The 132,546-nt window shown below is 42.5% G+C and overlaps 9 protein-coding genes across 11 annotated transcripts; 4 read left to right on the top strand and 5 right to left on the bottom strand.

The window, feature by feature from the left end:
• Positions 1-8,229: 8,229 nt before the first annotated feature.
• On the bottom strand, positions 8,230-15,989 carry mettl4 (methyltransferase 4, N6-adenosine). Its single transcript, XM_083669178.1, has 8 exons — positions 15,615-15,989; positions 15,435-15,500; positions 14,990-15,344; positions 14,720-14,789; positions 12,774-12,948; positions 12,478-12,578; positions 12,289-12,380; positions 8,230-8,991 (listed from the first exon to the last, which is right to left on the bottom strand). The coding sequence occupies exons 1-8, from the start codon at positions 15,879-15,881 to the stop codon at positions 8,858-8,860; spliced, it is 1,260 nt and encodes a 419-aa protein (XP_083525304.1). The 5' UTR covers positions 15,882-15,989; the 3' UTR covers positions 8,230-8,857.
• A 218-nt stretch (positions 15,990-16,207) lies between these two features.
• smchd1 (structural maintenance of chromosomes flexible hinge domain containing 1) lies at positions 16,208-35,644 on the top strand. Of its 3 annotated transcripts, none has more exons than XR_014554491.1 (47): positions 16,208-16,631; positions 16,750-16,825; positions 16,945-17,103; positions 17,304-17,386; positions 17,532-17,665; positions 17,843-17,957; positions 18,119-18,238; positions 18,437-18,603; positions 18,723-18,816; positions 19,033-19,246; positions 21,795-21,912; positions 22,013-22,196; positions 22,377-22,574; positions 22,743-22,856; positions 23,034-23,140; positions 23,236-23,318; positions 23,478-23,591; positions 23,706-23,783; positions 23,937-24,056; positions 24,175-24,319; positions 24,539-24,638; positions 24,853-24,925; positions 25,632-25,771; positions 27,456-27,593; positions 27,769-28,011; positions 28,120-28,268; positions 28,573-28,658; positions 28,774-28,892; positions 29,027-29,188; positions 29,277-29,405; positions 29,518-29,597; positions 29,704-29,861; positions 29,954-30,072; positions 30,226-30,287; positions 30,691-30,778; positions 30,979-31,110; positions 31,405-31,560; positions 31,682-31,814; positions 31,996-32,115; positions 32,206-32,291; positions 32,426-32,548; positions 32,701-32,882; positions 33,068-33,177; positions 33,982-34,072; positions 34,417-34,591; positions 34,693-34,851; positions 35,177-35,317. XR_014554491.1 is itself a non-coding variant. In XM_083680298.1 (47 exons), exons 1-47 carry the CDS (start codon positions 16,428-16,430, stop codon positions 35,302-35,304), a joined length of 6,048 nt encoding a protein of 2,015 aa, XP_083536424.1. In that variant the 5' UTR covers positions 16,208-16,427; the 3' UTR covers positions 35,305-35,644. The 3 variants fall into 3 exon arrangements, 1 of the variants encoding a protein (XP_083536424.1); XR_014554492.1 differs by having other exon boundaries at positions 33,982-34,043; positions 34,415-34,591; XM_083680298.1 differs by having other exon boundaries at positions 33,982-34,052; positions 35,177-35,644.
• A 1,074-nt stretch (positions 35,645-36,718) lies between these two features.
• Positions 36,719-46,743, top strand: emilin2b (elastin microfibril interfacer 2b; the record flags this gene model as incomplete). Its single annotated transcript, XM_083678033.1, has 9 exons — positions 36,719-36,864; positions 37,207-37,332; positions 38,642-38,835; positions 38,955-40,835; positions 45,254-45,484; positions 45,634-45,687; positions 45,790-45,843; positions 45,983-46,099; positions 46,369-46,743. The coding sequence occupies 9 exons, from the start codon at positions 36,719-36,721 to the stop codon at positions 46,704-46,706; spliced, it is 3,141 nt and encodes a 1,046-aa protein (XP_083534159.1). The 3' UTR covers positions 46,707-46,743.
• Positions 46,744-48,778: 2,035 nt separating this feature from the next.
• On the bottom strand, positions 48,779-64,107 carry LOC310802474 (phosphatidate phosphatase LPIN2-like; the record flags this gene model as incomplete). Its single annotated transcript, XM_083666851.1, has 20 exons — positions 48,779-50,131; positions 50,215-50,318; positions 50,649-50,763; positions 50,893-51,045; positions 51,227-51,313; positions 51,647-51,795; positions 51,920-52,076; positions 52,465-52,538; positions 53,033-53,116; positions 53,207-53,276; positions 53,419-53,512; positions 53,723-53,910; positions 54,210-54,309; positions 54,794-55,298; positions 55,430-55,556; positions 55,792-55,902; positions 56,120-56,418; positions 56,663-56,758; positions 59,576-59,776; positions 64,027-64,107. The coding sequence occupies 20 exons, from the start codon at positions 64,105-64,107 to the stop codon at positions 49,987-49,989; spliced, it is 2,940 nt and encodes a 979-aa protein (XP_083522977.1). The 3' UTR covers positions 48,779-49,986.
• Positions 64,108-69,550: 5,443 nt separating this feature from the next.
• On the bottom strand, positions 69,551-95,134 carry myom1b (myomesin 1b). The gene is made up of 37 exons (XM_083681500.1): positions 94,939-95,134; positions 91,990-92,124; positions 91,685-91,850; positions 90,362-90,519; positions 89,843-89,935; positions 88,727-88,815; positions 88,265-88,306; positions 86,966-87,127; positions 86,391-86,552; positions 84,657-84,798; positions 84,256-84,455; positions 83,880-83,933; positions 83,612-83,736; positions 82,944-83,127; positions 82,500-82,674; positions 82,247-82,368; positions 78,251-78,447; positions 77,707-77,833; positions 77,273-77,457; positions 76,901-77,015; positions 76,606-76,762; positions 76,373-76,479; positions 76,087-76,131; positions 75,707-75,843; positions 75,227-75,371; positions 74,844-74,903; positions 74,619-74,686; positions 74,378-74,491; positions 73,535-73,600; positions 73,211-73,298; positions 73,075-73,113; positions 72,858-72,963; positions 72,464-72,627; positions 72,343-72,379; positions 71,601-71,623; positions 71,029-71,084; positions 69,551-70,771 (listed from the first exon to the last, which is right to left on the bottom strand). The coding sequence occupies exons 1-37, from the start codon at positions 95,079-95,081 to the stop codon at positions 70,511-70,513; spliced, it is 4,449 nt and encodes a 1,482-aa protein (XP_083537626.1). The 5' UTR covers positions 95,082-95,134; the 3' UTR covers positions 69,551-70,510.
• A 4,648-nt stretch (positions 95,135-99,782) lies between these two features.
• Positions 99,783-103,585, top strand: myl12.1 (myosin, light chain 12-1). The gene is made up of 4 exons (XM_083677730.1): positions 99,783-99,864; positions 101,284-101,489; positions 102,355-102,516; positions 103,042-103,585. Exons 2-4 carry the CDS (start codon positions 101,306-101,308, stop codon positions 103,212-103,214), a joined length of 519 nt encoding a protein of 172 aa, XP_083533856.1. The 5' UTR covers positions 99,783-99,864; positions 101,284-101,305; the 3' UTR covers positions 103,215-103,585.
• Positions 103,586-104,432: 847 nt separating this feature from the next.
• fastkd3 (FAST kinase domains 3) lies at positions 104,433-108,192 on the top strand. The gene is made up of 7 exons (XM_083696199.1): positions 104,433-104,482; positions 104,990-106,485; positions 106,692-106,777; positions 106,950-107,124; positions 107,331-107,400; positions 107,514-107,628; positions 107,824-108,192. The coding sequence occupies exons 2-7, from the start codon at positions 105,024-105,026 to the stop codon at positions 107,920-107,922; spliced, it is 2,007 nt and encodes a 668-aa protein (XP_083552325.1). The 5' UTR covers positions 104,433-104,482; positions 104,990-105,023; the 3' UTR covers positions 107,923-108,192.
• Positions 108,193-108,300: 108 nt separating this feature from the next.
• On the bottom strand, positions 108,301-111,488 carry chmp5b (charged multivesicular body protein 5b). The gene is made up of 8 exons (XM_083684584.1): positions 111,339-111,488; positions 110,413-110,517; positions 110,115-110,161; positions 109,837-109,930; positions 109,649-109,720; positions 109,282-109,390; positions 108,937-109,052; positions 108,301-108,696 (listed from the first exon to the last, which is right to left on the bottom strand). Exons 1-8 carry the CDS (start codon positions 111,405-111,407, stop codon positions 108,646-108,648), a joined length of 663 nt encoding a protein of 220 aa, XP_083540710.1. The 5' UTR covers positions 111,408-111,488; the 3' UTR covers positions 108,301-108,645.
• A 4,286-nt stretch (positions 111,489-115,774) lies between these two features.
• On the bottom strand, positions 115,775-119,367 carry LOC310803123 (delta-type opioid receptor-like; the record flags this gene model as incomplete). Its single annotated transcript, XM_083667783.1, has 3 exons — positions 115,775-116,307; positions 116,756-117,108; positions 119,126-119,367. The coding sequence occupies 3 exons, from the start codon at positions 119,365-119,367 to the stop codon at positions 115,775-115,777; spliced, it is 1,128 nt and encodes a 375-aa protein (XP_083523909.1).
• Between the last annotated feature and the right edge of the window lie 13,179 nt (positions 119,368-132,546).

Consider the following 132,546-nt stretch of genomic DNA (forward strand, 5'->3'; position numbering starts at 1 on the left):
CATCATACTAGCATATTTTAAACAGTAGCAGGGCAGACCTGGCTCCTACTGCAGAGAGACTGACCTGACAGAAAGGAGAAATGGCCATGGACGGTTGGGTGCACATTGGAGACATGGCTTACTATTTGGTTAACACTTTGAAATTAGTGTGAGGTCACACTTTACATAAACTTACGGTTGTGTAGTAATATTGTAATAACTCTTGTAATAAAACTGTATTAACATATTTTCACAAAGTTATTCAGTAATTCCTCCATTAATTACAGTACCGCAGGTTTGGAGTAGCTTAATACTGTATGATGATGTTCGCTTTTCTAGGGGCGGTTTATCAAAACTTACAAGAATGTTTCATTCTTTTTTACTTTAGTACTTTCCTCTAGCCCTGTGTGGTGAACATCACAGTGACAGCACGCTCCTGTAGATTCTTCCTCTACAACATCAGAAGGATACGTCCATTCCTCACCAGAGAAGCAGTACAACTTTTGGTCCAAACACTTGTGATCTCTCGCCTTGACTACTGCAACGCACTCTTGGCCAGTCTCCCCGCCTCTACCATCAGGCCTCTGCAGCTCATCCAGAACGCTGCTGCCCATCTGGTGTTCAATCTCCCCAAATTCTCCCATGTCACTCCCCTCCTCTGCGCCCTTCACTGGCTCACGTTAGCAGCTCGCATCAGATTCAAGACCCTGGTGCTCGCCTACCGGGCGGCAAAGGGAACAGCTCCTCACTACTTGCAAGCAATGGTCAGCCCCCAAACCCCTGCCCGATCACTCCGCTCTTCCACCTCGGCTGGCTGCCTGGCACCGCCGCCTCTACCTGGATGCAGCAGTCGCACTACTCGGTCACAGCTTTTCACTGTCCTGGCGCCCCGCTGGTGGAATGAGCTTCCAACTGCTGTCATGACTGTAGAGTTACTACCAATCTTCCGCCATAGATTGAAGACCCATCTCTTCAGGCTACATCTTAATGGTCCCTCCTAAAGACCTCTTCACCCCCACTACCCCCCTGTACAAGTTTCTCTCCTGTTAATGAAAAATAAAAAATGTTCCTTCTTCTAGCATTGTGACTGCCTATGGCCCCTGGTCTGAGCATTGATTACTTTATCTTATGATGACTGATGGATAGATGATTCACTTACTTAAACACATGTATTTGTTGTAAGTCACTTTGGATAAAGGCATCTGCTAAATGCCATAAATGTAAAATGTGAAATGTAGCACTTTTCGCCATTGTTTGATTGAGTTTGTTTGACTTACGTGTTTCTTTGATGATAAGTAATCCCTTTGATGTAATGGCTTTTATTTCAATGCTTTGTTCCAACACAGCTGCTGTCTTAGATTTTTAGCCTTAAGTAAATAGGAAACAAGTTACAGCATGAATTCCGTAAGCAGGAGACAAAAAAACGCAGGTAGAGACATGATTCTTCACCCAAAACTGTGGATGACATCCCTCCACCAGGGTTTGAGTAAACCCCAGGCTCTTTGGCTGTTATTCAAACATTTGCCCATGCATCTGAAGAGTCTGTGTGAACGAAAGAGAGAGAGAGAGAGAGAGAGAGAGAGAGAGAGAGAGAGAGGGGGGGGGGGGGGGGGGGGAGAAGAAAGAGAAAGAGAGAGAGCAGACTCTGGAGAGGGAGCTGAATGCTGCTTGAATGACTGAAGGTCACCTTCTAGGCCTCCATGTGACGCCATTATTATCAGGTATCATTTCACAAAGGGACTCTTGAATGTCATCTTTATTAAACAGCAGCCCTTGGCTTTTGAGCATTTGCATAGATTAATTTTCCTCCCACAGATTAACAAAAAAAAATCCCTATCATGATTACATTTATTTTCCCCACAGTAGAGAATGAACACCCAGAGGCAGTGTATGTAATATGATGCAATGTGACCAGCCTTTGATATGGCCTCATTTCCAAATACTTTATGAGCATAATTATCGTTCCGGATTCATAATAATGTTTAATAAAAACAAAGGTGTGTCTGTGTTTGTGTGTGAAGTCCCTTTGTTGCAGTGCTGTACAGTAGCTCTGAAACACTTCTTGCATACACAAAGGGATGCAACGAAGGCAAACTTGCCCACGTCCCTGACCGCAAGTCAAAGTGGCTCTCATCTCATGAGGATTCTACAGATGGGGCCATTTCAAAGCCTTTTAGATGAACAACTGGCACCTTGTTCTAAACAGAGAGAGAAGAGAGCCAGATGCAGTGAAGCTTTCTTGTTTCAACAAAGCCAAACCTTTGTAAATACCAACCCATAGTGATGCCCTGTCTGCTGTCACAAAACTGGATGAAGTATCGTCCTCCTGTCAGTCATTCAGACAACCAGCCTGCTCATATCCCTGTCTTGATGCTATTTTTGGGACGTCCACTACTCCACAAATTTTCAGATGTTTTTCAAACAAAGGTTTTCTCTCTTTCTGACATCCCCTCGCTGACTCATTGACACATGCTGCTCGCTGACAGACAGATCCAAAAATCTGGCAAAGACATGAGTAATCCTGTGAATGAATATGAATACGGCCCCCTCCATCAGTCCTACCTGCCAACGTCAGCATCCACTGACACTCAATGCTGAGAAGCCTGACTGACTAGCAGAACAAAATGTGAGCATGAACCTGTTACCTGATGTGAATATACAGTACAGTATATACTGAATATATCGCTGATATTCTCCATGGTGTTCGGAGGGGATATATAGCAAGCAAACCTTGCAAACCTTGCATGTAAGAAATGCATTCTAGACACTGGATACCTGATTGTAAATTGGCATTCATTCCTCTGCCACTTTAAGCTGAGTGGTGAGGTCTACAGTTTGAATAGTGATTGATTTCCTGTAAGCCCATGGCTCAATTGGGAACCCGCTTTCCTGCCTTGTCTGTCTTCCTTTATTGCTCCGTAATCTAGAGAGCAAATATCAGCAGCGAGCTCTCCATCAGACTGGGGAGAGTGACTGTCAGAATCAACACAGGAGGGAGTGTGTGTGTGTGTGTGTGTGTGTGTGTGTGTGTGTGCGCGCACACATGCATAGAGATAGAACAGTGTGTCATGGAGGAGGGAGGTGCAACCGCAACCACGCAAAAACATACGACAGGGGATGCACTTCACATGTGTGAAATCTATTCTTATCCAATATGTACTCAAGTTATCTTGCCATCGTTCCTGTCGTCACTCTACAAAAGTCAATAGTTAAGAACAGAGGTGATGACCAGAGAAGAGAACTTCTCCTTTTCCAATTGACTTCAGCATCTACTGCTGCTTCTGTTCCCTCATACTGTAATGTCACTGAACATCTCATATGACCTTACGTAGACCTTTGACCAAACCAATAATCCGGAACCTTCTGTTTTATTCTCTTATAACCACTCATACTACCACTGGTGGTGAAGCCAGGAGCCAATTATGAGCAGGTCAATGTTTTTATGCCATTTGGGAATTTCCTGTTCTGTGTCTGATGTAGAGGCATTAGGACACATACAATGACTGTAGGTTGTTTTAACTAGTTGGCATCTACCTTCTGAGAGTTACAGTGCTCTCTCTCTCTCTGTGTCTCTGTCGCCCCTCCCTTGGGTGACTAATAAATGTTTGCAGTGGAAGAACAGAAGCTTCCTAAATCATGTTAAATTACTAGATTGTACTGTACATATGCATACATTAATTTAAGAAGGAAAATACACTAAGAATACCATCCGTTTTTCTTATCTATTTATATCCCTAAACTAAACTAATGGTTCTTGGAATAAATCGATTTCCCTGCCAAACTCCAACCCAGTGAAAAACAGATCTCACAACACAGATTCCACTTCAGACTGTAAGAAGAACATCTCTGTTAAACCTAGCCATAGCCTGATATGATTCATTTTTGTGCTTACCAAGATTTGGTGAAGAGGTGAAGAGGTCGTGGTGGGGCTCTGTCAAGGTTATACCATCTGTCACATTGCGTTTCTTTATTGAAGCCAAGACTGGCAGGACAAGCAGCAAAGTGACTCTGTCTTTGGAAAATGCAAATCTGACCATCAACCTCCGGCCTGCTGCACGCACGCACGCACGCACGCACGCACGCACACACACACACACAATCATCATCAAACAAGACTGGACACTCACTCCCAGGCAGATGCCCACTATGGGCGTCTGTCAACAGCACCATATTGACTGGTGCCACAGAGATATTCTGTTAGACAGCACAGTTTGTGAACCATGTTTATAGTATCTCTGTTCAGTCACAGTTGGCACTAGCCAATCAGCGGCTGTTTTGCTTCCGGTGTGTTGGGGGTTGGTTGACTGACGGTGGCTCAGTGGTTTCGGTGAGTGTCAGTCAGCAGAGTGAGCGGGGCTCTGGGAGTCAGGAACATCATGGCAGAGCGACAGCTCTGAGAAAATAATTATCTCTCTCTCATCTTCTCCCAAGCTCCTGTGGGAAATCAAACACTGCCAGTTTGCTTCGCAGCTGTCTCCAAAACAAAGCCTTTGTTTTTGTGTCTGTGAGTGGGGCTATTAACAAAACTTTTGATTTCTATCTTCCTCCACAGGCCTTGTAACTATGTATAGCATCATACCTGTCATCTCTCAGCAAATTATGGAACTATGAAGGTTCATACTGTACAGTAACAGATATGATATAAACCCATACTTTTTCATATTATTAGTCATGTTAGTCAGAATTTATACAATAACGCATGTTGGTACTGTGCTCCTTCATTGTATTTATACATCTATTATCATAATTATCCAGAATTAGTGTGAAACTGCTGCTATGGTGATCAAACACAAAAACAATCGGCAAAGAACAGCAAAACAAACGCTGTGAAGATTGAGAATTTGGAAAACAGAGTTAGTCAAACTCTACACTTGTTAGCTTCTATCAGCCAGCCAATTTCAACTAATCTTAGACATGAATGAAATATTTAGCAAACCTGTTAATAATAGATGTTCCAGTAGATGAGATGTGCTCAGACTATTTTGTTCACAAGTAACAGGTTATCAGTTATGGCTTAATACATTGAACTATGTCCACGTCAAAAGGTAATGGTTTTGCAACAATCAATCACACAATCACAAACAACCAAATCTATGTAATTGTCAAATTACCATCCATCCTCAATCTAAGACAGAAACAATTCCCTCCCTTGTCTGCACTTTTTCTTTCTCCAACAGCCCTTATGACTGGTGAGCTGTCAAACCTCCAGACTAGTGGAAGGGGGAGGAGGAGGGGGGAGGAGGGTGTGCTCAGGTCCCACCCCCGGAGCTCCATCGTGGGGTAGACAGTCAGGACACTCAGCTGGCGCCTGGAGGAGAGGCCTTAATGACCACAGTGACATCAGGGAGAGCAGTGAATTGGACAGTTTTAGAGAAGAGCGTGTCGTCACAGATGAGGGGTGTCGAGGAAGGAAGTGGGAGGGGGAGGGGGGGGGGGGGTAGAGGGAGGAGGGGTGGAGACCAGGGACCGACAGAGTGAGAGTCAAGAGCTTTTTATGCTGGTTAATGATCAGTCCCACAGGAAAGAGAAACAGTACTTTTAATTTCTTCTTTTTATACCCTTTCTCATTGGATGAACCTATGGTTCAGGAATGTAAACTCTATCTATATTGTACAAAATGTCTATAAAGTATATAGGCGATCTATCTATCTATGTACTCTGTACTATGTATTAAAATGTACTGTATCACTTACTCCATCTATACAAAGTACAAGACATGAAGAATAGCATAGGACCATGACATCTCTCATCACAACCTCTGAAACATAGAGATGATTCGACGCGCTCAGGACCTCATATCACTATGGTCAATTATATGTTTATATGGGAGGCTAGGAATGGGCCTTTGTCAAAAGGACAGGCCTTGTAGGAAGGGAGGAAACTGCGAATAGATGATGGTGATTGGTGTTGAACAGCAGTGTGTTTGACCTTCCATTCCTCTACCATCTGGAATGAATGGGAGAAATTAAATGACGGCAGCACAGTAATCCTGTTCAGTACTGTAAAGCATCTAGTTCTTTTCACACAATGTGTGTGCGATTGTACTGTATGTGTGTGGGGGCGAATGAGTGCGAAAGAGGAATTAAATCTTTCTGAGCAGGACAAGGTTAATAAAGTGTGTCTTTGGTACCGCACACCATAGTTTGAGTTACTGTATTATACATCTGAAACAAAACATTGAGTCAGTGGAACATTTTAAAAATGGAGGATGTCTGAAAAAGTCAAGGCTGAGGGAGGAGCAGCATTTCTATGGCTTGGCCTACGTTACTGTGGAAACGCAGACAATACCTGGAACCACTGTTGTACGGAGAAATCCTTGGCAACCAGGTTGGCTTTGTCGAGTCGGCAGCACATTTCCCAGTAATTCAGCTCCTATGCTTTGTTTAAAGAAACAGAACATTCTATTGCAATGTATAAGTCAAATCAATACCCTGTTTCATAAATAACAAACTATTCATCACACAGCAGCTTGTAACAATAGTTAGAAACTTTAGAAAGTGTGGTATGCTGTGTATGTCATAGAAGTGGAATAGCAGGGCTGACCTTCAAGACTGGAGAATAGTGCTGACAATAAGCTCCTATGAAAGGTAGCACTGTATGTATCTAGTTAATGAAGACATACGTATATTGATATTCATCAGCACAGTAACCTACGTGAAGTGAGAAGACAAGGTCTTGTTCTGTACAAAGGGAGAAGGAAAAGGACATGACGCACAAAAGAAACTGTTGTGCCGTTCTACTGCAGACATGATTACTGGTCATCATTACCCCAAATGCATCATGGACTGGCTCAGGAAGAGGAAGTGAAACACTGTCATAGGACAAGGAAATAGGCCATTACTGATTGATTATAATTTATTCTACATCATCTCAGTTTAGTACAGAGCATTGACCTCCACCAGTCCATTTTTGCTGTCTATCAGATCATTTGGTAGCAACTGATTTAGTACATACAGGTATGTGCTGGTTCTAACCTCCCAGTCTTTCAATGAGGAGGAACATTTAGAAGCTGGTCCCAAAGTTGAAAAGCACTGCTCTAAGAACTATCTTTTCTGACAGTCCATACTGTTTTCTCATCTTCCATCTTCTTATAATTTGTCCTTGTATATCTTGTTTCCTGCTAAGTAGCTCTAAGAGATGGGTTTGCAGTCTCCTTTTTTTAAATGAGCTATAAACATCTATTTTAATCACCTTCCAAAAGGTGTCTCTATTATTGTTTTTAATACTACAAATAGCCTGGCAATGCTAACGAGGTAAACAACAGGCAGGGTTTCTATACCCTTTAAAGAGTTTACGCAGCATCAAGGGTTTTGGAAATGCCCAACACTAATGGGTTGTGATACTGATGTAAACAGGTGAGTTGTTGCCTACGTGACAAAAATGTATGTACAGTATTCAATGTTTCTCAATAGCCCCAGCAGCACTAATTCTACAGCACTAAGGGGTTTGTCCTCCAAGTAAATTGTATCTATTTTGCCATCTCAATGGGGGTTTGAAGGATCCAGAATTATTTTGAGTTTGGCAACACCTAACAGAATAAATCAATTACTGCTCACCTGGGGAGCGGGGTAATGAGAAATCTCTATGTTCCTTTAATTAGATCTGTGTTAAGTGTCCAATACTTTACTGAATTTCACCTCCTTTACAGACATTTACTATTTTTTTTAAACATTTACATTACAATAAATCAATCCTCCCACTCTTCTGTTTCTCATTCATGTTTTCCCTTTGCCATGAGAAAATAAAGGGACAATGAGAGGGGAGGTGTGTGGGGATGGAGGAGAGAGGGGGGGGGAAGGAAAGGACAATAGAATGGGTCTAATGCTGGAATGATCCTGGAGGAGTCTTGCACTGGATTCATTAGTTGCCAATTGCTGCACTCTGTGCTGCAGTGGCAATAACTCATCATCATCTGGCTGGGTGACAGCCCCCCTGGACCAGAGACCTATTAGAGCAGCCCCACCCTATAGGAGAGGGGGCATAGCAGTGGGTGAGGTAGGACGGATGGTGTGAGGAGGAGGATTACATCATCTCACAGATCCAAGAGAGTTAGTGAGTGTTTGGTGCCACCTTGCAAGGATAATCAGTCTCTGAATGCTGAAGCCAGCCAGTCTAACAGGTTTCCACTGTGACCTGGTCAACTTACCCAGGTCACCTCTCTCTGGTCTCCATGCTGGACCAATGTCCTCACAGAATCTCTGAGCATCCATCAGTACTCAGAGTGATAAAAATCAGAACTCACATTTTAATAACGTGACAGTGGGTTTCTTTATTCAACTCTCCTGGACACAAAAGGGTATAAAAATGACATAATACACTTCAAAACATCATCCAATGTGTAAAAACACATGCATTTCGATCATTATCAAAACAGACATCGTGCCCGCAATGTTCCACCACCAACGCATACTCCTTCCTCCGAGGGTATAAAAACTGAGTTCTGTGTCTGAACATTAGATGATAGCTAAGAAACCCCAGCTCCAAACATAAACCTTGATCACAGTGCCATAGCCATGCACTTTCATCTCTGCTCTATCACGTCATCACATCTGTGATGCACCACCACCTCCTCCCAAACATGCTACGACCCAGAAACAGAAATCTAGGCTCTCGAATGAAAATGAAAGCAATGAACAGATCAAAGGAGATGGAGAAAATAGGGTGGGAGATTCCAGGATGCTCCTCAGAACCTTTGCAAAAACAAATTGGGATTTTGATGTGGAATGCCTTGATGGCACACTTTTAAACTGCATTCATTAGTCCAAGGTGGGAGGGGAAGGAGGGGGCTGATGAGGTGATGGGGGGGGGGGGGGGGGGAGGGGGGGACTCCTTGGGTAAGGGGTCTGTAGGCTTGTCTGTGGGCTTGTCTGTAGGCTTGTCAGTGAATGGTGAAATAACTGATATGCTGGAACTTGATGACCTCGTTGCCCCAGCTGGTCCAGCCTGGCTGGAGGCTCCGGGCGAACAGCTCCAGGCACTTGGCATCAGTGCCAACGTACGGCCTCAACACCTCTGTGGAAGGAGGGAAACAAAGGGAAGAGAAGAAGATAAAAGATGGGGAGTTCAGTAAAAGGCTGCTCTCACACATTTCAGTTGTCCTCAGAGAGAGGAGATATACAAAATTTGAAAGATAGATAGAGCTTGAATTCATAATAATGAATTGGATTCATTTTTGTGGGGAGCATTTTCGTGTGTGCACTCTCTCATCAACAGAAGGGGATTGTTTAATGTCAAGCCTATCTCTCCAGTGCTGGGTTTGAGTGGGTTGGTGATGACCTTGAGTCTGGGAACAATGGTGCGTTTCCAGGAACCGCATACCAGTCCCTGCATTGGTCTGTCTGCATTTATGGCATTTGCTCACATGCATGCTCACACACCAGCCTCACACTCAACTCACCCTCCACTCAGGAAGTTAATGAGTGCACCCCCCACCCCCCCCAGTCTGAGACCCCCTCCCCACCACCACCCACTGTCGACTCCTCCAACCTACACACTCCAGACACCCCCCCACCTCCCTTTGTCACTACACACGTCAGAAAGGCAGGGAGAGGAGAGGCCAAGCATGCACTTCTCAGATGAACACAGCCCAGCCTTGTTCTCGGTGACTCAGCTCTCAAAGTTTGAGAGGGAATAAAAGTTCTAATTATGTTTTTTAACTCACTAAGGAGGCCTGGGGATTGCGAGCACTTTGCCATGATGCAGAAGGAGAGACAAGGTGCTCCAACTTGATCTCAATTACCAAGGAGTCTTGGTGTCATATCCCTCTCCAGATATCTGTCATTCAAACAGCACTGTTTCCTTGCTGCACCCGAACAGTCTGTCAAAACTGATCCAGGGCCAGCAAGGTTAAAGAAAGAGACTTTAAGAAGTCATACAGTTTTGGTCTATCTATTAGTTCAACTACAGAATTGAACAAGGAAGGAAGGTTATCATGACCACACAAACACTCACATACAACAAGCTACGGTACTGCATCTTCTCACTGATCAATTACAATATCACACACTCTGGCTGGGTGCCAGTGTATCGGGCGGGCATAAGGATGGCACTGCCAATTAGCCACTGATCACAATACAATGCTGGGAGGGGAAATTCAGTGGTAGTTTTTCTGTAGTCCCAATTAAAACGCAAAACATCTGATTATTCACAATCTAAGGAGCATAAACACTGCTTTCCTACTGTTCGGCCATCTGGCAGCGAATGTGTTGTATCTGGGAGGGTGCGTTGGTGTCCCTCCACTCCCCCACTGCAGCCACACACTCACGTCTGATGTCACTGACAGGATCACTGGCGAAGAGGGGGGCAGGGAGCTTCTAGGTCACAGGGTCTCCTACCCCCTCCCTCAGGGTTTTGGACATGTATGAGATGAGGTCAAGACTGAGGTCGGAGGTAAGAGGCTGGCCACAGACTCCAGGCTTTGGCACATTTACCATTCAAACAAGACTGCACACTGCAAAATTGTTCTTAGAGGTAATAATAATGGCGTGTAGAGTAACTGAGGGTCTCCCACTCTTTAAGAGGAGTCGTCTAGGGACTTAGCACAGATGCTTTAAATTTCAAGCTGTTGCATAATTCTACTGCAGGAGTGGGGAAAGGACAGCCAAATTCAGTTTTTGCGCCTCCAGGTACAAAGTTAATATCATATGTAACATTAACACACTCTCAGGATCAATAAAGTTCCATTTGTATTGCTCTCTGTTAGAAGTTATGTTAATGTGAGGTGGCATCTCTGCAGGAGTTGGAGAGCAGCTCCTCTGACATTTCATCTCAGTAGCAGACCGTTAAACCACACCTACTCCCACCATGGCCTCTCTGCTACCGGGGACTGCTTACAGCAGTGCTACACAGGGATGAAGCATGGGCAATCTGTTAAGTACTGCACCCGTCCGCACAGTAATGTAACCTGCTACACCAGAAACATTAACAGTTGTCAGCGTGGATGCAGAGTAAATATCACTGCAAGTCTGTTTCTGCAAGAAACTTACAAATGTACAATCAACAGCGCAATACAATATAATAATAATAAAACAATGACACTACAGAGATAGTGTCTTAGACTCCAAGCCTAATTTTACCTTGCTGCTACAGCAGCTGGCCAATGTCTACGCTTTAAACAGGCGCTGTTGTAGCAGGTAACATTGAATACAATATAGTCTATCAACTCCGTATTATGCTAGTCTAACGGGCATAGATATCACACACTTGGTGTAACATGGCAGGACAGCAGGAAATTGCAACTTATGACTGGGGATTTGGTCAGTGGGCTGGTAAGGCAGGGCAAATCAACTTGATGGCTAACTACTATAATTGTTAACGAGCCACTTGCTTTCTCCGAGACCAGTTTCATGCCAGTTTTGCTCAAGCTCTGAGGTTATACACCATGACAGGACATCTGTGATTAGCACCTTCCACGTCAATGCAAATTGTGCAGCCAATCTCGCTTCAGGCAAATGTAATTCAACAGATATGGAAAGACTAGACTATGAGACAAAGCAAAATATTGTGAGCTAGACTAATCCGATAAAATCAAACCGCTTGGATAGTCCATACAAAGCATCACACTTCTACAATGGCGTAATAATGACTTTCACTTCACAATATCTGCCATTTCAGCCGAGTGGCATCTTTTATATTTAGCTGAAAGGGCACTGACAAACCTCTTCCTGCTCTGGTCGACTCTCAGAGTAAATATACAGCACAATAAATCGCCTTCCTCAGAGGAGGGAGCTAAAAACCCCTTATTCATAGGCTCTCTGCATATTTATTGTTGATATCTCTCATTGCTTTATAAACAATTTTCTGTGGATAGGAGCCAAAAGTTTGACTTGTTAATAATCAATAAATATAGGACCATAACGATAACAACGCCACAGAGGGGTTTAAGTTCTCAGTCAGGTATCTGAAACCTGTCGCAGGGTGTGGGCTAAAGTCAATGTAGGTGTGACGTAGTGTGACACAACCTGACAAACTGCAGTAGATCACCCTTGTTTCCGGCTGAACTAGTCTCCTGACTAATCATAACTGCAATGTCCCCCAGCGTCATATCAGGATTATTTCTTCTGCTTTTAGTTGGAGAGTGAGTGAAATGAGAGAGCATCAGTAGTGGGACCAGGTCAATATGCAGCAGCAAATACGATCAGTAATGTTGCACTGCCCTCTTGTGGTGCTATCTGGTTTATTTCAACACTGTTTAACCAATATGAGTTTAAATATTGCAAACCCATTGCTACTTACCTCACTAAAACATTGCATACTTGCTCTATGAGCATCTACATTGAACCAAAACATGGTAAGTTTAGGAATACTTACCAGAGAGTGAGGGTTTATGGGAGTGTAGGACTGATGGGACGCTAACAATCACACGCTTATCCTCCACAGGTATTTCTACCTTCCCGGAAGAACTGAAACAGAGAGAGCAGGCCAGAAAATATTAAATTGTTTGCAAATTAATAAATAGTTAAAATGTGTGAGAAAAAAAAAAGGAAGCCACTGACACACCTGGGTGAATTCTCTCTGTGATATCGACCAAGTACCAGCACTTCATAAGGCTTCTTATGCTGAGAGTCTAGTGGAAACACAAATTCACCTGACCTGGTAATCTGAGAAAACAAAACACACGTAGCCAATAGCCGACATCAGAGGAAAACACATGCAAACATCTCTACAGTGTATATGTTTATATTCACATCTATCTATCTATCTATATATATATACACATACATAATTGTTTTTTTTTTTACAACCTGTCAAAAGTCATTTCTAGGTTCTCTGTTCTCCCCTCTGTGTGTTTTTACCTTGACCCAGAACCACTCTGCCAGAACCTCCACACCCCAGTGTGGGAACAGGTCATCCCTGACAAAGCGCAGGTGGCTGGGCTTGTTGGTGACCCAGGTGACCACCACACAGCCTGGAGAGGCCAGCAGGGGTACAGGGAGTCGTTTCAGCTGGGACGAGGGCAGATAGCTGTATCTGCAGATCATACAGGAGAAACAAAATGTGAGGTTTACAGCAAGTCATAAATGCCATTGAATCAATCTCCAAACATATTTTGGTCATGACCCACAGAAGAAAAAAAAGTCTAATTTCTCCCATCTTGACTCGGTAACAACATACAGTTAGGTCTGGAAATATTTGGACAGTGACACAATTTTCATAATTTGGGCTCTGTACGCCACCACAATGGATTTGAAATCGAGATGCAATTGAAGTGCAGACTTTCAGCTTTAATTCATGGGGTTGAACAAAAATACTGTATGAAACGTGTAGGAATTGTACACAGTCCCCTATTTTCAGGTGCTCAAATGTAATTGGACAAATTAACATAATCATAAATAAAATGTTCATTTTTAATACTTTGTCGAGAATCCTTTGCAGGCAATGACTGCCTGAAGTCTGGAACCCATGGACATCACCAAATGCTGGATTTCCTCCTTTGTGATGCTTTGCCAGGCCTTTACTGCAGGTGTCTTCAGTTGCTGTTTGTTCATGGGTCTTTCTGCCTTTAGTTTTGTCTTCAGCAAGTGAAATGCATGCTCGATCAGGTGATTGACTCAGCCATTGCAGAATATTCCACTTCTTTGCCTTAAAAAAACTACTGGGTTGCTTTCGCAGTATGTTTTGGGTCATTGTCCATCTGTACTGTGCAGTGCCGTGCAATCAACTTTGCTGAATTTGGCTGAATCTGAGAAGACAGTATATCCCTAAACACTTCAGAATTCATCCGCCTGCTTCTGTCTTATGTCACATCATCAATAAACACTAGTGACCCAGTGCCATTGGAAGCCATGCATGCCCATGCCATCACACTGCCTCCACCGTGTTTTATAGACGATGTGGTATGTTTCGGACCATGAGCAGTTCCAAGCCTTCTCCATACTTTTTTCTTCCCATCATGCTGGTACAGGTTGATCTTAGTTTCATCTGTCCAAAAAATGCTGTTCCAGAACTGGGCTGTTTTTTTTAGATGTTTTTTGGCAAAGTCTAATCTGGCCTTTCTATTCTTGAGGCTTATGAATGGTTTGCACCTTGTGGTGAACCCTCTGTATTTGCTCTAGTGAAGTCTTCTCTTTGTGGTAGACTTGGATAATGATATGCCTACCTCCTGGAGAGTGTTCTTCACTTGGCTAGATGTTGTGAAGGGTCTTTACCATGTGAAGGATCCTGCGATCATCCACCACTGTTGTCTTCCGTGGACATTCAGGCCTTTTTGTGTTGCCGAGCTCACCAGTGTGTTCTTTTTCTCTCAGAATGTACCAAACTGTTGATTTGGCCACTCCTAATGTTGCTGCTATCTCTCTGATGGATTTTTTTTGTTTTTGCAGCGTAAGGATGGCCTGTTTCACTTGCATTGTGAGCTCCTTTGACCGCATGTTGTGTGTTCACAGCAAAAGCTTCCAAATGCAAATGCCACACTTGGAATCAACTCAGACCTTTTACCTGCTTAATTGATAAAGAAATAACAAAGGAATAGCCCACACCTGTCCATGAAACTGCTTTTGAGTCAATTGTCCAATTACTTTTGGTCCCTTGAAAAAGAGGGGGCTACATATTAAAGAGCTGTAATTCCTAAACCCTTCCTCCAATTTCGATGTGAATACCCTCAAATTAAAGCTGAGAGTCTGCACTTTAAGCCCGTATTCATTATATAACTGTAACTTGAATATGTTTTGGTAAACAGTTAAAATAACAACAATTGTGTCAGAGTCAAAATATATATGGACCTAACTGTATTTAGGCTAACCTGCCACTCCTTTTGATGGACTTGTTTTCCCAGGGTGGGTCCAAGACAATCAGCTCAAATCTCTTTCCATCTGCAGGTGATAAAATGAGAAACAGTCAGTTGCCAGACATACCCAAGCAGGCAGAGAAGCCTCATAATGTTATACACTGACTTTATGCCTCTCTATTAGGCTCCTTTGTTCTACTACGATGCAATTTAAATTACACTGTCTATGCTGCCACAACCCAGCAAAAGTAAGTTTTGTCTTGATCAGATGGCTGGTGCACTCACAGTGAACCAGGGGCTGCATTCTGGTAAAATCTGATAGCAGGAAGGCGGATCGTGGTGGGATAATGTATTTCTCTCCCATCAGTGTCACCTCCTTGGCGCAGTCGATACTGTTCTCTGTTATCCGTGTGAAAAGGTCAAGGTGTGCTGTGCTGCCATTCTCAGCATCAATAAACTGCACTGGGTCCTGGTCGCTGTCAGCCACTAGAGGGAGCTCTTTAGCCATGTCACACAGGGCTGCAAGGTTGCACTCTTGGGAGGGCAGGGGTTCTTGCACACCTGTCACTCCACTCAGGTAACCACAGGAGAGCCCAGCATCCACCAAGGACCTGGTGCCTTCGACAATGATGGCTCTTATCTGTGTCATCACATAAATCATGTTATGTAGAGGTGAACAACTGAAAACATAGGGGAACAATTACTGTTGATACAACATATGACGACACACCTTCACGTGGTAAGCCAGTGAATCGATTTCCCCTTGGTTCAATTCATTGCGTTTTCTTTTCCTTTTCTGAGGGGTTACACATCAAGACATATATCAATGGTTAAAACAGCTACAGACACCAAAGTGAAGGCGTGATAAGGAATCAGGTCCGGTCCTGACATAAGTCTCTGGTCAACTTACCTTCGCAGGTATACAATCTGTTGATGTGTCATTCTCACTCCTCTCAGGTACTGCTTCTGAGATGACATTGTCGTAACGAGGATTACCAGTGGGTTTCACACCAATATGAGACTTTAAAATCTGAAAACACTGCTGTTTGAAACAACTTTTAAAATACGAATCTCCTAGGTTTGCTTTTCCCTCTGGAATGCATCGTTGAAATCCCTGGTCAATAAACGAACAGGAGTCCAACAGCCATCCGTTGGGATTTCTATGCACGACAGACATTTGAAAGCTAATTATGTAAACAGTTCTGACTCTTTCTTTGCCAGAGTGAGAACACCAAATATTTTCGTATGTTTGCCTACACACGGTTTCTTCCAGGCACAGCCATGATGTTTGTTTAACTCACGAACGTCGTCTGTTTGCGATGTACTATTGAAGTTTACATCATACGGATTTACCAACCTGCAAGTTTCTGGTTTGGTCAATCAACTCAAACGATTTGGAGATTAGTTAAACTATGCGCAGCGCATTCCATTGCGCGTGAAACTTAATGTAGTTTGGCCTCAGAGGCTTACCGTACGGTAGCAGGAACGTACTAATACAGAAAGGACAGCACCAAATTCGAAGGAATGTATGTTTGTCGAAGCGTTGAAATATAAACAGCAAAACATATTGGAAATATTGCGCAGGACAGTGGGGACGACAAGCGAAGCCCACCTAACGTTAGCTAGTTAGCTGCCTGCCACATTAGCTATCCAAACTAGTGGATAGTACTACTGGCTAGTCATCCAGTACCACGCACGTGCTTTCTTTCAGTTGAAAAGAAACATGTCGGGTCTGGGTGTTGAGCAAATATCCGCAAACAGCTATAACGAACCACCAACGTCCTTGGTAAATGAAACCAACGAGTGTGACACACCGCGCAAAAGAGTCGTCGTTAATGACTGCCGCCTTGAAAGGAAAGACGCTACGGAGAGAGTTCTGAATATTAATGGCTTGGACTTCAATGACTTCCTTCAAGTTGTTTCCAAGGTGTTCACTGCATTCTGTCATTCATATCGCCGACATGTAGCTTTTTTTTGTCAAACATTGTTGCTAAACTATTGGCAATGTATGCTTAACTTAAGTTAATGTCCCATGCTCTCCTTAGGAATTTGGCATTCCCACCAACGAAACGTTTGTGTTGACAACAACAGACAGAATAGGAATAGATTTTGACAGATATGGTAAGTGACTTGCTATAACTATAACTCGTATTTATCAGTGAAATGTTATTTTTCAAGGGGTAATGAGAGGTGGGGGCGAGGCCTAATCAGTTATTGTTTTTGTTCATGTTTACTTTCAGAGGAACTTCAAGATGGAAACACCCTCCACCTATTGCAGAGGGAGGACCAAATCTTACCAGTGGCAACACAGGAACGGATTGTGTTCCTCCCTCATTATGATACACTTGTTCAGAGTGGCATGTATGAGTATTATGCTAGTGAGGGCCAGAAGTCATTACGTGAGTGTGTGATTGACCTTTACCGAAACCTGCATATGTCAACAACATTCAACATAATATGAAAATGAGTTCACATGATGAGTAACCTCTCAGCAAATATCTAGTGCTTGTTATGCAGCCTATCAATTAGGCTAAACAGTGACACAGTCCATTATACGTACTGGAAGCTAATTCGTGTTTTTTTGTTGTTGGTCTTTCAGCATATGCCTTTGCAGAACTAATTGACAATGCACTGTCAGCAACATCACGCACCACAGGAGTGAGGACAATAGACATTCGATTGGTTAGTCATGAAGTTATTCTTTAATAACAACATTGTAATGTGTTGGCTATGATAGTCTTTTGAATGTTAATGTCATTCACCTCAATTGTATTTGTATGTTATGGTGATCCAACAGTAGGCAAATGTTTCTCATGTCTTTCCCCAGTTGTTTGATGAGTCCCAGGGGAAACCAGCAGTTGTTATCTTAGACAATGGCTGTGGCATGACATCAAAGCAGCTCAATAACTGGGCAGTGTATAGGCTCTCAAAATTCACCAGGGAGAACAGCAACTTCACCAGGTTTGTTTACCATGAGTCCATCCCAATAGACCAATTGAAATTACATGGCACTCTCTGAATAACTAGCTGATGAGGATTGACTGTACGTTTGTTTTTGAGGCATCCCATCTGAGGTATCTTTACCATATCACAGTTGGGAGGATGAATGTTTGCACTCATGTTCTTTTCTCACTGCAGTGATAATGCTGGCTATATCCGCCCTGATCCTGTCCCGCGCAGTCTCAACAGCGATATATCCTATTTTGGAGTTGGAGGAAAACAAGCTGTGTTCTACATTGGCCAGTCAACCAGGGTAAGTGTTGAATCTCTGGCCAACTTGGTTATATGAAAGGTTACCAAATATGAGCTCATGCTTTTTACAAAATTGTAAAGTTGACATGCAGCCTATAACTTCCATAGTTGTTCTGTAATGTATGTGATTCATGTGACTTGACATATCTGTCTTTGTTGAAGATGATCACTAAACCAGCGGGCTCCCCAGATGTCCATGAACTTATACTTTCAAAGGAGGAGTTTGAGAGGAAGGAGCGTAACAAAGAGGACATTTATAGTGGATTCATCAGAAACAGGAAGGTAAGGGATTCACTTGTGACCTCAGACAGTCCAGTGTAAAACAAACTCCAGTCACCAATCACTCTGAAGCTTTAAGTTGGTGTCATAGTGCAATTTGGAGGGGGGGGGGGGGACAGACAAACAAACAACAACAAAAATAATCAGGACCCACTATGTTACAGTGGTGACTGTTCATCCTCTGAATCGTACCCCTGACAGGTGGGTGACATGTCACATGTAAGAGATGATGAGGAGCGCTTTCTCCATGGCCTCATCTCTGAGGAGATTGGGAAGGAGAGCTTCACAGCTGTAGTGATAACGGGGGTACAGCCTGAACATATCACCTTCCTCAAGCAGGATTTCCACCTGTGGACCAGAGAACTGGCGTGAGTTCACCCCCCTGCCCCATTCCACATACACACACTCCAGTCCGATTAGCACTGGTCCCATTAGCATTAGTCCCCCTTTGCTGTTTGTTCATTGGTTTAAATGTGCTTTATTTCAGTCACATATATCATTATTACATACACGGCATAAATGGGAATGACGTGAAAGCCACCTATCGAAACTCAGCCTCTGTTTCCAACATTGACCTTCAGGTAAGACAGTCCAGTGGTGTCATATTTAGTTACACCTCTAAAGTGCTTTTGGAAAAGTTAATATGTAAATACGTGTTTTATGGCGCTTCAGACACTGTCTGCATAGTAAATGTATCAACATATAAACATTTGATAAATATGCTTTCATTTACATTAAATCTAGTCCTGAGATTATATCTTGATGTAATGGTATGTATTAAACCTCATGCCAATCAGATCTCCCTTCTAGAGAAGTTCCCCAAGATCCCTCGAATGGTGAACCTCAGAGAGATTGACAATGACATGCAGACGTTATACATCAACTCGTCAGCTGACACGTTTGAATTCAAGGCCTATGCCGATACTGACGGAACAGTGGAGGGAGTCCTGAGATACCACCCCTTCCTCTATGACAGAGAAACCTACCCTGAAGACCCCTATGCTGTGCCAGGTAACATAACATTTACATGTTAGTCAGTGTGTAGGAGTTACTCATAATGAACGGTAGCAGCACCAGGCACCTCCAACCTGCACCAACACCTCTCACTCGGGGACACCCCCCAGTTAAGCCTATTAGAAGGGGGTCTAGAAGTGAAAGAAGTGCTGCTTCTTTCTCTCGACTCGGGTCTGCATCTCCTCAAGGTTTCGACCAAAAAGCCCCTCGGAGGACTCGGGTGCAGTGCCAACAGTCAGAGGGGTGACATCTGGGAGACCAGATTTTAACCACAGGGTCCGCCCGACTGTAGTCCCCACGACAGGGTCCCCACGGCTGGAGTGTCCATCCCCTGGCCCATAGCCAGCATGGTGTAGCGAGAGAGTTGAGTGAGTTAGACAGGGCCGTGCTCAGGTCACCAAGCACCTTAGCTTGGTATGCCTGTAGCATAGCTACAGAGTTGAAGTACCATGCCGCCAACTCCAGGTAGTGGTTAATCTTATCCAACTATCACTTGATGGTGATAGCAAGGAGCCCCTTGCCACATTATCTTTGTTGTTGGACGGTGCCAGGTAGGTAGTGATGGTCCCCTACATAGGTGGGGCCTCGAGTAGTCCCTTCTCATTCATCTAGTCCAAATCCAGGAACTGGGAGAAAGGGGCAAGTCGCCATGTCAGGGCTAGTCACATTGTTTGACCGGTTGCGTGGGGGTGGCCAGGTGAAAACCCACGAAGACTGTATCTTTTGCAAGTGGGGCAGAGGAAGGCTACTTCACATCCTGGCGCACGGCAGCTCTGCGACACAGAGCCATGAAAGAAGCAGTGGAGCCCTGAGTGGGTTCTTTCATCATAGTCAAATCGTCCAATACAGATGGATTACCAGCATCTGAATCCTCCTCATCCCCGGAGAATCCTCCTGATGCACCGTAGGAGACAGCTTCCAAGATCCATCATCAGTCTCGTCCAAGCCAGCCTCATCCAAGAGTGGGGAAGTCAGCAAAAAGCAGGTGGCCTGAGGCCTTTGGCGCATCTAAGGGACATCTGAATTACATCTAAAGGACACGGCCAGCGCCTCACACCGGGTCCACTCCGTCACGGGACGGCCCACCAGAGGGACATCAGGTGGGTAGGGAGGGCAGCATCAAGTCGGCATAATCACTCAGAGCCAACACTACAACCATCACAGCCCGTACCGGCACTGGGAGGGCCTACAGCATAGGCCCCAGCCAACCAAACCCCCCGCACCACAAGAGCCACTCACCAGTGAAAGGGAAAAGGGACCCAAAATCGGTCTAGGTAGCAGTCGCCAACCCGTACCAACTCCGTGGTACACTTGCAACAGGGCAGCCAACACCGGCCAGCCGCGACCTGTCCATTGGCGCAGGGCATCCCCTGCCTACAGACAATGAAGGCAGCCAGATCAGGATAATGCCCGGGGCAACCACCACTGCCCCCATTCCGTGTAGCCCGTGCCACATGCCTGCATCGGGACTAATAGCAGCTTCAAGAAGGCACCAAGCTTTTCTTAATCTTGCCTTGATGTCTTTTTGAGCCCCGCTGTCACTCCTGATGAGGCTGCCCAGGTATGTGAAGTTATCCACAAACTCCAGTGGGTAACAGTTTACAACCACTGGCGCCAGGGTGGTGGCATTGATGTACAAGACTTGAGTTTTTTTAGATGTTGATGTTGAGACCAGCCTGCCTGTCAGTTTTCTTCTGTATGATTGAGTGTTTGTTGGAAATTACAGTAAGGTAATCGGCAAAGTCCTCCAGCTGGGTGAACTGGATGCCTCTGGATTTGTCAGATATGGTTTGGGTCATGATCCAGTCGATAAGGATGAAGAGGATCGGAGAGATAAAGCACTTGTCTCAATCCGAACTCTAAGGGGAACCACTGAGAGTGTATTGGCCATGATGACACTATATTCAAAGTGTTCATAGAATTGTCCTATGGTTATTTTTTGGAGTGGGGCAGTCCCACTCTCTCTCTGTTTTTTTTTTTATTGGACAGAGACAGTAGAGAAACCCTCCAACTCACAGGAGCAGATTGTTTACTGTTTTTGCTACAGAGGTGCTTGATGATCATATACTTTGCCCAAGTTTCCAGGGCTGTGGCTTTCTCCTGCTCGCTTGCCAGTCTTTCAACACAGGCGCTCTTCTTTACACTCCTCTTTCGTTCTTTGTCGTTGGTCTTCAAAGGAGAAAGCCAGATCGTTACTGGAACGGATACCAGTGAGTGAAAGCAAGCAAGCTATGCGTTGTTTCTTGTGTTTTCTGTATTCCCCCCTCCTTTATTTTTCCTGGCGGAGAACCGGCCAGTGGCCACTGCTGTGAATGCCCCCTCTGGCGTGAGGTGTGACGTGTAGTGTAGTGTCTACTAGGGTCCTACTCTATTCCATCTTCCCCCTACCTCCACAGTCAATCACAGACTATCACATGTATGATTATATAAGTGCCTACAGAGCACATGTATGTCTATTTTATTGTTATTTCCTATTATCTATGTTATGTTTTGTATGATGTCATATTTTAATCTGATTTCATTTTGTTCCTTCTGTGACAATCAGCATCCCCAGATGAGGACGATGATGACATTGTGATCATCCAGAACCAGGCCAGGGGAAAGAGGCCCATCTTTGAGTGTTTTTGGAATGGACGACTCATACCATACACAACTGTCTCTGAGTAAGGACTTTCAGAATACATTTTTTTTTTTTTTTTTTTTTTAAATGTTGATGTTTTTAATACTATTTTCTTGAAATAATGTTTGTGTTGCATGTTTCAGGTTTGACTGGTGCGCTCGGCCCAAGAAGGCGGCCCAGTTGCCTGCAGATTGTTACAGCAGGTTCTCAGGAGTGCTGTTCACCAACGACAGGTTCCAGATCAGCACCAACAAGCTCACCTTCATGGACCTGGAGCTGCAGTTAAGGAACAAGGATACCATCTTCACACGTGTCGTCAATGGCCAGGTAGCTACTTGGTTTTTATGATCATCATCTGTCACTAACAAAGCTCAATCCTCGGCTGCAGAAAGCCTGAACTGGAAAATTAAGACCTATAAACTGACATGTATGACTTTAGTTGTTTGACCATAACTTATAATATTGTTGTGTTAATAACCATAGCCTACATGTCTTTATCCCTCCCAGGAACAAAGAGTTAAGATCAATAAGGAATTTAACCAGTGGCTGAAGACCTGCCATGAGAAGTGGGACAAGCAAGTGAAGTTCATGGGCTTCAACGGCACAATCACACGAAGTGACGTGTCCACCAAGAAGATGCAGTCTCCCTGGGCCTCCTTCTCCTCCATCGAGTGGGATGGCAGAACATACAAAGCAGGCCAATATGTGGGTATCCTTAGTTCCTCTTTATAACAAGAGAGTCTGTATTGTTGGATAACATTGTTCAGTGTGTTAATGAAATTATGTTGAAGTGTGCCTTTTTCTGTCTGATGCTGAACTAGGTCATAGTGTGCTGAGATCTCACAGCCTGTCGCTCTTTTCCTCTCCCTCTAGGTTAAGTCTCAGAAGACACAACCCATCTTCTTTGGCTCCATTGTTCAGTTCCTGCTTTACGGGGAACATGATGGAGATGTCTATGCCACAGGGGGGCAGGTTCGGGTGGCCATGGTGAGATATGTTGGGTAGCATTCAAGACAATGATCATAGTAGCACTTTGTACATCATAGACTTTTAATCAAAGGAATTTGCATAGCTTGAAATGTTTAATCTATTGGTGTACTGACTTGGATTGACTTGGACTTCTATCAAAGTTACACAGGCTGCAAAATTCCTCTCTTTCTGTAGGAACCAAAGGCACTTTATGATGAGATCAAGACAATACCCATCTCCAAAATTGATAAGACGGTTACCAATGCAAGCATAAAGAAAAACATTGATGAGGAACTAGCCAAGTGAGAAATTAATTTTGGATTTAATTTCCCATGCACCAGTGTGTTATTACACACTGATGGGTCATTGTTGCAACATTCTCCTTGTTTTGCCCCAGACTCCCAGAGAAGCTGAAAGTGATGTGGCCAGAAGTCAACCCCTGGGCCCAGAATGCTGTCCGCCCAGCAGGGACCCCTCTAGGTACAGAATACTTCACACACCCCTGCACCTTTCCTTAAAGCTCAATGTAATCTGCCAAACCAGAATAACATACTTATCAGTAAAAAAGTGTTTTCTTATATTGTATCTTGAATGTGCGCATGTTTGTGACAGTAAGATTTCCCTCTCATGTTCTTTCAGGACCGCTCCATGTGGAGATTCTGAACAAGAAAGGAGAGTCCATTTCCAGGATGCCATCAGCCACTCATAGTGCAGCAAAGAAACTTTTGGTAGAGCTAAAAGTTGTTCGGCATGGTAAGTTGTTGTGTTTTTGTTGAGATTGAGTTTTGTTGTTGTTTAGATGGCTCATGCCAAGTTGCTAAAGTAATGGCAATGTGTCGTAAATTGTTTTTCCCATTTCCTCTGCAGGTACTAATGGGGATATAGAGACAAACTCCCACATCGCTCAACATTCTGCAAAGTGGGCATTCTGGTTCAAAACCATGGGTACTCTTCTCTTTATTAATTGAGTAATTCTGACGCTTTCCTACTATAATTGTTTAAGCTGTCCCTCTGTTAAATCTCCCCACACGTTTTGGAATAATATGCTCATGGAAGTTAGACAACTAACCTAGCCTCAGACTCCTGTCACTATTGCAGAGAACCTGAACATGCTGGGAAAATACACTCTGTACTTGAACACGGTTCTCAATGAAAGCAATGCCACTGTTTGGGGTGGGAAACAGCTGCCCAGCCACACAATCCAATTCTCCATCATAGGTAGGTAACTTTAGCTGTAATAAAGCACTGATATGCAACACATATAGAATACATTTTCCAGTAGCAATCATAATTGTCTCCTAAACATTCCTCTCTCTCTTTCTCCCTTCTCCCACAGAGGGCAGTGCAGAGAGGTTTGTGGTGGGTGCAGTGACTACCCCTCTCCATGTAGGGATGCCCTTTGACATCCTCCTGGAGTTTGTGGATGAGTATGGGCACCCAGCTCAACCCCCTCCTAAACTCAAGCCTGTCCTGGAATGTAGGTGGGTTACACACCAAATGGTTGTGTTCAACAATCTGAATGAAATGCACCTTCAGTGATATTTTGGGGGATTTTTTGTTCACTGTCTCTGTTTGTACCATAAATATGTGTGTATTGACTGATTATTATATTATAATGCTTAATCATTAGGCTCAGTCAGGTGATTCATGTGCCAGATGTTGCGCCCCACCTTATTTAGCTGCTGGTTGCTGTGTTTCAGTGACCTAGATTTGAGTTACGAGGGGGCGGCCGCCAGTGGGACTACTTTCACCATCAGAGGAGTCAGAGCCAGAGGGGCAGTGCAGAATTACCAGTGCAAGGTCAGAGACCTGTGTGTGTGTCTGTGTGTGTGTGTGTGTGTGTGTGTGTGTGTGTGTGTGTGTGTGTGTGTGTGTGTGTGTGTGTGTGTGTGTGTGTGTGTGTGTGTGTGTGTGTGTGTGGCTTCACCAGATGAACCATAGAAAGCTGTTCTCGCAAACATACCCTAACCCTAAAATGCACATTTTTGTAATCAGAAATATTTCCTTTTGTCAGACATATAACATTAAGGTGGTCTTGCCTGGCCTCAAGCAGGATACACAGACTGTGAAGATCAGTCTTCTCCCTGGTAAGACTGGATTTGATTAATTAGCTTTCAAGAAAGAAGTCAGTGTAACTTTCAAAGTCCTTTTGTACCTCAAGTATGTGGTAGATGGCGATGTGGATATTCAGAGGACTGTCCCAAATTCCTCACTTAACTTTTTTACTTGTTAAAGAATGAATGGACCATTTGTATTATGAGTTATTAGTGCCTTCTGTTTTAAAAACACTGTCTGCTATCTGCTGATTTACGACTGCAACTTGGGGGGGGGGGGGGGGGGGGGGGGTCTGGTGTAAGAAGAAACATCCCTTTGGGGAGGGGGGGGATCCTGGCAAGGGCTTTTAAAAGTGATTGCCTTGGTGACAAACTTGCAGATGCTGTCCAGCTGTGCTTGACGTGGTAGTCAACCTACCCTAAACAATATTTTACAAGCAGAACTAGGTATGTGCACACATACTAAGATTCATTCAATTCAGAATCAGAATTCTTTTATTTGGCCAAGTATATTTGCACATACAGGAAATTGACTTGGAATTTACAAATTTACAAAAAAGAGCAGCAGAACAATACATCTTATAGACTGTGTGAAGCTAAGTGGCAATGAGGCTAGAGGCTGTAAAATGGTTATGGGGCATGTACACTATAAATTAGAATAACTTTAAATAATTACAAATTATTTGTGTGACAGTGTGGGGGGGGGGCAATTTGTTTTTATCACCTGTGTATTTTTCAGGTAACCCACATACCCTGAAAGTGAAACCTGAGGATCAACCAATCACTGTGGAGAATGGAACATGTGTTAACTTTGATGTGGAAGTCCATGATGAAGCTGGAAACATCACAGCTCACCCCAAACTGATTATTCGCTGCCAGGTATGGTCAGATGTTCACAGCTAGCCTCTGACTCTGCAGTACATGCTGAATAAAGAACTTGCAAAGCAGAGGAATTCACAACCTCTGAAGTTCCACCAGGAGATCTGGGCTGGATGTTGATACTCATACAAATGAACTCTCTTTTCTTTTTTCTTTTTTTAATAGAATTTAATTCCAATAGAAAAAAAGTTATTTTGATCTCTCAGAGAGAAGTAAATAGCATCATGTTCTTGTTAGGACAAACCAAGCACTGTAAGCATGTTGTCATACTTGGACCGTGTGTGTGTGCATGCGTGCGTGTGTTCTCATGTCATACTTGGACTGTGTGTGTGTGTGTGTGTGAATGTGTGGTTCTGTTTCCAAGTCTCAGCAGTTGGCTAATGAAAAACATGGGCTCAAAGGGAACAGACATGCCTGTCTCAGGAACCTAATATACTGGGAGAGGCGGTGTCACACTGCCAAAGTAGTATTTCAAACTTATTTGGGTCGTGAAAGAGGGTGTGTCAGTCTGTCACAGAGAGGATGAGCATTTGTGGTCCTAGAGGGCCACTGTCCAGATAGCTCTGTTTCCCAGTGCTCTCTCTCAGATAATCGACCATCATGTTATTTTAGATATATTTGACTGATGGGCTTTCATCCTCTCAAGAAACATTCATGGAAAAACAATGGGGCCTTTTCTCTCTGGGAGGCAGTTCTCTCACATATGGGGATAGTTGGGACACTTTGAGTGTTTAACTTGTTACACAGATTCTACTTAGGACATATTAAACTAAATCCATCAATTACAGATGCTTGCAGTACTCCCAAACAGTTTTGATGTGTTAACACATCTTTTGTTTGAAAATGTAATTGTTTTGAATTCCTGGTAGAAATGAACATCATATCTCGACTACTGCAACCCACTTTTGGCCGGGCCCTCTGCCTCCGCCATCAGGCCTCTGCAGCTCATCCAGAATGCTGCCACCTGTCTGGTGTTCAATCTCCCCAAATTCTCCCATGTCACCCCCCTCCTTCGCACCCTTCACTGGCTCCCGGTAGCAGCTCGCATCAGAGCTTCTCACTGATGTCATGACTGCAGAGTCACTACTTATCTTACGCCGTAGATTGAAGACCCATCTCTTCAGGCTACATCTTAACTGTCCCTCCTAAAGACGTCTTCATCCTCACTACCCCCCTGTACAAGTTTCTCTCCTGTAAACAAATAAAAATAAATAAAAAATAAAATAAAAAAAGGAATTCTTCCTTCTTCTAGCATTGTGACTGCCAATGGCCCCTGGTCCTAGCATAGATTACTTTTTCTTATGATGACTGATGGATAGATGATGTAAATGTAAAATATCTCAGGGAAAGGCCCTGAGCTGCTCGTAAGTTCTTGCCACTCTATGTATGTTACCCTGATAGAGGCATCACAATGTTTCCATCCCTTTCCTTCCTACTGAGATAAAGAGCTTTTCACTGTTTGCCAGCAGAATGCCCCCCTCCATCCCCTATAGACAACCACAGATTCCTGGAGCCTCTCTTCCCTTCCAGATACACAATGTTGCTCAATAGAATGTTTGTTGTTTCAATGTTGGGTTCAAAATACATTTGATTAGTTATCTGATTAATGTACAATAATAAGTTGGCTCATAACATTTCCATCGATTTACGTGGTATTTGTTGTATTTCTACTGTGGTGTCTCAGTTGCAGGAGACTCCTGGGTCCTCATCCACGGTGGCTGTAGACTGCAGTAACACAGGAGCTGGCCAGCTGGTGCTGAAGCAAATAAACCTCAAAAACATGATGGGAGAGCAGATGATTAAAGCTAAATTTGATATCCCCGTAAGTATCCCTTTCACCTGATTAATGCTCCCTTGATTTGTCCCCAAAAACCTTGAATCACTGTGTCAACACTGGGACAATCTATTCTGCCCCTCCATGGGTGATAGCTTAGTCATGATCCTATCCTACCCTAACAATCACCCCTCGTCTGGTCTGTGATGTCCTGTCCTGTCAGAGTCAGAAGACCATTGCAGCGGTGCAGAGGGAGCTGACGGTGGTCCCCAGCACGCGTGTGTCCAGGCTGGAGGTATACAGCTACGGGGAGGAGGAGGAGGAGGAAGAGGAGGCCATGGTGCTGAAGGACAAAGAGAAGATTGACTGGACGGCCGGTGACGTCCTGGACAACCTGCACTACAGAATGTATGACGAAGGAGGCAGGGAGGTCCCTCTGTCAGCGGAGCTGGCCCCCATGATCAAGGTAATGCAATCTGAATGAAGGACATCCTATCTTACTAGTAATTGTGCCACATTCATCTGCTATCAGAATAATATTAGTAGAAAATGATGTTGTTAACCCGTGTGTCAGGTGAACTGGACAGCTGATGTTAGTGTGGAGGAGCTGGTCCAGGGGAAGCTGCCCAACGTGCTGGTGCCCACACTGGTGAAGGAAGAGCACTTCTATCAGGTGTCCTACCAGGACCAGAATCTGTCTGTGGAAACCTCCTTCACCATTGTGTAAGCCTGTCCTACTACAGTATAGCATATTGGGGATACAAATATCTTGCATTCAAGCGACATTTATGCGCCTGTTTAATGATGTGGCAAAGCCCTTAGCCCCAAATGGGTAATGGATAGGAACATTGGAAGCATAATATCATTGTTGTTCATTGTTCATTTGTTTGTAAAAGTAGCAACAAGTGAGTTTTCATTGTGCCTCTCCACTGCCAATTGTAGAGTGTGATGGTCATAAGAGCTGTATTGTGCTCTGTGTATAATATCAGCTGGTGTGTGTGTGTGTGTGTGTGTGTGTGTGTTGTAGGCCTCGCCCTGACGAGCCCAAACAGATTAAGACCACACTGAGCGACACAACCGTAAGGATGGGAGAAGTCCTATCAGGAAAGATCTGTAAGTCTCTGGACCTGATCATAATCAGCAAAATTAAAGAACAGTTTACTCACCATTTTCTGACACCTATTAACATTGGGGACTTGATTAACTGCCAAACTTGATTAACTTCCAGACTTAGAGCTGACAGACCAGTATGGGAATAAAACCCAGACGCTGACCTCGACCTGTGTGGATGTAGTCACTGCGGATGCTGAGGGTCTTGACAAATCAGCCCTAGTCCTAACGTGGCAGGTCGGAACTTTAATGAACAAGAGAGAACTTTTTATTCATTCATGCATGCTGAACTTAGAATAGGAATCAGAAATGTTCAATATAGAACATAAATCCCTAAATGCAAATATCCATATGTTGTGTCTTAAACCCAGGAGAGCACCCAGTCGATGGTGGTGACAGGGGTGCGGTTCCACCCCGGGACCCCAGGTCCCAGGGAGCTGTGCTTCACCTGGAAGGACTTTGTGGAATACGTGAGGATCAAAGTGATAGCCGGAGTTCCTGCTCAGCTAAAATTGGTGGACGGGCCAGAAGAGGTGAGCACCATGCTCTGAGGTTGGCACATGGGGATCTCTTTGTTTCTTCTTACTGTAACTTATCCATGTGTTATGTTTGTTGTCTCAGCCCCTGCAGGTGCTGAATGAGCAGGGCATACAGAAGCCCTTCCTGCTCCAGTTGTATGACAGGTGGGGGAACCTCTCCCCTGACCAGGGGGTGGTTGTGGTGCTAAGGACATCCAACTCAGCCTTGAAGGTTCGCCACTCTCACCTCTATTGTTTTTAGGGCAAAAAAATAGTATAGTCAACTTCTTATTAACATTTTTTATGTTTTTTATATATTTATTTATTTTGAGGTCTTCTTTCAGGTGAGGTCCTCTGTTACTTCACAACCAGTAGACACAGAAGGAAAAGCCAGTTTTGTAGTGGACAATGTGAGCGGTCCAAAGTGAGTTTTCCACTCTTCTCTCATCCTAACACTATACCTCTAGCCATAGTTATCCTCTGACCTTGTGCTATTGGAGGGCAGTTTAAACCACCTATTCTTGTCAAAGGGGGGAGTATGAGCTGGAGTTCAGAGGGTCCTTCAACAAGAAGCCCATTCCTGGTCCGTCTTTGAAGCTCACCATCATCCCTGATCCCAGCAAACCTGTCAAACTGGTAGTGGAGTATGACACACAGGCAGTGTTTCCTGCTGGAAGCATCCTCACAGGTGTTTGTTTGTTTGTTTGTTTTTTGTGTGTGTGTGTGCGTGCAAGCTAGAATGATCTCACTTTATGAGCTTGGTTGTCTCTGTGATTCCAGAGTTTTTAGTATCTGTGATGTCGGAGGAGGGTAGCCCAATCAAGAACCTGAATCCTGCTGCCATGTCCATGTTTATGTGGAAGGGGCAGGCTTCAGGGACCAGGCCCCCTGCAGTTGGGGTGAGTGATACTCAGGGCTACCATTCAGACTGTGTTCTAGTGTTAGAAACTTCTAGATGGATATGAAAAAGTAATTGTTGATGGGAATAAATAATTTGTCTTATCCGATGTGAATAATCAAAGTCACCTAATTTTGTGTATGCTTTCCTAAAGGCCTCCCAATTTAAGTGCAGTAAACCCATGGAAAACGAGAAGAATGACTGTTTTCACTTCAGGTAAGCAATACTGCTTGTGCTTAGACAGGTTTAGCTAAATGTTGGTAACTAGTAGAAAGATCCTGATAGGTCCTCATCCTTTCCTCTCCTGTCTAAATGGTTGTATGTGTCTGTTTCTACATGTTTATCAATATTGTTTTGTCAATATCATTATTAACTCACTAACTGCCAAAGAATTCCAGAACACTCACCACCTAGAATGCCAGGTGTTTTATGTGGTATTTACCTAGCAACAATACATTGATTGGCTACAAATCGAAGCATCATTGGTTGATAAAGTCACCCTTGGCACTTCTAGAATGTTGACAATTTGGGCGACTTTATTCGCCTTCGGCATTAAATAAGTTAAGGTGGTTTTGTTGATGCATACGAATGCCGTTTTCGTTTCTTTCTCAACAAACAGAGACAAAGTCATTCCAGACCGTGTTGGGAAGTATACCATCCAGTTTGTGCTGTGTGTAGACAAAACCAAAGGGCTGTGGAGTCACCAGGTGGGTTAAACATAAACCAGCTGGGTTAGAACTGACAAGCCATTTCCACACACCCCAAACCTGTCTTGAAATTAAATACATAAAGATGGACTTTTGGCTCCAAATTGGTCTCCCAATTGTTTTAAAAAAGCCATCTTTTATGTCGTGGTGTGACTTTAGGTCACTATAATCACTGCCCTCTGTTTCTTGTCCTCCCCTAGTATGTCATAAATGTGGTGCCCAACGACCCTGTCAAATTGGCTCCAGATTCACAGCCACTGACTCCAGTCGTTTCCAACAACAACGTCATCGCCAGTCGTACCCTTGTTAGGAATATGACTCTGAAATTAATGGTGAGATTATGTACCCTGGAAGTGGATGTCATAAATCGCTCATCACAAGCAGTTATGCTATCTTGTTAAATCACACGTATCTCACATCCTTTTCGACGTACCAGTTCCGACATATATTGTAAGTACACTGAGAGTTAAAGTCAGTTGATGATTAATTTTAAAACTCTTATTCTGTTGTAGAGGAGGAATACTTTTAACATTCTCCTCAGATATTTGCAATTTAAAGTACCCTTTGAGAAATGTATTTTCTTAACAAACCCTAACTGACTGGGAGTTTGTGTTGATTCCCCCCAGGATTTGTATGACAACCCAGCCGGGTTGGAGCTGAGTGGGAAGGTGGTGGTGTCTATCAAGAGCTCCAGTGGGTCCAGTGATAAAGACCTGCCTCTATTTAAGGCCAAAGCCATGACCCTTCAAATCTCCCTGTCTGAAGGACAGGCCAATGTCTCTGTGAGTGTGTGTGTGTGTGTGTGTGTGTGTGTGTGTGTGTGTGTGTGTGTGTTGTTTTATAATATTGTTGTGTTTGGGCTTTGAACACAACAGTCCTTTAACTTGTCTATCCACCCTCTAGAATCTGACCATCATGGAGAACAGCCCTGGACAGGATGGAAATGAATATGTCCTTCACTTCAAACCTTCAGTCTCAGGGTTTGGTCCAAAGAAGCCCCTAGCTGCATATGAGCTCCCCTTCCGCTTTTACAATGGTCAGTAATAAATGGGACAGTCAGTGGGTTATCAATAACCAATAAGCCATTTACTTGGTACAATTATTGAATTATTAAATTATGTATTTAAACCACATGAATTTAGATCAAATTAAGGTCAGTGTCTTGGCAGTTGGACCAGCATGTCTCAGGTCATCTTGACCATTGTCTTCTCCCGTAGATGTGGAGAACCAGAAGCAAATGTCTGAACTGACCAGGAAGAAAGACCAGCTCTCCCAGACCATTGACATCTATAAAAGTCTGTTTGATACAAACAGGCAACTTATCACTGAGCTCAGCAGTAAGTTTGCCATATCAAATGATGTTGTGGTGAATGTGACAATCTTGAGAGATACGATGTCTAATGTGATCATTTCATTCACTCACTCAGACCAGGCGCGAGATGCCACCAGCAAGGAGAACAATATGAAATCTGAGCTCAAACGGAATAACTTCAATGTGGCCCACCTGGCATCTGTGAGTGTTTGATCATGCCCACATTTTACCACCATCTTCATAGACGAACAACAACACAGTCGGTATGCTGTGTACTTAAAGGTGAAAGTAAAAGATTGGATGATGACACATGGATGAATTATATTTTTTTATAGATTACAGTGATCGATGCCCTCATCAGTCAGAAAACAGCTGATGCGGAGAGTATTAAACTCCAGCCTAGGAGAGTCTGCTCCATGGCTGACCCCTTCAGTTTCAGTCTGGACGTCCTGGGAAAGGTAATGTCAGGAAAAATATGCCTGTCTCTGCAGCTATCTTATGCCTCTGAACTGTTGTAGTGGTTTAACCAGGAAAGAACGGTATATTATGGGTTCTTTAGTTGAGATTCAATTTCAGATTGATGCAGATGTTCTGGTCATATCCCATGCAGATTGCCCACCTGGCGCTGGTGGAAGACGATGATGCTGCTACGGTTCTATCCTGGCATCTCCTGGGGGACATGGACTGTGTTGTCACCACGACCACGGCTGCGGCGAGGAGGATCTATGATGACACCCAGGGGAAGCAGCAGGTCATGCCCCTAGACACTGTGTTCTGGAAAAACTTCAACCGGTACGATACATACTAACATACTTTGTCTCATAAAACAAGATGTTGTTGTTGAAAACGGCCACTTGCAGTTTGAAGCTATGTGACCTGAGGTTTCTGCTTCGATAGCTGTGTTGTAAATGTGTGTGTGTGTGCGCGCTATTGGGCTTACATGCCTTGGTGAGATGTACCAAGCTCTTTTATTCCAGACCCCTGCCCCACATAAAGAATGGTCAGAGCAGCTTCTGTCCCATTGGCAATCCTGTGTTTGCCCGAGATCTGCTGATCTGTCCTCAGAATACAGAGAACTGCCAAATGGGTGAGTCCTCCAGCATGAAATGTATCAAATGTCTACCATGTCCACTTGTGTTTACACTGCATGAGTGGTACCAGACCAGGGGTCTATCTTGCTGTTCCAGAAGCTTCTCCTTCTCTCTGTAACCTCCATGCTCCAACGTCTGTGTGTGTGTTTGCTGTTGTTGGGGTAGTTCCTCTCTGCCCCCTTCTCTCCTGGTCACTATTGCTGGGTTTGGGATAAACACTTCCAGACGGCACCCCAGGCTCTTACCTCACAGGGGGCAGTTAGGGGGTTCCTCCCTAAGGTCTCTGCTACTGGGGCGGAAATTGGACCTCCGCCAGTCTTTCACTACAAAAATGATTGGCTATAATGGTCTCATTTCTGGAGTTAAAGGAATATTATCATTATTTTCATGATTTGCTTATTTTCTTTCTTGTTTTTTTCCCTGACTAATGAAGCTAGTTTTCAGTGATTCCAGATTTTGACTGACTCATAATGGGGCTCCTGTAACAGATTTACATTCTCTCTTTTATCTTATGCTTCTTGCGGGTTCAACTTACAAAGGTTTTGACATCACAACCTAAATTGTTTCCGATCTTCAAAGAACAGACCAGAGTTGAATTGAGTTTATACACCCTCTAAAGAAGGAATTGTATGATGTCATGCTTACGCCTTTAGCTGCCTTATCTTGAGTTCAGCCTAAAATAAAGATGAGTCATGGTAAAAGTTGGGAAGTGAATGAGGGGTTTGAGGTAATGATCGGTAATGTTGTTTGTTGAGTATGATTACAATACCTCTTTGATAATCATCCCCTGTTGCCCTCAGTGTTTGGGAACCTCCTGGGGGATGCCATTTTGATTGATGACCTGGACTCTGCAAACCACTACAGGAAAGGGGTGAATCAGGCTTGTTGTTTGTATGACCTTAATCAAGCCATCTGTAATACCACAGGCCAAATAGTGTTTTATTTTGCTTGTTAGATTGTTTTTGCATTCAGAGGATTAACAGGTATCTAGTGTAATTGTTGGGGTGGTACTGTACAGATAATTTTAATTTTAATTTAATTGACTCCGTTCGACCCCTCACTATGGGACATGCACTCTTGTGCAAGTGATAGCCCTGCATAGGGTCTTCAGCGAAAGGTACACACAAGTGTGTTTCCCATAGTGAAGCTTCTCCCTCATCTCCTTCAGAGAATCTTGGTTACATTTATAACCTTTAGTTTTCTTATTTAACAAGTTGTGTGTCTGCTGTGTGTAGGTGGTCCAGGGCAAAGTGCCGTGTCCAACGCTCCTCACCAGGCAGGGTGAAAGGATACGCGCCAACGGCAAGTTTGGGGGTTTGCAGAACAAAGCCCCACCCATCGAGAGACTACGTGGCCAAGTGTTCGGGGCACCTCTCCCAAAGCAGTACCACAACCTTCAAGAGCAAATTGGTCAGTCAGATTAACTTATTGTAATTTTAACTTTGTTTTTGCCTTTCGATCATTCTGTGTGTGTCTGTCAGTCATGCTAATGCCTTTGCCTCTGTTTATAGAACTGCTCCAGCAGTACCGATTGGCCATGCAGAAGAGCATGCAGGTGAAGGATGACTTTGATAACCACATGCAATACCTGAAGTCTCCTGAGATGGTAAAGAAAGAGGAGGAGATGGAAGAGCAGGAGCAGCAGCTCAAACAGATTGAGAGATTGCTTGGTATGTTTGAGTGGGAGAAGGGATGTATTTGAAGTCATTAACTCATTTAGAGCAGATGGTGAATAATGTCGCCCAAATTGTCAACATTTTAGAGTGCCAAAGGTCACCAAAAATGCTTATATTATGATGGTTCATTTTGTAGCCAATCAAAGTATTGTTGCTAGGTAAATACCACATGAAACACTTGGTACTCTAGGTGGTGAGTGTTCCAGAATTCTTTGGCAGTTAGTGAGTTAAGTTAAATGTTTATTTCTGGGGTTTTTTAAATCTGTGCTTTCTTTTTGTTCAAATATGTAAGGTATTTTGTTTGTTCTGTTTTTAACAGCCAATACCCCAGTTCGGTCACCGTTTACCACTGGAGTGAAACACAGTCTTCAAGATGTTGGAGAACCATCCGGTATCATAACTAAGAGAACAAGGCGGAAGTTGAACCAAGACAGAGAATTTGTCTAGATGTGTACCGTGTACAGTGTCTTGTTTGCAATTGTATTTGATGAAGTAAAATGTTATGTTCTTAATTCGAGCACGATGAGAAACCTCATCCATTTTCATTAATTTGTACAGGTTTATATTGTTTTAAATGCCTTGTTCATATTTTGACATTTTAATGTACTTTCAAGTAAATTTTTACAGTACATTTTACTGTCCTGTAGATTAAGTAGTTTCATTCAATAACCACTGAACATATCCCTGCTTCTTTTGTCTTAAAAAAAGAGAGCAGCTAATGGACAATGTCCAAAAATTATTTAGTATTTCTAAATTAGAATAAAATATATTAAATAAATTGAGTACAATTACAGTTTGTGTTCAGTGTGTACTCAATTCCATTATTTATATTCATCCATTCAACCTGGGACATATAGAATTAATTGGCCCATAGAAGATGGCCTAAAATCAATCTCTGATTTCCTGAAGTTATGTCCTACATTAGACATTACATCAATGACACCCCATTAAATGTGTCATAAATATGAGATTACCACAGTTGGAGGGTGTGTTTAGAACATGCAATTCGATTTTGGTAAATTAGAAACTTTTATAAAACCTGGGCACTTTTTCGTTGTTATTTTTTGTCAAATGCAAAGTCCTATGGTTGACAACGTACCTGTATACACTCAAACTGAAGCCTCAGAATAAATGGGGCGGTCAATGATCTCTGAATGGAGATCATCGGCACACATGTATAAAGGAACCAGTTTTTTTAATAACTTGAAAGCAAATATAACAAATCTGTGTTTGCAAAGATTAATGGGTTGATCTTCAAGGTATAGAGTGCGATGGAGTTGCCGACGGTGAGCACTTTTGCGCGCGATTGCCCATAGAGATGCCAGAGGCGCGTCTTTAAAGACAATGTCTTCGTGTCACTGTGCGTCATGATTTATATCTTGTGGAAAGCAATGATACATTTGTTAAGAGTATCTTAGAATCACAATTGACATCGGCAAGGGATGAAATGTCACCCAAAATGGATCGGTCTATTTGCGCGTGTTGGGAGCCTAAACACAATAATGGGCAGTGGGCTATATTAATGACATTTGTAATTGCTCTTTTTTATAGGCATATAGGCTGTAGCAAATTTCATACACAATTGCCACTGGTTGTGCATAGGTAAGACCGCTGGGAACACAAGCTCAGACCAAACTACAACAGATGAGTGATGTGAGGAAATGGAAAACGGGACTTGATCGCAGCTTTGCTGGGAGCGCTAGCGGGGGGGTCGTTGAGCCCCAAACGTCACATTACAGGGCACAGGCTATATACCCAGGAAGAAACATTTATCATTGCGCATTTCTGCGAGTGGACCAAAGCGTGTAACCTCATTGCTGTAGCGGTTCATCTCAAATTAAAATATTTGTTGTAAACAACAATGAAGTGTGTACACTCCGGATCCGTATTAAAAGGTGCTTTATTTCCCTTCCTACTCACATTTCAATTGATTTATGGAACTCCGTCCCGATATAACATGTTCCAAGGCAGCGCATACTCTGGATCCGAACAAAGACAGAGGAATAAGTAAGTCAATTCATTTTTATTCTGTTAATGGATAAGTTCTTGCTGTTATGTTTAACTTTGCAAATGTACATAGCATAGTATTAGATAAATGTCCTTATAAACGCGTTATTGTTTATGGTTAAATGAATGTTTCATACATAATTTAGACATCCGTAATAGCCTGATCGTTTTTAAAGACAAAATGTTAACACATAATATTTTAATAAAAAATTGGCCTAATGTATCTTACACATAGAATATTCAACAGATATTATTTTACATTTCGAGTGATCTACCTTCAGGACTACCTTTCCAGGGGTCATTTTATCGTCATTTTGCCTTACCCAGTGATTTATTTTCCAGAAACTGGTGTGCGTATGTGGTGCACAAGAACGTGAGCTGTGCCGTCGTGGGAGGCACGGAGAGTTTTGTGCAGCCCGAGTCTTTTCCCTGCCCGATGCATCAGCCAAATTGCGCGCAACAAGTGATGTAAGTCCCCCAAGAGGCTAGAATGGGTGGAGGGCGGCTATTTTTATTGGTCTTTAGAGTTTTGTTACAGTAGTGGCTCAACATCAACCACAGAGATGACGTTGAATATCTCAACAATGTTCTTAAAAAGTCTTTGAATCCTGTATTGAAATGTCATAGAGCACTATTGAATGATGGACTATGTTGCGTGTTCTGTGTCAGTGAATGACATTATGTAATCCCTAATATGACTTAACTGTAGTTATTATTAGGCCAAATCACTATTTCATCAATGCACACAAACAAAATGTGTACCTATAGGGTGAGTTGTATTGTGGGATGGATAGGCGTGTCAGTTTAGAGAAGTGTCACTTGAGTCTTCTTAACACCCTGGGGCACATTATTATCTTCTCTGTAATCTGTGTTCACCTTTTCAGATACTCAGATTATTCTGTATTTACGACAGAGCGATCTCTGGGTGATTAGATGTTTATGACCGATCAGTGAATTTGATTGATGGACCCTTGATTAGCTATTTGTCACTGTCCACAATGAGAAAATGTTAAAGAGCCATTCAACTTTATGGTAGATGGGAAAAGGGATTTATGCAGTTCAGAAGAATGGGTCTTTATCTGCCTAAGGAAGCATCTGCTTTGTATTGGCACTAATAGCACAGTTTGTTACAAAGCCCCTGTGTGACAGCAGAGGAATTTGACATTTTCCTTGTGTTTGCTTTCATGTATGTTATTGAGCATTGTGTTGGGCAACAACAAGACAGCTACGAGAAATATCCTCAGGCCAGCCATAATGAAACATGACTCCATGTTTGACTGATTGGAAAAGGTGGAAAATCTGAAGCTGTTTAAAAGAGTGCATGATTAATTAGAAGTGTGACTGGGTAGCCCATCTGGAGTTTGTTGTCATAAACAGTTCTTTATTGCTGGGATTCCAAAGTCTCCACTTTTCTCCTAAGAGGGGTCACTGCACTCAAGCATAGTTGTGGCACAGCAATGCATCGCTCACATTTCACGAACATAAAGGGCCATTGAGAGCATTGAGAGCACTGGAGGATAAGAGTAGGATTTTATGTTGTGATCATAATTGCTAGAGGATGTCTTGTTTGGAGTTTTTCTATTGAGCTGTGTTCCAGATGTTATTTGTGGATAGATTAATTAAAATCACTATGAAATATGATTATCATTGTTATTCCTTATTTGTAACTTTACATTTACTTTCACCCCCATGGTAAACATAAATCACATAATTGATAATGCATTGAAACATAAAACCAAATATGCCATGACATTTTCCCATGCCATCTTCTCCCCAGGTATCGGACACACTTCCGGACCATCTATAAAATTGGCTATAAGATGCTAACAGAGCTGGAGTGGAGGTGCTGTCCAGGGTACCAGGGTCACGACTGCAGAGAGCTGAAAGACACCCCATCCCGTCAGACAGCTCAGGGCTCTGGACAATGGCCCAACCATGCGCCTGACCATGGAAACATCCCAAGCACACATGGTAAGAGAACTTCTAGAGATATCTGATATCTGATCTACTATGTTGACCATATCCAATGTGATTGACAGACTGGTCAAGTTGACCTATGATAACCTGAACCTATCCTTATATCCCTCTAGGTCCAGAGCAGCAGGTGTGGGGTCAGAGGGTCCACCCCTGGGGGGCAGGGCAAGCTGGGGGTCAGACAGGCCAGGGGGGCCAGGGGGCCCAGGGAGGGGCTCAGACGGTGCAACATCTGGAGGAGGAGGTGCAGCGACTTTCCCAGATTGTCCTGGACATGCAGGCAGCCATGACAGGTATGACAGCCAACCTGAGGCTGGACCTGCAGGAGGACGCCAGTAAGATGCTGATCACCCTGCTCAACAACCTAAGGCAGCCTGACAGTGTGCGGGTCGGGGAGACTGAGAGCATGGTGCTCCAGGGCCTCTCTCTAGAGCAGGAGTACACAAACATGGACGAGGTCATGAACAAGATCAACCATATCACCAACACACTCAACACTAAGAGCAACACTCTGGATGACATCCTGGGTAGGGTCAACCACCATGATGGACAGCTCCGTCTGCTCATGGAGGCTGCCCAGGGCTCCTCAGCCACACCCCCTCCTGCTCCCCCGGCCAATGACGCGGACCTGCGCACCTACGTGGACATGAAGTTTCGTGCCTTAAGGGATGAGATGATAGAGGGCATGGATATCAAGATGGCGGACCTCAAGAGCTCGTGTGACTATAAGATCATGTCTGTGCAGGAACAGTGTGAGGGGCAGGAGACCAGCTACCTCAGCCTGGCCGAGCCTCTAGAGTCAAAGGTGGCAGATCTCCACAAGGAGATCCAGGACCTCAAGCTCCAGCTACCTGGTCCAGAGACAGGAGACAGTCCTGGAGTGGAGGAGCTCCGGAGAGAGGTGGAGCGGGTCTCAGAGAACCAGAGGACTCTCCAGGCCAGCCTAGAGAAGGAGTCAGGGCCTCTCTCTACTCCCAAGATATCTGACCATGTCCTTCCCCGTGTAGAGAACCTGGAGGCCCGTTTGAACATGTCGGAGAGGGCCATGGAGGTGCACTGCATCTTTCTGGAGGATAAGCTAAGGCGAGAGGCAATGGAGGGGGTCACCGGCCTGAGGAAGACACTGGAGGATAGACTGAGCTCCATGGAGGACAGGATCACAATTCTACTTGTGGAGGTGAGTAGTAACCCTGTGTCTGAGGCCAACAAAGCCAGCATTGAAGGTCTGGAGGACAGAATCAACGCGCTGGATCAGCTGTGCTCCAAGGAGTGCAAGTCTAACACTGCCACCATAGAGAACATTCAGCAGGACCTCCAAAAGTGCAAAACTAGCCAGTACTCTCTGCAATCTAGTCTTAATGACCATTCAGACAGTCTTGGAGACTTGGAGGAGTTTGTGCAAGGGAATCTCCTGAACCATAGCGCCAGCATCGCTGATGTACAGGGGGAGCTTGGGGCTCTCAGAGAACAAGTGGGAGTTCTAGGCGGCTCTGTAACAGACCTGGCCCACTCTCTCAGCCAGCAGTCTGAGGATCTCCAGCACCTCAACTCCACCTGCGGTCAGTCCAGCGCAGGCCCAGAACCAGGATCAGCCCAGGAGGCCAAGGACCTGCTGGAGCTCCATGTGGCCCAGCGTGAGGAGCTGAGAGGCAGGCTGGAGGACCTGGGCAAGGAGGTGAGGGCTGAAGCCGACCACTGCAGGGAGAGGACCAAGGGTGTGGAGAGGGAGGTTGCCAGTGTGGACGGCCGGGTTGCCAGCATGGAGAAAGTCTGCAGCAGACTGGAGCCCATCTCAGATAGTCTGCAGAGGATCAAGGAGGGGTTGAATAAGCATGTGAGTGGCCTGTGGACTTGTGTCAGCCAGTTGAATGGTACCCTGCGATCCCATGCCAGGGACATTGGAGGACTGAAGGGAACCTGCCTGAACCTCCAGAGCCATATCTCAGGCATAACCAGGAACCTCCATGACCTGACTACAAGTAGTCCTGGTAACACAGGTAAACTATGAGTCATGACATAAGGTTTATTTAAAAAAACAGATAACAATGTTACTTAAATATGATTGATAATTCCAATGGTTCAAGTTATATCTCCCATATGTTAAATGTGGAGCTCTCCAACTGTGGCTCTCCTGCTTTTGTTTCACACTGAGGATAATCTATCATCCACAGGTGTTCCAGTAGCTAAGGCTAAAAAATCAAATGGTGCTAATAAGATTACCATCATCTGGTGCCCATTTGTGTGCTTAAGATTGTGTTTCTTTAAATTACTATGAAAGGTATGTCTCTTATTTAATGTAGGCCCTGTTATGTGAAAGTGTTTCTGTGTGAGAGTGGGAAGCCGGATTTTCATCTCACTACATTATGACTCAGAGGAGACAGGGGTGATTGAGCACACATGCTTGTTTTAATAGACCTGGCTTGTGTTGAGCAATGCATTTGGCTTTAAAGGATTATATCCCGTGTGTATGTGTGTGGGTGCGTTACTATGAATGTATCCCTCATTTCAATAGTGACTATATTTTACGAGCCTTGCCGTTCCATGCACGTCTGTGAGTCCAGACCCCCATATCCTTGGACATGGTGTATAACCAGTGTTGACATGGGTATCACTAACTGGGCCCAGGTGACTGAGCCCAGGCCCAAGTCTCACAGTGGGGAATAGGAGAGCTGGAAGCACCCTCATAACATTTATGAGCCTTGCCTTGGGGCTGGGCGGTATGGCCTAAATATCATATCATAGTATTTTCCAAATGTTTGGCTGTATGACTGTATTGGACGGTATTTTTTGTTTATTAATAATGAAAGTTCTAAATGTGTTTCATGAGTATCCTATGCATTTCTCAATGCATAGCTCACTTCAAAATATTACCACCAATGTGATATGATGGCCCTGGCCTGCATTGACAACCATGTTTTATACAGAAAAAACTGCCTCCAGGAGGACACTTTGCAAGGCAAAGGGGCAGGAGCTGTTGCCCCTTTTGCTCCTACCTGTGCCTGGTGATCAGCCTCACTCTCCCTCTTTGAAGACAGATGTCACACTTTTCCCACTTGTGCACACATGTGCATAATGGAGACTCTGAGCAATGTCATTTACCACACCCTTCACTTCAACGTTGTTGTAGTAATAACTATGAATTTGAAGTCATTATGCTGTCAATTGGAATGTTTGGGTAATAGCCTCAGAGGGCAGAGCATTATTCATGTGTTTCTTCCTGGAAGTTGTTTAACCATGTGTCACATTTGGCCTCTCTGGCTCATACAGTATTGGTTGCATTGTTCCTCTTTTGTCCTGGTGGCTGCCTGACAGCTTTCCATCTCTTTACTTATCTAGAGGGACTGGAAAGTTCTGATTGGTGGAGTCCATGAAGGGGAGATCCATCATTGGCTTATCAATGATCCACTTGTTGGAACCAATCAAAGTGCTCTTTTTCAGGGCCAAGCATCTCAATGGGTTCAGATTAGGGGCTACTGGGTTGATAAGTGTACCTTCTGACATTTTACCCTCCCCAGTATTCTTGCTCTTGTTCTCCCTTTCCTCTCTCTTCCTACCCCTCTTTCTCTCATGTTTTTGAATGTGTTTAACACACTGCCCTGGCTGTGTGCCTCTCCCCTGTCTACATAAACAGTCAGTGAGCAGTCAGGGCTGTCTCCTGTGCCAGATGCACTGCTCTTAGGTATGATGTCATACACATGTCCTGCCCCTCCCCCAGACCTAGCCCAGTCAGATGGGAGGGTGGAGATTGGGACCCCAACTATCTCCCCAATGGTTTTGTTATTTTGGTTTCAGAAAGAAAACATTATCTAATTGTCCTAAAATGGCAGGATACTTGGCTGCTCACTGTCACTCCCGAGGGTCAGACTTGGCTTGGCACGACGACTGCTAACAGATTTGGATTGAATACTAACATGTTTGTTTTCATTGGTTTGGCTCACTATTATAAGTGAAATCTGCATTTTTACAGAGAAACCTATCCACCCGTGCTTGAGAGAAAGACCTTTTGTTCAGTTATCAAATACATAGCCTACAGTAAGTGGGGCAATTTTCCAAACCATTAGTCACAACCAGGTGGGTGTTTGTGTGTGTGTGCGTGCGTGCGTGCGTGCGTGCGTGCGCATCTGTGTGTCTGTGTCTGTGTCTGTGTGTGTTCTCATGTGTTCTCATGTGAGTGTACAATTGTGTTTATAACTATACATTGTTCACTCTTCGTTGCCCCCACCATCCAGGGATTCCCTGATTGTGCCATCTCTACCCAAGCTATAGGCCACATGAACATGAATGTGAGAGAGAATGTATACAGTATGTGTTTTAGTCACTGTGCTTGTGTTACAGCACATCCTATTCATTGTGTTTGATAAGGTTGCCTCAGGTCAATAAAAGCCCATTGCAGACACTTGAAAGCTCTGTTATGGGGGAGTAGAGAGAGATAAGCAAGCATGCTTTCCTGCCTCTTGGAGGTTCTCAGTGGCCATGTCATTCAGGTCAGTGATCCAGGGGAGATAAGGCATGCTGTGGGGTGACAGACTCTCTGGTCGAGCTAGATAACCCTTGGAGAACAGACATCCTCCTAAGCATGACAGTAGCTGGCCAAAGACATGCTACAACCTGACTTCTAGCACACAAAGGGCCTGTTTCCCGGACACAGATTAAGCCTAGTCTTGGACAAAATACAATTTTCAATCGAAAATCTCCATTGAAGGTGCATTTTAGTCTAGGATTAGGCTTAGTCTGTGCTGGAAAAAAACAGCCCTAAATCATAGAGCTCCAACTGCAATCAAACATGTCGCCTCCCCATGTAACTTCTCATTTGTATTTCATCCCGTCTTCCTAAGAAAGGTGCTACATTCCCTCTGATAGGTTTAAAGTATAAAAATGCAGGGATCTCCTCTTTCCACCAAAAGCAGTCTTCAGTTCCAAATTGGGTTTACCAAAGGGTAAATGTATTTATTCCCAAATCCCAGGCTCTGGATTGTGTCCGTTTTGGCACAGACTGACTCATAGATCCAGTCTGTGGTACTAAATTACTGTACAGTGGTTATGAAGTGGTATGTAATGGGGGCGATATGGCCGTTTCTTCTGACCACAGGGACTCGCATATCCTCAGACTAGGAATGGGGCGGGGGGGGGGGGGGGGGGGGGGGGGAGTACCCTGTGTGGAGTGACTGACTGAGAGGGTAGGGTTTCCCAAGCCTTTTCAGGATGCATTTGCTATAACACTCCCAGTCCAGATCCGCAGGGGCACGCACGCACGCACGCACGCACGCACACACACAGCTCACTCCTTTAATCATTACTGTGGGAGTGGGCTGGGGCTTAGAGCAGCTTTCAGTCCAGAGTCATCAAAGCTAAGTTGATGCACACTGCTGCACATACCTACCTTTACACACACACAGACACACACTTTCAGACACACTAAAGTGCACACACTCATGCAAATGCAGACTCAGACTTACCTCCTGTGGTGCTTTTACAGTTTCCGTCTGGTCCCAATCTCTGTGTAGTGGTTCATAGTCGTCTTTTATAGTGAGTGACCCATTTGCCTGGGGCTGGGGGGATAGGCTAGACTGGCTGTAGCCTGGGATATGTGGCCATGCCTTGGTATGCAGGTATGCCTTTCATGTATAGACCTTCTCCAGAAGCACAAAGTTGGGGCGTGTTGTCTCACTGTAGATTGGAGAATAAAGCTGTGCCCCAGCCAATAGAGTTGATTTGTTGATAAACACTTTCAAAAGTGTGTTGAAGTCTTCTGAACTGTGGCCGTCAGGAATACTCCAACAGTTTACTCTCGTCATGGTGGATGTGTCAGTGGCCTGTAATTTCCTCTGTTTATGTCACTGATGACAGGGAAAGACCCATTGTTTATAGGCTAATGAAAGTTTAGGGCTATCTTAGTTAGTGAGAGTGATGATCATTATCTATGGTCACGATACTTAATATAATTGGCCTTAGTGTGTAAGTATGGCATTAGTTTGTACGAAAACCCTATTGTAATGAACGGGAAATGGACCAATAAGAAAATAATACAGGCCATGTTGATGAGAGTTCCCATAAAACCATGTGAATGAAGCTAGTAAAAGTTACAAAGAGATTTATGGGTTCAAAGATTTCGCTTCAGAAGGACTAATGAAGGTTGGCCTCAGACAGGTGTCAGACAGGAATTCACCATGACTTGTGGCTGACGACGCCTTCTTTTCCTCAACTCTCTTTTTTACTTAGGGTCAGGGGTAAGTGAGAGATTGGGAGAGTCAATCATGTTCGTGTCAGCAGTCTCGATGGAAACCAGCTGGTTGGTTAACATGTCTGACTTCGGGACATCTGGCTCTCTTTTATCTCACTGACATCATCCCACCCATCCCATCCTTCATCCCTTTTTCTCTTGACCTCCCTTTCTCATTATCCTCTCTCTTTTCAGGTGTTCCAGTGGGTGCGGAGGGCTCTGGGCTTCCCACAGAGACCAAGGTCCAGGAGAACCTAGTCCCACAGAGCCATGCCCTGCCTGAAGGCCCCCCCGATACCCAACTCCTTGAGCCGACTGTGATGGAGACTGGGGAGGCAGGACCCCCTGGGACCAAGACCACCTCCAAACTGCCCAAGGGGACCAATGGCAGCATGACCCCCCTCAAGGGCTTTGCTGGAGCCCCAGGTGAAAGAAGGAACTGGTTGAGGGGTCAGGCCATGAAAAGTCTTACACAGCACACACAACATGCACACACATGTTCTGTACAATATTACTACCATACAGTATGTGTTGCTTTTCAAAGTCTCATGACATTTCTCCTCTTCTTTTTACAGCTCCCCCACCGATATCTACTGTGTCTCTAAAGCCTAGTATGCCAGTGATTTCAGGTAAGGGCTCTTTTTACTCATTATTGTTTTACTATAACAACAATTGCACTGTATACAATGAATTTCCAGAAAATGATCAAAACCAATCCTTTCTTTCAACAGTTGCCCACATTCCCTTGAGACCTTTACTACTACATCAACATTCTGAATCCTCAGGTAGGATATTTAGTATTGTCTTAATAAAATGTAGCCCATGATAACCAAATAATTTCAAAGGGTTTCAGTCCCAATAATCACTTATTTGAAGTGTGTGACTAAAGTAATTTGTATCCTGCATCCTGTCTCTGTGTGTCAGTTGTGCAGGTGTCCTTCTCGGCTGGTCTGAGCCTGCAGCCCTTCTCTGGTGAGGTGGGTATCATCCGCTTCAACAAGGTGCTTGTGAACGACGGAGGACACTATGACCCTCATACAGGTAACTATTCTACCACACTCTCACAAGGCCACTCAGACAGACATCAGAGGACTCACCCAGGTGTAAACTACTAACCCTCCACACCTGTGATATCCCTAGTCTACATAATCATGTTTTTCAAAGGCAAATGTGAAGGTGTCATTACAGAGTTTTATCAGTGTAGAACTCATGTTTTCTTCCTTTCACTCCTGACATACAGTCTGTTGTATGAGTGCCATCTTGTGGCTGAACAAAGGTAATATCTGACCCCTATGTTCCTGCTCCCACAGGTATCTTCGACGTTCCCATGGATGGCCGTTACCTGCTGAGTGCCGTGCTGACAGCCCAGCGAAGCCAGAGGGTGGAGGCGGTGCTCTCTGTTTCCAATCGCAGCATCCAGAGGCTGGACACGACAGGTTACCTGCCTGGTGCTGCAGGACTTGGACCAATCACACAGGAGCAATGTAACTGTGGAGGTTCCACCTCCCTCAGCCTGGTTCTCACACTAAAGCATGGAGACAAGGTGGGGCTGGTTATGATGGCTGGGAAACTGGCCCTCTCAGAGTCTACAGAGGTCCTCTCTACATTCAGTGCTGTCCTCCTCTACCCCACACCCTCGAAAAGATAACCTGATGCTAAAGACACTCTCATCCCTTTAGAGGAGAGCCCCATGCCACACACACATTTTTCCTCTAAAAAAGATAGCCCTACCCTCGTAAAATCACCCAAATACAGTAGATTGAGTATGTCATGCATTACTGTTCAGGAAATAGACGGTGCCTTACAAGTATTTCAGTTAGCAAAGTACATTTACTTAAGAACTACTTGAGAACAGTAATATCAGTGACTTGCTATTTGATCACTGAACGCTTATGAAGGAGGTGGGCTACTGCCATTTATGGAGTATTAATATATTTAGTGATTGTATTTTAAGTTGAAAGTTTTAAAAATGTTTGAATGTGTTTGTTTGCTCATGTTGGTGTTCAATTTGTTTACATTTGTTCTAATGCTTACTTTAAACCTGTGTAATTTGATATATTTTCAAAATACCTTTTTATGTGAGGACAATCAACAAATAAGAGAAAATTAGAGGATAACCACTGTTAAAAATATATGGTTACATGCAAGGGATAGTTCCATTGAAAAGTCTCTGTAGTTCTTTACTTTTTATTGAATCATATTGTGCCTTGAGATATAAGAAATACATGTTTTATTGCCTTTTCCTGAATAATGGTATTTCTTTAATGTTCTGGTGTCTGTAATAAAAGGTTTGTCCTAAACTGTCCATGAGTAATTTTAGTTCAAGTTTATTTGCCATTACGTCATATACAAGTACACAATGCAACAAAATGCTTAAGGCAGAGCAGTTCTCCAACATCAATTAACAATACAGTGTAATAAGTAAAAATGTAAACATAATCATAAACATAAATGTAATCATAGATATAATTACAATAGAAGTAGTAACAGTAAATAAGTAAACATATTTTACGGCGGGGGGGGCCTAATGGTAGAAACTATTCTGGAACCTGTTGGTCCCGGTCTGAATGCTTTGGTACTGTCTGCCCGATGGAAGCAGAGAGTACAGGGTGCGACTGGGATGGCTGTTGTCCTTGATGATTTTCCTGGCCTTCCTGTTGCATCTCTCAGAGTAGATGGCGTGGACGACAGGGAGGTCACGGCCCGTGATGGACTGGGCCATTTTCACCGCTCTGCAGGGCTTTTTACCAGGCGGTGGGTGATGCAGCCGGACAGGATGCTCTTAATGGTGCACCTGTCAAACTTTGTGAGGATCTGTGGGGACATGCCGAATTTCCTGAGGAAAAACAGACGTGCAGAAACCTGAAGTTGTTGACTCTCTCCACCTCAGCCCCTCCAATGTGGATAGGGTATTAAGTATTGCTCATACCTGGTAATGTGGAGAGGGTTCAGACCATATTGTGGGAGATAGATTACTGCCTCCACCATCACACCTCTGCAGCTCATCCAGAACGCTGCAGCCCGTCTGGTGTTCAGTCTCCCCAAATTCTCCCATGTCACCCCCCTCCTCCACACCCTTCACTGGCTCCCAATAGCAGCTTGCATCAGATTCAAGACCCTGGTACTCGCCTACAGAGCGGTAAAGGGAACATCCCCTCCCTATCTGCAAACGATGGTCAGTCCCCAAACCCTGGCCTGATCACTCCGTTCTTCCACCTCTGCTGTCCGCTTGGCACCACCATCTCTATGAGGACGTAGTGGTCGTTCTGCTCAGTCACGGCTCTTCTCTGTCTTGGCGCCCCAGTGGTGGAATGAGCTTCCCACCACTGTCAGGACGATATTCCGCCGTAGACTAAAGACCCATCTCTTTAGGGTACACCTGGGCTCTTCCTCCTCAGACTTCTACACCCCCTAACACCCTACATTATCAGAATCAAAAAAATGTTCTTCCTTTCTCTAGCACTGTGACTGCTAATGGCACTTGTCGTAGGTTTTACTTATGATGACTGTTGTATAGTTGATTCACTTACTTAGACAAATGCACTTATTGCAAGTCACTTTGGATAAAAGCGGCTGCTAAATGACTTAAATGTTAAATATTTAAAAATGTTGGAAAGTGTATGGGAATAAGCTTAGCAAACACATATAATAAATCTTAGATTTTATGGATTTTTTGTAAACATTCATATCTCAAACATACACTTCATAAAACATGGTGACACTCCCAATATACATGGTAAATCAAATTGGTACAATGCAATCACAATTGTCTCATTGAATTCAGACACATGTAATTCCTTTCAAAATGAATACTTATTTAAGCAACAGTAAAGGCATTTTGAGATTGGAGAGTGAGAGCTGTGAAGTGGACACTGAGCACTACCAAAGCAGTTCCTAGAAGTACTACAAATACCATAGCTTTAAGATGTGTGTTCTCTCCACACAAATATATCACTTTCATAGAAAGAATGGCATTACTTCAATCACCAATGAACTTCAAAAATACAACAGCATCAAGATCTAAAGAAGACAAACCCAAGCATAACATGAGAAACGTGTCCTATACAAGAGAATATCTTAACACAATCATAATCAGACCTGAAAATGTCTGCTAAAACACGGAATAGTTGTGCTTTCAGTGCATAATTATTCTGTCTCTGTCCAAAAGGTCAGTGCTTTGTGTGTGTGTGTGTGTGTGTGTGTGTGTGTGTGTGTGTGTGTGTGTGTGTGTGTGTGTGTGTGTGTGACCACGACTACAGCAGCAGCATCTATAGTTTAGAAAGTGCTTCCCTAACCTTAAAGACGTTTGCAGCCATCCTGTTTGTCTAGAACATTGAGCCAGCTCAGATCATTAGAATTTACCTATATCTATTTCATACAGTGTGTGAATCTAAGACTTTGCCAGTTCTACTGGCAGCTTAGTGCAAAATCTCAGTTACAGCTTAGCATATAGTACTGTACATAGAGTAAGGCTTTTCAATGCAGCAAAACTCTCCGACATGAGGAGCTCATTTTCACTCAAGCAGATATAATCAACTAACCTCAACTAAGCAAGTATTTATTTCTCCTTATATTGTATCTCCAAAAGGCTGTACAGTCTATGCTGGAATGTACAGTATACCTAAATTCATAAAGTGAGCCTGTTCTTTTTGAGTTGCTCTCTCAATACTATTGTATCTGTAGAGTGCTAAACATTGAACTAAGCATCAGCATAGACACATGGTAAAAAGTCATCAAAGCAGGTAATATGTAAGGCAGTGCAAGTAACCACAATGGAAAAGACAATCATGTTGTGCAATAATAACTACTCCTTCAGACTTCTTAAAAAAAACACAAAGTGCATCTACCTTACCAAAGCTAGTAGCTACTGACTCTATCTTATGGTAATACCTGATAATACCACAGATATCTGGACGAGCAAAAAGGAATCAGAGCAGCTCCTCAAGGCAGACCTCCGCAATTGGCTGTCTCCAGAAGCAGAAAGAACTGAATTCTGGGAAACTGAAGGTGGCACTTTGTTCCTTACTTCGTAAAGGAAAAACATGCTCCACAAGCTCACTCAGTCGGCTATACCTACAAACAGAGACAGAACCAGGGTTAGTCAATTATACTCCCAGAGAAACACACTCTACTGACATACAGAGAGAAACACTTACGATGTCTTATTGCCTCTGGTCTGCTCTAGGATGAGCTCTCCTTTAGGGTTCACTGTGAATATCCGACACACAGGGACACCCACTTGCTTGTAGGCAAACACATCCTGAAATGAGAGCAAGATAATGTCTCAGGTTAGCATTTCATTGTAATTTTCATTTAGTGTACAGTTGATTTGCTATAATAATTAATATCTCTTTCTATAGTCAGTAGCCTTAATCTCGATCAACTGTATGGAAGGCAAAGCTTTTCAAATCTACTGTAGTCAATTTTCAGAGTCATCTCTACATGGATTAGTATACACTTCTGTTGTAGGGTTCATAGTAATCAACATAGTTCAGATCAAATTGAAATCATGTTCCCTCTATGGATTTATCAGTTTTTATATGTATTTGGATTTTTCGGTTTTTATATGAGAGGATTAAAGGAAATGTACATTTGCTCTGTTCCCAAAGGCTGCGTAGAACGGGAGTGTATTTGGGTAGAAGAGGTTCTTGATGTCTGTGAGGCATTCAATCTTGAATTTTTCCGGCTTCTTTTCGATGACCTCCCTGATAGAAGGGCAAATTAAAAGGTTTAAAGACTTAACATCTGACCTTAGGGTTAGGGTTAGCTTGCTTAGAAAATCCTTCCTCTTGGAAGTGCAATGAACCAAATGAGAGCCAGAGGAGTAGTTGTACCTGTGGAAGGCAGAGAAGAGGCTGCTGGGAGAGAGCATGAGGGGTCCTCGCGGTAGGATGGTGCCTCGGTCATTCACCCAGTGCAGGTACCCTCTGGTCATGTCTGCCATGCCGATGGCACGTGCTGAGCAGTACAGGAACTTATAGCCATTCCTGAAGAGGACATTGCTTACTGAAGTAAATGCAAACTCAACTTGGAGTAAAATTGCACACAATTCACTCTCTCTTCTCTCTGACTATTGACTTGTGGTACTTTCTCAAGCAAAACAAGAATGTCATTTTTTGTCATTTACTTAGTGAACATGAAACACATAAGGTCTGGGCAGAGGCTTACTCATGTACTGAGTGGTAGAGCTTGGCGATGCCTTGATGAGTCCAGTCTTTCCCAAGCTGAGGGAGAATCTGTCCAAAAACGTCCGACCTAAGAAAATTGGAATTTTGTTGAGATTTAAAAAAAAAAAAAAAAAAAAAATGGATGAAAGGGTCTAGGAACCTCTATTACCTAAGAGCTGTATGTCCAAGCCGATTCATTATAGGCCTAATAATGGGTTTGGACAGCATACAATTAGCTGATTAGCAGACCTCCTACTTCAAACAGAAGCTGTTGGATTACAAGATCATGAGGGGGCCTTAATTCTGTACCAGATGTTCAGTGGCCTGAGAATGACGCACTGGGAGATCAGTGCGTCAGAGTAAGAACCATAATACTGAGGTGATTAATAACGTGAATTTATAGCATGAAAATCCACTTTACTTGGTGATGGTGCCATCGATGTCAGAGATGATGACCTTGTCATCCCAGTTCCACAGGTAGATGGTGCCCTCGCAGCGACACGTGCCTTGGTACTGCGTGGTGATGCTGAAGGTGACATCATTAGGCCCCTCCTTCAGCTTCAGACTGGCCTAGGAGAGAAAGTGTTGAAATGATGTATTCAATAGGGTGATAAGAATCTGTGTCTGACAATTGCCGACATCACATGTTATGGATGGGAATCTAAATCATCTAACTTGTGAGTGTGGCTCTTACTATCTGGTCTGAGGAGAGGCGGAGGGACTTCTTGTAGGAGTGAGAGTTGGTTGGTGCTGGTCCCTCTGTCTGCACACGCTCAGTAGAGGCCACGGCAGGTGCCACGGCGTTGAGCTCTTTAGATTCGTCATCACTGGAGGAGTCTGCTGCCTTCTGCCTGCATGACAGATGACAACCTAATATGAACATCCTATGAACATCTAACTCTTGAGTGAAACAATCTAAGCAGAGATGAGTTATTCTACAAAATACCTGCAGTTTGATATGTGATCGCTAGAGGACAGTATCCCAACATAGACAAAAATGCTGACAGGTTCCCTTTACAGTTGAACCTGAACCTTTACAGTATAACTTGCCCTGAATCACTGTTTTTGTAAAAAAAATAAAAATAAAAAAAATAAAAGGTGTAATTCTTTGATGTCAAGACGTTGGGTTACATCACTGTCTGACTAATTGGGGCCTCCCTTTGTGTAACAATGCCAGGGGTGGGCGGATGAGTGTGAGTGTGAGGCTGTAAGTTAGACAGGGCTGTGGTGCTGACTCACTGTGGTGCTGGGCTCTGGTTGAGGGCAGGGCTCTCTCTGTGCTGGGACTCCTGTCTCTCCAACTTGGTGTCTGACTGAAGAGAAAAAGAGCCAACATGAACCATGAGGAATGAATACAGCATCATGTCAACATTGAATTAATATAATGTATGTAATGTATCTGTATATGTAACACTGCACTACCGCCCATTATCATACAGGAGAGATAGCACACGTGGTAATCATCTTCACTCAGGCACTGGCACTGGCACTGGCACACTCCCTCCTAAAAGCTGATTTGCTTAGGGCTCATTTACATTGGAAAGCCAACCAAATACAGGCTAATGGGTTTGACATGTCAACATCTATTCATCCCAAATGAACAAAGGAAATGAGGTTGAACATCATGTACCAGCTACAGCCAGTAAGGAACGTCTAACTAGGTGCTGGTACCAGTGGAGCAGGGGAGGCTGGTGGAGGGAAAAATTGGAGGATGGGCTCATTGTAATGCATGGAATGGAATGAGGAATGGTATTAAACACGCCTTTGCAGTGGAGCCACAGTATACTCAGAGACAACCATACAGTACCTGTTTTACACTGCTTTTCCTCCAGAACCACCAGCGTCCTGACTTCTTAGGCATCTTCTCCTTTACCCACTCCTCCTCTGTAGCCTGAGACACACATCAAGAATGACATGTACAGAATACGAAAGTGAAATGCATGCATAATATATTATACAGTATCTTGGGAATGGGATCTACCTTCGGCAAGTTCTTCTGGAAAGCCTGCATACTGAGTATCAAGGGTGCTGCCAATGTCCAGTTGTAGTATCTGTAAAAAGATAACTCTCATTGGTATCAAGGTTAGACAACTCTACAAATTACAGTGTTGTGTATACACTGTAACAGCCTATGAATTATTGAGATAGCCAAGTATGATTTAGTATGAGTATGACGAATGTTTTATAACTCACCGGTTTGCAATTCTAACCACCAAATTGGGATTGTCGATTATTGCTGGATTTTCGGCAAACTCTTGATAAGTGATGATGTGCTCCATGAATTTTTCTGTAATAAAAGTTCCATAAAATGTACATCTTCAGGGCATCTGTTTATCTGGAATATCTGTTTGTCTTCATAGCTTGTCTCTTATAATTATTACAGTACCTTCATAAGGTTTGTATTGTATGCAGTATTTGTGTTCTAGCTGTTTCTTTGGGCAGTAATTAAACTGGAGCCCTAATAGCCGAAGAGGTACAACACTGAACACTGTCTAACCTTTTGAGATCTCAGAGTTCTCTCCCACCCCACCGCAGAGAGACAAGGTGACATCAGGTAGGTCACCAGCCGAGTCAGACAGACACTCAGTCCCACTGTCCGCTGCTGCACTACCCACAGACTGGGGGGACTGGGAACCAGAGCGCCGCCCTACCTCCACCCAGTGCTTAGGGACTGCCTCAGACTCACTGCAACAGAGGAAGAACCAAGGACTCGTTAACAATACTAACACCAAAGGAGTGATATGGTCAACATCAGAGTTGTGAAAAACCAATCAGAAATCACTCCATAAAGAACAGAATGGATGTTAGTAGCATGGCCGAACAGTACAGTCAGAAGACTACTGTAGGTGGAGCTAACACCATAATTGCTTATATTTATCAATGAGGGGCTGTCGAGAGGTGTCTGGGGAAGGAGCAAGGTGACTAGGCATGTCAGGTGTGAATGATTTGACTTCAATTTACTGGGTGACAGGCATCATAGGTACCTCTTAGGAAAGTAGCGTGCAACAACGTCAGGCTCCAGAGCATTCAGATCATCCAGGTAGATGTCCTCAGGGCCCTGGTGTTGACTCCTCTTCCTCACACCTTAGTCAAACAGGAAAACATTTGAACACTCAAAAACAATGTTTTGTTTTCACTTCCTCAACTTGAGAAATCTTGTATTTTCATGATTGAAACATTTCATGATTTCATTTTCAGACCCAAGTAGACAAGCAGGAACTTCCCATGCCTCACAGAGGAAACCACATCCTTCCTGTGGGCCTCCACTGACACAATGCTGCTCTAACAACACTGCAGTCTGTCTGGGTGGAGCACATCACACATCACACTCTGCCTGGCCCCCTACTCATCTAAGTAATTTCTCTAACTATACAGCATTCTCTATTTAGGGAACTATAAGGTACTTAGAACAGGGAAAAAAAAAAACTCCATACAAAACCAACTTGTCCTGCGAGGCCTCACAAAAGTCTAATGAATGTATTATAGATTACCAATAAGCTATCAATACATAGATAAACACTACGCATTTTGAAGATATAGTTGATTGCCAGTAAACATGGTACGTTACTTCTCCTCTTGGAGGGTGAGTCAGTCTTGGACCTCATATCAGGACAGACAGCTCCCGGGACCCCAGCTATGTGGCTGGCAGCACAGGCAGCAGAGCCACTGTCCCTCCGGCCTGGGGGGGGCCCACTGGGGGGTGAGGAGGTCCAGCGGGTCCTACGCTCAGGTTTAGGGGTGCAGAGGTCAGGCTTGGGGACACATGGCTCAGATGTGTATGTTCTGGATTCTGGTTTTGCAGGGCAAGGGTCAGGTTTGGGGACACCTGAGTCATTTATGGGGTGATGGGGTTTGGATATAGGGTCCTGTGGATCAAGTTTGGAGCAGTGGAGGTCAGATTTCGGGGTTCGAGGCTGTGGTTTGACGATGGTGCACACAGAGTCCATAGCCCTCTGCAGGTCCCCTGACTCCGCCTCCATGGCCTCTGAGCTGAGGATGACCCTGAAGTGAGTGCTCTCTGATGGGGTAATAGTCACAGTTTTTGGCAGCTCAACCCTGTCTTTCTTACTGACCTGGACCAAAAGAGACACAGTATGAAATCAATGAACATTAATTTATGTCATATTGCAAAATATTTGATACCAGAGTCCAATAAACATTTGACATGTTTCCACCTTTGAGTGTGAGGGGGCATAAGTCTTACCCTGGTGGACTCTGGGAACTCGCCCCAGGACCACTGCATGTGTGACTCTGCTCTGTGCATGCTCTCTGATGTCTTCACCATCAGCTCAGAGTCACTCTTAGGGGACATGGGCTCTGACAGGGCTCTGCTGTAAGCAAACAACACAATACATTAAGTTAATACAAACACAAGAGCATATATGGTTAACTTCTAAGAGGTCATTTTAACTGTTTGGAGTAGCACTTAATTTTATAGCACACTATATAAGTGCAAGTGTGTTTGTTTTATTAAATCCTGAGAAAACACAAATCTTCAGGATCTAGCATCATTATCTATGTTCAATATTTGAATGAGATGTTAATGACTGAGGGAGTGAACCATACCTGTCCAAGGTAGACCAGTCTCCATCAGAGAATGGGTAGCTGTCCAGAGAGTGGAGGGTAGAGTGCTGCTTCTGTTCTACTGGGTCTTTTACTGTGGAAAATGAGGATGCCCTGAGGGAGAGAGGAGCACACAGACAGCCACAGGGTTAACACTTTTATGGCCTAATCCTACCCACATAGAACCCACTGGACACCAGACAAAATCAGATTTAACCAGACCCCACCAGACCCAATCAGATTCAACCTGAACCAACTGGAAACCCGTAAACCTGTAAAACCTTAAAGTGTGCTCACCCATACATTCATTGAGTCCCCCCTGTCCATTTACCTGCTGTTGTGTGTGGAGTGCTCCTCGTCCGAGCTCAGCTCACAGACCTCCTCACCACTAGGAGCAGTAGTGGGGGTCTGCTCCTCCTTGCGGGAGTCTGCTTTGTGCTTCCTCCTGCGTCTCTTCTTCTTCTTGCCTGCTGTGGAGCTGGGTGGGGGCTGTTGGGCGGAGGCTGGGTCCTCTGACACCTGGGGCTGCCCGCTCTCCACACCGGACCCGCCAGCTCTGGACTCTCTGCTCCTGTACAGAACCTCCTCTGTAGGGATGGGCGAGGTAACGAGGTGGGCAGGGATAATCTCCTAGGCAAAGGTGACAAAGAAAGACTGAGATACAAAATCATAGTATATAGATGCTACATCAATCAATTGATAGATAAAATGTATATAAAATGCATATGTCAAATAAAATGCATATGTAAAAACTTTAAAAACAAATACAACAAACAAAGTACTTAAGTCCTCCGATGGGGGGGGGGGGGGGGGGGTGCCTTGGGTAATAAAACAAAGAAAATTGCTATATTTAGTTGCCAATAAAGATACTCACATTGTGCTGTTCTGTCTCCTGGACGAAGAAGGCCTCTCCATTGTCCCCAAGCTTCATGTGCAGCTCCACTGATTCTCCATTGATCTCAATGTCAATCTGTAGGGTCAAGGGACAGATTTTAATTCATAGACTCTGGACTACAAACTGAAGGAATTAAATGAACTTCTGTTAAAGAGAGTAGGACAACTCCCTCCAAACTTTAAGAGTAGCTTACATATTAAGATATACTGTATGACAAGGAATGTCACACTAGCATGCTTTATGCAACACCATGATTCATGTGTGAAAACTGGGCCAGAGGATTACCTGTAGTATTAGCTAGAGGTATTAGCTATTGCTGAGCCATATGGTAAACAACATCACTCTTATATACAGTGCTGCTTGAAAGTATGTGAACCCCTTGTGCAATTATAGATTTTTTTAGTTTTTACCATGAAATCTTTATTTAATCAGAATCAGTCTTTCTTATCTGACATAACAGGATTATATTTACCAATTCCATATGTTGGAATCAACATATCAGTCTGGGGAAGGCTATAAAATCATCTCAACAACATTTGAGCTCCATCAGTCTACTGTGAGGCAAATGTTGCTAATGGAGGTGCCACAAGCTATTGACTGAAGAGGTTCACATATTTTCTGAAATTTCGTGAAATAAACAATGAAAATATGTCATATTTTTGGTTTGTGTCCTTTATTTGAATTGTCTTTATTAACAAATTGGGGTTTAGATAAATATTTTTAAAGTTCATTTTAAGATTTTATACAAAAATAATGACCACCCCTGTAGGGTTCACAAACTTTCAGCAGCACTGTGCATACTGTAGAGGTGCTTAGGGTATCCTTTTAATCCCTCAAGAAAACATAAAAACAATTATTTTATGCATCAAAAGGCCTTTGTGAAAGTGAAACCTAAATGATGGCTGTTACAAAATTGAGCAACCCCAATGAGCAAAAACAACATGAATCATTTAGCCACCGGATATACTCAGTGGAAAAAAAAAAAAACAGCACCCAGTCAATGTTCTCACCCTGCTCATTGTACTCCATCAGCAGAGAAATCTGTTTACTCACTAATTGTCTAACAACTACCAGGCGGCTGACATAATCTACTGAATAGCCCCTGTCATTGAGGGCAGTATACCTGACTGTCACATGCAGTGCCTATAGAAAGTCTACACCCCCTTTCAAAATGTTCACCTTTTGTTGCCCCAGAGCTTTGAATCGAAATACATTAAATTAGCATTTGTTCCCACTGATCTAAACAGCCTACTGGACACTTTCAAAGTGAATTTTTTTTTTTTTTTTTAAAGATTCAATAACTTCTTCAAAATTAAAAACAGAGAAGACCTGTTTGCAGGTCTTCAACCAGCTTGCTAGTGACAACCTGATCAACAGAATGTGTCATTGATTCCTATTCAAATGAAGGAGGCTGCAGACAAGGTTATACATAAAAAAAAAATGTTGTAACTATTATTATATACGCATTTTGGTCATTTTAGGAATGAGTTTTTTCTTTTAGAAAATGTTTCAAATATTTATTTTGCAAGTGTCCAGTAGGCTGTGTTAATTTTATGTATTTTGATTCCAGGCTCTGGGGCAACAAAAGGTGAACATTGACAAACCCAGCTGGGGTCTTTGCACAGGCTTTGGGTATGTGCTCTGCTGTGTGCTGTTTGTAGAAAAGAATCACTCTCTTCAGCCTGAGGAGGTCAGGATGAATTGAGTCGGTGTCAGGATCCCACCTTAGTCCTCCTCAGCTAGAAAAGCATCTCTATAAATAGTGTGAAAGAACAATCCGTTCTCTGTACAAACAGCGAAAAAAGGGAGTAATAGTGCTGCGTGTTACAGGAGAGGTAGTGGAGAGACACTACCACAGATGGGATTAGAGAGAGTGTATTCTGTCCTTCCATAATGTCACCTGTGCAGTTGGTTTATCAAATGGTCTTATAAAGAATAGCATCCCAGCCAACACTGTTACATTACACTCACAGAGAACTTTATTAGGAACACCTGTACACCTTCTCATGGTGGAGGTGGTGTAATGGTGTGGGGAATGTTTTTTTGGCACACTTTGAGCCCGTTAATACCAATCAATCATCGCTTGAATGCCACAGCCTATTTGAGTATTGTTGCTGACCATGTGCATCCCTTCATGGCCACAATTTACCCATCTTCTAATGGCTACTTCCATCATGATAATGTACCATGTCACAAACCAAAAGTCATCTGAAGCTGGTTTCATGAACATGACAATGAGTTCAGTGTTCTTCAGTGGCCTTCCCAGTAACCAGATCTGAATCCAATAGAACACCTTTGGGATGTGGTAGAACGAGAGATTCAGCTAAACGGCATATATTAGATTCACAGCTTGAAAGTGCACCTGAAAAAAATCTGTAGGAATTGCGTGATGCAATCAGGTCATCATGGACCAGAATCTTAAAGGAATGTTTCCAACATCTTTGGATTGAATTGAGAATTGAGGTTGTTTTGAGAGCAAAGGGAGGCCCTACCCAGTATTAGTATAGTGTTCCTAATAAAGTGTTTGGTGAGTGTATACTGCTCATAGTATCAAGGCCAACATATAAATCTGTTGCCATAGTGACCGAGCAGCATGTCCCCCCCCACCCTCCCCCACCCACCCTCACCCCAGACCTTCACTTTCCCCTCAAGAGGATTTCTCATTACCTGTATCTGTGTCAGCGACACCTACATAAGCCAACATGAAACGAGTCAGTAATAGGTTTGGGAGAGAGGTTCAAAGACATGAAACCCTGCAATAACGCCATTGAGGATTTGAACAAAAGCGACTTTTATGCATAACTTATCTTTAGAACCTTCATCCAGCTTTCCACTATAAGTACCCCCCACCCCCCCACCGCCATCCCCCCACCCCCATCCCCACCTACTCACCACTTTCTCCTTGGAGCGCAGCACACCCAGTTTTCCAAAGCGCACATGGAATGGGGAGCACTGGAAGGTTCCATCTGGTTGTTGGACCACCACCACATCGATGCAGCCCGAGAGCGTGGCCTGGTTGATGCCCTTGTACAGCTCCTTCACCGTCACAAGCACCTGGCCTGCCAGCTGGCCTACGTAGTTCATAGTGTCCACCTGTAGGCATGACCAAAACACAATGTTACAGTGTATCCATCTCCCCACGAATAGAGTAAAAGACTGTACACAACCTAGACATGAATGTTTCAGATTATTAAGGCTTAACAGGCTTAACTAAATCTGCACCAAACATATTCACCTCTAAGAGCAGCAAATGATAAACAAAAAGTTGTGTAAAGGATATCTAATGAAGTAGAATATATCCCTTAGCAGTAGCTAGAGTATTCTGTGACGTCGCTGTTATTAGGACACTTAGGACCCAAGTGTTCCTGTTGTTCTGAAGACTGTACCACAGCAACGCACAGCACCCTAAACGCAGTGGCTCTGTCCCATTTTCCTAAAAAGACTCCCTGGCTGAAAGGCATCACAAGACTAATCAGGCTGAGATTCTCCATGGCAGAGCTTCATGCAGATCCCAGTCACACCAGCCAGCGTGTTTGGAGCCCAGCCCCGGCTGTGTCCCTGCTAGGACCCCATTAGTCACTAGCTGTCTCCATGGAGAGTAGAGATAGGCATGAGTACTTGAGGATGCGTTCGTTCCCTAAAAAGCTGTAATACCTAACCCGGTCAAAAAAACTAATTGCAGAGAGAATAATGGACTAACGGCAAGTAATAATGTTGTCACTAAATGCAATAGGCTACCAGTTTGTATTCATTGATTCCAATACATAATGCTGTAACTGCCATGTACATTCGGGCCATACTGAGTGCTTTGATGGTAAGAAATGACAGAGCCATTGGCATGCTCTCATTGGCATGCTCTCATTGGCATGCTCTCATTGGCATGCTCTCGGGCACCTACACACACATACAGATCACACATCTTTGCTGCTCCCGCCTCCTGACGGAGTCAGACGTTGTTCCAAAGTTGGTTGTGCTTCTGACTGACTAAGTAGACTCACTAAATTTAAATTATGTCGGTTCTGATTCGGTTTAGCAGCTTCAGTAGCTTCTATTAGGCCACAAATAAAGCAAATTAGTTCTCTGGATAAATGTTCTCGATACACACTGTGCTTCCCGCTAAGCGCAAGTGTTAAAGTTCCAGTGTTTCTTTTATTTGTATTATTATATAATGCGAGTACTCGAACAGTCAAAAGAAATTAAAATGCCCATCCCTAATGGAGAGGAGACTGATTTTCCTACAGTGCTGCTGGGCTATGTCTGTGCTTGTCTGTGAAGCTGATCTCTCATCTTTAATTCAGGTGTACGGTGTCACCCAACCACCCATGCTTTCCTGTGGGCGAGGGGGGGATGGGGGATGTGAAAGAAGTCCCTCCATAGGACCAGTATCCAAATGCTGTATGCGGTTGTCTTTGTACTCAGACATAGGCCTACAGTGTTTCAGCTAGCTAGCCTGAGTCTTCTGACTAGACAATAAGTCCACTACAGTTCTCATTAACCCAATCAAATATAGAGGTAAACAAAACCCAGCATGAGGGAGTGTTTGTGTAATGTACCACAGAAACAAGTAGGCCTAAATCCTCACATAAAGATAAAAGAAGGCTGTTACTGTGGGCATTAGAGGCTAAAAGACAACATGTCTTTTTTCTCAAAGCTCACTAGCCTACTTAGAATGTATTTCATGGGATTTGGGTCACACCAAGGAGGTACGTTGGTAGTGAATGTATGCTTAGCCCACATCCATAGATCTAAAGGGGACTCAAAGAGACTGACTATATTGCTTCCAATTTGGTATAACTGATACATGGCTGTTTACTACCAGTGAAGGTTAGATGATTTACAGTTACTGTAGGACACTGGAGTAAACAAAATGGCGGTCTAACCCTGATCAAAGGGATGGAAGGACAGCTCTTAAACTGAAAGCTATCAGCTAATGGGTCAAAGGTCAAATGTCAGCCCAAACAAGAAATGGAAAAGATAAACATCTCTGTCACCTATCCCTAGTAGATACAGGGTCAGGAAACAAAGAAGAGTCATCTTATACAACCAGCCTAGGGCTAGAACTATGAGATACAGGAAATACAGAAATGACTCACTCACAGTAGCATACTAACAGTCAGAAACCACAAACACATAGGAGAGAGGGAGAGAACACTAGATACAGTCAGAGGGAGGGAGGGGATAGGGTCCTCCCACACTTACAACTACAGTAGATAACACTGAAAACTTAAGAGCAGATTCAGAGAGAAAAACTAGTATATTCAGAGAGGGAGTGTTGGAGCTGGCGTATAGTGCACCCAACAAAATCACTTGAACCATGTTTGGAGGAGAACCTCTGAATGTGTAGAGCAACAATATTTTAGATTCACAGCAGGATTTGCATGTATAGTACCATGATGGTAACTAATTCAACAGTAATTACCTTTGAACCTCAGATCTGCCAGTGGAAACAGAGCCAAATACAGATCTAGAAATGACTGAGGTTCAAGATGCACATAAACATGTGAGTGGGAAATGTTTCTCAGTCAGCACAATGAAGAGAATCAAGTATATCTGCACTGAGACAGAGATAAAGAGATAAGGGCCTTGTTCTGTCACTTCATTAAACAAATATGAGGCCTAATATACTCTATGCCCTGTCTTTGTCACACACTCTTTGCTGGCTAGGCTTCCTATTACAAAGCCCTTTAGAGTAAACAAGACTAAACAAGAGCTGCCTCATCTGTCTCGTGTCTAAATATGGACATCCTGTTTAGTATGACCATCAACATCTGACAACACTGAAAAACTCCTCCTCATGCTGACTCTGTGTGGCTAAATCAAACACAGCAACAAAGCCATGTTTAAAACTTCAACAGCATGCAATAAGAGCTGGTGATGACCCACTGAGGTAACAGCCTGCTACTTTCCGTGGCTGTGGTCAGACGTGTCTGACTCAGATTGTTAGGTTAAAATGAGTTCATGAATTTACATTCAAGAAAGAGAGCACTGACAGAGCAATAAGCATAGGGTGGCTGATAGGGATTTCCTGCCAATAGCTGATAATACATATATCTACTGTAGTTTAAGATTGTATTACTCATACACGCTCTAGTATTATTACCCTTCCATAAACATGGTGCACAGGTCAAATGTATCATCACATGGTTGTTTTCAAAGCTTAGTTTACAGTATTGGTGTTGATGAGAAAGCTGACTGGCATGGAAAAAATGTGTACAATTGTTCTATTTTTGTGTAGAGAAAAATCCTCAGGATTGAGTCAAAAAGTTTTATGGCGATCCCTTGCACAATTTGCCATCTGTACTGTAGCTCTGTAATTAACTGATGGCACTTTTGTTGTTGGTAACAACAGCCTCAGCAAATATTTAGTTCTATCTGCTGCCCCGTACAGTTTGGGGACAAAGGGCTTAGCAGCACCCTCGTGGCTGCCGGGCACAGCTTACTGCTGCAGCAGGGAGGTCAGTTATAAACAGACCCATCCTACCATTGAGTTCACTAATAAAAACAGCCAACAGGAACAGTGCCACTTAAAAAGCTCCATTGTTTGGGTGGATTTTGCTGATCTTGATGCTTTTGGGCCATTCATGTTGTTTCATTGTCGCAGAGTGGACTGATGTTGTTGAAACAAATGGATGGAGAACACAATGAAATGGTGCCACATCAAGTATGATGAAGGCCTATTATGAGGGTAGACACACGTGCATGCACGCATGCAGGCAGACACACAAACACACTCACACTCCTATACACACACACACACACACACACACACACACACACACACACACACACACACACACACACACACACACACTAACTGAAGAGTGATTGCCATGGTATAGCTCAAAAGCATTTAGAAATTATTTGTTTATTTCATTGGAAAATGTGCTTCAACTGCCCTCTTTTCTATACATCAAACGTAGGACATTGAATGCAGCAGAATGTATTTTGCATAAACTCCTTCATAAACTCTACAATAAGATTGTTTAAGCATCTTATGGTGGCTAGGACTGCTTCTTCTGAACTTTTGAGCTACATACCAGTTCACTGGACTTTGAACCCCAACTAAATCTCAGAGAGAGAATCTAATTTCAATTGGGGAGAAAAGTGTCCATTTGTTAGACAACTATTCTGAGCAAAGCAACAGCATGGCTTTTAAAGCATACATCAAACCATGACAACCCTGATGTTGCAAAAGCCAGTCCGATACAAACAAATAAGATTCTTATAGAGAATATATGAACAGCTCACAAATAAAAAGAAACACTGCAAATATGACTCGTTGGTTACAGTACAGTGCAAACAGTACACACAGCCTGTTGAGGGAGACCTGAATCCCAACTCACCAGAGTCCAGGAGGACTTGAGGTGCAACTGCTGATCTTCCACTGTACCTCTGGGACCACGGCACCTCACTGAGAGGTCCATCTCATCCTGGGACCCCGGCCTGATTAGGATTGCACTCTGAGCCCTGCTGCTGCTCTGTCCCTCTCTCCTCCTCTGCCACCCTCCAGCCAGCCTGTGCCATGCACCACAGCTCCTGTGGCCTTTACCCCCCCTCTAAGCGAACACAAATAAATACTATGAGGGAAAATCACCCCAGATCTGAGCCTTAAAACGCTTACATAACATAACCCCCATGCCATTCAGAGCTCCCAGTCCTGGTCGCCACCTCCAACTGTATGTTGCTGAGGAAACTTTTCTGACTAGCAGCCACTGGTGAGCCAAATGTAAAGGTATGAGCGGCCTCATAAGAGACATCAACACAGATGAGCTATGAATTTAAGTCTTTGAGGAAATTGTTGAGTCCTGCATTAGGTCTTGATAAGTAAAAACAGAACAAATATGCAACAGACAGTATGAGTGACTTTAACATTACATTTCATTGGATGCAATTTTGTACATAACTCTGAAGAGGTGCAATCATTGTTCTTTTATAATGTCAGAAGTCTCACACTGTAATCATTATAACAAATCTGGAGCTACTGTAGGTTCTTTATGACTAATGTCAATCAAACAGTCACAAACTCTTTTTATGGACAAAGCAGAAGTATCCTAAGTCCTGTCAGATGACACACCTCATCAGCCATGAGAGGCCTGGGGGGAAGAACACTCTCAGTGAGAAGATTCAGCTGACTGCACATCCGTTAAGTCTGGCTCAAGGAGCTGTTTGCTAAATACACACTTAGACTGGCAAAAGCCTGATATAGACTTGAAATGCACACTGCTTAGATAAAGGTTTAGGTACACAGAAAGTGACTTTTACCAACAATGTGCTGCATGCTTGTAGCCTGGACAAACTTGAACTTGATTTATGATTTCAATCTTATGGTGCAGAATAGGTTGCACATGTGACTGGCCATTCACGTGTGGGCAATTTAAGTGAGTGGGCAATTTAAGAGTTTCAGTCCTAGATAAACATCAAATACACCAATAAAAGGAAACCACCTTGTTTAACCCTTAGAATGCACAATTAGGCCAGATTGCTGTTTCATTTTCATTTTGAATATATGTGGAGGAACGTATCTTATTGTTGGCAATGGCATTAGGTAAAGAGTTACAGAGTATAGATTCATGGCGCTGTTCATTAATCTTTATTTAGGCTACTAATGAATCAGAAAATGCTGACTTCACAGCTGATTATACATATGTACACTACTAACAACAATAAACATGCCCCCTCCAAAACACACTACTGTACCTTGGTCTCTGATTGTCATGAAGGTATAATGATGACTATCCCTCTTGTCTGACATGATACATATCGGTATCATGTTATAGCCAAACACTGTATTTGGGATGTAGAAATGTTAGTTTTGTATCATCAACAGAGCAGTCGACTTGTTATCATGCCTGACTCCCTGCAGGATGGTTAGAGAGCACCTTGGAAAGTGTTAATCTTGTTTACAAGATTACAGAACAAATCTGTCTTCCCTCGTGTTGCAGGGTACTCTTGAGGCCAACGTGCCATATGAGATCGTGCCTTAGTCCTGACCAGTGGAATAGGAAGAGAAATCCAATGACCTAAAAAGCTTCCTTATGATGGGCGACTTTGATTGAAATTAATAATGACCTGATAATGAAATGGTCATCATCAGAAAAACATGAAAAACATGAAGTTTCGTTTTTCATTAACAGAAACGTGTAAACCTTTTTACATTTTATGAATCATCCTAATTACAGTATAACTGTAGTGGGATGTACTCTAGTGATAATTATGCTGTTATTACACACCTGTCACTATTGGTATTCATGGTTATCACGCCTTCTGTATGCAATGCGCTTGTATCACACAAAACAGATTTAAAAAAAAAAAGCTATTTAATCAATAAACCAGGGTACAGATACTCCGGGGTTCAAAGCCTGCTGAGGGATAAACGACTGATGCTGGTAGGATACTCGAGCCAAAATACGCTCTTATCAACTAGCTCTTAAATACTATAATTGTGTCATTTCCACCATGAACTCAATTAAACACCACTGTCTCACAGAGAATGTCAGCTTAATTTCAGCCAAGACAAGTACGTAAATACATACCTTGTACAGACACTCATTCGCCTGCCGGTATCAGTTATTTCTGACGGACGCAAGGGCTCTAAGCATTCACAGCTCAGTCTCAGCGGCTTGTAGTTGGAGGATCGTCTCGCGGCGCTGTGATCTTACCATGTGACCCTATAGCTCTTTCACGTGATTATTACTGTACAATGTAACAATCTAGCGACACTGGTAACAATTTAAATGTAGCTTGTAAAACTGTGGAAACTGCCACACTAAGTCTTTATGTAAATGTTAATATTTGCAATACATCCCACAGAACTATTTCAATTTCAAACTTGAATCATTTGAGTGAATGTTGTTGAGCAAAACTAATTAGGGCGCAATTAAAACAATTAGCCTACAGCAGTCAAACGAAGTGACCCATATGCGTAATTTCCTCAACTGATTGTCATTGTCCTTTGCATATGTCTATAGACAAATGAATGCACTTACCTAACCCTAGTGGCAGTAATAAGTAAGGGATAATGGAATACAATTCAAATATACTGTATACACCCACCAGTAACATAGGGAATGATTCTCAAACTGTCCAAATTTTGCATATCTTGATCTGTTCCGTTATGCTTGAGTGACCTGTTTTTTAAACTGAGTGACGTGTGTTATTATTTGACCTTGCTGTGATTTTATTTCGCTCTGTTTCACTCCAAGAATTTCGCATATGTATTCTATACTAACCCCTATACTAAGGCCTTGTTAATGTGACCTATCTATGTTGTTTCAAAGTCTGTCCATTTGTCCCTGATATATAACTGGTTGCTGAACATGTCTCTCCCAGTCTCAGGTGGTATATTTAATGCACTTTATTCAAGCAAAGATAAAACAAAATGCACACTAATACAAAATGCACAGTTTTAGAGCCAAAAAACAAAACAATAAAGGCAACAAAACAACCTTAGGCTAAATATGTATTAGGAGTAAGTTGGCATGACCGAAGAGACAAGTTTAAATTCTAGATTGTTTAAACACCCTTCTTCTAAGTGAATATTCCTTGTCTTTCTGTGCTGTATGACTACACATGTTTTAGCATACAAAATATCATCCCCTTGCTGTAAGCATTCCTGTTTAAAAGAGAGATGAGAACTGCAATATTTGGTGAAAGAAACCTATTCTTGTGGTCTCAGTGATGCTCAAGGTCACTCATCAGTCAAAACATAATCCCACATCAAACTCTAACAGAACTATCACACTAATGTAATCAGCTAGCTGATTGTTACTCCTTTTCTTAGACCTCCTTGTCATTAGTGTCCTTGTTAGTCTGTGGTTTATCTGCCAGTGTCTCAGATGTGGAGATCTCATCTGGTGTGACCTCCTCCAATGAGGCTGTGAGTTGCTGAGCGGTCTCCTGTTCGCCAGCCTTCTCTGTGCTTTTGGGTGCCGCATCAGCTTTGACTTCCACCTTCTTCTCCAACTTCTCCACCTTCTTCCCCTCCTTCTTCTCAATTTTCTCCTCAGCCTTCTTCTCCGTTTTGTCCTTCTCTTTTTCCATGGGAGGTAGAGTCAGCATTACTGAGTCTGAGGAAACATAATGATTAAAATGTTTGAAATATTATTTTTGATCATCACCTGACTCAACCTCAATTTAAAACATGTTTTGTTGCGATAAGGAATTAACTCTTAGCATGTTTGACTGTGCTTCTTTGAATACTGTATAATGAACAAGATGGTGATTTTTGCTATATAAATGCACCATTGTGGAGGCACACTGTGGTGCTGCTGTGGAGATCTGTCTTCTCACCCTTTCTCTTCTGCATCTTCTTTCCAGTGACTGTTGTCTTCTTTTTCTCCTGTGGCGTGGTAGGCCCAAAGTGTACGTTCCCATCGGAATCAGTCAAATATGAAGTCCCTCCCAAGTCACCTGAGCTCTCCGTTGTATGCAGCTGGCAAACAGAGAAGATTTGTGGTTAGACACAGATTGCATTCAAACAAACACACAACATTTCTAATTTAAAAATAGCTACTATTCTCTCTGTGAATCAAAGTAATGTAGGTCTACTTACCCAAAGATATAATAGATTGCTCAAGTATTGTATTTCAGCATGTCATGTTTGCAAATGAACTGTACTTGAAAGTGGCTTTTGGAATCACTTAATAGACTTGAGTGATCTTTGTAATATTTCCTAATGTGATTTATACAAATCAAATGTTACATAAGAATCTTATGAGGGGTGGCAAAACAACCTCAACTCTAATGTTGTCTGACTCTCAGACACATGTGATGTCTGTCTGGAGGAAGCACCCGGGCTCTGATGTTTACTGAGTCTGAAAGCAGAGAGCAGCTGTTTATACATACATGTACAAGAGCTTAATGCAGAAGAGCAGCTCTTTATACATACATATACAACAGCTTAATGCAGAAGAGCACACATCACTCACTGCAGTGACTGGAGCCTGGTACTCTTTAGAACCCGTCAGATTGTTCATATGCTAGCTTGCTCTGTGAAGTTCCCCTCATCCTGGCCTCTCCACATGTTAGAGGTATGTGATAGGCTGCTTTCATTATGTTCAGTGGCTTAACCGTTTGTTTGTTTTAATGTCATTATAATCACATTCTCTGAGTCTACTACCATCTATCTTTTCCGGTCAATGAATCTAAATGGGAGTTCTGATTCACATATGCACACACCCACACCCGGGCACGGTCTCCCTTTCATAATGGTGTGACTAAGATTTTCTCCAACTTCCTGTCTATACATAAACAAAGGTCATGCGTGTATATGGTGATTGCTCCAGTCAGCTTCCCAAGTTTGGGACACTGTTACTTTATGACACATTACTGTCTACAATAGCAGAGTGAAACTGGTGGTAAATTCTTGATGAGAACATGTATTGGTGCATAGGTTTACACTGAGGATTAGGTTTTGTGCTTACCTTTCACACACATGTACTGCAGAGGAAGGTGAGGAGGTTTTTGTGGACATATACTGTACTATAGGTGCAGTTGGTTGAATGTGTTGAGAGACAAAGAGGGAGTTCAAGACATGGGTTGCATGTGTGTTCAGACCAGACCTGGGTCAAGGTTGTCGGGCAAGCTACTGTAAATCAAGCCCATCAACATCATTGTAAGAAAACAGACACTATTTTGACCCAGGTCTGGTTCAGACAGAAGGGATGTCTTCATGCTGTTACATAGAAACCCTCATGGCCTTCAAAGACATGAGGGCCTGCAGACAGAATCAGACATGTGACCAGGCGTGAATGGTGAACAGGAGACCAAAGAGTGAAGAGTGAAGGGGGAGTGAAGAGTGAGGAGTTTGTGATGTCATACAGGGAACAAGACACAAGTGAAACCACACAGGAGAGGAGATGAGGGAATACATGCTCCTTTTTATTAGTCCTTGTCACGTGACAGGGGACAGAGGAAGTGATGTAATAATCATACCTAAGTGACAGAGGAAGTGAAGCAATAACTACTCAGGGACAGAGGGAGTGACATCATAATCACTACATAGTGACAGTGGAGATGACATCATAATCACTACTGAATGACAAGTGGAGGTGACATCATAATCAATACAAAGTGACAGTTGATGTGACATCATAATCACTACATAGTCATGTGGTGTGACATCATAATCCTGACTAAATGACAGTGGAGTTGACATCATAATCACAAAACACAGTGATTGTGAATGAAATGGAACAAACATAAAACACAGAATCTATTCAAATTCTCCATTACAGTAAACTGTTCCTTAGTCCACACTTGTAGAGCACCTATTCTCTGCCTTGCCTTTACCAGGCTTGTCTTTATTTCGAGACAACACCTCAAATTACTTTAGGAGTATTCTTTCATTAAATAGATCTATTGAGTGGTCAAACTTGCAGTTACAGTTCGTTCATTTACAGTCTGTTGCAGTTAATTCATTAAAATTGACACAAATATCTTTCTCGACATGGCTTTTCCATACTTAACACAAACAAATGAAATGATAGAAACATAATCGTAATATTTGGGAGGTGAGGCTATGAATGTGTAACAACCACAGGCTTACAATGAAGGATGATCAACCTATAGTTAATGTTGATGTTGTGTTAATGTTTGGTTTTAAGAAATGTAATTCTGAATAATGAAATGCTAAACCACTCTTGGATTTCTTTCTGAACCTTTGGACGTTTCATGCTCACAGTAAAATAGTACACCGTTTAGAACTATAGATAAATAGACTACCAAGAAACCATCTCAACAAATGCTCAAGACTGTAGGCATATGTTATTTCTGTCTTTCTTATTTTTTCTATGTTTTTTTTATACATATTTACGATTGGGGTCTCTCTTATTTTCTCTTGCCGCCTGCCTCGTCGGATATGAAGACACTTACGGTGAAGTCTGCGCTCTCTGTGCCGTACTTGTTCTTCACCAGGATGCTGTACTTGCCCGAGTCTGCCGTGTTCACAGTGGTGATGGTGAAGCTGGCAAACTTGCCAGACTCGAACTTCAGGATATAGTGGTCGTCTGACACCATCTCCCTCTCGTTTTTCAGCCAGGTGACCTCTGGCACAGGGTCGCCCGAAATGTTACAGGTCAGGTTCAGGGCCTGGGAGGAGAGACGGACAGAATCACATGCACACACACCATACACACACACACACACACACATACACACACACATACACACACACACACACACACACACACACACATGTGCGCGCGCACACACACACACGCACACACATACACACATAGTGTTATTCAGTGTCACACCTGCATAGTCTGAGGCCCAGGCCAGGATTTGACAATAGTCAGTCAGACAGACAGACAGACAGACATTGACACATAACAGAGGCAGGTTACCTTGCCCTCCTGTATGGTGACAACATCAGGAAGGCCTCCTGCCACACGAGCACGGTCTGGAAAACAACAAACAGGAAATTAGTGCACTGAACAGTCCCAGCAAAAGGGGTTGACACAAATCAGCACCTACTGTACTACAATATTGTACAAAGAGCATCCCATCATTCTGATCTAATGTCAACAGGCTTCAAAAACTGAGGTGAGGCTAACTACTATAGGCTTACAGTGAAGGATGATTGGACCTATCGTTGATGTTGATGTTGTGTTAATGTTAAACCCTAACCTTTAAGAAATGTAATTCTGAATGATGATATACTAAACCACTCTTGGATTTCTTTTGGAATCTTTGGACATTTCATGCTCACAGTAAAATAGTACACCTTTTAGAACTATTGATAAATAGACTACCAAAAAACTATCTTAACAATGCTCAAGACTGTAGGCATATTATGTTATTTATGTTTTGTTTTTTTAATGTTTTTTTTTATATTTATGATTGGGGTCGTCCAAATGTGTGTGAGGTGTCTGAAGCTGGCCATACAGTATTATACTTCAACCGTAGTCTTACTTACTTCTCTCTGCAATGGCGGCCGCTCTGACAGCAAGGAAAAAACGAACATATAGAACAACATAGTTAATAAAAGCAAGTAAACACAATGTGTTTAGAACCAGGAAACATGTCACTTAACACAGTTAAGTCTTTTCTACTTCCCTTTACCCCAAGTCAAAGCCAGGGAGGCTGTCAGAGACTGCTATACTGTACATGCATAGAGAAAATAGCAATAACAAAAATAAGCAATAACACTACAGATGTACAGTACCAGTCAAAAGTTTGGACACACCTTGCCAAGAGTGTGCAAAGCTGTCATCAAAGCAAAAGGTGGCTACTTTGAAGAATCTAAAATATAAAACATATTCTGGTTTGTTTAACACTTTTTTGTTTACTACATAATTCCATATGTGTTCCTTCATAGTTTTGATGTCTTCAATATTAATCTACAATGTAGAAAATAATAAAAAAAATAAAGAAAAACCATTGAATGAGAAGGTGTGTCCAAACTTTTGACTGGTACTGTACATGTAGAACACATTAACGCTGAAGAAGGCGAACGCTAAAACTGCTGCAGCAAGTATGAATTAAAATAATCACAGTAATTCTAGCAAGTACAGGTTTTTCTTTTGTTTATATGTAAAACACATACATACATCTGCAATGAATGTGGCTTGGCAAGGTGTTCGAAAAGCTGGCGCAATAGGGAAAATATGAGCATATAATGTTTGTACATTGAGTGTAAAACTTTCTGAGCAACTTACTTGAGTCTCTGGAATTCTGCATAAGCGTCTTCAAATGCTGCAACACAAAAGAGGGAGTTAGCATCAAAGCATACAGTAGGTAGAAAAGTGGGAGTTTATTTACACATGTAGATAATCTCACCCTGGCCAGCCAACTCCACAGTCCTCTGCAGGCCGCCCTTCCCATCAAAGAACTCAATGGCATATTTGCCCTTGTCCTTCTCTGTGGGCTCTGTGATCTGCAGCCACAGCTGCTCTCCCACCACACCACTCTTAATACGGTCTGTGAAGGCTATCGCTGCATCCCTACCACAGAGAAATATAGCTCACTGACATGTACACATTATCATTTCATAGATGACACACACCTAATAGTAAGTGAGACACTCACACACACATACGCACACACCCATGCACAAACACATACACACACACACACACACACGCATGCACACACACACACACACACACACACACACACACACACACTCACACTCACACTCACACACACACAGCGAGGTAAGTAGACTACACACTTGTGGTGCCAGGTGACATGGAGCTCATCATTGTAGAAGCTGACAAAGGAGTAGAGTCTGATTCCCTCCTCTGTGCTCTGGATCTTCAGTGCAGTGGAGGAGTTGGCTAGGAAAAACACAGAGGATATACCGTATTGAGATTGAATACAATGGAAAATACAGAGGAAAACAAAAGATCATGGTTGGACTGCAACAACACTAAGAGAGACATTCTTACCGATAACACTAAACACTTGATTCATCAAGTCCTTGAAACCTGGAAAACAGAAATGGGTCATTGTATCATTGTCAGTCTAATTTTAGCAAGTGTGATGTCAGAGTGCAGTAGTACACAATATATGGGTCTGAGTTACCTTGGTCTGTCAAATTCAATGTGGATGTGTCCTTCCCTCTGTCATCCTTCAGAACAATCTCATAGACACCTGCATCCTTCTTGGAGATCTAAAAGAGAGGCCAATGTTTCAAGGAATTAGAACATACCCAGAGCCCATACCAACATCGGCACCATTTTGAAAAAGTAAGGTTTAACTAATATTCAACGGAAAAGCCAAGCTTTTCTCCCCTGCTATAGGTGCTGCAGGACACATGATTAAGACGCAAAAGCAAGAACGCATTCTCAAACAATTTAAAAAAAATCGCTGCATCACTTATGGTGACAACAGATAACAGATCCCAACTTTGAGTCTTCTCCAGATAGCCACATCGTCTGCTACGGCTGTGCCAGAGGCCGCAGGTGCATCACGCTGTAACGGGACACATGTGAAACGTTTACACTATACACTGCTAACTGAGGTACACATGTACAGTAACACGTGTGTACACTATGCCACTTTGACACGCGTGTGAGACAGCACACTGGGATGAAGATGAGGTTTGAACATGGCATTAAGAGAGGGACTATGAAGAAGACAAATATAGTATGAAAAGGTGAAATTCACAATGTTAGACAGGATTAAAATAGACACAGACTACAGATACTGCATAAAATGTAAGACAGAGATGTTAGTGGAAGAAATATTGAGGATAGTATTTAATTAGATGTGAGGTAATAAATTGAGTAAATTGTGAATTAAGATCAAATAAGGTGGTGTTAAATGCTGTAGTAGAGTGAAATAAAGTTTACTTGCAAGATCAGTCAAATGTTGATAAGCTACTGTAAACCATAGGAAACTAACTGTATGGCAGCATTCACACAAGATACATTTAAGATTGACTCGGTCATGTTGGATGATGCGTGAACTGTGCACATGGTCACCTTGGAGACCACCTTAAGAACACCTTAAACCCAACTTACTCCAACAACACATCTTGTAGCCAGAAGATACAAGGTGACAGAGGGATGCCCATGTTGTGTGAAGAACGCATATATTTATGATATATGAACATAGAGAGAGGTGTGTGATAATGACACAGTAAACACACATATATATGCAAATGAATAACACATATATGATGACAATATTATACAATATTTCCAGTAATGTGTAATAAACAACCATAGGGTTTCCCTCCTTTCTCACCTGAGCAATCTCCAGTTTCAGCACCCCTTCTGTAAAGGTGAGATGCTCGTCCGCCTTGATCTCACGCCCATCCTTGTACCACACTGCAACAGTCTCCTTCTTAATGTTCCCAACCTGTGATTGGATGACAAAAAGAGAGGTGGTTTCGTTGTTCGGGTGCCCAAGGGAGTTCAAGGAACGCTTCTTCATGTCAGGTTCCACTGCCCATGGGCCTGTTCCTGGCCCTGTTCCTCAGTCTCACCTTGCATTTCAGGACAACACAGCACTCTGGGGTCACTTCATAACTCATGTACTCCACAAAATGAGGACCTACATAAGAAAATACATGGCAGCAGGTGATTACACAATGCTTTACATGTTCAATTTGCAATCACGTTATTATGATATGCGACCACTATATCCAGCAAATGCAAGCATCCTCCAATGTCTAGTTCTAAAACGTATTCCTTATAAAAGGAAGACTCACCTTGCTTTCTGTGCCATTCTTTCCTCTGGAACTCAGATTGCTTCTGCAGCTCCTTGAACACTGGAGAAAAGACATGATTGCAACACATTTTTGATCTATAGTATAATTAACCACCTCTCATCATGTTCATTATGTGTGTTTTGTACATTGATTGACATATTAACATAATTAAAGCAGATTATTTTAAGATAAGATATAATATTACTTATAAACAGCTCATGGTCAATACTCAGTAGTGAGCTTTTGCAGCCCCCTAGTGGATCATGTTAACATCTGCACCATACTGTGAGGAGAGGAGCAGACAAATCATTTTACAATCGTAAGAGGAGGTGGAAGTTAGGAGGGAAAGAGGAAGAGATTGTGATATGCTGAGTGTATCCTACCATCTCCGATCAGCACCAGGCTGGACTGGTTGGTGGCCTTGCCGTCCTGCAGCTGGAAGGTGAAGGTGCCCTCATCCGCCACAGTCAGAGACTCCATGATCATCTCTATCACACCTGTGTTCTTGTCAAAGTTCATCTTGTATTTCTGGAAGTTAACAGTCACAGATACTTTTAGTCTTGTTTAATTTACCTCAATGACATCAGTTACAGTGTCAGGTGACAAATAACACAACTACATTGGGAAAGATTTACTGAGACTTCACATAAAACATACAATGTAAAGTAGAGGTAATGAAGTACATGACCACAGACTAAGCTTTGAGTCTGTGTTTTATCCCCTTAGTGTTTTATCCCCTACTAAAAGAAACAGGTGGAAACCTGCATATACTGTATCCCTCTGAGTATGGAGCTCAGCACATTTCTTTATTTCAGTCTCACAGCTGCTCATTCTCAACAGTGTGCCCCTCAGTGTTTACTCACCTCTCCCTGGGAGACAACATTATCATTGAACACATATTCCACTTTTCCGTTGGCTGAGATCTTCTCTGCCTGCAGCCAGAAGCGAACCCTGCCTTTCTCCTGCAGCTCTACAGCCAGCTCTGTCTTCAGGGGAATAACTTGAGAGAGAGAGAAGATAAAGAGCAAGAGAGTGAGAACAGATACAGTACATACAGTGATGAACAAGTTAGTCCTAATGATTCTCAGAGAGAGGTATCATTATAAAGGGGCAATGATGGATAGAGAAGTAGATGGAGTTAGGTTGTAAGAGCAGGGGCGGTGAAGAACAAGTCAATCGATCTCATACTCAGACAGCATGAACATTAAGAGGGGGTAATGACGGGTAAAAATAAGTTACTCACTGGGGAATTTGTGGTCATGGCTGATCTCCAGCAGTTTTTTCAGCTCTGTAAATAAACAGATATATACAAATATTAATGAGATGAGCAAAAACATCAGATATAAATACAGTAAAATACATTAAAATATACAGAAATACATAAAAATGCCCCAAATATATAATATATACAAAGATATAACGCCAGGCGCTATGGAGCTTTCTTTGACTCTCCCAGTCTTCCAAGTAGACTACTATATTGACCACAAGGTGACAGTAGGTAAGTGCTGCAGACACACAGGGACACTCACCCTCCTCTGAGAGGGTGTAGCTGGAGGAAGCTCCATCAGTGTGGGTGACAGCACAAGAGTAAATTCCCAGGTCATCCTCAGAGGGAGTGTTGAAGATGGCTTTTGACCTGAGGGGATAGACAATGGCAAAAGTACATTCAATGTACTGTTGAAGACTATAGGCTACCTCCAAACAAGAAATCAAACTTCAATGAACCACAACTTCTTTCAAACTCACAAAAACACACACTCACTTTCCCCCTTTGGTCTCCATAGTAAGGCGAGTTGTGTCTGTGATCTCCTCATAGTTCTTGGACCACACAAATTTGGATTCTGCAGTCAGGCTGGAGCATGCAAAGTTCATGGAGATCACCCCATCATCATCAACATCCACAACTATCTCCGTAGTGCCTGGAGAGACAAGAACAAAACTCAAATATGAGTGGAAACTCAATACACAAATATGCAAAAGTACTGTTATTTTTAATATGGCTTTGTATGACATTGCAACTTTCCCTCCAGCATCATTCAAGGGTATTGGGTTCCTACCTGGTTTGGTCTGGGCCAGGACTGGTTCTGTGGGCACGGAGGCCTTTCCCACGCCGGCCTTATTCTGAGCACGCACACGGAACACGTAGGTCTCCCCCTCCTTCAGAATCTTAATCTGTTCATGCAAGTAAAAGGGATATAATAGATACACATGCATAATATACAAAGTCACTCTCACACACACGAAAGCAGAACAATAAAGAACTGGTCATTGAGAAGGCTAAGAATGGAGGGTGTATATTTTATATTAATATAGTGAAGGTTTGAGGAGGGTATATGTCATAATTGTATGCACATTATTCTATTCTAACTCATGAGTTAAATGTGGGCTCATTGACTGAGTTTCACTAACTGAGGGAATAGAGTTGTGACCTTCATGTACTTCTTGTCGGTAGCCTTCTCGTTGACACCCCTCCACATCTCTTCCTCTGCCTCCGCCTCCTTTATGTCAATGTAGAATCCATTGACCAAGTCACGGCCCTGGTACACAGGTGGTTTCCACAGCAACACCAGAGAAGTGCTGCGCACCTCTGCCACCTGCAGATCATGGGGAGGTCCTGGATACAGAGAAAACAGGTGATCAGGAATACTGCAGAATAGCACAGACATATCATAGCCTACCAATGAATGCAAACCATCAATTAAATAGGGTTACATAACTAGTCAATTTCTCTTTTGACACTGTTTTGGCCAATGTATTACGTATGCTCATGTATTACTAATTGTAACTTGAAACAGTTCAGTTCTCATGCTTGCTCTCAGGTTTGTGTGTGTCTGTGTGTTTGCATGTTAGAGGGAGCACCCACCTGGCACAGCAATGGTCCACTCCTCACATGTCAACGTCTCACTGGGCAGAGATGGGATGCCCACACCTGCCATGTTGGCAGCGCGCACCTGGAACTGGTACAGCATTTTCTCCTTCAGGTCTGACACCTGAAGAGAAAGAAACAGACATGAGAAACCTGCTACTTTTCTCACAAACTACTGATGGACAAGATGGATGACAAACCCCGCCACTTTTTTGAGTAAACAGCTGAACGGCTGGAGAAATGTAAGCAATTAATTGAATTCATAGACGGAGCTATGGATACACTGACCATCCATAAGATCAAAAACAGTTTTAACCATGTTTTAAAGCTATACAGTGGTTTTTTTACAGTAACATTGTTTACCACACATGGAGTAAAACAAGCTTATATTGTGGGTTCTGATGAGAAAAGACAGTTAGTTGAAGTTATATTCTTCAAGAATCAATGAATCAATATATCATTAAATAAAAAGTCAAAAAATGGATGTACCAATCCCCTTGAAGAGGAGGTATCATTACAAAAAACAAAATGGCTGACTCACTCTGTAGGCTCTGTCACTGACAGACTTTATGTTGGCCTCGTGCCACTTCCCTGGCACTCCACCTTTGACCTCACGGTAGTCCACAAAGTAGCCAGTGATGTCAGCACCGCCGATAAAGGTAGGCTGCTTCCAGGCCAGCACCATAGAGTCACGCACGCACTCCAGAACGTTGATGCCATAGGGAGGAGCAGGGGTCGCTGGGGTAGCAGAGGACCTCAGTTAGCATCAAGCATGTCAGCTATGAGATACTATACAGTATTGGGAGACTGAGGGTTCATAAGCTAGCATAATGCTCTCTGGTGAGCTTCAGTCTCCCATTACTATCTTCTAGTCCATTCTTCTCTTACAGCAAGCATTGGGCATGGTACTGATTCCCTTAAACACTCCTGTACACATCTACAAGGCTCTCTAAAGCTGGAGCTAATCATTCATGACCATGATCATGATGTACTGTAAGTGATAGCAAAGGGTGTATGGGGAGAATGGTATAGAGAACCCATATTTGCTGTAAAAAACTTATCAAGCCTGTACTGTACATACAGTATCTGCACCTTCAACTTTTTGCCTTTGACCTAAAGCTGTGGTTTAACCAGCTACTGAGTCATCACAGAAGAACAATAATGTAGAAACAAATTGAAGGGATCTAGATTGGGTAGGATTGGAATTGGACAGAATGATTTGCCACAGAAGGACATATACTGTACAGTATGACTTCAGTGGCTGGTCTACAGTGGGGTCTCTGAGAAGGAGAGCTTGAAGCTTAGTAGATACTGTTACATACATGATAAATGGGCCTGTCATACACATATAGTCACGTGTACATGGTGGTCTCATGGTTTGGGGAGGTGGTTGGGCAAATGTTCTGAGTGGGAGGGACTAAGGGAAGAGGGTAGTACACTACCAAAAAGGTCTTGGGTCACAGGTGTCAATGCCTTGTGGTTAGCTGACCCACTTCAGAGACAGGCTGTAATTGGCTGTCTCCAGCTATTTCACAGTGCTTCTGTGTGTTAATGTGCTATGAGCTGTCAATGTGATGGTGGGTCTCTAAAGAGGCGACCTTAGTTGTGGTGGCCAAAACATAGCCTGAACTGCAAGATTGTGAACCAAAAGCCCCCCCCCATGTGTGTGAGAGACAGCCCTGTGGTAGAGGTGGCCAGCAGAATGCCGTGATTGTGTGGAGTTAAATCTGAGAAAGCTGTTGTATTACTGTAACTTACCTTTTAAAACAGGCTTACAAGTAGAGCACTTCATCTATATTCTATGTTTTTTTTTTTGCTAATAACTTGTGAATTTAAAGTATAACCTCAAATGTAGGGTGATCTGTATACGGATATTAAACTGGTAATTTGTCATTCATACCAGAGGAGAAGGGTTTGAAAAAAAAAAGAAATTCTGATAGGAAAATGTTCTAAAAAAAATAAAATAAAATACATTTCCTGAGGGAGGGAAGAAGATCAAGAGGCGTTTTATTTTTGTCCCTGACTGAGTGCTCACCTGCTGAGTCTGTGCTGGGCCTCTCTCTCCCCCGTTTGGCAGAAGCATCTACAGAGGACTTACATTTTTGCTCTGCCATGGACACCTCAGCTGCTACTACAGCCTGATCCTTAACCTCATCCATGGCCGGGACAGGCTCATTGACCGTGACCGTGACCATATATTTGCCAGGATCTATGACTGAATCTGGGACTGAGAACAAGTGTTTGATCGAGTCTTTGACTGAATCTGTGACCAGGTCTGGGGCCCAGGTCACACTGCCCCTCTTGCCCCCCTTGCCTTTACTGCCTGTGGCCATTGGCTCAGAGGCTCCAGCTCCAGCCCCGGCCCTGGCCCCTGCACCAGGCATATAGTCAGTCTGAGCGTTGAGCTTTAGCATTGTGTCAGGGGGGGACTGGACGGCCGCATGCGTGCCCGTCCAGTGTGGCCTGTGCTCGGTTAGTCCGCCCACTTTACCCCCCGGCCCCATCTCCGGCAACACACCATATGGAATACCGCCCCCTACAGGAGTTAGCAGAGAAAAGCAGAAGAGGCCATTTTACATAGGAAAAGAGAGAAAAACATTCACTCAAACAAATGGCTCAAATCTCAGTCAGAACACTCAAAGAGTAAGAGAAAAGAGAAAGAGAGAGAGAGAGAGAGAGAGAGAGAGAGAGAGAGAGAGAGAGAGAGAGAGAGAGAAAGAAAATGTTAACAGCACAACATATCAAATACAGTACAATGTCTTCATCTGACAGAATGTGAAAAATGAAGACAAGATGACCAACAAGTGACATCTGGGTGAGGAGGCAAGAAGCGTGTGTGTGAAAAGGAAGCATGTGTGTGCAGGCTTTGCGCCAACCCTTCATGAAAAAGCCACACTATACTTTAGTAATGATGCCAGTGGATTTCATCATGAACTACATGGACTACAGTAAGTGGATAATGTTCTGGCATTGCACATTACTGAGATACTAGTAATATATATACGACTGGGCTTTATTGCTATAAATATACATATTAAGATATATATATACCTTATGTAAAAATTATATTGAGTTTTCTTTAGTTCATAGTCTCTAAGATATGCTGTGTGAGTGTTATACTAACCGTTTATTGTATAATATTGCAGGATACTAATTGGTCTCAGAGAAACCTGAATAGCTTACTAAATAATGCTGCTTATAATGGCAGTGAAGAGTGAGGATTGAAATCCATTAACATTGTTACTAAGTGTGTTTCATAAGGAAGAACAGAGCATGCTGCTCAGCACAAAGCTGGCCAGTGAATGAGTGATGTCTCACAGCTAAATGCCTGCTTGGTTACATTGCAGACGGACATTATGGGTCAACTGTAGCCAGGAGTGCAGGACAGAGGAGAACATGCAGACACAGATATTAGAGCAGTGGAAATGCTTCTTGTTTTCAAATATTTCAGGGAATCTGACCTACAGTGGACTATGTGTTTTGCATTCTAATCCATTTCTAACTAATTAATGTTTTAATTAATCCATAATGAGCCTCACGACTATGTATTAGGTTCACATATTTCATAACTCAGATTAAATACACTAAATATACTCTCTCAGCAAATCACTCTGACCAGAATAGATTAATGTGCAGTGCACAATTTATGCCTCTCTACACATAACAATTATAATCTATTCTTCCTGTCAGGACTAAACTAATGTATGTGCTTCATACTACTAGTTTGTAAGGGGATAGTGATGGGCTAACTGCATTGAGAAGCTAAGTAGCTAATAATGTCCAGAGCAAGACCACTGTCAGGTCAGAGTATACCCAGATGAGAGGGATGTTATAGGCAGACCCACAATGCAGAACAGGGGTACTGGTAGGGTGGTGGAGGGGGTGGTGGTGGTGGGGGGTACCTTTAACAGGAGGTGGGGGACAGCAGGTGGGGAGGCCAACATGTCTCGTGCCCAGGTCAGGTGAGGGGGGGGGGGGGGGAGTGAGGGAGTGCACGTGACAGAGGAACGCAAGGTGGGCTGGTTTGTAACAACCACTGAGTTGGATCGCACTGACCCAATTTAGAGGAAGTCTACAAGTCCTGACCCTGACCCCGCCTCAGGCAGTGCTGGGGGGAAGGGATAGGAGGAGTGACTCAACAGGGTGGGGCTTGAACGGTTACTACAGTGCAGAAGAACGTGACGGGTGAAAAGTGGAACCATGGGAAAACACGTGGGAGTCGAAATGCTGATGGTACACAGAACTGAAGACATCTCGATGGACAGAAATAGAAAACAATGATACACAACATATAAGCTAATAAACCTGCATAGTTCTTTTATCAAATAATTCAGGTTACAGGCTTTTCACACAAATTATTTGGGCTAAACATCCCTGATCCTGCCAGAAATGACTCCCTACATTAGGCCACAATACAAAGAATCTCAAACATCAAAACAAAAGAAGTTACTTGTCAGATGTAACATGCCCTAAACATGACTACTAAAGAGTATTCTATCCTATCCTCTTGTATCCTGACACCCTCTCTCATACTCACCAATAGCAGCCTTCACCTCAATAGCCTCAGACTCCTGAGAACACTCGCTGAGCCCAGCGGCGTTCACTGCCTTCACTCTGAACACGTAGCTCTCTCCTGTGATTAGGCCATGGCAGATGAACCTGATACATACAAACACACAACAAACAGAAGTTGTACCTACTTGTAATACACATGTTGTCCGTAGAGGGGGCAGTATCTGTTTAACAGGACTATTAATACATCAGTGAGAACTGAGGAAGGATGGTTTTACCTGGTGCCCTTGACCGGCTTGTTGTTACAGGGCTCGAAAACATTGCTGCCCACGATGCTGGCCTCAATGTAATATCCAGTCAGCTCCTTGGCATCGCGGGACGCCTCCCAGGACACGACCACAGAGGTATCAGTGTTCCTGGTGGGAACCACACGGCCTGGAGCAGACGGGATATCTGGGGACAAGAAGGGTTTGTCTTTGTCAGGTTCACATGAAAAGTATAGTTGTATGTTATTTTGAATGATTGAGTGCATGTCAATTAATTAAGATCACAAGCTTGTCAGTTTTATCATAACAAAAAAAATTGAAAGTAGGATGCAACATGAAAAAAGTAATGACTAAGATCTCACTCCTGGAAGCTTAATAGAGACCAGGTTGCCCGACACAAAGGGAAGAACATTCATGTATTGGCACACTGGTCAGAGGTGGTGTGTGACTCCTCACCCAGCTTATCCCCAACGGTGGTGGCCTCTGTGGGGTCGGAGGGCTCTCCAACGCCGGCAGAGTTGCAGCAGCGCACACGGAAGCTGTAGGACTTCCCCTCGGCCAGGTCAAACAGGGCGAAGCGAGGAGACTTGACTGGGATCTCTGTGTTGACCCTCTGCCAGCTGTCTGTGCCTGACACACACTGATACACAACGCAGAGAGTTAGAGTAGAGCTCCAACCCTCTAAACCCCATACAACTCTTACAGTTGAGCTCCAATCCTCTAAACCCCATACTGTATAACTGTTAGAGTAGACCCCATATAACAGCAAACATGTAGAAGAGGCCCAGTGGCCTAATGGATAAGGCACCAGCCTCCGGAGCTGGGGATTGTGGGTTCAAGTCCCATCTGGGTCGATGAGGGAAGCTTACTTTTCAGAGAATTACACCATGATGATGTTAACAGAAGCAACATAAATTGTGGTGCTATTGTGTATTGTGTACAATACATGTTGTATGCTTGCAACTGAAAAAGAAGGACTGATTTATATTCCATTAGTTTGGTAGAGTGATCGCTATGAGACGAGTTATAATATGGACCATGTTGGTAATACTGATAGGCATTAAGTGATTATTAATATTATTAATAATATTAATAATAGATTAATGTTGCAATGTTTATCTCACCTTCTCCACGTAGTACATGATGCCCTCATGGCCTCTCTCTCCAGGGGGCATCCAACTCAGCACCACGTAGTTCTTAGTGGCCTCAGTGACCTCCAGCTCACGGGGTCTACCAGGAACCACACCCTCTGTAAATGTTCAAACATTAATTGTCAATGGGTTTCGATAAGCTTTTAATGTCCTTCTCTACCAAATACCTCAAGGTAAGCTACAAGCACTATTAATCACTATTAATAAGTGTTTATATGTATTTATGAGCTGCTCTACACACCTGCAGGCTCCTCCTCAGTGACAATGATCTGGCCGGTCCAGGGAGCAGAGGTACCTAAGAACCAGGAGAAGAGGAAAGACTCTGTTACACTGATAGCACAGATATACTGTATTACTAAAAACATACAAGATAATAAAGGTACAACACTCGCAATACAATAAAATGCTTACTTACTTACTCTCTAATGACATAGGCCTTTAACTCTTGCGCAGGCAATTAATAATAAATGTAATAGTAAGACAATATGAGGGACCACAGATAATGGAGTGCCAGATAGGGGAGGCTGGTGGAGGTAGAAATCAGAGGATGGGTTCATTGAAATGCATGGAATGGAATGAGGAATGGTATTAAACACGCGTGTTCACAGTGACGTCACCTCTCATGCGGGCACGGTCAGCTGGGTCCATGGCTGCCACAGCCTCAGAGGCGCGGGAAGGGCGGCTCATGCCAGACTTGTTGACAGCGCGCACGCGGAAGGTGTAGGAGCGGCCCTCCACCAGACCAGTCACAGGGAAACGGGCAAACTTCACCGGGGTGTCATTACACTGGCTCCAGTGGGTGGTGCCAACCTCACATCTACACAGAGCAAGAAGAGACAGCATAGCATGAATATCCAATAACACACTCCTTTCAGGTACTCTTGCTGCTGTCAGTGAAGTGAATAGAAGTATAGGCAGTACTGGGAAGTACTATTGTCCAGCTGTGCCATGATAAGCCTATATGATTTCTCACACTACTAGGGCAGGACAAACATGTTATAATAGTGATGGGAATGACCTGTCCACAAAGTAGCCCAGGATAGAGTTGCCGCCATCTATAGCTGGCTGCTTCCAGGTCACGATGACGTAATCCTTGTTGGCATCCTGGCAACGCACATCCAAAGGGGCGCCAGGGGCTCCCTCGACCTCCGCATCAGCATCTGACACGGGAAAACACACATTATCTACTTTATATACTCCTGCACAATTTAAAGACTTTCTACATTCTCTCTCTCTCTCTCTCTCTCTCTCTCTCTCTCTCTCTCTCTCTCTCTCACACTCTCTCTAACACAATGACCTACCACATTAATAAAAAACGTGTGGGTTATACAGTAGTATCATTTTGTCTAGTTGTTTCGAGGTGGATTGTACTGTGCTGAACTCTGTGGCTCCAAGGCTGAGTGCCAGGAATGCTCCTGGTCTTTAAGTTAAACACAACCCCAGAGCAGCCTTGGGCAGGGGGGACAGAATTAGCCGCAGCGTGCACCCTGAGTGAAAGAGGATAAGAGAGGTGACTCTTAAAGAGACATAACACAACTTCAAGATAAAGTTTGTGGCACTTAGCAAGTGATTCAGAGTGCAGAGAGGGTGCTTAAAAACATGAGCGCAGTGTCATGAGCATTGTATGTCAATGTGTATATGTACAGTGTGTGTGTGTGTGTGTGTGTGTGTGTGTGTGTGTGTGTGTGTGTGTGTGTGTGTGTGTGTGTGTGTGTGTGTGTGTGTGTGTGAGAGAGAGAGAGAGAGGGAGAGGGAGAGAAAGTAATAGAATCTCTGTGGCTTATAAGGAAACTCAACAGTTTCTCTATTGTCTCTCCCGGAATAGGAGATACAGTATCCATCTCTGTTCACAGCCAAACTCATTCCATACTTGAGCTCACTGAGAATAGCCTTGCTCTGTTAGCTATCCCGGTGTCTCCGTATGCTGAGCCACTGTACCTGGCCTTTCCTTTACAGTGCGACCCTGAACCGTGACAGAGGGAGCAGGACCTATTTTCATCATGCTCACACACTACAGAGAGCACATGCAAGAGTATGAATAACCTGAAAGAGAAAAGGTCAGCCCCTTTGTCCTGGCTAACACCACAAACATATGAATAACTTTGGCTTCATGGATAATTTTTTCCATGTTACATAAAACCATGCCAGGGAGTGTGGGACAGGAGTTGATTACCTGTGTCATAATTAGAGATTTCCATTGTGTGTGTGGGTGGAATTAATCAGAGACCACAATGGCTGGACCAATCTCTCTCTAAGACCACTCATACACTGACTATCACACACACACACACCCACAAACACACAAACACACAGACACACACACACACACACACACACACACACACACACACACACACACACACACACACACACACACACACACACAGGCCATGACCACACTGTTATCTGGTGTCAGATTAGGTGTGAGTATGTGACTTTGACCTTGATCAATTGTTGATCACATGCCATACACAACGTGAGCCATGGCCATGGAAACAGAGAGAGAGAGTAAACAAGAGCCACTACTGTATCTGCATATACTACACATGTATAATCACCTACTGATCACATCATGTAAACAAACAGCATGACTATCTCATATAAATAAAAACATATTATTTTTATATCAATCCAAACTGAATTTTTTGTATACGTCCAAAACACTGTGTCAGAGAATATCAATATTAGGACACTTAAGTGATCTAATTAGTCAATAAATACATAGCGAAACCCATCAGATCAGCATGCCCACCTCTGACAAAGACGTATGCTGCGTAAGTCTCATAGCCAGACTTGGTGGTGATGCGGATGGTGTAGAGACCCTCATCCTCCTTGTTCAGGTGTGTGAGGGTCAGGGTGGCCCTGTCACCACTCCAGTGCATGTGAGCCCACTTAGAGGGAGCCAGGAGAACATCTGATAGAGAGAGAGAGAGAGAGAGAGAGAGAGAGAGAAAGAGGATTAGGAATGGACAGCATCATCATATCTACTTTACTGCTAGTGACAAAACATAGGACTGAATGTACAGTAAGAGATGGAAATCAAATCATCCACCATATGTTAGCATTACAAATTAATCATAGCCCATATATTACACACCTCATCAACAGTCCTTGTCAGTGTGATAAGATTATATTTCTATGTGTTGTCCCTGTCAGCACTGAGGGGGTCTCAGACACTGAGAGGAACATATCAGTATCAGTGGCCTAATGTATCACACAGATGACAACTCTGGATAGGTCCGTGCCAAGAAACCTCCAGCGATCCAACGTCTGTCTATATACAGTCGCTAGCAAGACTTCTAGAGCTCCCGCCCTTCTTCCACCTACCGTCTCTGTACCACTGCACCTCGGGCTGGTATCGCTGGAGGGAGGGGTAGATGATGACCGTGCAGCCCAGGCTCATGGTCTCGCCCTCCCGTCCGAACGACACGCCAAACTTGTCCACGATGTGGGTCTCGAAGGTGATGCCATACTCAGAGACCATGCCATCTACAGGCAGCAGTACAGAATGAGATGACAGAGGTCGGGTAGGGCATCATATTCCCATCATGCAATTGTTATGCTGGGTAACACACATCTCAAATACAAACTCCTATGAATATTATGATTCATTTCAAGGGGACAAATTAACTAGTTCCTTCCTTCTTCATTCACCCCTTCCCCAGCCTTCCCCAGCCTTCCACGCCCTCCCAAGAGAAAATGATCAAGAGAACCCCACACAGACTTCAGCAAAACAGACAGGGATGTGGACAGAAAACCTTCATGTAACCAAAGGACAACACAGAAACACCATAAAGTCCAGGACAGTGTTCAGACATCAAGGATAAACTGAGGAGACTGGGGAAACACGCCTTCATGCAGTAGCCAGTGATGCACATTGTACACATGTTTTAAACCCTAGTAGGAGTTATCTGGAGACATCTGTCCAACCATAATAAGAGTTGCATATTAATGTGATGAGATAATGCTGTAGGTGTGACTCCTAAATGAAGTCTTTCCTGGGAAGTTTTTTTTCTTTACTTAGTTATTTCACATTAACTTGTTTTTTGGCCTGTATACTCTACAACTGAGTTCAGATAAAGCTAGCACTCAAAGTTTAATATCCTATACAGGCTATAAATCACATTGCTTTATACATTACTATTTAATATTACACTCTTCTTAACTACAGCTAATGCCCTATGACTTACATTACACATACTCATTCAAAAAATGTCATACTTGCAATATAGTTCAAGTATACTATTCAACCAAATAAGGAAAGGGAACCTGTGGATTTTTCCCAAGCAAATTAAAATGTGAGGTATTATCAAGAGGATAAAGTTCCAAGAGGATATTGTTTAAACAGATGCACAAGAAATGGTCATGCAGGTAGACATTGAGACACTCAGTGAATACACCAAGTTCACCAAAACTGTGTTACCTTCAGAACTGCCTGCAGATTTTGGTGCACCCAGCATCAAGGGAACAAGAAAGCTGTTAGCGCAGTAGCACCAGTAGCATCGCAAGCCCCACCCCTCCCCTGCCCCAAAGTCACCACAGTGTTCCAGCATAGGCTAATATACATACACATACAGATTATGTTAAGAGTCATTTTTGCTATGAAATTATATTCTTCTGACTTACGTCTGGGAGAGGGGAGACCTTCCTCTATTTCTCCCTTGAATCCTGAGAAAAGAAGGAAGATATTTAAACTTGTTATTAACATTTTATTGACATATTTACTTTGATGTCAAACTGAAACATTAGATAGAATTGACAGACTAGTATTAGTATTTTCCTAAAAAATGAATAGATGGACTAGAATATTGACTAAGTGAAAGAACCATTAAGATGTAGGCTGGTTAACATTCTGTTCAAAACGGGCCTACACAAGTCATTCAGAAGTTAAGGGTAAGGCCAGGAGTTTTTTTCCTAACCCCACAACCTGACCAGAAAAAACTCAGGTGGTCCTGATCATAGGATTTATTGATATACATAGACTGACTCTGAGACTGAGAACACAGTTACCAATCTAACAGTGGTAAAAGTAGGCCTACAGTATAATGGTGTTACAGCAGTAGTGGTGTTGGGACTTTATAAACCTACTCTTGACAACGATGGAGGCGAAGGAAGAGAGTTCTCCCTTGGTGTTCATGGCAGACACGCGATACTGTGCTGTGTCATCAAAATCACATCTGAAACGAGAGAGCAGCAGGTGATCAATGTCCTGGATACACACGTTCTGTCTCCTAATGGGGCACGTGTACGTGATCACCCTTACCAATCCCCCAGCCCTCTCACTCCCCTAAATCACACGCAACTATGTGAGCCGTGACTGTAAAACGTTCCATAACTCCAGGCCAGGAACACTCAGGGAATAAATAGACACCAGTGATGATGTCATATGTGTCAGGTGGTACCATAGAACTTGCTATTCAACATTCTAAGGCGAGTTAGTTACTGTATATTGCCTGTGTTTACAGTATATGAGAACTTCCCAACACTTTTACAATAGCTCATGAGACTCTTGAGTGTTTACTCCTAAGATTAAGTGGCCTATTATAAGCCACAACAGCGGGCTCTGTATCTGAGAATTCCTCTGGTGCGTCTGTCAGCTATGTTTAGATGTCCTCTTTGTTAATGAGGGGCAAGCTGAGAAAAGGCTGGGATCATGTCTAACTCACCACTCTGGTATCTGTCTGTCTGTCTTTACCTGACAAAACACAGAGCATTGACAGACAGATGACAGACAGACAGACAGGCAGAGCATTGACAGACAGACAGACATACAGACAGACAGACAGACAGACAGACAGGCGGACAGACAGACAGACAAATGGGCTAGTGCACAGACAGATGTACATTCAGTCAGTCAGTGAAGGCGACATACCTGTTTCAGGTATTGATTACACACATTTCAAATGATACTTGGCTGCAACTGTAATCCACTGTCCCCTGGGCTTACAGTGTAAACTGTCTGCCCACAGGCTAACCTACCATAACCTTTCCCTCCAAATGTGATTGTATTACACGATGAGAGGGTGTTAGAATAACATGGTGACATCATACTGTCATTAAAACCACAGTCAGGGATGACTGTGGCTTGTTTTGAAGTATCTGTTAATACACAGCAATGGGCCACCATTGAGAGAGAGGGTTTGGAGGGTACTGTAAGAGAGTGGTTGGAGGGAGGAGTGATTTGGGGGTTGGGGGCAGGCCTACCTGTTGATCTCCAGTGAGTGCACGTTGTAGCTGCTGTCCAGCTTATATTTGCCCGGGTGGGCAAGGGGGTCGATGGTCACATTGTTTTTGTACCTTGTCGTGGAAAGAGGAAAGCAGGACAGGAGAAAGCAAGGGAAGCAGAGAGATATGAACAGGAGGAAAATATAGTAACTGTTCAGTAAACAGAGAAAATAGGGCAGCGGGAATCAGGATAGTGAGCCAAAGAGAATTAAATCCAGTGCAATGGCATCAGGAGAAAAGGAATGATAGGGAAACTACTGTATAAGAATGAACTGTGATGTTGGTGACGAATTGGTCCTGCATGGTGGATCCAGGGTGGTGTTGGGGCATCTGACTGGGTGCAATAGGCATGTGTGTGTGTGTGTGTGTGTGTGTGTGTGTGTGTGTGTGTGTGTGTGTGTGTGTGTGTGTGTGTGTGTGTGTGTGTGTGTGTGTGTGTGTGTGTGTGTGTGTGTGTGTGGGGGTGGGTGTGGGTGTGTGTGTGTGTATACTACTCACCAGACGACCCGTGGGTCGGGCCAGCCAGAGACGGTGCAGTGCAGCCGTACACACTGCTTCTCCCACACCGTGTGGGAGCGCGGCTTAATCACAAACTCTGGGGCGTGCATCAGACTATCCTTGTTTATACGCTTATGGTACTCGTCGTTTTCATGGATCTGGGGACAGTGTGTGTTCGCTCAGCCATCATAAGGCATTCAAATCAAATCAGACTTGATTTACAAATCACAATAAACACACAAATGCATTATTTCACACACAAATGGAATACAATGTGCTTTACCTTTATTCATAACGCATAGAGCCTTCATAAAGAGCATTCATAACACGTTTCCTATAAAACATATATACATCCAGAAACCTTGGGGATAACAAATTCAAAGAGAATTCACGATCCAGCCTTCAAGCAAACACAAGGCATTTACAAGGCATTTGCTTGGTAAGAATGAGTCTCTAAATGTCTTTTTTTAATTTACATTTACAGACCACATGCACTTTTCTGTTCATAGCATGTGTCTCACAGTCTCAAAAGTGGCATTGATTTATGCTCTCTGGTTTACTATGGGCATAAGCATCTACTTCTGTATCCAATAACCCTTAACACAAGATCTGACAACAGCTTCTGTGTCTTAAGAAACAAGATCTGCTTAGGAATGTATCAACCGGTGACAGGGTTAGGTGGCCTTAGAGTGGGGACAAGCTAAATATAGGGTCACTGCAACTTTTATGATCCTGCATGAATGGGGCTTCTTGATATTCCTTGACATCATTTCAATGACCGACACAAATATCCTCCCTTGAGGGAGGAGCAGAGTAGAATGAAAACCAAGGACAGAAACATTGGTCTGTAGTGACCATGTGTTGTTTCCTGTGATGCTTTGCTAATACATTTCTTAATTTGATTATTCCCATCTATGCTGGCACTGTTGTGATTATTCTCCTCTATTTTGTTGATTTTGTAAATATTCTTCCCTATGATGTCGCTGGAGAAAATATGCCTCTATGATGTAACAGTCAATAGCCCTATATATCTATCTATTCTTGTTCTCTCCATGAAATGTAATGTCTTTGAGTACTGAGAAAAGTGCTATATAAAATAAAAAATGCATTATTATATAATATCACCAAGATGAAGGATTATTTCTCAGCACACCATACCATCTATGGTGTCACAAAGGAGAATCCCCCCCCCTCCTTATGATGTCACAAAGGTGAGGGCTCCTTCTCAGGACAATACTCCTCTATGATGTCACAAAGACAAAGATTCTTACTCAGGATAAAACCCCTCTATGACGTTACAAAGGTAAGGACTCCTGCACTAACCCTCTTGCTCAGGGAGATTCGCTCGGCAGACTCGCGTATTGCCACCTTCCGTTCCGTTCTCTCCATCTCCAACCCACTGGTGAACAGATTTCTCCGGGCCATGTACCCAGCACTCTCCTTCACCCGAGCCTCCTCCGTGTCTGAAAACCCACTGGCAAACTCCTGACTAGGATGGGGGAGCACAGCCAGAGGGGGGGGGGGGTGTGTGGGAGTCATTGTCAATAAAAGCCACTCAATTCTCTACTCAATTTTGAATTCTAATCGTTCCTGTATTTCCCACACTACCAAGGTGCAGAGGTTGTTACCTGCCCCTGAAGATGGGCACTACATATCCGATGATCTGGTTCTCTTTATCCATAGCCAGGTAGGTGGGCTTGGCTCTCTTGAGTATTGGGCTCACTCTGCTCTCCTCCAGTCCAGAGTATGAAGATGCTCTAAGTCTAATACATAGGATACTGTCAACCTGAAACAGTGTCAAACCTAGCACAGGGTAATAATACATCATGGTATTGTGTATTATGACTATTATCTCGAGGGAGTGAATAGTGATTAAGGGTATATTAATGGCATGTTAATGGTGGTTTAGGTGGTTTTTCGATCAACTACATTTCTTACAAACCTCTCAAACTACACTTGAGACATGGACAAGACCAAGGCTAGATAAGGAATACCCCATGGATCCCTTAAGAGATTAAAATTACATGAAATATGGTCACAGTAAAGGAAGTGAGGGAGTGCAACATAGACTTCCTCATTCCACTTGAAAACGACAGACAGCTTCTCAGTTCAAAGACCACGTATGAAACATTATTTCACAAAAAACAACCATTATCAAAGATTGTACCAAATCCACACTCACATGTATGTAAAATGATTCTATACCTCACATGTACTGTTCTGTATATAGACCACAATATCATACAACGTATGACTCATATAGCGCTAGATAGCCCTGGCATATCATCTACAACAATGGTATGTCTGCCTCAATATGCACACTCTCTAAATAGATCCTTGAGAATGGAGGAAGGGATCAAGATTGAAATAATAGCTTAGGGAGGATGACAATCAAGTATCTCCAATAAAAGCTGTGATAGACCACATAGCTAATGTTTCATATAGACACGACTGACAACTCATAAAGCTGTAACATAGAACATGACATTGGGACGAGAGGAATTTCACATGTATAGATTAGTAGACTCTGTGCATCTCCCTCTGTGCATCTCCTTTGTCTATAAAGTGTAAGACAGGGTCTCCACAGGGGAGTAATCAAGACCTTCTCCTAGTGAATCCCTTTGGGATCAGGGTGACAGAGTATATGGTACCTTGAGGTGGTTAGAGTGTAGAGTGTGGGATGGTGCAGGGTTGGCAAGGAGGGGGTGGCCAGAGGGGCAAGAGGGGGGAAGGAGGGACCCTAACCCTGCCCCACACAGTGCCTGTCAGTGTGAATAGAGAGGGTGAGAGATGACGAGTGTGGAACAGAAAAACAGATCTATCAAGCTCAGAACTCCTCTACCCTAACCACCCTCAATGACCCCTGAGAATGACATTGTCATCAAGGTTAGAAAAACAGATCTAGATGGATTAAGATAAGGAACACTACATTCCAGTATGCATTCTATTGGTATTCCTGATGGGACAATAGGTTTGTCTGCACCATTGTATGCACAATAACAGGGGCATGTCCCCTCCATAACTGTCTGTATGTCTTTGTGCTATATTAAACACAGGCGAGCCTGAAGAGAAAGGAACACTTACATTCTCCCGTTGTAATTAAATGACAGTGTTGTATTGCCTGAGAAAATAATGTCACTCACTATGCACCTTATGTCTTGCCAATATACATAATATACAATTAATAATACATAATATATAATTCTACGCCCTGTGTTGTGTTTTTCAAATGTCACTATCCCTGATGCAAGGAACGACCAGCCATAAAGGCCCAGATCAGAGGCTGTTAGTGAAACAGAGGCCCTCTAACCCCATGTGCACACTGTCATGGCCAGTGTATTTAAAGAGCTGCCAGGTGCTCTGGGAGAGAAAGACTAAACATTCATTTCAACACCCACATCATTCACTTTCATCACAACCACTGTTGGTTGACTGTCTGAATACTGAATACTATAAAGATGTGCTCCTCTTTTTCATCCACAAATGCTGTGATTCAAAGAAATGGCCAGCTGATCCACTGTATTCAACAGGTCCTGACAAACCACAGAGGGACAGAATCACTGACCCTACATCAGACTTATGCTCACTCAGAGCCAGGTTAAAACAATCGCTCAGACCCTGAGTAACTCTCTAGTAGAGGCCAGTTAATAAATAAATATTCAGAGAATACACTTCAACAAAAAGTAAACAAAACCATTCAAATCGACACTGACAGCACAAACAATGGGCTTTCTGTAGGATACACTATACTGTACAGTATTCTGTCTCAGCACAAGCCTGGAGGGTTTACCAGGGTTTTGTTTAACAAAAACTAAGACAAAAAAAACAATAAAGCCATTGTTTACTATTCCGGCAGAGCAGATAAACTGCAACACTGTATCTCACATTCCCCGAGACATGGTATGCACTAGTCAGGATGCTATTTCAGTCTATACAGTATGTCTTAACACAGCATTACATAACAGTAATCCTTTAGCCAATCACCAGCCTGGTTAAGAGTCACGACAATAGTATAGTCAATTCAGTATATGGATATGTCTGTATCTCTACTAAACTCAACCAAAGTGGGACGAGGGAGAGGGTTATGTGAAATGAAAAAAGGCATCAACATAAAAGCAAACCGGGCAGCATTCACATGCCCCCATGCATAGAACTTCACAGAACATGCAGGATTCACAGACATTATTATTATCTTTTTTAAATGTGTTTTATAGTAAGGAGATACTGCTGGAGAATGTTAAAGGAAGTCGAGGAACACCATTGCGCCAAAGGTGTGGACGCGCGGTGGATTAGAGAAAGGATAAGGATTTCAGTGAGGAAAGGAAAGGATGGTAACTAAGTAGAACTAACCAATGTGGGGAGGAGGCGGGTAAGGTGATTCCAAAGCAGAAACGGGGTAGAGGGACAGGGGTGAAGAAGGTATATGGGATAAAGATGATAGAAGTATAAGATTGGGGTGGGGTGGGGGGGTGATAGGGTTAAAAGGGCAGCATGGTTATCTTCTGACAGGAATGGATAGATGGATGGATGGATGGATACATCCCTGTTGGGCCTGGGCCTCTCCCTCCAGTCCTTACCCCCTGCTGGTACTGCTGCTGTGGGCCGCATAGCTGCTGCTGGAGGACTGATACTGGTTAACAGCCGAATCCACCTCCTTGTTGCGGTAGCCACGGTCATAGTGGCGGTGGTGCTTCTGGTAGAAAGGTAAGGATCCCGACATCCTGCACGGTGTTCCTGGTACGAGCCCTGAATTCCTGATCGAGTCTCTTGTTGCCTGCCTGTCTGTTCAACTAGTGTTTGAGAACGGTTGAGTGCAGTTTACATATTGCACAGTTTACTGTTTGCAAGCAGTTAGTTGTATAATATCTGTCCTATAAGACACTGTTTGATATCAATTTGTAATAGATTTTAGCCTTTGTATCATGACACATGGACAGGTCATGACCTTGATTGGCTACCTCTACAAACCTTTTGGGCCAGTTTAAGTTGTTTGTCTTTGGGCATGCTTTGTATCATAACCAATAGGCCTATCACCCATCTCAGTTTGATGATACATAATAAGATAGACAATAGTAAAATGGGCCTGCTTGATTATACAGATTTAATCTAAATCTTTTTGGTTATATAACTATTATACAGGTAGACCTATAAATGTGTTGATTTCTAAATTCCTTTGTTTTGGACATTTCATCCTTGAATTAAAAATCATATATTCACTGAAAGGGACAGAGGACAACAGGTGAACTTGTTTTATCAAGTAGAGCGCGATTTTGAGATTACTATGAAATTTCAAACTGCAAACTGGAACTGGCATGGCACAAATTCACAAGGCAAAAAAAGCAACATACTATCAACATGCACATGATACACAATGTACACAAATATGAAATGACAAATGAGTCAAAGAACAATCCCTCAAACATCCCAACTGTCTGTGATATTATGTAAGGAGGCGGTAATCTCATCAGCAACACAATTGAGATATCTTACCTAGGCCAAAAAAAGGCACCAACTGCAAAATGCGAAGGAAAAATGGTCCAACTCCAGGTGTAAGCCAACAAAGCTTGATATCCAGGCAAAGCCGCAGGTAGGTAAGGTAGCAGAGACAGGGCTGCCGTCTACACAACAAAAATAATATTGGCACTCGATGGAATGTCCAAGCCGCAGTCGCGTCCTTTTATGGCTAGGGGTACCGATATATATAGCCGGGAGCAGAGGGAAGGCTATCTTAACTCTCAGAAGAGGGCAACAGAGTGAACTGACCCAACCCAGTGCAGGCTAGTGAAGTTTGTATTGTGGTTATTGCTGTCTGTGATCTGTGCACTCATAGGCCTATTCCCTTTGTTGCATAAACTACTGCTGTGTCTGCCATATTGCCATCAGTTTCAGGAACCAGAGGCCCTCCAAGTCTCATGCAATACAGCACAAGATTGCCCTTTTGAATATTGTCAATGTTTTAATTAATCTGTCATTGAGGACAATAACATCATGTGTCAATTTTGTTTTGTTTATGACTGCGTAAGTCTCCACTCAGTGTAAATTCACATTTAGAAAGGAATATTTTTGGGCTGCCCTTATGACTTTGGCTTTTACAGTACCTTCATTAATTTAATTCAAGATTTTTTTTTAATTCACTTTCTTGTTTTGTGCCATATACTTTTCTTTAATGGTTGTCTTGGCTTGTTACCATAACTAAGAGTTTCAGCTGTGTCTGTGTCTAACTTTAGCCATGCTATTGTTACTTGTGTCACGTACAACAAATGCCAGTCAGTAGTATTGTGTGTGTGTGTGTGTGTGTGTGTGTGTGTGTGTGTGTGTGTGTGTGTGTGTGCAATAATGTAAATGAATACTTGAGTAACTAGAGATTACACTATATGACCAGTAGTTTTGACTAGACTAGATATGACCAGAGTGCATTTTTGTAGAAACAGTATATCTTGATTGGTAGATCCTGCCCACTGTGCCCAGTCACACACCTGGATGTACAATATACCACAGAGCCAGCTGCTGTCTTTTGCCTGACTAAAGTTCAAAGGAAATTCTGCCTTTCAGTAGGGTTTAACCTTAAGGTCCTGAGATTTACTCTAATCTAAGGATATAAATCCCAATTACCTAACAATGTGTCAATCACAACTCATATGGAGGATTTTATTCCCAAAAACATTCTCCACTTCCATTGAAAGCTCAAGTACCTTCCCAGCCAGGAATGTGATAACACGGTTGGCTAATGACCTCATCCTATCACACCCCTACATCACAGGGATGGTCCAATGCCACCACATTCTATTTTAACAATGTCGCCTCCCATTTTTCCTGGTCCTCTGGCAGGCCTGTGAAGGAGCCAGTTCTCTTGCTCATTGGAAAGGTAGTTCACACCAATGTTTGCCCAGGTGTAGCAGAGGTGATTTGGAATCACCTCTATTAGTGTCGCCCTCTGAACTTGAGGATTTCCTCTTGGCCTAATGGTAGATGCTTGGGTCTTCCACAAACCAGGACATACAAAGTCCCAGTGGCTGTTTGACTGTGACTGTAGTAGCCTAGTCTACACAATACTAGCTAGAGAGCTTCTTTTATTGTCACATGTAAATAATTGAAACAGAAAGATTTGATCCAAGATGGTTCAGTTTGGTTTGCTATACTTTGAAGAATCCTGTGCAACTGGAACAATAGTCTTGAAATGTGCATAATTGATTGTGAGATGGCACAGTGTTATTATGGGAGTAGATGTACCCCAACAAGGTGCAGGGGTAAAAGGATACCATATGATGTATGCTTATGGAATAATGACCATTATCAGTCACTTATGTTGTCTGTGTCTATGTGTCCCTCACTCTCTAACTTTATAACTCTTGTCGTCTGATAATCAAAGTTGACCCTCTATTAAACTGAAAGTGAATACAACAACTTTCTCACTGAGATTTTGGTCTGAATGCAAATGTCATTGGTCTGTTTAAGAGTGTTGTTTCGTATGTGACTAGTGCACTCTAGTGGTTGAGTAACAGTATGCAGCATGTTTCTGTAAGTGCTGAACTAAATCCAATCGGCATTGCAGTATTCATACAGGATTTCTACAGTATATCCCATGGTTAAATAAACAGAATGGTTTTGAGGTAGATTTTTAAGGAAGATTCCTCTCCAAGGTAGATGTGTTTTCAGTTTCCAGTATAATAATTATATGTGTGCTCATGCAGGCATTCGTTTGTAAAGAAAGACACTGCGTAAACATTGTTATGAAATGTTTGAATTCCAGTCCAAGGTTTTCTCCATGTTTGGAGTTCCCTGGATTTAATACATTAAACTATAGTTAGGCCTAGGTTCTTCATGAAGCTCTTTTTTGGTCAATGTGCACAGATAAGCTCTCTGTGACCTCTAGTCTAATACCATATCCCAATATGGAGAAGAAGGCCCTCAGTCTGCTCTTGTTAGCTCTGAATATGAACATAGTGCTGTTGATTTCTGGGATCCAAGGGTAATATTATTATGTCCCCTGGGATATTACAGAGAGACATATCCAATTCTCTATTGCAGTATTCTCTTGTAGCTCCTTTTACGTCAAATGAACTGATGAAAAGTGTGCTACTGTTCCCCACTTTGCCAGCTCTCTGGGGCAAATAGGCAGAACTTGCTCTCTTTTTATAAGATGGTTATCTGTGCTCATAGTTGTGTAAACAATAGCTTGTGTCTTCAACAACTACTACATAATAAAACGTCACTAATATGGTTGATAATTTATGGTTAGAGTTCTGTTATGGCAAGGGGTTGTTGAAAATGCCACAGTCGCAGCTGCAGCATAAGCTGTTCCCCCATACTAAATGTGCCTGTGGCTTGTCCACATTGTTTAAACCCCTATGTTGTTTTCTTTGAAGAGAGTCACTGTGAACACTACTGATGCAGCCCATTTTACCCAGTGAGTCATGTGTTCCACAGAGCTGTCTTGCTGTGTAGGTCCCCAGCTAAGCCTCTCCTAAAGCACCAATGGGGTACCAACTGTTCTCTTTGACCCATATGGGGTTGCCATGCAATCTCTCCCCCTACCATCTATAATTATCCATCCAGTCATTGAGCATATGAAAAAATATTATCCCAATAGGCAGTTCTCACCTCCAATATCTAGTAGTTTCAATATTGATAAGTATAGGAGAGCTGTTCAGACTGTTCAGAGCTGTTCAGACTGTTGGGGCTTTTAAAGCAGGCCTTAAGATGCATCTTTATCGGCTGGCCTACCATTCCTCCTAGACTTCGATTGCTGCTTTTATGATATGGTTATATATATTTGTTTTGCTTTTCTTTTTTTTTTTAACAATTTTTCTATTTAATCTTTTATTTTATGCACTTTGAGATTATTCTTGTATAATGAAAAGCGCTTTATAAATGTAATACATTATTATTATCGTATTATAATAATAATAATAATAATAATAATAATAATAATAATAATATATTTTTATTATTATTATTATTATTATTATTATTATTATTATTATTCGTTTTTTATTTACACGTATTTTGACGATTCTCTACTCTTGAGTGAGATGGGGAAGTTACATGTTTTACTATGAAACGATAAAGATGTGTCACCTGTAACAAAGAGTACATCTTACTCATGATTACGCTTTCTGTAGACACAGGAAGATACCTTCTTTTCTCCGTAAAAGGACATGTATCAAGAATGTAAACGTAGGCAAGGGGGTGTTGTGAGAAGGTTACATTGCCCCTGTGGGGTACACAACATTACAATACTCATTTTATTTACGAATATTTCAAGATGGTATGCAATCTTTAAATCTAATTAAATAATTATAACTTTAATATATATTACTATACGATGCATATGATTAGTTTTTACGAATAAATACGCTTTACATTTTTAAAAGTACCCCCATTCCTCGTAGTTGGTTTGGTCTGGATTTCCTGTCCGGAACCAACTTTATATCAGGAAGTTAGGGCGGTGGTTGAAAAGAGGACAGCACGGGCTAACTGTCTATTCATCTGTTTTGTATCAGGTATGGATTTATATTTGGTTATTTGTACCTAAACTGGCATTTTACATGTAATTATCATGATAATAATTAATATTTTACCATATAGTCCTTTAAATGCGTAAGTTACACTACCTTTCTATTTTAGTATAGGTGTGTTTGTTACGGCTAGCTAGTTAGCATGTAAAAGCTAACTCATAACTGGCGGTATCACCTCGTCCTCGGAATTCGTATATATCTAGCTACCTGGCTAACGCTGTGCATTATCATAGGTGTATCTTTTGTTAATTATGGTTTTCTTTTTGGATAACTTAAACGCTTGCCAGCAAGAAATTGACATATGCAGGGAAGCTTGCTTGCTAGCTATGCTCGCTGTGTGTTAGGCCCCATCATTTATTACATCGTCACTGACTGTTATCGCAGCTCTCTGCTAAAGAACTACATTTTGTGTAGGCAAACTTCTAGTTTAATTTCACTTGATTTGACATTTGTGTCCCTTGTTACGTGCTGGGTATGCAATACAAATAGACTACTGTCTACTTAAACGATATCCCACCCATGTATACATTTTTTGCCACGGAAGTATTGATGATGCTATGCGTTTCGATTAGTCTTGGATTGAATTTAAGTCGAACGACTAGCTCCATTCAGGTCACCCGCCTTAATGCACAACTTAAATAAGAGAATGAGATGGCTAATCTGCTCCAGCCCTGCGTTATATTGCCATAACATAGAGTCAGTGGTGTGGAACACTGGCTGTCTTCATTACTTGGGCTGTCAGGAGGCAACTGTGAAGTGGCAGAGGCATATTGTTCTGTGAATAACACTTCATTGGACTGTCCAGAAAAGGACATATGTCCTCACATCAGTAGTTTTTCCTATCTTACTCATGGGCAGTAACTAGAACAACCTTCAAAGCAGTAGAACATTTCCATTTATAGCACAGTGAGGGACACCCCTCTGGGGAATCATTGCCACAGAATTAGATTAGCCTGCCACAGAGAGCTAAGTCTGACTGGTCAAATCTTATTATGGGAAATGTACCTGTCTCAATTTTTTTTCACGGCCTCTTGTGTCTCTTAAGATGTGATTGTCCCTTTTTATTGAGTTCTGGACATTGACTATTGTGTCAAGGTATATTGAAGTCAAGGCAACAACATTTCCTCTAAGGATTTTTTCAGATTTGAATGTTTAGTCTGGCACTGGCTTGTATTCTGTTTTTGTTATTTTATGATTAAATCAAAATAAATATAATTTCAACCTATTTTTGAGTGAGTCCCGTTTTCTTTCATGAAGTTATTACTCTAAATTGAGGACCAGCAACCTTGTAAGCAACATTAAGAGTAGTCTTAAGATTTTTTTCAGACAATGCGCAAAGACCTCACTCTATATTGTTTAGTTTGGATATTAAATGTATATTATCTTTTCCTCTCAACTTCACAGGTAAAAACAGCAAACCGCCAAAATGTCAAGCAAACGGGCAAAGGGGAAGACCACCAAGAAGCGCCCCCAGCGCGCCACATCCAATGTATTTGCCATGTTTGACCAGTCTCAAATCCAGGAGTTCAAAGAGGCTTTCAACATGATTGACCAGAACCGTGACGGCTTTGTCGACAAAGAGGACCTGCACGACATGCTGGCTTCACTGGGTGAGGATCTTAACTCTCTGAAACACCCTCAATTGGCCTGAAATTGAGTAGTGTGATGTTACATTTACATTTATGGCATTTAGCAGACACCTTTATCCAAAGCGACTTACAACAAATACATTTGTCTAAGTAAGTGAATCATCTATCCATCAGTCTTCATAAGAAAAAGTAGTCTATGCTAGGACCAGGGGCTATTGGCAGTCACAATGCTAGAAGAAGGAAGAATTACTTTTTTTGTATTAATTTATTTATAAGAGAGAAACTTGTACTGGGGGGTAGTGGGGATAAAGAGGTCTTTAGGAGGGACAGTTAAGATGTAGCCTGGAGAGATGGGTCTTCATTGTGTGGTGGAAGATAGGTAGTGATGTGACTGTCTTTGTTTCATGCATTTACATTTACATTTATGGCATTTAGCATCCAAAGCACTGACTGGAAGTGATGGATTAGGCTATTGTGACCTTTGCTTGGTCTCTGTTGTGTTATTTGTTTCTCTGGATCTTTTAATCACAGCTGGGTGATAAACTCTGTAGTGTTTGTGATAGATGGGTGACTCTGTCCTTATTGCAAACAGGCTTTAGGTTTGTTATGTAATGAGGTATTTTTACCCTCTGGCAGAGGTGGAGCTCCCAGCTGGTATGTTGGTGTTAGGAGGTTGAACTATTGAAACAAAGTCATGCATAAGAGACTGCATTTGGCCGTCACTATTTACACCAAACCTGTTCCCCATGTTTTTTTCTAATCGTGTTTTATATCGTTAAGATAATTTATCAATGTTTATTATTAATGTTATTTAGGTTAGGTTTCGATAATTGTTTATTTGAATGCAGTCTGCTCTGTGATATTAACTGTGATTTGTCTTTCTCAGGCAAGAACCCGACTGATGAGTACCTTGAAGCCATGATGACCGAAGCACCCGGGCCCATCAACTTCACCATGTTCCTCACAATGTTTGGAGAGAAACTGAATGGCACAGACCCTGAGGATGTCATCAGAAATGCTTTCGCCTGCTTCGATGAAGAAGGCACAGGTAAGATTATGACAGTCCAACTCACCTGATTAGGAATAGAATGTTGTCGAGTCAAAGGTTTAGTGGCAGTGTAGACCCACACTGTTGTAGGTGTAGATAATACAATATTGATAATGGATGAGCAATTGCACTCCTACACCCGGTAATACAGTATTGATGGGTGGAGGAGATAAAATTTCTGAAATAGTCATTTTAGTGGAATTCCTGCTCCCCAGGACATTCCTCCTCTCTCTTTCTCAGCTGGAAAGACTGGACTAGTTTCCTCAGTGCCTTTGGGATAGTGATGCGTTGGCTTCCCAGATAACCACGGGTCCCACAGGTTTGGGACATAAATAATGAACAGAGAAGGCCAGATGTGGTTTATATTTGCATGATAATGAAAATACATTTTCCTTAAGGAGTCTCTTTTTTTCACCGGCAGTTGCAGTTTAGAAAATGATTTGTCTGCGCTTGATGGAAAGTACTCATGGGCTGTAGTCTCACATTCTAATCTGAGTTTTACGCTGTCCCCCTCCCTCCCCCAAGGCTCCATCCAGGAGGATTACCTCAGAGAGCTGCTGACCACAATGGGTGACCGTTTCACAGACGAGGAGGTGGATGAGCTCTTCAGGGAGGCACCCATCGACAAGAAGAGCAACTTCAACTATGTGGAGTTCACACGCATCCTAAAACACGGAGCCAAGGACAAGGACGATTAAACAGCCATTCCAGTCCTATTATAGTTTCCATCCTCTACAAACCCTCAACGCCCCCCCCCCCCCAGCTAGATCTTGCTGCATGTCTCATCTCTATAAACCCTATGTTAAACAAGGCGAAACAACGGCTATCAACAATACTTGTGAACTTCCAGTACTGTCAGATTTGCACATCTGTAATAGAAATGTAGCAGGTGATTGTCAGTTTGCGAAACAATGTTAACAAAATCTATGCTATAAAGATGTGAAAGTGTTTGGAACTGAGAAGTGCAACAGTGGGAAAGCACCTTTGCTATTCAAATGGCCTGGTCTAGCTGAATTTTTACATTTTATAATAAATCTAAACTTTTTAAATAAAGTACTCTATCAACTTGTATTTTGCTCTGTTCTTCTTTACCCTGTTTAAATGTCCATTGCAATAAACATTGCATTGTTTAATCTGAATGCTTGTTCATATGGCTAGCAAGCTGATGGTTCCCTGTTTTTTGACTCGTTTAAATTTACATTTATGGCATTTAGCAGACACCTTTATCCAAAGCAACCTACAACAAATACATTTGTTTAAGTAAGTGAATCATCTATCCATCAGTCATAAGATAAAGTAATCAATGTGCCTATGGACCAGGGGCCATAGGCAGTCACATGCTAGGAGAAGGACTTTTTTTTTTTTTTATTAACAGGAGGGAAACTTGTACAGAGGGGTAGTGGGGGTGAAGAGGTCTTTAGGAGGGTATGGTATTTAAATGGTATGTTATGTCATGTCTAGACATGTCATTTTATCAGGCATTCCACCCAGCATGTATGGACCTGTCCAAGGAGTGGCTTTGCAAGAGCTACAGCTTTAGTCCACTAACTCATTTTATAGAAAGATCACTTGCAGAACACATTCACACATTAATCTTCATTGAGGATTATTGAGGATTAGGCCTATCAAGTTATCAATTTACATTGGCAGAAAAAAAACTAACCAAACAGCACCATGATCAAAAGATTTTAAGAATATAGTCACGCCCCAAAGTGTAACTTTACATTAGCTCTGTATTAGTTTTTATTCCCAGAGCCACATGAGAATACATAAGCATACACCCAATATCATTCGGTGTACTATGTTGCCCCCCATTGGCTAAATTTATGAAATACAGCTCATCCCCCACCAATCAAAACCTCTTCTCTGAACCAATCACGGTTAAGGTCCTCCCGCAGTTACGGAACCACGTTGGACTAGCGATTTCTGGGCGTCTTTTCTTTCGGCGCAACCCGTCTCCCAAAAGGTAAATTTTGGGTCCAGGGTTGTCTTGATAGTTTCCATTTGGTAGTGTTTACAAAGTATAATCAATTATATGAACGCTGTCACTGTATTACCATCTGTGTCACTTTTGTTAGCGTAGCAGTCTTGCTATCAATTACCATATATGTAACATGAGCTTCGGCTAGTTAACCTAGCCACAAGGGCAAATGACAGAGTGTCATGCACTTTGCCTTTGTTTGCCAAATCGAATGTTAAAGCTCAGTTGATACATTCCTCTTTCATTCATGATTTTGGTAGCTATAGTTTGGTAACTGCCGTACGTGTATGAAGAGAAGGCCAGGTAACTGGTGTCTAAGATGAATAATGGATGACTTCCTTTTGCCCTTATCCAAGGGATACTTGGGTGAAGAGGAACAATGTTAACATTTTCCAGTTTCCTGCTGCCTACCTTATTACGGTGGATATTCTTATCTTACTAAGCCCGATAAGGTCAATAAAGAATGTGTTGTAATCGTCTACTCCCTTACAGGTCGGCTGGGTCTGATGAGTCCTGGAACGCCACCATGGCATTAAAAGTAATCCAAAAGCTTCAGCTGCTTGGTCAGACAGGGGCACACCTCTACCCTCTAATCGGACTAGGACGCATCTCTAGACTCCGGAGTGCTCCGGATGGGGAGCTGTTGTGTGTGGCGTGCCTATGGACCTCAGCTGGCCGCTGTGTTCAGAGACAGGGCTGTCTGAAGCTGCAGCCAGAATGTGGGAAAATGAGCCTGTCCACTATTGTCAAAGACCCGTCCGTCTTTACCACTGGGTCTGTGGGCCTCCACAGAGACTCTGCCCTCCGGTTCCGTCTGACCCAGATGCATCGGCCCACTGGTGCGGAGGAGCAGGCCTTCCAGGACCGCCTGGGCAGCTGCTCCTCCTCCCGGCAGGTCCTTAGACTCCTACGTACTGTGGAGATCATGTCTGACACCATGGCAGCGGCGGCGCTGCACCGCGTGGCCGACGTGGAGCAAGACGGACACTCCCTGAAGGACCCCTCAGTGCTGGAGAAGGACACTCTCAAGGCCCTGTGCTGCCAGCTGGAGCAGGACTCCGGGCGCCTGACGGACGCAGGGCTGGTGTCAGCCCTGCTGGCCTGCACACGTCTCTGTGTGGACCCCTGGAGCACGTTGGTGGTGCGCCTGGTGTCAGAGAGCCAGGAGAGACTGGATGGGGGGCAGTTGCTCACGGGGCAGTTGTGCACCCTGGGGCAGGCTATGCTGGCCCTGGAGGGCCCCGGCTGTGGGATGCTGGAGCAGGTGATGGAGCAGGTACAGAGGCGAAAGCCTGCCCAGTGGAGCCTGGCTGGCCTCACTGCTGTCTATGGGCTGCTGCAGGATGGACTGGGCGAGGGTGGGCACTACCAGGACCTCCTGAACGCTATGCATGCCCATGCTGTGTCAGTCACCTCCCGCATGGACCCCTCTGCAGTCAGTGGGGTTCTCAGTGCTCTGGTGGTGCTGAACCAGACCCAGGCTATGCCCCTGGTTATCAACCTTTGTAAGCAGGCGGTGAGGCACGTACCCCACTTCAGCGACGGGGAGCTTGCGCTAGTGCTCGGGGCCCTCATGCACTTCGGGCACAGCGACCATTATTTTGTGGAGGCCATGGAGAGACATGTGCCCAAGATGGCCTTCACTTCACAGCCAGAGACCATCACCAAGGTTATGCAGTACTTTGGGAGGCGGAACATCCTGTCCCTGCCTGTGTTTGACGCCGTGGCGGAGAGCTTTGTGTACCGGGCGGATGACTACACCACCAGCCAGGTGGCCAGGCAGATCATGCCTTTCGGGAAGCTGGGCTACCTGCCTCCCAACGCTGGGGAGCTGTTCCGGAAGGTGGAGGCCATCCTTCACGCACGCTTCTCTCACTTCCAGCCCCGAACACTCCTCAACCTGCTGCACTCCTGTATCCTTGTAGAGAGATACCCTGTCAACTTTGTCTCCAAGGTCTTCAACCGTTACTTCCTCCAGCAACTGCAAGGTGAAACTTCCTACCAATGCACATGACATAATGAAGCCTATATACGTTTTAGACATGTTATTATTACAATATGTGTTATTATGTCATTTATTAGGTCAATATGTTATTAGGTCATTTCATGTCAGAGTGTTGCAATTGTTGCTGTGTCTCTGCTTGATCAGTTGTTAATGACCTGTTTCTCCCTCATTGTCCTGTGTGTGTTCCAGAGCAGGGCACAGGGATTGACCGGAATGTACTGGCCCAACTGACCCAGCTCTATATGACTGTGAAGCTTGAGTGTCCTTTCTATGAGGTAAGAAAGAGTTAACTCTGATAATGTTTTAGCAGCCAATTTATTGTGCTTGTCAAAATTCAAATGATTAGATGGGTCTAATTAGTTATGTATTGTAACATGTCATGACAGGCATATTATTTATTATGTTATGATCCAAACATACTGCTCACTCCTCACCTTTTTATCCCAGGGTCCCAAGCTTCTTCCTAAGTACCGTGTGAAGTCCTTCCTCACTCCTGGTCAGTCTCTGGAGACTCCGGTGGACGGGCACCTCTATAACTATGTGAAAAATGGACTGGTGGATCTACTAGGGGCTCGCGCATACTTTGCATCCAAAGTCCTCACTCCATACTGCTACACACTAGGTAACTCTCAGATACTGCACAGTAGATCATCTTGAAATGGATGTCATAGACCACCTTGCTGTAAAAATGATTACTCAATTATCAACACTATTCAGAGTCTGACATTATGATGGAAATGTATCCATACATGTCATCAGCAATCTGTACAAAATAATGTTTTTAGTTTGTTGTCTTCGTCACTCTGACATTTTTTGTTGTTGTTCCAGATGTGGAAATTAAGCTGGATGAGGAGGGATATGTGTTGCCAGCTAGTCATATTGACGATATCCACAAGAGGTAAAGTCTTACATAGAATTCAGACAATTCAATCAAATAAATAAATCGAAAAGTTTTCTACTAGCTTTTCTTGAGTACATGCTTTAATGGTGTTTTATGATGTGTACTTGCAGGATAGCACTTTGTATTGACGGGCACAAGAGGTTCACTGTGAACACAAGGCAGCTGCTGGGGAAAGAGACCATCAAGCAGCGTCACCTGAGGCTCCTGGGATATGAAGTTGTTCAAGTAAGAAAACTATGTTGCAGTTCCCTGACCCATCTGCTCATTTTAGAGTTTTTTTGTGTTCTGTCTGTCACCTGAGTGTTCCATCTGCCCATTGTTGCCAGCGTTCTAACTGCCCATCTAGTGCTCCGTCTGACCAAGCCACACTCTGCATGCAGTCTTTTCTGTAATGATTGCTAACACATATCTTTTTTGCAGATTCCTTACTATGAATTTGAGAAGCTACGAAGCAAGACAGAGATAGTTGAGTATCTTCACAAGAATATCTTCCCCCACAGCTACAGGCTCAGTTGGTGATAAACACTAACAAGGCATACATGACTGTGATTTGAGACAGTCATGGATCTATTCTGTATGGCAATGTCATTTGAGGGTTGATGTTTGTATGACTAAATGCCATTTGCCCAACATTTGTGACCCTGGTAGAAAGCATGTCATGCTAATTAATAATTGAAGAAACCACATATGAATTGCTTTTGGCCAATGTTTCTTGAGCACCTTCTACAATGTGTGTTGTTGAGTAATAATTGTAATTCTGGACACTCATTGTATAATAAAAAGGACTATTTTATAAAGTTTTGTGCCTTTTCTTACCTGAAAGCATAACATTTCTACAAAATGAAATCACATGCCTGCATCCACTAACACAATAAAGGACAAAGCTATGGCACGATATGAAATATATAATAATTTATTATATTCTTTTGTTGTTGGCAACACAGTGCTGCAGTACAAAGTAAGAGAAACCAAAACCAAGAATCACCTTGGAGAAAAGAAAAACATTTGTTCATATAAAGATTGAGAATTCCAGAACATATTCATCACTTGATTTAATTGTATTCTCTTCCATTCCAATCAATTATTTCCCAAAAATAAAGACCCAAGTTGTTTCTCTCTGTCCATCACCATGAACTGGGTCATGAATAGTCAGTTGGATATATATTTATAAAAAAGCTATGATACATAAAAAAACTGATGGGAGTGTTGTCATTGGCTGGTTATCCGTTAACCGTTATCCTCTTATGTGGCAGGGATCTGGGGAAGGCCAAATTCATCCACCAGAACTCCATCCTGAAACACAGTCACAATAGCTTAATTCAACTCTGTAGGCCACACCAGTCAACTCTGAATGTCCAAATAATGGGTCCACATCCAAAGTTGTTAAGTTTGTCTATAGAACATCCATTGCCTGCAATACTGGGAATTCAGTTGTGTTTGTTCTTTTCTTTTTAGCTGAATACACAAGTGTAACATCGTGACTGCACTTGTGTGAATGTAAGCATGGGGCAATGGTTAAAGAGAGAGGCATACCCGGTTTGTCCTCCCATCGCTGGGTAGTCCCTCTGGGATAGAAGGAGCAGTGGAGGCCTCGTCCAGGTAGGAGCTGTCATCATCCATCAGGAGCTCATCTCCCAAGGCATCCAGCTCTGTGAACACAAAAACACATCCATAAATACAGTATGGGAGAAGCTCCTGCTGTATTGATAGGTTCTCCCTCATGGCTGTATTGATTGGTTCTCCCTCATGGCTGTATTGATTATTGTTGTCGCACTGTTCTGAAATGATCAATACTTCTTTGTAGTGTAGTGTAGCATGGGTTGTAATGCACAATAATGTTACAATTACGGTTTTCTACTGAGCCATAGTTGTGCTAACCTGCTTCCAGGTCATCATCGTCTATCTCTGGCGTCCCGTAGCTTCTGCTTAGCGCCTCCTGCACCTCGCTGGCATCCTCCATCATGTCCTCCAGCTGATCCTGAAGATCCTGCATCAGGAACACAACAAAGGTTTAACCCAAATATCTCTCATTCATATCAGGCCAATACATCATCATTATCACCAACATCTCATGTACTTTACCTTGATAGGCACACATATTTAATGAACAGTACACCACATTCAAACACTGAAATACATTGAAACTTCTCTGGAATAAGCTTGTGGTCCATGGTAAATTAATGTAGTTCCGGGTTAGAAGATGATCAAATGGTTTGGTCGTAAATGAGCACCCTAAAAGAAATACCTCAATCTGATCAATCTTCACGTTCTTGTATGCCTTCTTCATCTCTTTGGCTCCAATCTTCATGGCATCCACCTACAGAACACATCAATGACATGCTTGAAGTCTCAAACGACAGCAAGTATACAACCTAGTGTAACTATGACACTATGTTGAGTGTGTTACTATAGATAATTTATCATGCCCCTTACTGTGGTTTTAGTGTCTTTGAGAGTCTGGATTGTGTAGTTGGCCTGTTCCATGTTGAAAGACTGCTGCATGAGCTGATCTCTCTGGCCCTCATACCTGAAAAAAGGGAAAAAAAAATCAATGTAACCAATTACACTGATCTTGCCAATGCACTTGTGACTATTGATACACTTAGAAAAATGAAAGTCAACGAAAAATGTATAATTCTGTCACTATAATAATTGTTCCAATCGATTTGAGATGTTTGGTGCTGTGCAGTCTACTGTAATAAATTACTCACATTCTCTTCTGCTTCAACACTCTCATTGCCTTCTGTTTGACCATGTTCTGAATAAAACAAAACCACACATATTAGACAGTGGACACATGGACAAACACTTATTGGATACATGGTCAACACATGGACAAACACTTATTGGATACATGGTATCTCATTCAATTAATTTGTAGCAAACCTAAGGAAACAGTGAGATCTATAGTGTATATCTGTTTTGTTCATTGAGAGTAACACTAACCATCAAAGACCATCACATTTCCCCTGCTTTACAATCCTGCTTCGCTCAGTATTGCAATATTACCTTCGAAGGGCCATCTCTCATCTTCTTCATCTGGTCCTTGTACTTGACAAGTTCAACATCTAGTCTGGCAATCTTCTTGTCAACGGATTCAGCCCGCGAGTCCACCTAAAGGTTGGTTTCAGAGGACAGAGAGACTGTTAGTCCTACAGACTAAGTTTTAATGCACCTCAACTAATAAAGTTGAAAACAGTTCTGATTCTGGAAATAGATTAACATGAAATATATGTGTCTTTTAAATAAACTGATGGCATCAAATATGTGAGCATCCTTTTTCATGATCATGACTGTTGGCTGACACAGTCAATACAATGTTGCATAGACCTCCAACAATGCTCTCTGCTAATAACAATAATTAATAACCAACAATATAAATATAAGCTATCAATTAACTATGACTATTTACCTGATTGGTCAATGACACTAGAAAAAAACCTGATTGGGTATAACCTGTAAAACTGGTTGGTTCAAGTTCACAATTTATACAGCTAACTACCTCTGGACAGGAAGAATATAAGGCTATGATGTGAATTAATTTGCCTAATAAATGACACATACGTTCATGGCCTGGCCAAATTCCCAATAAAATCCAATTACTCTTTGCTGCCCAATATGAATGAACAAAAGGGTACTTTCAGCAGTGGCTATTCTCTTTGTCAGCAGGCTAGCTAGGTAGTTACATTACTCATAGATGGCAAGCTAAAGTAGCAATATTGGTTGAAAACTAATTCAAAAGCATGTTAGCAAGCATAACAAGACAACCCTACGTGTCACCCTACCCTCACCCTATCATTGTTTCTGGTAACAGCTGTCATTTTCTTTCCACTGAGAGTGGTAGCTTGCTAGCTAGCTGTTGACTCACAGCAAGAAAAGTGCTTTTGTTTATTTGTCAAGACATCGCTCTAAAAGTGATTCCCATGAATACTTACACCACTTATGCAGTCTGTAAGATTTGGTGGTGGTCCTTTGGGTTTTCCTCGCCCGAAAATACGATTCATTTTGTAATAGATTGCCAATAACAACAAAATAATCTTTACAGCCGTCAAGAATAATAAAACTAACACAGGATACCCGGAAACAACAGCGACCTGACGTCAGATCATTGGTCACATGATTTTATCTACCAACGCCCTACGGAAAATCATATTTATCTTGCTTTTTAATCCTAAAGTTAATGTAAAAAGCATGCTCCATAATATGTGTAACTGCTGCATACCATTTAATCTATTTTGTGGTCTGAACGGGACAAATGTGTAACTTTAGCTGCTTTATAATGTCTTCTCCATTAGGGGGCACCCATGTTTCATACGTTTAGTGACCAGACATCTTTTTGAATGTTCCACATTTTGCCTTCCTAATAAGAATAACATAATACATAATAGTCTCATTAGAATGTATCCTACTTTAATATGGACAGAGTCATAACCATATTGCATAACCATACTAATAATAATGGTAGCCATTTTAATTTTGGGCTGTGAATAATTAATGATTGTGCACTGCATAATGTATTGTAGATTTATAATAGGTCAGGGCAAACATGAAATGTTGCTTATCTATGCTGTTGGAGTCTCCACACTAAAGGGCAATAATGCAATGAAGACAGAAGAAATCCATTGTCATTACAATTTTGTTCCTGTAGGCTATAGTCAAAGCTAATCATTTATTCAGACTGAGTGAGCATCAATTTGTATTTTCGGTGGATGAAGTCTGTTCCCACAATATTCACAAATACACAATAGAGTTAATATAACATGTCACAGAAGCAGCAATGTAATTGAAAACAATATATCAACTTGTCACAGGTCTGTTGGGCTATGGTGAGACTGAGATGACAAAAAGCTTTCATCCATTAACTTTGTTCTCTGTGGCTGTGGCAACCTGTTGACACATGACATTATGATTGTATATGGCTTATACCAGAACAGGCACTATGACACAATGACTTCCCAGGTCTTGTACTCTAATGGAAAAAGGAAATGTCTTGAGTGTATTATTTGCAGTCGTGTGTCCTCAGTTGACTTCAAACGTATTTTAATCCATAGTGAAGTAATCGGGCATGATTGCATTTTACTCAATCATCCATGAACATTAAATGTAATAAACACTGACCAGAGCATCATTGGTTCAGACACAGCTCCTTCCCCAACAGACACATGCATGCACACTTACGTACTCACACGTACACACAAACACACACACACACACACACGCACGCACACACACACACACACACACACACACACACACACACACACACACACACACACACACACACACACACACACACACACACGATTATAAGATCGTTTTAGATCTAATACTCCACTCCTTAGATATAGCAGCATTATCTCCAGAGCCTGTTCAGATAAAGAGACAACATGTACTTTCTCACTCACTTTAATACTGAGCACTGCACAGAGCATGTTTTTGTCAGTTCCTCCTGTACTGTACATTTCAGTGTAGGAGGTTATGAAACAGTGGTACAAATATTGACAGATGATGTCTACCTTGATGGTTAGATGGAAGTTTTCTCTCATGTTTTCTCAAATTGCAACAGAATCATGTCCGAAATCCCACATGACATTTTTATAGTTCCTATTTCTGATTGTGTCTTTGTCCTGACTAAAAAGGTTGTCTTTTCAATATGTAAAAAGCTGTATTCCATCTACAAACACTGAGCATTTAGTTACATGGAAAATTACATGATGACACAGAAACATAAGTCCAAAATACATATAAATAGAGCAGAAAGTTTGTGTCTATATGGGACCGTATAATGGTTACAGAGTAATTTGCTTTTAATTCCATATAAGGCTAAATGATCTTCTCATGTTTCTGATCAGATGAGGTGAACTTCAGTAAAGACTGGGTATCTATTTTATGTAAACTGATTAGGAATCTATGCCTCTGAGAATGAATCATGTATCCCTCCCTATACTATCAGGGCTGTAAGAATGAATCACATTTACAGTAATATACATTTAAGTCATTGAATATACATTCCAAAGGATAAACAGTGGGATTTCTAGCATTTACAAACAGTGCAGACTATCAAGCATTCACTGTACGTTGCCAACATTGCTCATGACTAGACATTAAACACTTGAAGTATACATTCTACAAATGTCTCATTGCAATGATTATTGAAATACTTCAAATACTGGTCAGCCTACATTGCAAATTTTGTCTGTGCAAATATATTTTCAAACTATATAATTGTTGTATACTATTTATTTATATTCTATTATACAGTAATATGAATATTCAACCACATGCACAAGTTCATAAACAAGCTGTCCTTATTTTCATTGCATTGATATGCTCATGGTTCTCTAAGGTAAGAATATTAATTTTCAAATATTAATATGTGTATCGAGGCGCAGGTGATTGATACCATAAGATAAACAACTTCACACACAAGAGATAACTCCAAAAGTCAAAGTTGATATTAAGCCCTCTGTCAAATTTGAAAAGAACATTCAAGTCCAGGATTTTCTCACTAGTCTGCCTCACCTTCATTGCAGAAGAAAAGAGTATACGGTTTTATACAGCAACTGTCTCACCTCTGTCAATGATGGCATCATGGCAGCTTTTTTCATCTCAGAGGCCCCAAGTATCAGCCTGCCCAGTCAGACTGGGGTCAAACAGCACATTGTAAAAGATGTTTCACAAGCTTGATTGGGTTGTGTTTAGGTGAGATGCTGTACTGATTTGAACCCAGTATCCATTCTTTAGCATCAAACCATAACCTCTGGCTGGAGGTGCACTGTATCCTGGACTATAAAAGGCACTTTTGGCCTTAGAACACAGAACAAAGAAAACAGTACATAGCATACAGTAGTTAAATAGATTAAAACTAACAGACCTTGAATAAATAGACAAACAGGTAAACAAATAAATAAACTACTATGTACTAATAAATAGGAAATAAATCCATAAAACTTGAAGCACTTGACATATTTTCCTTGCTGAATTCTCACTAGCGTCTATTAAAAGGCATCTAACCCATTATATGTCCCTGAGGATTGCAACTTGAATAATTTATAGATGACTGCCTCTAATTTCTAGCAGCTCTTTTGCATCAAACATCCGGCAGACCTCCTCCTGAACCAAGCTATGGTTCAACTCCATCATCGAAGACTGAAGTATCACTTCTACCCTAATATAGCCTCAAATCCTAGGATTTTGTTATATTTCCTATGAGGTTTCTGCATGTTCATCCATGTCCAATAATGTCCAAATCCTTTAGTAAAACATGCACATTGACTACTGTGGGTGAAGACAGACTTGGCGAAATGAATTTGTGTTCAAAATAACTCCATCGATCATCGATTGTCCTTTGTCTTGCGACATCAGTGATGGAATATATCTTATTCAGACTTGATTTTCGTCATCTTCAATCTTAGCTGTGCTGAGTACATTATATTAACAACAATTATGTCCTGAAATCACGATGGCAAACCCCTTGCCCCATTATCACTCTTGTGCCAGAGCCAAAGCCGAGGTTGCAGCACACATCATTGATGAGTCAATGAAACCATGTCCAGTATAATCTCTTCAATTCACCGCTACCAAATATGATTAATATGCCAGTGGCCAGAACCTGTATAACATGTACTGTATGTGGAAACGTACAAAAACATAGATATTATAATTATTTTTATTTTAAAGTGTGCATTGGGTCAGGATGGTAATGGTTGGAACCAGTCCAATACTATGGTATGTGCAAGTGTGCAAATAAATTAATTTGGTGTTCATTTGACCTCATAAAACATAATGGTTAAACCAGTTTGTCAAGCTTTTATAAGCTTATATGAAAACAGCCTTATAATTTAAAGGTTTTATGAAGCATTCATAAACCCTTAATAAGGCTGATATAAATGCTACATAAATTATTTATAACCAAATTAATACTCAAGGGTGTTATAACAAGTCCTTACATCTGACTATTTTCCCACCCTTTATGTTCTATGGCATAGTATTTGCTTATAAAAGACTTGTGAATCATCAATGTAGCATCTACAGTATGCAGGCCTTATAAAGGGTTTATGAATGCTTCATATAGCCTTAAAAGTTGTCATTTGTTTAAAGTGTGACCCAAAAAGGTATAAAACAATACATGACATTTGAATATCATCCATAGTCCAGTTCTAAATTGAGATATTTTGATATGACTCATATGTTGTGAGGACCACCAGTTTGCCCCCAAAGATAAAAACACATTTGTGACAGTCATCAACAGAATGAACAGAGAAGACAAGTAGCACTGCTCTGCTCACATTGCTGATGTCACTTGGGTTAAGCCCAGGTCATTTGAGTCTTCTTTTCCAAGCCGGGAAATCGAAGACAGTTCCATGGCTAGTCATGCCGGCTTTCTAGTCCCGTCTGGGTTCTCTTGTGGAACCGGCATCTCCCTCGCAGTGCTCCGGTGTACCTTGCCACTCCCCGCCCCCCTCTCCCCCTTCAGCTTGGTTGGGAGGCAGAAGTCCCTGAAGCAGCGCTTGAAGTTCTCATCCAAGAAGGCGTATAGGACCGGATTGAGACTGCTGTTGGTGTAGCCCAGTGCCACACAGAAGAAGTAGGCTGCCATGACGGCAGTGGTCTCCGGCACGCTCACCAGGGCCTTGACCAGGATGAAGATGTGAATGGGCGTCCAGCAGACCACAAACACTGCCACCACTACCAGCACCAGCCGGGTGATGCGCCGCAAGTTGCGGTCCTTCTCCCGGGAGCCAGACAACAGTCGCACGCTCTTCAGCCTCAACACCATCAGGGTGTAGCACACAGTGATGATGAGCACAGGCACCACGAAGGCAAAGACAAACACACAGACCTTCATCAGAGTGTCCCAGTACACATAGGGCTCAGGAAACTGTAAGGCACACTCTGTGGTGCCTAGTGGAGGGAGAGCAAAGTAGAGAGAGAGAGGGGGAGGGGGAGAAAGATAGATGACTGATTAAGTGCACCTACGCTCAAGCATACTGCGTAAAGCATACAGAAAATAACATTTAAAACTGTCTGTCTCAACTCGCCCTCAGTGGAGATGTTATGGAAGCGCTAATGTACATTCAAAAGGGTACATCTTGCTCATAACAGCTGCTTTTTTCACTTTTTTCACAGCATCATCTGTATTCAGAAAGGTTGCTATGGGCTGCATTAAATCTCTACTTTCAGAGATTGACTGGCACTTCTGCACTTTATTCATTCTACCCCAGGCATCAGAGAGCAAACAATAAAAGACAATGAACCAGCTCAATCTGAGACATTCTCATTGCGTTCTCTTATAAATCTTAAATATCAATCTAAAGCAGGGAGGGTGGCGAAAAATAGATGGCTCTCTCACCATGGTTGGTCTGCGTTCCTCCCAGTAGAAGAGCAGGTATCCCTGCTGCAGAGGAGAGCATCCAGATACACACGTTGATCATTTTGGCCTTGATGGGCGTTCTGAAGTCCAGGGCCTTGACAGGGTGACACACGGCCACGTAGCGGTCCACACTCATCATGGTCAGAGTGAAGATGCTGGTGAACATGTTGTAGTAGTCGATGGAGATGAACACCTTACACACCACCTCGCCAAAGGGCCACGAGTTCAACAGGTAGTCAGTGCTCTGGAAAGGCATCGTTGTGGTGACTAGGGCGTCAGCCAGTGCCAGGTTGAATATGTAAATGTTGGTGGCTGTCTTCATCTTTGTGTACCTATTGTTTCATAAAGCAAAATAGTTCAACACAAATGATACATGGTATGATACAGATAATAGAAAGTTTGGGGTTATCAATAACAATTGATGTTTTGGAGAAACCGAATGGAAAACTTCTTACACCATTTGTAAGATTACCACTTGTGCTGTCTGTGCTGGTGCCTTTCATTGGCTTGATAGCTATACTATATGAGGCAAAGTAACACAAATGTTTCATTAGAGCTGAGCAGCTGTCATGCTTTTGAGTTGTGTCCAAATCACATTAAGCTTTAAAGACGTAAAATCCACTTAAAACCCATTCTATCAGAATGGACCGAAAATGTATGATTAAATAATAATTATCATCCACCAGCAATTAGTCAACCCTGCTGCTTTCTTGGATCAATACCAGTGGACATGCTTCATTTCATGCTCCATTTAACCTATGTTATTAAGTTGTGGGGAACATGCAATGGATAATTGCTGTAGTCACCATTCAAAGGTGTTGAAAATGTATCCACATATGCATCCGCAGTATCCTGTAACAAAGCTTAAATCTAAATTTTCATAATGAGTTACTTTTAACAAGAAAAACTATTGCTCACATCATATGTATCATAAAACGTTTCATGACTTCAAGGCATGGCATAGACCTGCTCTTTGTTTTGCATTAAAGTCCCTGCCACAAATGCAGTTCAAATCCTAGAGTGACAGAGAGATCACATGATAGAGCTGCAGTCATTGCAGAGCTGGCTGACTATGGCTCCCCGTCTCCCATCTGTACTTCTGTCACTGGTGAGTTATGGACACAGCACAGTCAACTAAATCCAAAACAATGGGCCACAAACCACTATATCCTCTATACAATCAATCACAGTTCTGTGGGTGGCAATGTAACCATAATAATAAAGATTTCGTTCCAGACATCCATGTTGAGTATAAAGTATGTGTTTATGGTGAAGCATATGAGGTTTGTGTTGGAGTCATGATGCAAAAAGATTTCCTAATATTCCTGAATAGATCATCTAAAAATGATATCGCAACAAAAGAGCACCCCTAACCTCCTTCTGTATAATACTGACCAGACTCATGGAAACTATACCAATGATGAACTGAGCTGGTACTGTAGAATTTAATTGAGGTGGTGGTGAGGAAACGGCCCTGTAGTTGACAGGAATGTGCAATCAATCTGATTTGAGGTAATTGTCGCGACTCTGGTGCATTCTGGAAAGGCATTGGTGCATTGCATATGACACACCATAAATAAAACCCAATGAGGCGCAAGCAAGCCTATCAGCCTGATTGAGCACCACTGGTTTAAAACACAATTAATCCACTTCCTCTGTCAAAATAACACTATTTCTCATGGACACAGACAGGCTTGACATGTGTATAACAGTTTTAAACATGACATGTAGCATTCCAACTATTGTAAAAGTGTATTTGTATTTTACAAATCAAAATGGAATCTACAAATTCCTGTGTAACATATTATAGGTCAAATAACAACAACACCTGGCCTATAGGTTTTGATGTAAATAAGCCCCTTTATGGATTACAATTCACAATCAGGATGAGTATCAAATATCAATGGAAGTTAATATCCTGGATTAATATCCTGGATCCATGTGAAGATATTATATTTGTCTCTGACTTAATTAACCCTTTTAGAAAGACTTGCAAAACATCAACCCATGAAACCTAGCATGACAGTGTCTTTGTACTGAACTGGAACCTGTTTATTTCAAAATGATGATAAGACCAACATCCTCATAGGCTCATATAACTTCATTTGTGAAAGCAATTACTGTAAACATGCACCAACCACTGGGTGGCTCACAAGTGTTTGGGATGCCATTGTTTTACATTGTCTGGAAAAAACACCTATTTGTTTCTATGATGTTTCTGCTAAACTGTGATACATGGAATGTTTTACTTTTATTTTCTACCATACCTCTAGGTCGTGTAAGACTTCAGTCATTAAGTCAACATTGAAATTGATGCAAGATGAGCAACTAAACTCTGATGGACCTTACCTGATTATAACATACATGACGAGGCAGTTCCCTACTAAGCCCACCACAAACACCACGGAGTAGACAGCTGTGATGATGGGAATGATGGGGGACATGGGCTCCTGATCCCAGTTGTCATCATTGTGACTGAGATTGTGAGTTTCTGAGTATCCAGACAGTGAAGTCGAATTGATGAAACAGTCTTCGACGAGAGCAGAGAAGCACTTGTCTTCTTTGAAGATTTCAACCGGAGTGCTTTCCATTTTTGGCAATACTTGACCACCTAACCAAAGTAAAAAATGGGCTACCGGCACATGACTTTGGCTAGGTGTGGATCAAGCCCGCAAGGAAAAAGCTACATATAATAAAAAGTTTAAATGAAGGAGGTGTACTCTTAATTACATAGCTCTTTAGTATATGAATAGCTCTTTAGTATATGAAACCATGTTTTAAACTTGTTTATAAACTACTCAAAACAATTACTTAATTAAAGCATTTCTGATTTCTAAATGCATTTTTGCTATATGCAACTATGATAACAGCAAGCAGATGATATTGTCAATGCGTAATTCCCACTCGCGCGCCCTTGGTAACTCACCCTGTTGATAATCTGGTCCTTTTTGCTTTGAGAAAGATGAACTCTGTGATGTATAGAGATGTATATGATATGTTTTCTGTTGGCTAGCTGAAGGATACTCCTCACCAAACTTTGTGGAGTGTGGTATGAGGAGAGAGAAGTGAATCCGCAACGCCGCGGTTGGCGAGGGCTCGAGCGCAAGCACAGCACGAGCTGTGGCGCGCACTCCCGCTCAGTTTTCGACGCCCCCCTCCAAGCCCAAATATGACATCAGTCAGAGAAATGACAATGACCTGAAGGCATAAATACATGAGTCTATGTCCCCATGTATTTTGATGTCAACAAGATGCACTGAGTAATTCAAAGCAAAGATGTTTATCTTTATCATAATCATATCATAATAAGGATATGTTTAGGATATAATGTACAGTGCATTTATTATTATGAAAACGAAAATATATAGAACAATCATGTCACTATGATAACGATATTATTTCATTATGCAAACCTATTTGGAAAATAATGACCGTGGTTAACCAATAATGCTGCCACGAAAATGGTGTTGAGCAAATTGATTGTCACCATTCCTGAAAGTGTAATATGCCCACCCTCTACCTGATAAACATTGGACTGCATCTGACCTGTTTGCAACAACTTCATTCTTCACCAACAGATTGTGTTTAAAGTAAAAATTAAAGTACACTATTCTGTGAAACAGTAACATAAATAAATGTTAGATACTTTAATTCAGCCAGTGCTCCTCATTGTGTTTATGCAGAAAGCTTATACAGAGATACATAACTGACACATATAAATAAACTAAACATTCACAAACTGTTCCTCATTTAGTCCCAGCACACAAAGACCCTAAAGATTATACAGTATAAAGGTTACTATAAATAATACACTGTATGGTACTGACATGATTATTGGCTGTGTAGTATCAGTCCTGGGGGTGAGCGCAGTGTTATTCATACTCTATACTGCTGTAATGCTCTGTAACTAATGTCTGTGGCTATATGCTTATGCAGGATCTCATGTAGCCTGAAGAAGGAAGGATCCATGAGTTCCCTCCACTAATTACAGTTAATCAGAAGACGGAGCAAAAGAGAAGTCAAACCTCATTACTGCAGCAACAAAACTCTTCCGCAGTGATTCATATTCGGCTGGATATGATGCATGGCATACAGTGCATTCGGAAAGTATTCAGACCCCTTAACTTTTTCTACATTTTGTTATGTTACAGCCTTATTCTAAAATGGATTAAATTCATTTTTCCCTCATCCATCTACACACAATACCCCATAATAACAACGCCAAAACAGATTTTTACAAATGTTTACTAATTTATTAAAAATAAAAAAATGAAATATCACATTTACATAAGTATTCAGACCCTTTACTCAGCACTTAGTTGAAGCACCTTTGGCACCGATTACAGCCTCTTCTTGGGTATGATGCTACAAGCTTGGCACACCTGTATTTGGGGAGTTTCTCCCATTCTTCTCTGCAGATCCTCTCAAGCTCTGTCAGGTTGGATGGGGAGCATCGGTGTATGGTGTACTGTACTTTGCTCCGTTCATCTTTCTCTTGATCCTGACTAGTCTCCCAGTCCCTGCCACTGAAAAACATCCCCACAGCATGATGCTGCCCCCACCATGCTTCACCGTAGGGATGGTATTGGCCAGGTGATGAGCGGTGCCTGGTTTTCTCCAGACGTCACGCTTGGCATTCAGGCCAAAGAGTTCAATCTTGGTTTCATCAGATCAAAGAATCTTGTTTCTCATGGTCTGAGTCCTTTAGGTGCCTTTTAGCAAACTCCAAGTGGTCTGTCATGTGCTATTTACTGAGGAGTGGCTTCCATCTGGCCATTCTACCATAAAGGCCTGATTGGTGGAGTGCTACAGAGATGGTTGTCCTTCTGTTTCAGTTATCTCCCAAAATAATTTAAGGCAGTTATGGTGTTGGCAGTATCATTTGATTGATTCTGAAATAAAATACAGTGAGATTCATTTGTTTTCTCGTAAAATACCACATAAAAAGTACTCCTTTATGCATGGACTATACAGTATTTACAGTAATGACATTGGTTATTAATTGATAGTCCCCATACTGTATAACAATGGCTGAAATGGAAATGGAATATGAAAATGAGAGTGGAAAATGAGTATGTGCATAGATTATATGTGTTACATGTACACTCACCGGCCACTTTATTAGGTACACCTGTTCAACTGCTCGTTAATACAAATATCTAATGGTGTGGGGGATATTTTCTTGGCACACTTTGGGCCCCTTAGTACCAATTGAGCATCGTTTAAACGCTACAGCCTACCTGAGTATTGTTGCTGACCATGTCCATCCCTTTATGACCACAGTGTACCCATCTTCTGTGGCTACTTCCAGCAGGATAACGCGCCATGTCACAAAGATCACATAATCTCAAACTGGTTTCTTGAACATGACAATGAATTCACTGTACTCCAATGGCCTCCACAGTCACCAGATCTCAATCCAATAGAGCATCTTTGGGATGTGGTGGAACAGGAGATTCGCATCATGGATGTGCAGCTGACAAATCTGCAGCAATGATGCTATCATGTCAATATGGACCAAAATCTCTGAGGAATGTTTCCAGCACCTTGTTGAATCTATGCCACAAAGAATTAAGGCAGTTCTGAAGGCAAAATGGGGTCCAACCCGGTACTAGCAAGGTGTACCTAATAAAGTGGCTGGTGAGTGTATATGTTACCCTGACATGTTGATGTAAAGCTTAAATCAAGCTTCTGAAAGCTTTGTGACCTTCAGGAAACTTCACACCTTCCATCACAAACCCCACTGGACGTCAGGCATATCAGACACATGGAAATGAATGATGGTTGTGCCTGCTTTTATTTGTTGTGACAGAGGTTTGACAAAGAGATCCCAATAAGTGAGCTTGGTGAAACAGACTCTGACTCTGAATAAGCAGATTCCTTTATTAGAGGCTTTTGGGACAAGGGACAACATCAATCTGATGTTGCATGTGGTATGGAGGGAGAGGGATTGTGGCTCACTCTGTTCATCCATGACAAAATTGATTGAGTGCATTTGATTAGGTGGACTCCAGAGGACAGACATAGATGAGATATGTCGTAATTTCAACACACTCTGAGAGCAAAATCAACCTTTGTATACATTGTGTATTCAGGAAGGTACAGTATTGAATCTAGCATCAAGAAAAGTGTTTGCTACAAATGTATTAACTAATAGGATGCAAAATCCAAATTCTATTAGGACTACATTATTTTCTGCATGTTAGTAATTAATGATTGTGTATGAAAAATTAAACATTTGACTTTAGCCTTCAATTTTGCCATTTAAGGTAGACAAGATGAACAACAATCCAGCTGAATGAGGGCTTGAGGCTGATCATAAAAATGTATGTTTCTGCATTGTTTCACATATCTGCCTTAAGGAGACAATCCACTGTGCTGCAAGTGTGTGTTTGGCGAGGATTAGGGTTGATTGACAAAACTCCTGGATTAAATGGACAAAGATGAAAAATAGATTACAGCAAGCATCCCAGGACAGCTGTGTAGGAGGTCTTTCAATGCTCTCATGAGAAAGCGTTATACTTGAAAAACTACAATATCTTATTGATAGATTGATCAATTAATTTAACATTTGAATGATTGACAGCTTCACCTGATAAGTAAATATCTAAGAATCTGCTCTGTTTTGTGAAGGATTTCCATTGTGTCTTCTTCCTATAGCCATATTTACATTTCTTGCACACACTGTATATTGTACTATTTCCTGTCTCTTATTTTGTAAGATACAGCCTGACTATGGGTAGCTCTGGGATAGCTACTTCACAGATTGAACAAGTGTACCTTGAGCTTTCTGTCTGTCTGTCTGTCTGTCTGTCTGTCTGTCTGTCTGTCTGTCTGCCATCTCTCACATAATCACCATCTTCACCTCCTCCTATGTCTCTCTGATGTCACACCCACACCTCAAGGGTGAGGGTGACGTTGGAATTAATCGATCTCACCTGAAACACAAACAAAAATGATGTGGCTTGAGTACTACCTTCACCCAGTAATCTGTCAACGAAAATTAATGTTTGTCATTAGATAATTAATCAAATGCAAACTCTCCTTTAAGGTCTGGGTTGTGAGGGTAAGGGGGATTTATCCTACCCAAGCTGGAAGCTACAGGGCTTATTTTTCCAAACCTGTAGTTGTCCAGAACAAATGAATGTCGAAACCAATCCTGATTAATCCAAGGATGTCTGATTGCTTCTCTTATCCTCTTTGGATCTAGGGTTACCAACTCTCCTGGTATCTCACAGAAAGCAGTACATCTATTCTAGAACATTCCTTCCATACCTGAGTAGAATTTGTGGAGGAAATGTTAACAATGTTGAAAGACATTTTTCAGTCTCCAAGAAGTAACTAAGTGTGAATGTAGGCTTAGGCTGGAACTTCACTTGAAAAATAGAGTATACGAAACTAGAGTCTCTGGCCAGTTTTGGTTGGGTTGTGAACCACTGGAGAGGAAGAGAAGGGAAATGAAAGGGTCTGTTGAGGAGAAACCAACTGTGTCCAGTTGTTGGAGCTTATCCCTCCTGTTACGAACTCCCCTAGCCAGCCACCAGCCAACGCTACACTTGCCTAGTCTAGAGGGCTATGGCTGCCTAGTAGTTTCGGTAAACTAGCCTAGTCAGCATAGTCATAAGAGTATGGAAAACAGAATTTCTATATACATTTTCTTTCACTTTTTCTACCTATTTTATACTCACACCATAATGTTTATCATCCTCCAGCCAACTTATGTCCACTAGGAGTGTCCATTACATGTATGATATCATAAACTGCACGCTCCCATTCATGGGACACAGCCAAGTGGCTGTCTTCAGTCTGGAGGGCTAACTGCATCATTAACCCACAGTTGTATGTATGAACCCACTGCCATCTCCTTTTCCCTCACCTCACTCTTTGACCGGCATCTGAGAGGCAGCAACCACACCAGCTGGGAATATCCCAGGATATCCCTTCTCTATGGCCTCAGATTCTGGAGCATCTCCAGGTACTGGACTCACCCTTGGAGTCAAACAAAAATGCTCCCCAGCCAGGTTATTACCCAATAACAAACTCACTCACCTTACTGGTAAGACGGGCACGACACTGATGATGACATACAGTGACTTCGGAAAGTATTCAGACCCCTTCACTTTTTCCACATTTTGTTGTGTTATAGACTCAATTTAAAATGGATTAAATTAAAATAATTTGCCATCAATCCACACACAATACCCCAGACTGACAGAGCGAAAACAGGTTTTTAGAAATTTCTGTAAATTTATTAAAATTAAAATACAGAAATACCTCATGTACATAAGTATTCAGACCCTTTGCTATGACACTTAAAATGACCTAAAATGCAAAAATGTAATCAACAAATGACTCAGTAAGTTGAATTGAGTCCATCTTCATGCAAGGATAATAGTTAATGTAATTTTGGAATTAATATCTTTGTTTTTATAGGGTCTCTGATTTGCATAGGAATCACTTCACACCGTGTGGATCAGGTTGTCATTACAAACTGAGCAAATGGAGAGGAACAAAACTGCTCAGGAATGCGACCTTGAGGTCTGGGGAGACTTAAAAATCTACAAAGTTGAATGGTGGAGAGGAAAAAGCACAGTCGAACATCATCAGTCACATCTACAAAATTGGTCTATAACCAAGTGGCCAAAAAGAATCCTTTAATGGAAAATAATCTATCTCATATCCATAATTGTGTTTGCAGCAATGAATTTAAGTGATACAGCAAATAAAGTGGCTGGAAATGTGTTTATTTAGTTTTACTACAAAGGATTAAGTTTGGTGCAAATCCAGCACATGCAATGCAGTTTCTGCACCATCTCTCATGTGAAGAATAGTGGTAGCTGCATCAAGTTATGGGTATGTTTGTCACTGGCAGGGACTGGCGAGTTTGTCAGGATCAAGAGAAAATGATGAAATTTGCTCAGTTGGTAGTGACATCCTAATCTACACAGTGTGTAATTGATTGCAATCAATTACATGCAAAACAGAGACCCTATAAAAACAAAGATATTAATTCCAAAATTACATGAACTATTATCCTTGCATTAAGATGGACTCAATTCAACTTATTGAGTGATTTATTGATGACATATTTGCATTTTAGCTAATTTGAATTGTATTGTAATTGTAATTGTAATTGTATTTCAATTATAATAAATTTACTGAAATTTCAAAAAACGTGTTTCCGCTTTGTCATTCTGGGGTATTGTGTGTTGATTGATGGCAGATTCTTTTAATTTAATCCATTTTTGAGAATTGAGTCTATAACACAACAAAAAAAGTGAAGGGGTCTGAATAGTTTCTGAAGGCACTGTACATTAGACCCAATAAAAACCTCATGCAGCGGCATGGTGACGCACTCCTCCTCCTCCTCCTCCTCCTCCTTTTAACAAGTCTGACGTGCCTAGAGCAGTGGAGTCTGCCAGTTTCATGGCTCCCTTTACCAGCAATGACTGGGCTCCTGTATCACGCAAAATGGTAACCAAGGACTCATCTTCCTCACATGAGGCTGCCACTACCCCACAGGATATGAAACCCCTATACACTGAGGTATCCCCTCCTCTCCCTCTGCGACTGGGCCCACTGACTCCACCAGGGCTATAGCTTTGTGAGGGCTGTCTTCCTTGCCCAGCTCACTCACACCCTGTATGGGTCCCACCCCCTTCGCTTGCAGTAAAAACAAATAACACTGGTTTGTAAAAAGATGCCCTGTGTCCTCCTCTCATGATAGTCAGCACTAAAGAAGGTGGCCCACTCTGCCGCCATTCCAGGTCCCCCCCTCTTTGAGGCTCACTGCCCCCCCTCCATCTTTGTCTGGTTTCTTATCCTCCACAGGAAAAATTCACTGTTAGCGCTTCAACCATATCATATTTGTTCATCTCCGACGAGAGCTCTACGCCCAATCATTCCACCACCACACTCAATTGTGCCTCACTCAGCCACGACCAACTGCTCAGAGTCCTACACTCCTGTCCAAATATCTCTGAATCAATCGCCGCAGTGGCATCCCTATGTACCCAAAAGCTAACAAGCTTTTTGTGGTAGTGGGTTGTAATGTCCCACTACAATGCATCTGGCATGTCTTACATCTAAAATCGTGAGGAGACGAATGCTGAGTTAACACAAATAATTATCTACAGACAGTACATGAATAAGTTTGGCACATACAGTTTGGAATATGAGGGGAAAATCCTAATCATCTTCAAGCTTTAGAAGTTGAAGAAAATCATAGATCTGCGAATGTGAGAGACCCAGTTGTATGTCGACACATTCGCCAGCCTCTAAAATGATTTACGTAATCGCTACACACTCATGCCAAAACAACAAATGTCCACTAAACTCAAATGACACAAGGTCAGGTTGATGCAGATGATGCAGAACCAGTCCAGAGGTGTGATTTGCTTCCCCTTGGCTCAGGTGCTGAGAGACAAAGTGAGTGTGGCCGAGCCAGGGTCAGCTTAGTGCAGTCAGCAGGGTGCTGTGTTTGATGTATAGCCCTGAGAAACAGGTGATCATCACCTAGAATGCTGATGGTGCACTACGGGACCTGGACGTTTACGAGCAGTGCCAGAGGAACCAGACCACACACTCATGGTACACTACATCAAAGTAGTGGGCAGAGAGAGAGAGAGAGAGAGAGAGAGAGAGAGAGAGAGAGAGAGAGAGAAGGAGAGAGGGAGAGAGAGAAAGTTGGGGAGAGACGGGAGTGATGGCCAGAGAGGATGAGGGGGGCAAGGCCCAGGGGTAGATATAACAGGATTGCAGGAGATCATAGAGAGAGAGCAATAGAGGACTGAGGGAAGAGGAGGACATCATCTACCATTTTCAGAGCATGCAGTGTTTCCCTCCCCAAAAAAAACATCAACATATTTTTTTTCTCTCAGGGACCATTATCCATTTCATTGCATTTGATTTCTAAAATTGACAGTTCTGGGAATTACAGGTGGCTTTTACAATAACGAATAAAAATAAGTTAGTGATGATCTATGTGCCCTCCAACACTCTCCCGGGTGTAGATATTGTACATAAGTTATACACAAAATGGCATTCAGTTTCAAGACAGAAAACATAATACAGTAAATGCAAGATCGGCTTAAATGCTTTAAGGTCATATGAGACCATGATAAATGAATCCAAACCACATACATTTTTCAACATTAGTCTAAAAGCACATATGAAATACATTAGGTTTTTGTATACCAGGCCTAATACTATAACTGTAAGCCATGCGCAGTAGACATAATGCAATATCCCTTAAAGAATTGAGATCTAGAGGCAGAGCCTAGACTCACTCATGCCTGGTCTCTCACAGAGAAGTCATCATTGGAGAGATGCTCCGAGCACCACCCAACCCAACCCAACATAATGTATCAGTGGCCCCTTTAGAGGGCTGACTAGCTCTGTAGCTCAGAGCTGAGTTTAGCACCACCGGACTGCTGACGTTACTAGGGCTATGGCCTTGTTTTTAACCAAAACACAATGTGTTCACACAAACAGGCACACACACGCACACGCACACACATATGCACAGACTCATACACACACATACTCACGCGCACACACACACACACACACACACACACACACACACACACACACACACACACTGGTATACAGTATCTACTCTGGCATGTGTAATTCATATAAATTATGCAGTAATGGTCTTCCAAGGTGTCTCTCTACTCTCCTGCCCTTTATTGTCACGGTGAGGTGAAGCTTCTCACAGTCTCGCTCCATCAGGACGTCACCAGGGAAACAAACAGCATTTGATTGATATGTGTGACTTAATGAGAAATGAGAGCATCAATAGAGAGAATCATTAGAGGTGTTGTTGCACATCCAGAAACTTTGTCTATACTGTAAACACATAAATGCAAGGACACAAACATGCCCACATACATCCCCCACACCTGTCTCTCTCTCTCTCTCTCTCTCTCTCTCTCTCACACACACACACACACACACACACACACACACACACACACACACACACACACACACACACACACACACACCACCACCACCACAATTTTAGACCACACCTTAGATTATTTGTTGTTGTTAACTATTTGTGTTTGGTTGTTAATTCAATTATGGGTTATGCAAGGCCATTGCAGTTAGTTAGAATTATGCCTACATCTTCAGGGGGCAATCTGTAATTGGTACATCCATTTTTACTTTTTACTTTTAAATTAATGATATATAGGCATTGATTCTTGAAGAATCTAACTTAAAAATGCCTTATGAGTTTAGTTCAACTGTCTTACTCCATCAAAACCCCCTTTTACTCCCTTGTTTGTAAAACAATGCAATTGTAAACAAACACTTCATAGCTTCAAAACATGGTTAAAACTCATTTTGATCTCATGGATGGTCAGTCCTTGTATCCATAGCTCTGTCTATGAAACAGAGTGGTTACATTTCTCCAGCCCCATCCCTCAGCTTATTATCAAAAAAGTGGCGGGTTGGCCACTTTGTTGTTGTTTGAATTACAGATTGCACCTTTAAATTAGAATAGAGTTTATGAGTGATGGTTGAGTTGACAGAAAGATGACAAATTAATTGATTTCATATTGGTCTGGTGTATGATGTATATGTGTGTGTGTGATGGAACCAGGCGTAGGTAGTCCTGTACAGATGACAGGCTATGATGGAACAGATGGTTAGGAGGAGTGTGTCATTGGTTAATGTGTGACAAGTTCCATCCTGTACTGTCTGTATGCCCACGTTCCACAAAGTGAAGAAAATCTTAGCTTTGTCTGCTCTGATGCGTAGCTTGTTATGTTAATGTTAAAACAATGAAAAAAAGTGTTAGGGGTTACCAGGTTTACAAGTGTGGTAATGAACAAAAATGATTAATAAAACTATAAATAATCAATGAATTGCAATAGATATTTGTGTGTGGGTTGTATTATTTGTGCTTACTCTTTGTTGCCAAGAATAAAGAGGGAACAGTATCACTTTAACATTTTTCCAGTGACGTTGTAATACCCAACATGAGTTTTCTATATTGTAGGAATATATTGTTCTCTATATCATTTCTATAACCCTTGAGTAGATTGTACTTGTATACTGTACTCTCTGTAGTTACATGTCCGACATTCTACAGTAAAAAATGTAAGTAGTACACTCCCCCCATTTACAGGTGGTTCCTTGCAGTCTCTCCATCCAGTCATTCTAAACACAGATGGTAAATTGGTGGGTTGGTTGGTGGTGTGAATTCACTCATGGTCTGTTTTACTGCCTCCATATCTCCATGACCACCATGGCTACCAGCCATATTCAACCACACAAGTCAAGATAATCATACCACATATTGCAGTCTATTGCTGAGGCAATAGCATGAGATATCTGAATATCATCTCTATGTTATGCTCTGCTAGTAAGGTGTGTGTGTGTGTGTGTGTGTGTGTGTGTGTGTGTGTGTGTGTGTGTGTGTGTGTGTGTGTGTGTGTGTGTGTGTGTGTGTGTGTGTGTGTGCGTGCGTGCGTGTGTGTGCGTGCGTGCACACATAGCAATAGCCTATTAAAGCAATGCCATAATAATATAACATTTAACACAATTAAATGTCCATAAGAAAGTGCAGTGCAGATTCAAATCCTTGTGCTTGTGTCTGTGCATGTGACCTTGACCATAGTCATAGGACTGCCCGCAAACCAGATGTACAGATCTGTGTACTTCCAAATGGTAATCTTTTTTTTTTTTAATCTTAGTTAAAGGTGCAATATGTAGCATTTTCCCCTTGAACATGTCACAAAATCATTACTTTTGATGCATTGGCGGTCTGTGACAGTGTGTGCACAATACCTTGCCCTTCTGCCTGAATTTGCTTTTCCAAGCTTTTCGAGACGTTTCTGGGTTCCTACCACTTGCTGAGTTTTGTTTGGGGAATTTGGGATTTGTTTGAAACTTTTGAAACGAATGTGTCTCCATTGGTTGGCTCATTTCTGTGTTTATGTTTCCGCAAACATTTCCAAACTAAATAACGACTGCACTTTCAACCACACAGGTCCTTTACACATTTCAAGGTCATGTAACTAAGACAGTAAACATAATTGACAGATTCATTGTTTCAGTTAGAAGTAGTTTGCATTGAGCAAAGGGAGAGACAGAGGCGGAGACACTGTTCTGAATTGTCATTGCAATTTGCATTGCAGTAAGAAGAAGGTGCAATCCTGCATATGGTGTCTTTAATCTACTTGTTTAAACTAGTTAGTCTGAAGAATCACTCAAATGCAAAGCTCTGTGGCTGCAGGGTGTTTCTTAATGTAACTCAGCTGTCGTGTTAGCTCCAGTCCATTACATATGGATTGATCAGTGCTGTTGTTAATCCATCACTGTTTCCCCAGTGGGGGTGAAATGAAGGCTGTGCTTTAAACCAGCGGTATACTTTTCACGTATCCCAAATCTGTTATTTAATTTAGCTCATCATACAATAAGGTGTGCAACTGTACTTGTGCACTTAGCACTTTTGAGTTCACGGCAAATTGGAGACCACCTAATTCCATGTGCAGTGATTGTAAGACTATTGTATAGTAGCCATTTCAAAAGGATGTCCAGTAAATGGCTGAAAGACATTGGCTTAATGATGTCAATGTCCCCCCTAAGAATAGGTCAATGACCTTGAGATGGAGTTGCCATGAAGTCAATTGTATGCAATTCTTTGAATTGGGTCAAATGCAAAAAGTAAATGGCTTGGTCAAGTAAACAAACAGACATTGTATTACTGCAACTCCACTGGATTTGTGCACCTGCTTTAATGAGACAGGACTGACAGGCTGCCGCTTCTAGTCTTCTCATGAGTCTTGACGGGAATTGTGGGGACGGACTTAGAGCCACATAACAGTATTCACTCTTTTGCTTCAAATTGTATTACCACAGTGCATGCTAAGCAGCATACAGTAACTTTACAACCCCCTGTATTGGTTCTCAAGAAAAACAGAGGAGAGATTATTTATATCAGCCAATCACAAAAAGGGGTCCAGGCGGTTGAGATCTTAATTGAATCCTTGGGGCTCCAGTGTATCCGAGTCATCAATGCAAAACACTTTGTGAAGCATAAATCAATAAATGTATTTACTTTGTCACCACCTTTAGAGGGGAGGTTTCTCAAACCATAGAACTTCTCAGTAAAAGCAGGAAATCTACGTCTCCACCCACCTATGGACCACTTCCGAGGTGGATTAATAATGCTATTTGGGTGAACTTTGTGAAGGCTCAAAGAGGGATATATCAAGCTATCTCATCCCCATTCATTTTCCAGCTGCTGCTGAGCTGCCAGTGGGAGACTTACAGTGGCAAACATCCATTTGAAAGAGAGGGCAGAGAATGGAGGCCTATTAGAGCCCTGTCGGCAGCCCTAAATAACCATAGTATAATGTTGTGCCATGGAGCCGTGAGAGCTGGGGCTTTCTTTTAATAGCTGTAAATTTATACTGAGCTTTAGAGAGAGGAGAGGACGCATTTATTGCCATATATACATAGAGGCAGACGACAGGATGTGTACACAGGGCATGTGTATGTCAAAAGAGTGGGGAGAAAATGCACATTTTAACTAACCGTTGCAATTCCAATAGTCATAGGAATTTCAAAGTCAACGCTAATGGCAGCCTCACACTTATCAAGGAACTTTGCACTACACATCAACAGAGATCTATGTGAAGCATACAGTACAACAGTGCATGAGTTATGATCCTGGAGAGAGTGGTAACACAGACAAAAAGAAGAGAGTCTCTTCTCCCTCTCTTTTACCTCCAATTAAAATGCTCCTGGAG

The sequence above is a fragment of the Argentina silus genome (genome assembly GCF_951799395.1).
Source record: "Argentina silus genome assembly, chromosome: 1".
Classification (NCBI taxonomy): domain Eukaryota; kingdom Metazoa; phylum Chordata; class Actinopteri; order Argentiniformes; family Argentinidae; genus Argentina; species Argentina silus.

Excerpts from the sequence above, each read along its gene's own strand:
- smchd1 (XM_083680298.1), top strand. The coding sequence starts at position 16,428 with ATGTCGGGTCTGGGTGTTGAGCAAATATCCGCAAACAGCTATAACGAA. Across the intron at positions 18,239-18,436 it reads GATTCATCAGAAACAGGAAG|GTGGGTGACATGTCACATGT; the intron begins GTAAGGGATTCA and ends TACCCCTGACAG. Across the intron at positions 30,288-30,690 it reads AATGACTGTTTTCACTTCAG|AGACAAAGTCATTCCAGACC; the intron begins GTAAGCAATACT and ends CTCAACAAACAG.
- mettl4 (XM_083669178.1), bottom strand. The coding sequence starts at position 15,881 with ATGTCTGTCGTGCATAGAAATCCCAACGGATGGCTGTTGGACTCCTGT. Across the intron at positions 14,790-14,989 it reads AATGCAGCCCCTGGTTCACT|ATGGAAAGAGATTTGAGCTG; the intron begins GTGAGTGCACCA and ends TATCACCTGCAG. Across the intron at positions 12,949-14,719 it reads TCCATCAAAAGGAGTGGCAG|ATACAGCTATCTGCCCTCGT; the intron begins GTTAGCCTAAAT and ends TATGATCTGCAG.
- fastkd3 (XM_083696199.1), top strand. The coding sequence starts at position 105,024 with ATGGCATTAAAAGTAATCCAAAAGCTTCAGCTGCTTGGTCAGACAGGG. Across the intron at positions 106,778-106,949 it reads TTGAGTGTCCTTTCTATGAG|GGTCCCAAGCTTCTTCCTAA; the intron begins GTAAGAAAGAGT and ends TTTTTATCCCAG. Across the intron at positions 107,125-107,330 it reads TCCATACTGCTACACACTAG|ATGTGGAAATTAAGCTGGAT; the intron begins GTAACTCTCAGA and ends TTGTTGTTCCAG.
- chmp5b (XM_083684584.1), bottom strand. The coding sequence starts at position 111,407 with ATGAATCGTATTTTCGGGCGAGGAAAACCCAAAGGACCACCACCAAAT. Across the intron at positions 110,162-110,412 it reads TGAGAGATGGCCCTTCGAAG|AACATGGTCAAACAGAAGGC; the intron begins GTAATATTGCAA and ends TGTTTTATTCAG. Across the intron at positions 108,697-108,936 it reads GCGATGGGAGGACAAACCGG|GATGGAGTTCTGGTGGATGA; the intron begins GTATGCCTCTCT and ends ACTGTGTTTCAG.
- myom1b (XM_083681500.1), bottom strand. The coding sequence starts at position 95,081 with ATGTCGGGATCCTTACCTTTCTACCAGAAGCACCACCGCCACTATGAC. Across the intron at positions 87,128-88,264 it reads AGGTCTCCCCTCTCCCAGAC|ATGGCATGGTCTCTGAGTAT; the intron begins GTAAGTCAGAAG and ends TGCTGCCTGTAG. Across the intron at positions 76,132-76,372 it reads CTACACCCTCTCAGAGGAGG|AGCTGAAAAAACTGCTGGAG; the intron begins GTGAGTGTCCCT and ends GTTTATTTACAG.
- myl12.1 (XM_083677730.1), top strand. The coding sequence starts at position 101,306 with ATGTCAAGCAAACGGGCAAAGGGGAAGACCACCAAGAAGCGCCCCCAG. Across the intron at positions 101,490-102,354 it reads CGACATGCTGGCTTCACTGG|GCAAGAACCCGACTGATGAG; the intron begins GTGAGGATCTTA and ends TGTCTTTCTCAG. Across the intron at positions 102,517-103,041 it reads CTTCGATGAAGAAGGCACAG|GCTCCATCCAGGAGGATTAC; the intron begins GTAAGATTATGA and ends CCCTCCCCCAAG.